The sequence below is a fragment of the Oenanthe melanoleuca genome, chromosome 7, assembly GCF_029582105.1.
Source record: "Oenanthe melanoleuca isolate GR-GAL-2019-014 chromosome 7, OMel1.0, whole genome shotgun sequence".
In the NCBI taxonomy this organism is placed as follows: domain Eukaryota; kingdom Metazoa; phylum Chordata; class Aves; order Passeriformes; family Muscicapidae; genus Oenanthe; species Oenanthe melanoleuca.
Genome location: NC_079341.1, coordinates 28,098,499 through 28,219,206, shown reverse-complemented (window position 1 = coordinate 28,219,206; position 120,708 = coordinate 28,098,499). Strand labels below are relative to the sequence as shown.

Here is a 120,708-nt window from a genome sequence, read left to right as displayed (position 1 = left end):
TTTATTTAAAATGGCCTGAAAGGTCTTTGCCAATCAAAGCAGTGCTATGATTCTAACCTCACCCATCAGCAGAGTTTTCATTCATTCTTAGGTATCCACTCAGCCTTGTTGGTGCTAAAAGTCTGGAAGAAAAAGAATTCCAGTATGAACATGCAATTTGCATTTATTCAGCCCCCTTACCTATATGTCTGTTAACCTGGCATACTTTGGTTATTCCTTAGGTATATATTACTATATTCATGCTTATTTTGTTGGGGAATTCTCTGTAGTCCCCTCCCTCCCATTACTTCCACAAAGTCATTGCTTTTGTATCTTTCAAGACTGTAAAGAGAGACTTTTAACTTTTTCTTTGCAATTCTGAAGCATTAACTCTTCTGTAGAATCACCAATTTTCAGAGTCAGCTACAGAGGTATAACTCAGTTCATGTGCTGAAACAATTTGAAAATTTTTAAAGTTCTCTAAAAAAGGTAAATAATGGTATTTTTACATTTTTACAAGCCATGCTTTTAATCACACCATAATGGTAAAACTGCCAACCAAAAGCCATATACAGGAGTTTAAAAAAAAGTAATTTCAAGCAGCTACATTGGATTGCTGAGCTGCTACAGAAACACATTTCACTTAGAAGTGTTGCTTCACCTTTGATTATGTTGCAATGATACAATAAAGACCTTGAAGACAAAATGGTTTTTTTGTGTTGTCTGAGTGGCATGACTTGTGCATACAAATTCCATGTGAAAATATTCTTCCTTAGTTGAAGAAAGACTTGGGCTGCAAATAGCTGTCATGGTGTTTTAAAACATCATCATGATGTTCTCAATGCCTGCAGGAAAAGATTTACAGTGTCTGGAATTTGCAATATGAAAAATTGCTGCTTTTCACAGCAGGTGCTCACTTCAGATCAATGTCCTGGGTAAATTCCCCTTTAAAACAAAGCAGATTTTACCTATTCCCACTTTAAAAGATTTTGCTCCCTGTAAAAGGGTGAGGATGCTTTTTTTCTTTCTCTGCTTTTTTGGGTACTTTTCTGTGTCATGGAAACACTTCAGCAGCCAGAGCAACTTGGTTTAGCTGAAAGCACCAGGCATCCACTGGCTTCTCCCACTGCTGTCACCAAGCAGCTTGGAGAGCCAGTTCACACCACTTTCTATTTGTGTGGCCTTTTTTATACCCTTTTTTATCTTGGAAAGCAGCCAGAACTGCAAGATAAAGCACTATGAAAACCCAAATAATTTTTATCACTGGTGATGGTGGTGAAAGTTTCTTTGGACATTTCAATACTAGAAACTGGGGGATACTCTGTTGTGCAGTGTTTGTGGACTGAGAAGCTGGGAAAAAGCAGTGTTGTTTATGATAAATAAAATCCCAGGCACAAAAGGAACTGGGCGTGCTGTTTTGACAGATGGCTGGATATGAACCAGCCCACGGCCAGATGGCCAGCGACACCCTGGCTTGTATCAGCAATAGTGTGGCCACAGGACCAGGGCAGTGATTGTCCCTTGTGCTGGGCACTGATGAAGCATCTCAGGCCTTGTGCTTATTTTTATCCTTATTTTTGAACCCATCACGACTATAAAGGCATTTAGGTGCTGGAGTGCATCCAGAGAAGGGAACAAAGCTGGGGAGGCTCAGCCTGGAGAAAAGTAGGCTCGGGGTGCACCTTATTGCTGTCTACAATGCCCTGACAGGAGGCTGTAGCCAGGTGAGGGTCGGGTTCTTCTCCCAGGTTACAAGTGATAGGATAAGAAGAAACAGCCTTAAGCGTTTGGGTTGAACATTAGGAAAAAACCCTTCACAGAAGGGGTGGTCGAGCATTGGAATGGGCTGCCCAGGGAGGCGGTGGAAGCGTTCACAAACCGCGTAGACGCCGGCGTTTAGCGGCGGCCCCGGCCCCGCTGTGCCGCGGCCAGGACGGAGCTCTGTCCGCCCCTCGCGCCGCCTCCCCCTCAGCTCCCGGCCCCGCCCCTCGGGCCGCCGCCTCCAATCAGGAGCGCCCGCCGCTCCCGCCCCGCCCTCTCCGCCCGCCCATTGGCCGAGGCCGCTCCCCCGGCGCTGCCTCCATGGCGACGCGCCGCACGGGCAGTCCAAGATGGCCGCCGAGCCGGGCGGCGGGCGCACCCGGCCCACCCGCTGCTGCCGCCCGCCGCTCGCCGCCTTCGCCGCCGGGCTCCTGCTGCTCCTGCTGCTCCTGCCGCTGCCTTCCTCCGCCTCCGCCTCCTCCTCCTGCGACCACCGCCTACCCAGCGGCGACCAGGTGGGGTGGCGGGGGGTCTTCAGGCAGCTGCGCGTGCTGTTGTGGGGGAGAGGTTCCCTTGTTGGCCGTTCCCGCTGCTGCTCCGTCCCTTCTCGTCGTTGCTGTCCCGGGTCTGGCCTCGTCGCCGCGGCTGTGGGCGCGAAGGACGGCGGGCGGGCGCGGAGCATCCCCCTGCCGCTGAGGGAAGGGCCGGAGGGAAGGGGCCGGCCCGGAGCGGAGCTGCCCGGCGAGGAGCGGCCGAGGGCTCGGGGCCGCCGGTGCTGTGTCAGCCCGGGCGAGCTGCCTCATCCAGCGCATCTCTCTCCCTGCCAGGTTCTCTATCAAGTTCCTCTAAAGGAAAACCACGTCTCGAAGAGAAACGTGGATCAACAGCTCAGAATTAAGATTGTATATGACAGAAGCGTTGAGGAGTGAGTATGATGTTGCAGCAGATTTTTTTTTTTCGTGGCTGAGAATGGAAATCTTAACTAAATCTCATTTGTAATTTTTTTTTTTTCAATATAGTTTGCTGCCTGAGAAAAGACACCTTATAAAGGTATGTTATATTTGCTTCCCCTTTTTGTTTGCATGTAGTTTATTACATGGATGAAATTAAGTTTAAGGCCAGTTTAACTAAAACCTTGAATGCTAGCAATTTAATATTCCTCTAGTCCAGGAAACCAAAGCTTTGTGTATAGATTATACTTCCATAACAAATGATTCCAGAGTTCTGCTGCATGTTGTTTGACAGGTGTTTGTTATAAATGTGTATATAGTTTTTAAAAGCTTATTTGAAAGTGTACATTCTAATTAATACTGGTTTCCTTCCCATTTTCTCATTCCAATAACAACATATGGGAATGGTGAAGCAAAATATTTCCTAAATATGTTGGTAACAGCTGAACTTCTTAGATAGTCAGGCTTTCCCCTATTCTGCTATACCACAATATCTATCAAGTTTGCTGTAACTTGGTAGTTGATGCCTTTAGGGTGAGTTGTGTCTGCACTGCCACTGGGTGACTCTGATTTTTCTTCTTTTCAGAACAAACTCTTCCCACAAGCTATATCTTATTTGGAGAAGACATTTCAAGTGCGCAAATCTGCCGGTGCTATATTGCTGAGCAGGTGTGTGAAGTCTGCTGCAAATCACTTGCTATATTTGATATTTAACACTGTGCTGCATAGCTTTTAAAAGAAGATTAGGATGTAAGAAATGCCCTGCTGAATCAGATCAGTGACCCATCTGATCCAGTGGCAGTGGCAAATGCTCTTTTACAAATCTGCCAATCTTCCACAAGCAAAACCAGCATTTGTTGTAGCAGAAGTATTCAAATCTATACATTCAAATCTGCCAGTTTTCTTTTATGTGTACCCCCATTTATGAACTTGATCCTAATCTCTCTTTGAACCTATGGGTGCTCCATTAACATTATTAATTAAGTATTATGTCTTCCTTGGTAAGGTAATTAACAATTTTCACAGTGAAAGTTATATTAAGTACCAAGATAGTGCTGTAGAATTATTCTGTAATTCTCCTTTAATAATAAAAGAATTGACTTAATGTTTCATTGAAGGCAATGTGTGACAAACCAATATTTAAGGAGGAAAGCTGACCCTCACAGATATTGCCAAAAAGCCTGTGCAGACCATACGAGGTGTGGGCCAGTTATAGTTCCTGAGAAACACCTCCAGGTAAGCTCAGCTGTCCAGGTGTTTCCTAATCTTTGAAATATTACTGTTTGTGGTAACTAATGAAAAAGTGAATATTGGTAATTGTGCATAAGTGACGTGTTCGCTGGAGATCACTAAGTCTGAATGAAAGAATAGAAAGACTAAAATTAGTGTGAGTTTCTGTAGTTTATATTGTTGAATCAAAACTCAAATAAAAAAATTGGAACTGGTCACTATCTTTGGAGCATGTGTTCTTATGGCCTGTACAGAGAGGATAAGATTTGGAGCTTGCTAAATTGCCACTAGTCACTTTGTTATTCACCTTGGTCAATGAGTTGGAATTTCACAGAGTTAATAGTTGATTTTTGAAGACCTTGTTTGATGGGGTTATCCACTGACTCAGGGGCATGGTGCAAGAACAGCTTCAGACTTGTTTTCTTGATTCAACTACAGTATGTGATCAGTAGATTTCTAGTTTTCTTTCTTTAACTTGGAAGTTTTGACTGTATCATTAAAAGGATAGATTACCTGAGAAATGCTGTTGCTACTTATGTATACTAGTTCTGTGAGCCAAGAATTTTTTTTAATTTATAGGAAATACAGGGTGCTAATTCTGGGAAGCTTGGCAGCCTTTTTATTTGTTTGTTTTTTTAAAGCTGCCACCTTCCTTGTGTCTAATAAATCAAAAGAGCTAGTCATTTGAAAGTTATTCCTTGGCTCTGGTTTTGTTTACTGTTCTTCACAGGGCGTTTTCTTCTGCTGTCTTACAGAAGGATTTATTCTTGGCTTCAAGCTAATTGAATTGTGTCATGCAAAAATTTGGTTATAAGTATTTTAATTGTTCCCTTTGAACACTGTAAAGCAATGCAGGGTGTACAATGACAGTGACTGGCACCGCAGGCCCACAGGCTCACCTGACCAGGAAGGTGTTCGAGATGCTGACTTTGTGCTCTATGTCAGTGCCCTCACTACTGACAGGTGTGGTCATGAAAATATCATTGCATATGCAGCCTACTGCCAACTGGAAGCTGAAATGGACAGGCAAGTATTCCCTCTGTTGCAAACTGTCTTTTTAATTAAACTTCCAAGTTTTTTGATTGTTCAGATGTGGAATTTGATTGTTTGCCTTTGTTGTTTAGCAAAGGAGGACTCATTATTGAGATAGGCAAGCACTGCATTTATGTAAAACCACAAACCCATCAAATAGTGCTTAACTTGCAGAGTTGAGGCACAGGACTCGGAGCTGATCTTCCACTGTTAATGCTTAAACTTTATGTCAGGGTCCTGTTTCTGTTGAGGTGAATGTCATGATTTCACAAACTTACAGAATGCAAGTTCCTACTTATATCTCTTTTGTTTCCATTTCAGTTGTAGTCACTGTCACAGACTTGTATCTCCCTAGGATCTTACCTAAAATTCAGGTCCCTTGCACTGTTGTCACTGACACCTGAGCAGAATACTGAATATAGAGACTGATTGACCCCATCCCACCCCTCCTGATCCCAACAGTAAACTACTCACTGTATTACTAACAGATACTTATAAATTATTGGGAAGGACATATTTTTACATTAGTCTATATTTTCTTTAAATCTTCTGCTGCTTCAAGTGAATAATGATTTGAATTTTGTAGTATTTTACCAAAAACCATTTAACTTTAAAACTGTCTTCCAGGCCAATAGCAGGATATGCTAACTTGTGCCCTAACATGATTTCAACTCAAGCTCAGGAATTTGTTGGCATGTTGTCTACAGTGAAACACGAGATAATCCATGCACTGGTAAGGGTTGATAAAATGTTACCCTGAAATGAATGCCTGCTTGCTCACATGCCTCCAGCTTTTTGCCAAGAGAATGATGTTTGGTGGAGGAAAGCTCTTGCTTTGCGTCCTTCAATTTGTATTAATTGCCTTGGAGTGTTGTACTTCCAGTGTGTCTCTGGTGGGTGTGGGGACTCTTTCATGGTGTTTGATTTTGTATATGAATGTCTTACCAAAGGTTTCCATGTGCTTGTTTTTTGACTTGAAGGGTTTCTCTGCTGGACTGTTTGCATTTTATCGTGATGATGATGGAAAGCCTTTGACACCAAGATATGCAGATGGCCTTCCTCCTTTTAATGAAAGGTATTACATATTCTTTGGCCCTCTTGATACTCCCTCTGAAGGAGGTTTACATGTTGCTTTTTTAGGGTGTATTCTTGCCTGTTGAAAATTCAACTTCATTCCATTATTAGAGTGTCTTTCCTTTATAATGTTCAAAAAGTGGTGTGTGATGACTCTCTAGTCTTTCTTTACATTGCCATTAAGCACTTATATTGTCCACATATACTACAAACTAAGACAGGATTTCATTTATCAGAAGGCTGAAGTTAAGCCTCACATTTATCCATGCTGTCTAATGTCAGTGCAGTTAATTTTAAGATTTAATCAGTCAAGATTTATGATTATGCAGGATGAACGATGTTTGTAATCTGCTGTGGGAATTTTATGATTTGTAGAATGAGCAGTTTGCTTTTTTTTTTTAGTTGGTATTGTAGATATTCTTCTAGGAGATGGAAAGGTAGAGAGCTTTTTTTTTAATAATATCAATACTGAGAGGTTTTATTTAATTTTATATATTTTTGGTAACTGTAGAAAATCCGCCTTGAGTCTATAAATAATCTTACATTGCCTTGTTAAATCAGCTGTGTTTATTATAAGCAGGTTAAAAAGGAGAAGTGCTGCATGATAACATTTTTAAATTTAGAAAGCATGAGGGTGTGTAGAGATTATCCATGATTCTGTTTCTTATGGTGATAGATCTTTGCACAGTCTTTGTGGGAAGGATTTGTAACCAAACCTTCTCCTTACAGCCTAGGTTTGTATCAGTGGAGCAGTAAAGTTGTTCATAAAGCAGTGAGGCTGTGGGACGTACGTGGTGGCAAAATGCTGCGCCATGCTGTTCATCTTCTGGTGACACCTCGGGTGGTCGTAAGTGTGCATTACCTTTCAAGCTTTGTGTGCCAAGGTTGCCAGGACATTCTTTAGTATAAATATTTCTTAATATTTCAGAGAATACCTTTCCTGAAAGTATGGCTCAAAACCCGTGCCATCAACGTTGTGTAATTGAGAAGGTGTAGCTAAAGTAAAGTAGAAAATGGGTGACAGTATGAAATAAATAAATTGACATAGTAATGGGACTGGAAGGTAAATTATGTAAGGTTAAGCAAAACTGATGTTGAAGAAATTCCTTAATCCTACTCGTTAGATGTTTTCCTACAGACTTAAAACACCTCACACTTCTTTAATATTTTGTCATGTTTAAAAAGAAATTCCTCAAGGATTTTTGGAAATCTCTCTTGCTTCCCACGCCTCAGGCTCTATCTTTGTGCCCCCAACAGAACATATGCTGAAGTGTAACAAATTGGATTTGGAAATAAGTCTTAGTGTTTAATCACATTTGGCCACAAATAATCTTTTTGTTTTAGATCTAAGACAGTATATAGAGAAAACATGGATTAATTACCCCTGATTTTGCTCGTTTATTTCAAGGAGATGAATAGATAATTTGATAGGCTGGCTGTTGGGGTGTTTTCTTAGTCAGCCTCTGAGTTGAAAACCAAATGGTAGAAAAAGAAATGCTGAAGTACTTTTAATAGATAATTCTAGATCACTAGGTCTGGATGAGGGTATTCATCTCAGTATTTTGAGAGTTGTGTTGAAATGTTTTCTTTTTAGGAAGAAGCCAGAAAACATTTTAATTGTCCAATTCTAGAGGGAATGGAGCTTGAAAATCAAGGTGGCATGGGTACTGAGCTCAATCACTGGGAGAAGAGGTTGTTGGAGGTTTGTGCTGATACTAAGGAATGGAAGGGGATGTGTCAACATCTGCTCCCTGTGCCTTGATTTTTAGGTTTTTTTGTGGTACCTACTGGAGCCTTGAAAATGCAGGAGTGTCAAACCTCATTGAAATGCATCACAAATAGTACTTGATACTTAAATATTTAAATGTCCAGCTTCTATAAGCCTGCTAAGTCTCAGAGTATGAGATCAAGTGTTACTAAAACTCCTCACTCCTGTCTGCCGTTTACCCTTTCAAGAAGGTTTGCTCCCATTTTATGGCGAAGGGGGTATTCCTTTGAGTCAACTGAGTTTTGTTGCCCTCTGCCTCTTAAATACTTAAAGATTCTGTTTATTACCTTGACTTATTCACTTGCCCTGGCTTTAGCTTTTTGCTGTGCCTCCTCCAGAACCTGGCCTGATCAAGAAAACACTTATTTCTCTCTTAGCATTTAAGCTAATTTTTGTTTGTGACTTAGCCCTGTGTGGCATTTTTGGTAGAGGTCATTGTCTAGTCATTGTTTTCTGCAGTGAGGTAAACAAGAAGGGAAATGTTTCAGGACAGTCTTTTTATGAAGGATTATGGGATTTGATTGTCAATAGTAAAAAGAGGCTATTTATTGTAAGAAAAGAAGCATTTTCTTAAAATAATGAATTTGAGTGGCTTACCAATCGTAACTGGTAACTTTCAGAATGAAGCAATGACTGGATCCCACACTCAGAATCGAGTCTTTTCCAGGATCACCTTAGCATTAATGGAAGACACAGGGTAAGAATTAAGAATGGGAGGGTGGGGTTTGGCTCATTTGTTTGGTTTTCATTGTACCTGATTTTATTTCAAATTTATGCACTTGCACTTATCCCTCTGCTGCAGAGTAGATGATCAGCATAATTAGCTTTGCATTAGACAAGGAGTCATACTTTGTACATTACTTTTTTCTTCATGTGTTTTAAAATTCGTTCTTAACCTAGCCTTAAAAAGGCAGGCATTGCAATGCAAAGTGCTGTTTGTAGCATCTATTTACTTTTTCTTTTAATGTAAGTCTTCTTTCAGTTGCATGCAATACATATTCGTTTTTATTTTCAGCTCTCCTTGCAGATAGAAAGCAGAAATTGCCTAAGGTTTCATTTTTCTGTATGCACTGTTCCTTTGCAGCTCACAGAATTTTCTTCTAGTTCATTGTGACTTGAAAAATAGCAAAATCATAATGTATTTTTTAATAGGCAGAAGGGAGTGCACTTTCCCTTTTTCTTAATTTGAGAACCTTAAGGCATAATATGAAATTCTTTGAACTGCTGTTTTATTAATCAGAACAGTAATTTTTGAAGTAACTGTATTCTCATTTCAAAATATCTTTACAGGTGGTATAAAGCAAATTACAGCATGGCAGAGAAATTAGACTGGGGACGCAATAAAGGCTGTGACTTTGTAATGAAGAGCTGCAAATTCTGGATTGACCAGAAGAGACAAAAGTAAGAACAATCTTTAAAAAGAAATTAAAAATAAAGAGGAAACCCTGATGCTTGTTTACATTTGTCCTTCAGATGTAATAGAAAGAGGTAGAGGTCAGTAGAGCTGAAAAATTATAGTAAGTACAGAGGCAAACATCTTAGAGTGTAGAATGCATTTACTATGAGAAGGCTCTGCTCTAGAGAGGACAGGTAGGACTTTAAAAGTGTTTGCTTTCTTATTTTGTCCCTTTTAATTGGGTATGCAACCTGTGTCATTTTGCATTTCTGGACTGTACTGAAAGCAACCAAAGGAGATAATAGCCATCTTCAAAACACAGCCTACCTTATTTGTTCTTTACAATCCTCATGGATTTCTAGGACACAGCTGCATAGTAGGCCTGTTTTGTTTGTGTGCTTTTTTCTTTAAAGTTTGCAAAGCAGTGTCATTAAAACTAAACAGGTGAACACAATGTAATTTTGCTTGCTGGCTTGATATTCTTTAAATCAGACAGGTCATAGCTAGACAAATAAGAAAATCTAGCCTCCAGAGAAGAGGTCAGTGCTTCTTTGTGTGATTAACTGAGTCAGGGGAGAATGGGAATGAACAGTCTTGACAGGCTGCTTATGTAAAGCAGTTTAATTGATCTCATGTGATTTTTATTCTGTTTTTGTTTGCTTTTTGTTTTTGAGGAAGCAATTAATCAGTCCATACTGCGATACTTTGAGGAGTAATCCTTTGCAGTTAACCTGCAGACAGGACCAAAGAGCAGTAGCAGTGTGCAACTTGCAGAAGTTTCCAAAGCAGTTACCTCAGGAATATCAGGTATAATGGATCCTGCTTTATAAAGAACTGAAGTGTTTTCATTGTTGAGCTTTGCAGCCTGATCATTATATCTGTTTCAGTTTTTCTTTTTTTCCTGAACTGTCAAATGACAGTAGGTACTGTGAAAAATGCCTACCTAGTTTATTACAAGGAGTCTGAAGTCTGATAAAAATTCCTTGTGATCTTAATAAAAGAAAAAAATTATGTTGCTTGGCTGTCTAGCCAAATACCAGATAGAAATGTTGCTGTGTAACAGAAATCCCCCAAAATATCTTGTTTGAGGGATTTTTTCCCCTAGACTTCTGCCCTTTGTCACTGCACACTAAGAAATCTTTGTTTACATCCAAAGAATGAAATTTTTACAAAGTGGGGAATCAGGGGCAGAAGTTGACAGATATGAATCTCTGCTTTATATGCAGAGATTTCTGGCTTATCAGTTCATGGGTATTGTAAGGTGCTGTTAATAGAATTCCTGAGTAGTAACAGCTGATGTTCTTGTAGCTGTAATGATTTGGTCTATTAAACAGCTGTGTACTTGCCTTTGCACAACCTGCTTCACTACTGTATTTTGTTTTGCAGTACTTTGACAATCTTAATGGAGTACCAGCAGAAGAATTGCCTTACTATGGTGGCTCAGTAGAAATTGCTGACTATTGTCCCTTTAGTCAGGAATTCAGCTGGCATTTAAGTGGTGAATTTCAGCGCAGTTCAGACTGTAGAATAATTGAAAACCAGCCAGGTCAGTATTTAGGACTTGAGGGTGGTATTGCAGAGATTGCATTTGTTAACATGAAATGGACTTGCTGCATATTCAAACTAATTGCTTGTGAATTTTTTCACTCATGAAGTTTCACACCACCAGCTGTCTGAACACTGCTGTGGTGAGAATCATAGCACAACTATTCTGTGCACCTGAGGCAAACTAACATATCTAATGCAGGAATTGCATAAGAATGAACAGATACTTACCCCAAATGATCCAAATACAAGACAGAGGATGGGGGGTGACAGGGTTGTTTATTGAGTCTCTGAAACATAATTGCACTTTTCACCTTTGTAGGTTTTTTTATTTAAGGCCAGGATCTTTGCAAGTTTCCAGAACATGGGCTTGTCTCCTAGAGTAATGCTTGGATGTTCAGTATTGCAGAGCTCCACAATGCTGTAGGATATTACCTGTCTGTGCAGTTCTTTCAAAAACAAGCACCTTCTGCCCTCAAGCCAGCAATCACAGCTGAGGGCAAACATAACCACGTGGCTCTGATGGAAAGTGCTTGCTCGTTGGGGTTTGGTTTTTTTTGTTGTAGTTAGTTGATTATTTTGTTTGTTTCTTAAATCTTGTGTTTCTTCCCACGTTATTTTCAAGACTGTATAATTCCCAAATTGATAATAATTCAAGGCCTGAAATATTCTAAAAGTAAACCTTGAATTGTGCGTGGGGACGTTGATTAGATAGCCTTTTTTAGTTGGTGTGGGCTTTCTGTTCCACTGGTTAAGTTGTAATTCAGTATATTCCTTCTGCCTTAGATCCTACCAAAAACTATGGTGCAGAGAAATATGGACCAAACTCTGTATGTCTTATTCAGAAATCTGCATTTGTCATGGAACAATGCAGGAGGAAACTCAGTTACCCTGACTGGGGTAGTGGATGTTATCAAGTAAGTATTTTGGTGGTAAGGTTTTTGGTGGGTTCTTTTTTTAATAACCCTAAAGGGTAAAATCGGGCTTAAAATGTAGGTTGTGACTGTTAGAACTTTGCACTTGTACACTGGACATTATAATCTTCAGATCATATAACATACTTTGAAACAATCTTCCAACCATAAGCCTGTAATTTAGATATGTTAAGTGTGTGACTGCTGGGATGGCTTCCAGTCTCACTAGGAACATTATCTGTCTTACCCTATGACACTTTATCCTCAGCTAAGAAGGAATACTTCCATGAAGTATTCTGTTGTTGAAGCTTAATATTAATTAGTCAGTCTGATTTTTCAGCAGTAGAAAGCACAGTGCTCATGTCACTTATTTATCATTATCCTCGTTTTCTTTGGAACTGTCTCACTAAGGGTGTCACATTCAGTAACTCTACAACTCTACAAATGTAGTCTTTAGCAGAAGCCAAATTTTACTCATTCTCAGCTGATCTGCATAATTGCACAAAAAGAGTATAGTCGGTGCTTTAAAGCATTCCTGAATCTCATAGTTTTTCAGATTGCATTAAAATACTTGCAGTTAATCTGTGCTTCTGATAAATCATAATACAGACTTGACTCTTTTATTTTAAGGTTTCTTGTTCTCCACAAGGGCTGCATGTGTGGGTCAAGGACACTGTGTATTTGTGCAGCCGCTCAGGCCAGGTGTTGACTGTGAGCATTCAGATGAATGGCTGGATCCACGTTGGCAACCTGATTTGCCCAGCCTGTTCAGACTTCTGTGACTCCTGTCCCCCAGAGAGGGATCCTCCAGCTTCTAACTTAACAAGAGCTGCACCCATTGGTAGGTTGCCTTTTTTGCTGAAGTGAAACTTCAGTATTAAATATCTGAAAACGTCAAAGATTTGTGTCAGCTCTGACTGTCAGGAACAGGAAAGGAAGGCTATGGCTATTTTAAGATCCCAGGTGTGGGAGGTAAAGGCAAATAGCAAAGGTGCCCTGCTTTTTGCTGTGCAGTCATGCAGAATAGTGACTAACACAGGAGAAATGTGTCTGAAACATAATGCCTTCCTTTCATGTCTGCTTCTGGTAATCATCCCAGAAATCTATTTAACCTGGGAACCAGGAAATCAAACCCGGGTTTTGAAGGCCATATCATTATTATATTTTTAAAAATTATTACCTTGGTGGAAAGTGTGTTCTCACTTGTATAACCTCCTATTGATAATGTTTGTGATGTAATGCAGAAAGATCAGTGTCTCTTTTCTTTTTGAGGAAGGTAGAAAGCTTAATTCACTAAAAACCAGTTAATGTTTTGTCAAGAGGTTTATTTTAACTCTTTGGTGTTTTTTAGTGTTCTCTTATTTTATCTTGTCTTTAAATGTAAAATTTATAGTTTTTTATTTTATTTTTGTTTCAGACTTATGCTCCTGCTCGTCCAGCCTGGTTGTAACCCTTTGGCTGCTGGTGGCCAACTTAGTTCCCCTGCTAACAGGATTGTTTCTCTGCACATAGACTTGAGCTTGGGGCAAGAAGAAGTTCTGAGATAATACCCATCCTGCTGCACCTGTGGAGCACAGGGGCTTTGTGTCTACAGGCAGCTCTCTCCTGCTGAACCTCATCTCCCCTGGCAAGTATCACTGCACGCAGTAGTCAGGGAGATGCTGACGAAAGCAGGAAGAGTTTTGAGAGGAGAAAGGTTTACCTTGTTGTCTCAAGTGCCAGTATTTTCCTGAATTGCAACCTATGTTTTTTTTGATGCAGTAACAAGATCCACTTTGCCAACTGTCTTAGACAACCTGGCAGCTCAGTCAACATTCAAAATGAGAACTCTTCTGTAATAGAACTGAGAGCTTGTGTTTTTTGTTACATCTGTTGTGTGATTGGTAGCAAAGCATCATCAGATTGGAAATATACCTCAGTGGTTTAGTCAAAAGCCATGTAAAAATCAGTTGTCATCACTGCTGATAACCAAGGTCTAAAGAGGCTGGTAATTTATTGGTTTGTTTTGCTAATTCTTACAATTATGGGGGAGGAAAAAATGTATTGGGATAGACTAGTGGTTGGCAGCTGCCTCCACAACTGTATTCTGCAGCTTTGAGCCCCCTCAGAATTCATACTAGGTAAAACAGCTAATTCCTGGGGTTCATTGCATCTTCCTACATGCACAAAACGGAATTTCAGACTTGTAACCAGTACAACTGTCTAGAAATCCCATTTTCGTTTAGCATGTGTCTGTTCTACTGTGAAATACATCACATTTGAATATTCTCTGGAGTTTGCTAGGCAAATGCATTTCAGTACTGATACTCAGACTGTAAATTTGGGATAGGATTTATGATTATTTTTTATTTTGTTGGTTTGTTTCTCGAATAATGGCATTATTGTTTCAAAACTAGAATGAACATTACTGCAGATGTTCTCACTTCTTGTTCAAGAGCAAACCAGTAGCAATGGCAGCTATAATCTTACAGGATCATGCTGATGTCTCTAGACCAAAAACTATATTGAATGTGTAAGGAAAGCCTAATTTGTTTTCTTTTTTTTTTTCTTCCCTCTACTATTTTTTGGACATGTAAATATTATGGATTATTTGAGTATTTGTAGTAAGTTGAGAATTAGATGGTTTGAGCCACATGAGGGCACACCTTGCTACAAAATTAATCACTTGATGACAAAATACATAAGAGGAATGAAATGAGTAAAATCTGTTAAGGTAAGGACAGCTGCTCTATAGGATCCTTGTAAGGATGTTTTTATTTATTTCTGATTATAATGTGTAGCAAATAATCCTGTTCAGAGGTAAAGAATTCTTTGTAGTTCACTCCACTGTCTGTCCTTTCAGGACAGTTTTCACTCCTGGAAAAGTGTTAAATTTAAGGGAGCAGACATGCTCAGTGCACTAAAAAATGCAGATATAGAGAGAAAGATGCTTCTTAAAATGTTCTGTGATATTATAATTGTCAATGACTGGATCCCTTTCCTAAATGGAAGGTAGGGAGATGGAGTAAAACTTTAGCTACTATTATACTGTAATAATAGGACTTCCATCATCATCATGATTGTAAGAAATTCTTTGTGCCTACTGGACTTGATTTTGTTGGGGTTTTTTTTTATTTAAGGAAACTCTTATGACACTGCTGAGGCAAGTAAGGTGCAACCTTAAACTGTGTGAAGACATCAGAGTTGAGAGCACCTTGCACTGAGCTAGTTCTTCTTAACTGCAGATTAAGCTTGCTGTGAATTACACAAGGCCTAGGTTAGCCTTAAATCAGTGTCTTGGAGAAGCAATACAAGTCAGGACTCAAATGCTTTAAAATTGTACAAACCGAATTATGAAACAGTCAGATTGATAGGTGAACACTAATTATTTTAATATATCCACAAAACAGTCAATGTAAACTGGTACCTGGAAAACATAAAGGTTTGACAATACATAAAGATTTGAGGCTAGGTGCTTGGATAATATGAAGGTTTGAGATTAGGTCCCAGAGGCTGATATTGTACTTTTTGTCTGTTGTGCAATAATACAGTTGAAATGGTATCACTCAACAACAATGCTTTTGATACTTGAAAAGAAATTACTGGTTATTTTTTCTTACTGTGAAATGTTTGCACTGTCTGAACTTTCTGGTTAACTTTATAACTGTTAAACTTTTTAACTGGTGTTTATTTATTGTGCTCAGTATTTGATATGCTGGTCTCCTGTCTAAGTGTGAGATTTGTCATATTTAATTGAATATTTTTATCTTCTACACAGTTTATCTTGAGGGCTTTTCTTTTAATCTCTCTTTTTGAGAATTAACTGAAAGACGGCTTGGAAAGTTGATGCTAACCTACTCCTGAATTAATGTATTAATTAAAGAAAGGGGGTGTAGTGCTTTGTACTGACAGGGAAGAATCTATCGGCCTGTTGTGGTCAGGTTCACCAGTACCTGCTAAGTAGCTGCATCAGTGAATCCAGTGAAGTAAAACTGCTACTGCCTTAATAATCTGAGATTTCAGTCGTAATTCCTTTGTTGTGCAGCCCTTCAGCTGCTTGTGAACTGCAGAACTGGATGTGACTTTGGGGGGTCGGGTACAGAAGGTACTTTATTCAGAAAAATGCAACATCTTCTATCCCACCTGTGGGTTAGCAGCTGCTAGCAGCTGTAGCCTTGTGGGAACTGCCAAGGTATGTGTCAGCTTAAAGTGGCAATGAATTGGTAGCTGTCATACACAATATTTGAGTGAAGCTGACTACCTCAGTTCTGTTTGTCTTTGCGTTCAGCTTTTAGCCTGCTGTGAACTTCCAGATCTTAACATGAATTAAGTAAAATCATGTCTCAGGTTTTTAAGAGTAAAATTACTACAGTAGGAAGCATAAGCCATTTTTTAGTATCAAACACAGCTAAAATTGTAGCTTGAGCAGATCAGTTATGTAGCCTTAAGTGTAGTTTCTGCTGTAAAATTCAGAATTCTTTTAAGTAACTACAAAGTGTGCTGTGTTAGGTGTCCTGACCACACATGACCTGTCCCTTCTGTTGCATCTCTTAAGTGTTAAAACTTGGAAATACAGCCCATTTAAGCCTTTGTGTTTCCACCAGAGAAGACTTTGTGTGCCCAGAGAAGACTGGGCAGCAGGAGCCCTGGAAGTTGTGCTGAGATGCATGAGTTTTCTCATCTGTAACATAAATATTTTCAGTGTATAGTGTCCACAGTTTTAACTTAATAGTTTTTAAAAAATATTCCATTTTTGTTAAGGAAGTAAATTAGTCTTGCAGTTGTTTTTGATCCCAGTAGTTCAAATAATTTCAATTAGAAGTTGAAGCAAGTCATATTTTAGGAACACATTTTTTCTAGTGTTGCAATTATAAGGAGGAAGGATAGCTTTTTCCTGGAGAATTCAGCAAGTAAAATCACATTGAAAAGCAGCAATTCATTCCTCCTGAAATGAGTTGAGGTCTTGGGATACTGTCACAGCCCTTGATGCAGGTTAATAAGTGAAAGAGAATTATATCCCCCATTAATTGACTGTCAGTCCAATGCAGCTCATTGTTTCTGCTAAGCACTAATAAACTGGAGAGACTGATGGCTGAGAGCAGACATATCCACAATCCCTTATGAGGGCCAGTTGCTTTTAAATCCTGTCTTGCGAATCTTTCTGCTTGATGATATTCAGTAGAGAGGGAGGTGTACATCCTTCCTTCCCCTGAATTTCCAAGAAGTGATTTTCAGCCAGCTGAGCAGCTCAAGGTGTTTTCCCTGCAAGACTGAACCCCTGTTTTTAGCTTGTCTGGATGTGTGGATGGCTGCTTGCATGTATATACTGCCCTTCAGGATCTGGGGCTGTTCGTGCACTGAATAATTTGATATTAAACTACCAGACTTCCAAATGTTGCCTTTTTAATGTGAACCTTACCTTGGAGATAAAACAACTGTTTTGAGAGAACTGGCTGATCTTGAACATGTGTTTCCTATTTTGGTACAGAATGTACCAAATACAGAACTAACTATTTTACACAGATTTTGGCTGGACTGAAATAAAAGGGCTAATTTGTGTTATTTATGGAGGAAAATTTTCCTTATTTTGCTGTTTAAAAAAGGTATGACATGCAACAGAAGAAAAAACTGTTATTCAATAAAATCTGTAGAATACTAATTCTTCTTGTCCTTTTCTTTGAGAACTGACAATGATTAACTGCAAGAATAAGTGAAATACAGGACCACTATTACAACATCATTTATTTTGTGAGAATGCTGAAAAATGAAATTGCATCAAGTCTGCATATTGATCACTTTATTAAACTGCTATTTGATACACTTTGAATGTAAAATATTCTATGTTATTATTATCTCATACATGACTTATCAGAAATTCAGTCTGATGGTGAAGGAAGGAGGTTCCTGAATTCTCTATCCCATCCTCATGTACTTGATACTTCAAAACTGTGCAATGTGTAAGTATTTTTCCACTTGAGATTGAAGATCATAAATTCCCTGCTTTGTGTGAAGGATTTGGCCACATGATTCCCATTTCAGTGGCAGGAATGTTGGTGTTGCTCTGCACAGCCCTGAGCTGTTGGCTGTGTCTGGAGTCTGAGCAGGAGGAGCTGAGCTACCCTTGCTGCTGTTCAGCAGGATCAAGGATGCTGCAGCCACTGGTTTTGGTATCTGAGCTAGCTTTGCTAGCTGTGAGACTGAGATTTTTACAATATATTTGTAATTACAATACATTATTTTTTATATATTACTCTGGTAAATGTGAAAGACCTATAATTTCTCTAAAATTAGTTGAAATCATTTTATAATTAACTCATTTTTTCCTCTAAGCAATATGACAGCAAGTACATAGATCTAAAAAACTTGCCTTCCTCTCTGCTATTTCAGAAAATCTGATAAAGCACAGCAAAAGTAGGTTACTCTTCCTTTTTGTTTGCCTTCTCTCAAAATAGAAGTATTTCAAAAGGGGATTAAAGCTTATAAAATGCTCCACTGTTCATTTTGTAGATGGTTTTAACTCTGAAAAACATTAAGTATGTAAAGTTACCCAAGTACAGCTATAAGGTTTAAAAACTTCAATGTTTCTAAAATTTATGCCACTGATAGCACAATAAAAAAACCCTGGTGTGTGAACCCAGTTTGTGTTTAAAATTCAGAAGCAGAAGGAGATCTCTCTCCTGGAGTGTAAGATGTGCTGCTTGAGCAGGACCAGGACACAGCTCTGCAGCCTGGGAGCTGCACTGGTGTCAGCCCAGTGGAGTTGCCCAGTGCAGCTAAAATGCAGCCTGGTGTGAAATGCCAGTTTACAGGAGTTCTGTGCGTCTATAGCGGTCGTTTCCATACAAGTACAAAAACTCAAGTATCACAGAGGGTTTGTCACTGTTACTGGTTACCCTCAAAATATCTGCAGGCTGAGCCCTGGGTACATCTCCCTGTCAGCCTCCACTTCTCCCCTCTTAGCTGGTACCAATTAATGATGAGGACTTGTTGAGCTAACAAAATTGTCTTTGGTAATTCCAGGTTTTTTTTTCTGTATTTTAAAGGAATAGAGTAAATTTAATCAAGGTCAGATTACTAGTGAAGATTCCTAGCATCCTAGATTTGAAACAAACAACACACCCATCCCAAACCCCTTCTCCTTTTCCCCACCCCTTGCACTGTTTTATCTATATATTTGAATGTATAATGAACATTCATGTGTGTCTGAGCACAGTACCTATTTTTTTCAAAGATGCTTATACTGGGAAACAAAATCAAGGCATGCCTAAACGTCCCAAAATACAAAATGTTTTTTGTGTTTGAGGAGAATTACAGAAATCCAGCATTTGCCTGTGCAATTGCATCTAACTGCTCCTGGAATTTTTTTAAACTATAATTTATCTGTTTGAGTTATTTGATTTTTCTATATTTTGTACCATTCTGTAAGTAACTGTAGGTAAAATGTTGAGTTTTATGTGAGCTATTTAGCTCTGTTGTAGAAATTGCAAGGGGAACTGTTTTCAGTCAACAAGAAAATAATTATAGGGGAATACCCATGTTACTAACTCAAATGAAATACTGTTAAGTTTTAAATTTGTTTCCTATTCCTTAAGTATAATGTTGAAATTAAAGGCAGATGTTTTTACCCCCAGGACAAGGAGAATGAAATACATTCTTTGCTGCTTTTACAGCAAGTGTCACACAACCTGTTTCTCTACTTCAAATGCCATGGAGTGGACAGAAGTCCCAGGAAGGTGAGAATTCAGCCAGGTGAGGAGAAGGGATCTCTACATGTGCTCTGGGTGGTTCTGCAGGCACATGATGAACTCCTGGATATCTCGACCCTCGTAGCAGATCTTGTAGATAGTTGTAAATAATGGAAACCTGAAAGAAGCATGTAGGATTTAAAATAGTTTTTAAAGTTTATACGAACATTTCCATTTTTATGGAAAGAAAGTTTTTGTTCTGTTGAAAGTAGAAAAATTTTGTCTCTTTACAATATAATTTTAGCTTGGGGTTGCCTTTACTGGAAGAATACTGGGTGAAGAAGAGAAGCTAAAGAGGGGCAAATCATGAGAGTGACAGCAGAGAAAAGCTGCTTTGGAAACAAAATACCTATCTAGTATTTTTTATTTAAAAACAATTTTGAATTGCATATCTTCTTTTCCTGCTGTGTGCAAAATATATATCTTACTTGCAGTCATTACTGGCATCCAAAGGACTAAAAAGAATGAAAATGTCTAATGATTTTCTTTGCTTGGCTTAAAGGATTCTTTTCCTTTTACAAGCTGTCTTAGTCATTATGTGGTAAAAAATGAGTCCACTGAATGACTTGGAGCTGAGCATGTAACAAAGTGCAATTATAGGATAATTATTAGATCAGACTGTGATTTAAAGCTGCTGTCAAAATGAGCTTTCCTTTTCTCTCTCATTTTTGAAACATAATGCCACTTGAATCTTCTGTAACTGTTCCAATTCCAATAAGTTTTTAAGAATTCATTTAACAGTGTTTGACTTCTCACCACTGCTGATGTATGAGAGGAAATGGGTTGGAGGGAAGTTTAGCTTTTCTGTTGTGTAAATTGAGGCAGAGTTTTCAAATTATAAATAATCTTACATCATCCCAAAGAACTAGAGGTACTTTTTACCTCAGCAGTATTTGTGGCACTAAAGCATTGATATCAGCACACATTACCTGTTCAATGCATGTAAAAATCTTTGATTAGGAATGTGATCCTAGCATTTTTACTGAGATAACCAAGTTCAGGTTTGCACTGAGAGCAGGACTGCTGCAAGCTGCAGTGGTGGTATACTGAGAACAAGAAACTCTTTGGCCTGTAAATCATGTCTGCAAGATGATTCTGTGTAGGGCCATAAATCTTATTTGAGGGATGGGGATGTCTGGGAGGCTTCTTCTACTAGGCACTAACAGTATCACCTGAACCTACTCTCTGTCTGTGGCTTGTTTTTTCTTACACTACTCAGCCCTTATCCCATGCAATTGACCCTGACAATGAGGAGTCAAGCCAGGCTCTAGCAGTGGCCCAAGATGTAGAAAGCTGTTGTTGCAGAAATTAATCAGATAATTAAACACAAGTACAGTTAAGGAGGTTATGAACCACTCATAATGTGTTGTTGATTTTGTTGTTTTTTAAAATCAGAGCACTTACTTATGGAGCATATTTTTCTGTTTCAGAATTTTGTAGACTTCAGCTGAGGTCTGAGGACCTTGCAGCTTTTGTCCATTCAGCATCTCATTTTCCAGCTCCTCAATGGACTAGAAGAGAGAAGACTGATTACTTGGGTCAGAGGTGATACTGCTGTGATACCAGCAGTTATCAAGAAGGTAAACAATGAATGATGCCTTTATAAAACACAGAAGGACTTCTTCCTGCATTAGTGTAAAATATTTCAAAATCTTTCTTACTTTTCCTGTGCGAGCAAAGGCTTCCGCTACTTTTCTGTTGCGTCCCCCGTAGCAGGTGGTGATGAGATCAGCAACCCCACAGCTTTCCAGAAAGGTGGCTGTTGACACTGGTCCCTTGCAGAACATCTTGGCAAAGGCCACCATCTCCATGAGGCCCAGGCGTATCACTGCTGCCTTGGTGTTGTCCCCGAAACTCAGTCCATCGCAGAACCCCGCGCCCACCGCCACGATGTTCTGAAAATGGGCCAGTGCAAAACACAGGGAGGGAAGGAAATGCTCAGCCAAGGTGTGCAGCTCATCAGTGTGCCCTGAGCTCCAGGGAAAGCCCACAAACCTGTCTTCATCAGAACAAGGGTCAATTTCCAATGGCCATGAGTTTGTCTTATGGAGAAACAGGTCAGATAATGCTGAGCTAAAGTCACTGGACTTTTAGAAGATTTGTGTTAAGTATCTACTGTTGCTCCCATAGGAAAAACCAAAGCAATGTTTTCTACACTAATATTGCAACCACATACCATGTATGCAATTAGTGTTTTTTCTGTAAATTCCAAGTTGGATCTCACTGACCTTTCTGTTCAACTATTTAAAATATCTCCCACAGAGTCATACCTTTCTAGGTTTTCTTTGTGGGTCTCTGATTTGAGCAGGCATAGATTCCATGAAAATGCTACAGTAGGTCAAATTTTGGGTTTACCTACAAATATCAGTAGAACTTGTCTACAGCTCTAAACAAATCTCTCAGGATCCTAAACATCTTCATAATTCCTCACCATTGTTCAGCATGGTTCCCTTCCCACCTTCCAATTCCCAGCTCCTAAATAAGTCCCTAAATAAATCTAGTTCAGTGTATATGAGTAGTATGTCACCTAGTACTACCATTGGCATGCTTGTTCCAGATATGTATGTACCCCAGTGCACATGTTTAATTTTTTAGGTTTTTTAAGCAGAAGCAAAACCAAACCTATTATTTCAGGAAGTGCAATGATTTATCACACAACAGAAAAAAACCTTTCTTCCATCTGTTCCTGCCCCCAGTTCTGCTCTGTGGCCAAAAGCGAAATCTGCAGTGTTTGGTTTTGTATGTCAAGAAACTTTATTTTTGTATTTGAAGTTAAACAGGACCAATTCTTCCTCATCAGTCATCCACCGTGGAAAGATGAATTATTGAAGTATAAATGACTAAATGTGTGAAGAAGTAAAAAGGATCACAGGCTGAAGTCACTTTCAATTCATATAAATGCAAACTCTGAATCTCACACAGACCCTTCATTGGAAATTTGGTGACTGTTGTTGTTTCTGATCCCACCTGGGATCTCCATGTGGGCATTGCTGAATGCCACACAGACATGCTGCCAACACAGAGAAAATTCTGATGTGAATTTTCCAGCAGGCTAGTACTTAAATCACAGGCATAAATATTAGTGGGGCTATTCCATATAGTGAGAGTCTGTTTCATGTGCTCACAACAGACAGACAAGAAAACACAGTGGACTTAACTCTATTTTACCAGAGGCACATCTGTTTTTCAGAGCAAAGATAAAAATACAAGTATTTTGAAATGCTTTGCCTGCAGCTACATTTTAAATAAATTTCCCTTTTTGAGAATATTTATTTCCCAGGTTTATTTTCCTGGTTGGAAAACTGGCTGTCTGCACTCATTCACTCACATGGTGACAGGACTCAAATTAGACTCCATGGCTTACAGAAGACTCAGGTGAGGTTAGAATTTGGCCCTAATAAAATATATTGGCTTGAAAACACTCACTTTTAAGGCTCCACAAAGCTCCACCGTATCAGAGTCAAGCACCACAGTAATCCTGAAATTGGGGGTCTGCATTAATTCTTTAAAGATTTCACCTTGTGATTCATTTTTGCATCCTGTGGGAAGGAAGGATAAAATAACACTTTTACAATGTTTCAGAGTGCTCACAGTAACATGAAATAAGGTTCTAGGGACTACTTCTGCTTCTGTGATCCCAGTCCCAAGGTGTTGCTAAACCAGAGATTTGTGCAACAGCAGTTTCTGCTGCTGGATGCCAGCATTGAGTGTAGGCAACTCCAGGGCATTGATCAACATTGCTTAATGACACTTTAAAGAGCTTAAAAGTAGATACCCCCAACTGATCTTTCTGCTTGAGAAAGCTTGTACAACCACAGACCTTACAAAAGACAAATTATTTGCGAACTGTTTCTTACAAGACAGTGGTATAATTTCTCCTTTGAAAATGTAAACCTGTGTCACTGCTAAGAACTATGATGGGACACAAATGACTATTGCCCAGTTACAGGGGGATCCATCCAGATGATGAAATTGGAGGTTGGCTCTGCTAAAACCCTTTTCCTACCAATTCTACAGAGGTCATGCATCACGTTGTTCCAGTGCTCAGCCAAGGAGAGCCCTTGGTGCTAGAGGAACTGAGGTTTGCCTTGACCCAGAGAGCCCATGGCCAGCTGGGCAAAGAGCTTTCAATAGTTTCACTAGAGTTTTGTACAAGGTAGCTTGGTTTCCTTCAGGGGGAGCTCAGCTGTCAGTTTTACTACCCTGGGACACCACACTCTGGTAGCTGGGAGGTTTCTCACCATCTCATGAGAAACTTTAGGTTTTCTTCTTGTTCTTCACAATACCAGTTCTCTTTGAGGTGGCTGTTTTTGGACTTTGCATGGCTTTCCATGAGGATATGAGGACAAAAGTAAGGGGTACAGCTCTTTGTACAGTCATCATCACGTCATGGCTTCAAACCAGGCCAGCAGAAGTTAAATTCCCCCAGTAGAATTAATATAGCTCAACTCTCCTAATCATGTCTAGTCCTATTTGTCCCTAGTTGCTCTTTCAGTAACAAATGCCCAGCTGGTACAGTTTGCACCATTACTGTAATATTTGCAAGGCAAAGGAACATTATTGCAACACAATTTATTTTTCTTTTGCCTCTCCTAGCTATGGAGAGATGTAGCTTTAATTTTGACTGACTTAAAAAATCTCTGAGTTTTAAAAACTACTGGATGAACTTTCCAAATCAGTCCTGGGAGGATCTGAGGCCGTGTCTTGGCAAGGAGTCCAAATGGGAGAGAGGAACAGAATGTTACTAGGTTTTCTTTTCCAAACAAGAAATTATAAGATGAAGAAATACACCTCTGGGAGTGTGAGCACATAGAAGCTTCTGATTACACTTCTTTATCTAGACTGTATTGTGTATCCACTGCTGAGCTACTCCATGTTGAGCTCTACAGACACAAAAGGTGGCTCTTGCCAACTCCTACAGAAACAGGATTAAGCTGTGATATTTTCAATAGATTAAATTAGCTCTCAGCACTGAAACCCACTGTCAGTTTGATTCTTTCAGCACTGAACTCTCTGGAAATAATCGGGGCTCCCTGAAGGAGCTCAGCAGGCGCTGCTCCACTCAGGAACCACTTGGGACCAGTCACATCCCCCTGCTTCTTCCAGAGGTTTTCCTGCCACAGGTGACTTTAAACCCCAGCTCTAATAGGCTCTTTGCAATAGTTACCAATGGTGGTTTCACAGAACTTCTCATCAGCCACTTCTTTGGCTATGTTGGCCCCCATCAGCACACTGATCTCTATTTTCAGTTGCTCTCGAATGAGGTCAGAGATGAGCTTCAGGCCATCAGGACCCTCATCAATCCCCTGAAAAGAAGATAGTTAAAGCCAGGATATTGGAATAGGAAAATGACAGCACCAGAGCACTGGTAAAGAAGAAGGTGTTCTATTGCCTGCAGTTCTCTGGTTTTAATTGGGAAAAAAAAGATCTTACAATCACTAGTGCTAGCCATTAATACAAATGTTCTGGGCTTGTACTTTGGAAACTGCAAATTCAAGGCAAGCTCAGGGAGAAGGGGTGACAGTCAAAGTAATCCTGCAAGAGGCCTCACAGCCTGTGCTGCTGTCTTGAGGCTTGCTTTCTTTGATGTTGCATTTTTCCTTTCAGTCAAATTTCTGTAGTTCAGGATCAGATGTTTAAAATGAGGTCTATAAGAAATGGCTTTTTTTGCAAGATCTAAGTATTAATCAGAGTGGGTTTTGGGTGTTAAGGAGTATACTGAACTGTCTTGGGTTTCTAAAAGCTGAATTTGCAGAAATTTCCTTCCTCTCCCACCTTCTTCTCTTCTCCTTACTGCTGCTTATGAGATAATTTCTATAGAGGGGAAGTGCTGGTATTGAATTCCAAAAACTTGAATTACATTTCTTTCATTACATTTTTAAGTGGGATATTTCCTGTAATGCAATCAAAAGAAGAAATGGGAAGACTACATTCCTATGCTTTGCCTCTGGCTTTTAGTTTGACATTCTCTTAAAATATTAATTCCTTTTAAGATTATGTTAATCTGGTACCTCTCGAACCTTAAAAAGAGATTCCTCAGTTCATGCCAGATTGAAATTGCTTCAGTTTTGCAAAATCATTAGTTTTATTATGCCATTTTAATGCTGCCAAGAACATCTTTAGCATGTACTTGGAAGAGGCACTTTGACTCAGAGTTCTCAATTAGGAGTTAACTGAGGCTGCAGTCTCAGAGTATTTTTTCTGGCAGCAGTGCCAGCTTTATGCATCCCTTCCTCTGCTCATTTTCACCTTCATGCTGGTTCAAGGGGGTACTGATCCAGGCTAAACATGACTAGCAAAGAGAGAGACTCTTAGCCTGGATAGGTTGGCCCATCCTGCTCTTTCCACAGCCACAAGAGCAGCAGAAGGCTGACAGAGCTGGGCAAGTTTTAACTCTTGAAGGAAGAAATGCTCGTGTTTATACAGAGCATGCGGCTGAGGGCTGCATCTCCTGCCCTTAAGTTTGAGTTGTTTATTTACTCCATATTGACTGGATACTGTAGAGACAAAAACTTACCTTGATCAGGGAAATCCCAAATGTCCCAGGCTTTATCTGTCCTGAAATCTGCTCACAGATTCGTCCAATAAATTGATGTGGCAGAACAAACACTAAAATATCTGCCCCATTTGCTGCTTCAGCCACGTCTGGTACAGCCACCTGGGACAAGAGGGACAAACAAAATGAGCCCCAGGTAAGAGTCCTCAGTCCTGGCAAGACACCATCATGCCAAAGCCATTTGCAGTGCAAATACCCTTAATTTTAACTGGTCCTGTGGCATAGCTCTCCACACAAGCAGCTACAGATCTCTTCTGAAATATACAAAGCAGCTGAACTGTTTTGAGGTTGGATTTTTAGTAATTTTTTAATAGTTTAACCCTGTGTGGATAATCTGGGGAAGATTATATACTTTATAAATTTGTGGTGTGCTGGAAAGCCCCTTTGCTAGTTGAGCTTCTTGATCTGGTTCCTGAAGATAGCTGACCAACCCCATATAATTCTTCTGGAATGAGTGGTAGCATGGGAAGCACAGGAGGAAAATGGGATAGTGGGACAGAGGCTTTTCTGGAACTCTTTAGTTTCCATAGGTCACCAGCTGAGTTACTGAGGAATAAACTGTATCAAAAGGCAGAGATTATCATCATCTTTGGGTGGATATGTGTCTTTGTTTTAAATACACAGTAATTTTCCCAAGAGTTACAAAAACCTGTACAACATGATTTAAAACTACCTAGATGTATCTTCCTCCAAATTCTGGCATTTCTCAGAACAACAATTCAAGCCAGGCTACAGAGGCAACAGCAGGTGAATTTGAGCCTGCTAAAAGCAAGTTACAGTAGGAGAAAACATCACTCTTGAATGCAGCCTTGGAGCATGCAGCCTTAAGCAAATGGGATTCCCAGCAAGAAAACCAGAGCTGCTGCCAGCCAGGCTGCTTCTCTGGGAAAACAGTGAAGTGGGAGCAGGACAGAGGCTGGCAGTGCTGCACAGGCTGTGCTTCTGTCTCTCCAAAATGCTGCAGAGCAATGCAAGGAAAAGCTCAGCTTGTTTGGTTTTCTTTTTTTTCTCAGTTGGAGATGGTCTGAGGGTCTCTTTACTACAGCCAGCTGATTTTTGCTGGTAAAGTCTCAGGCTGTGCTCTGAAGAGGGTAAGGCTGGCCTCAAGGGATGATGACAAGCCTGTTGATCTGCTAGATTGTTGTAAAAATAACAGTGACAAGTCAGTTGTAACCCAGGAGAATTATGTGCCAAGTTCAAACACCAGGAGTGCAAATATGCAATCACAGCACAAAATGGAATACTAAATATAACCACTCCCCAAGCAAGGAGACCTGCCACATGCAGCATTTTAACTTCCCTTTACAACTGCAACTGTTCCAAAAATGTGGCTCTACTCACAAAGCAGTAGCATTTGGCAAAATCTTGGACAGCCAAACCCCTTCACCTCACTTGCTTTGGTAGCAGTAAATTATCTAAGGTGATTAATTAAGTAGAGAGGTAACTTGGTATTTTAAATGTCCATGAAAATAAGTACCTTATAATTTTTGATGGAATTTAGAGCTTTATTAATTACAGCTGTCTTGAAATCACCCATGAGCTGATAGCTCATTATTCATCTCCTTGTAAGCCACAGCCTCTGCTTTTGATTTCTTTTTCTGAAGAAAGGAGAACAGTGGCTTTGCCTGTTTTTTCCAGAAGATGCTCTGGGTTTGAAATAGCTCTGTGTAGACAGATCTCTGCCTGCCATTTCTAGAGTTGTGCTGATCTCTGCCAGGGAGGAGGATGGTGTGATACCAGCACAGACACAGTTGGTGTTTGAAGTTGTGCGTGACATACAAGACAAGCAGAAATCACAGAACTGAATTATATTCCAGGGATTTATAATGGAGTGAATTAGGTGGCAAACCAGAACAAAGCAGTGAATTGCTTCCTAATTTTTTTTTCAGATGCTGCCTCCCATATTAAAAAAAAAACAAAACCAAACCACAGAAAAACCTCAAACCCGAACAAATTCAGTAATTTAATTTTTTTTTCAACTTACCACATTGTGGGGTATCTTGTATCCAGGCAGATATTTAACATTTTCATGTTCCTGGTTGATGATTTCTGAGAGTTTTCTTCCATTAATGATCTCTTCAAACACCCACATCTTGACAGTGGGATCAAATCTGTTTGACTTCTGGACATTCTTGCCAATGATTCTTGCTATGGCTGATCCCCTTTAAAATAAAATAAAAATAACTAAAAGGGGAAAAGTACTTTTATTGTGAATTGGAAACATGAGTTACTTTAAACATCATAACTCATAAAAAGCCTGTGCTATAAAGCTGTCTAGGTGCTTGCAACATTTATCAGAAAGCTTTATCCACTACCCTCCATCAAGAGCCCCTCAAGTCTGAAAACAGAGAGAGTAGAACAGGGGGAAAATATAACTGCAATAACAGAACTGAAGTTGTATCAAAGGTTTTAGAGTGGAGTGTGATGTACCATCAACAGCACTAAAAATACATTATCTGAGATTAAAATCTCTCATGGCCCTCACACAATTCTGGTTTTTGTCAAGATAAATAAATGTAAAATAATCCAGGTGGTAAATAAACACTGAGCAATCTTGCTGTGACAATCTTTGTGCACCTCATGTAAAATAGATGCACCCCACTTTCCTATCAGGAACCAAACAGTTACAAGAAGGATTTTACATAACAGCTAAATGTTCAAAAACACCCCAAACAACCCTTCAACCTGGTGGTTTCTCTTTGCTTATTGTTTTCTAATTATGACTGTAACAGGACCTGTAATACTTGCAGCCTGAGGATATTTTAACCATCCAGTTTATTCACCTTGAGTCATATTGAGCATTTTAAATTTCAGGTCAGACAATAATTTTATTCCCCCATCATCACTGCAGCCTTGCAAACACTCACACGGCAAGGGAGAATGAGAAATCTCACAGAAAATATTGCAAGTATTGTTTAATGAACTTTAAATTATCTGGGGAAGAGGGGTGATTATTTTTCCTCCTCTCTTCCCTCTCTCCATTTTAATGCTACTTTAATCCCTCAAGTATTGGCCATGTTATTAACACAAGTGAAAGAGAAGCTCCAGTTGCAGCATTCTTGTTCTCTGACCCACTTGTAGCAAGGAGCATGAACAGGATTTAGCTGTGGTGTGTGTTCTGGGACTGATAAAGTTCTTGGGGATATCAAAGTCCAGGTAGGTCTGTGCTGTCAATGGTTCAAAGGGAACCCGCATTGTAACTAACCCTCCTTGGTTCACCCATATTTTTCATGTAACAGATTTGCATAAGGTTAAATTGCTCAATAACTAATAAGGTCTTAATAGGTACTTAAGGTCTTAATCTTTAGTGATAAAAAAATCCTGCTGAGATCAGGTTTCACTTTGTTCAGTGTTGATTATATGCTATATCCTGAGCTGCTGTAGTTCTTTTTTAATTTAGTTATTTAGTTTGAGGCTTTTTGGTTGGTTTGTGTTTTTTGTTTTGGGGGATTGTTTTATTTTGTAAGGAATGATTTGGTTTGGTTCTTTACAATATTTAGGGAAGTGTTTTAAGGGTGAACATTTACTGTAAGATTCTGCTGTTTTGAAAGAAAGGCATGCAGTTATATCATACATTCATATTATTTATAAAATTGTTTATATTCTGGTTCTCTTGCCCTGCTTGCACATTCAAAGCTTGAGCTGAGGATGAATTTTGGCTCCACACAAGAAATGTGTGTTAACAAGGAAAAGGTCTGAGATATAAATTCATTGTCCTGGTTGTCCAGCACACTGTGAACTTACACATCAAGCCTACCCATAAAAATTACTTTTTTAGCTAAGTACCAAGAACATAAAATTTTCCATGGAAAAATGCAGACTCCAGCTCTAATCCCTGAAATGCTGAATGGGACTCAGCAGATAAACACAAACCCTCCTGCACCTACTGGCAACCACAAAGTGCAGTGCAGCGCTTGCTTCGCTCACCCGTATCACTCATGAGCCTCCTGGCAGTGTTGACTTAGCAAGTCCCCGTGACCTGCTGAACTTCTGCAGCTGACATGAGCTTTTGCAACATTGCTGTGTCACGTGTCAGCCACAATTCTGAGCTGCAGGAAAGCCTCAAGAGCATGGATCTGAACTGCTGCCCAAATATTTATGAGGAACATAAGAACATAAGAATAAAAAAAATGTTTGCCAAAGGTAAACATTGTATTTCTCTGTAGCACTAAAACAACCTGTTCTGCCACCAAGGCTATGGATAGATGTTATTCATACATCAGAGGACAACGTTTATGTCCTCCCTGTGGATTTTAGAGTTGGTATATATATCTGGTAGGAAGCAAGAGATGGGCCCAGGCAGGCAGTATGGGTAAGCAGATGGTATTGAATGGGCTGGGGTCTCAGTATCTCTGTAGAATAGCTCTTTCCAAGTTTGTAGATACAGGTGGAAAAACAGAGAACTTCCTCGAGTACAGATCTGAATACAACTAAGTGACTTTAAATGATGTCTCGTGGGAAGGGGGACAGTCTGGGAAAAACAGGTCTCTGCTTGAGGATGCAGAAAGAGAAGGACGAAGTTTGTGACTCTGGACTGACCAAAGGTAAAAAAGTTGCCTTCCAGACAATGAGCTGCCTGTACAGGCAGGTGAGGGAAGAGAAAGTGGCAGGGAGAGAGCCACTTTCCCTGAAAAAACATGTGACAGCAGCAGTTGAGGAAACAAGTGATGGGGCTAGAGAAAGCCAGAAGTGTGACAATGAGGTCCAGAAGAGTTGGCTGTGCAGTTCCATGGGAAAGGCTGTATCTGCAAGATGTCACACACAAAGGGAATGCATTGAGGGCAGCGGACTGTTTTTACAAGGCAGGAAGGCAGAGAGCTGTGCTTTAACTCTGCTGTGTTCTCAGCAGCTCACAAGCAACCACTCCTTCACTTACTGACTCCTCTGGCATTACTTCCACCTAGCTGTCAGATATTTTTAAAATCTTAAGGAGCTAGATGATCTTGTACAAAAACAATCACCAGAACTACCTGGAGGCTGGACTTGCTAATCCCAAATGCATGCACATGCATGTTGGTCTGTTTGTTTGTGCTCAGTGTACGAAGGCATAAGAAAAGTAAGATGATAAATCCTGTCAGATGGATTTACTGATCTTACCGGGATCTGTCAGACTCAAGGAGCTCAGGAGACCCGTGCTTTTGTCCAGGCTGGAAAGGACTGAGCAGTAGCAAGCATATTCTTAAGAATGAGGATAAATGGGAAACCTGAACACCAGGCTGTGTCCACACCAAGATGCAAAAAGACATGCTGAGGAGGATGGAAATGAAAGGTGCCAAAACATTGTGGCTTTAAGTGAAGCCAGTGCCGCGGTTCCTTCAGAGGAACACAAACAGCATCACCACCCTTGTCTGTGCCGAACGCTTCCATCTGAAGTGCCGGGGCCCTGCCGCAGGCACACACAGCCATAGCTGCAGCTCGGGCCTCTCTGCATCCTGTCGCCAGGCTCCGAGCGGCTCACACACCTGGAGTGATGCGGGAGCCTCCCGCTCCTCCAGCTCTCCTTGACTGGCGCATCCCGGGGCCGGCGCTCCCCGCCCAGGAGCGCAGAACCGCGGCAGGACCGGGCCGGGGTCCCGCTTTCAGGACCATGGAGACGCTCCCCTACCGCACCTGTTGCGAAGCCCCCGCCCGCCGCGGAGGCAGGAAAAACCGAGAAACGAACGGGGGAAGGAGGAATGAAAGGAAAAAAGGGAGGAGGGCAAAGGGAGAGCCCCCCCCGCGCTGCGGCACTCACCAGTTCCCCGAGCCGACGATGCAGACGCGGAGCGGCGACATGCTGCGGACTGCGTGCCGCCCGCGGGGCTCGGCTGGGCGGGCTCGGTGCCGCCCGCGGGGCTCGGCTGGGCTCGGCTGGGCTCTGCTGGGCTCTCCCTGCCCGCCCCCAGCACCGCCCCTGCCGCCCGGCCGGCCCCGGCCGTGGGGAGGGACGGCCGAGAGCGGGCGGCGGCCCCGGCAGCGCCGCGCCCTCCCGGGGATGCTCCGCCCGGCCGAGGGCTGCGAGCGGGGGGATCCAGTGCCCGGGAGGGGAATGGGGAAAATGGTGCCTGCTCCGAAACGTACGGGGATAAGGAAAGCGGGGCGAAAGAGGGAAGCCCTGCACTTCTCGTGGGGTGGGACCTTCCTGCGCACCGGCAGCACCGAGGGGTTCGGTAGGGTGGGTAACGTAACATCTCAAGGTCCTACCTGCCTTGCCCCATAAAGAGGAATGGTTTAAATCCTTCAATGACATTATAACCACACTAAGAAAAGGCTATGAGTGCATTAGCAGAGCCAAATTCAGCTGATAAATTCTGAACTATATCACAGCCCTTAATATGGGACATCAAATTTAAGTTGTCTGCAAGGAAGAACAAAAAGGAGTGATGATCCTTTTCTCCTACATTGTTTAATCATGCATAACACCCTACAAATGACCACATTTTACCTCTCATCTCTCTAGTACATCCTGTCTCCTCTTCAAAGCATCATTCTCTCATTTTTGAGCCAAAGGACTGCATTTGCCACCTTTCCTGCTCTTGCACTCCTGCTTCCCCTTATCTTGCAGTGTCCAGGCTCTCATCTCTGCCGGGGGCTGTGGGCTCAGCAGTGACCACATCTGCTGCCCTCACCCCAGAGTTTGGCTCGGTGGGTTCCTGGCTCTGTGGGATGTGGACACCTGACCCTGTGATTCATAGAGGGAGGCTGGCTGCCAGCACTGGAGGAGCCTGTGGGTGTTTCTGGAGGTACACATATGTTCATCTCGCCTGCTGTCAGCTCCATTGGCTCAATTATTTGGTGCATCCTGATAGTGATGATTGTGGACTTAAAAAAAGACTAGGGAAAAATAGTGCAAAATAGTATTTTGAGAAAATAACCAGGACAGGTTGATGAAAAGGAAGATGTAGCTGGGACCTATGGCACATGTGAAGCCTGATGAGGATTCTGCAAGAAGGTGCATTAGTTGGAAGCAAAGTTTGAGCACAGGTACAAGAGCCTTTCTGTGGCTCCAGGTACATTTGAGTATCCTGCTTGTTCACCATGATTTGCTTCTTCCTCTGTGTTCCTTTATTCTCTTCTCCCTTTAACTCACCTTCCCCTTGAAAAGAAGGTCTAAAGTGGAGGTGAAGAGTAGCCATCATCCTTTTTGCCCTGTTCCTCTGCTTGCTGCAAGCTCTCCTGTCCTGCTGAGTACCCAGGCCCCAAGGAGGGGACATACTGAAGCACAGGCTTCTGCAATAATACATGCCACAGAATACATCCCTGAGTATTGCAAACTGTGTAGTGTTTTTTCCTAAATTAATGTAGAAGCTTTTAATTACAATGGATAACTGTAACAGTTGGGTGGCCTCTGGACTGGTTTATGTGGCCTCCACATCATGATTACAAGGACCATTTAGTGGGTGCAAATGAACTGGCAGGGGACGAGCAGGCAGATGGATACAGCAGCACTTGTGAAGAGCAGAGGACACAGCCTGGGATCGTGAGTGCACACATTAGCTTATCCATCTGTGACACTAATTGGCTGTGGAACTGTAAAACTTGTGCTGCTGCTGAGCTCTCCTCTGGGTTTGTGTGCTTACTGCTCTGTGGAGATGGAGAGGGAAGCATTCACTCCCCAAGGACGGTTTCAGGTGGTCTGCAGGCAGTTTCAGATGGCAGGTTTGGATGTCAAGGTTATCTCAGTGGCAGTGTTGTGTGAGGCCCTGAGAAATGGGTCCTTTGTTAGAGTCCAGAGCCCCAGAGCACACACTGGCGGCTGCTGACGACTGTTGTTTTATCAGGCAATGGGAAGGATCTGCTCTTTCCCATGCAGGCTCCATGTTTGTTTTTCACATAAGCCCAGGAGAGCTAGCTCGGATGTGTGAGTCATCAGGACATAAAAGCTCAGTTGCCATAAAGAGAGGCTAAAGACAACTCTCTCAAGGCCACCCCCACCCAATCTCACCTGATCTTCCACACCTAGTGGGTCATGAACATGGCCCAGAGATTACACAGCTGAACCATTTTCCCTGCAAACAGGAAAACCTCCCCATCAGCAGCAAAGCCAGGGCAGAGACAGGAGATTTTGCTAAGCCTGATGTGGCTCTTCCTATAGTGACAATGTCCCAAAAAAAGTGACTGAGAAATACCAAAGTCAGCATCCCTCTTCAGACTGGTTAGAGGTTTTGCCCCCTCTTCTCCTACTGAGAAGCTGTTTGAGACCATTACTGCTCTCACAGTGAGAGCTCTTCTTCCTGTCTCATGTCCAACTTATGCCCATCTGCTGTAGCATGAGTGCTGTCTATAAATGTGAATGATTCTTCTCCCCTGATGCTTCTCCTCCCTCTCTGCCTCACTAAAACCTCAAATGTATTTACAGAGAGGAATCAGATCCCATCTCAACATTCATTTTGCCAAGCTCAGCAAGTCATGCTGCCTTAGCTATTCCTCTGATTATCTGGATGTCACTTCTTTGTACCTGTTCCAGGATGAATTCAGGCTTGCTGAACACCAATAACCTGAATGATGCCCAAAAATTTCAGCTGAATGTTACCCAGTGTATTGTATCTATTTGTTTATTGTTCCTGAAAATATAGGGCTTGCTACATGTAAGACTCCCTTTATTTTTCTAATAACTACACCACACACATGATTCTTTCTCTTCTGTTGTTCATGGCAGATAAATTCTAATTTATGGCAGAAGCATTACCAATCTCTCCTGGCACTATATACTATTACATTTCTTCCTGTGTCTGTTATTAGGGCATGATAATTATATAATTCTTCCTTTAGGATTTTGTCTCTGTTGAAAATATCTCCTAGATTTGTTGTTACCAAATTTCATTACCTTACTCATAATTTTTTGCATCAAGTTAACTAACAAAATTTAGACTTACTGACTACTCCAGTCCTATAATTTTGCTCTCAGCCCCATCAACAGTTTTCACTCCCAATTCTGTTCCTTCATAATTTTATAGTGTTTATGTTAATCCTCATCTTCTCAACTTTAACTAATAATTATCTAGGTAATACCAAATCAAATGCTTTACCAAAGTTCAGGTTGATAAGATTTATTACTTTTCCTTTGTTCTGATATGCCATTATCTTATCAAAGAAAGACATTGAGCTAGTCCACATATAATGTGCCTAACCTACACTTTAACCCCTTTTCTGCTTCAATTCATGTATTTCATTACTTATGGCTCATATTTGCTCTAAAAAGCCTGAAGATGTCATTGATGGAGATTATTCAGTATTCAGAAGTGAAGGGTAAGGAGCCCCCAAGTGTTGTGGCTGAGTTACACAATAATTTCTATATCCATGCCCTTTAGCCTCTTAAGTGCACTGCCTCTGCTCTCTGGGGTTAGTTACATTTTTTTCCTTATGGAGTCTGAAGCAATATCTTCCTCTAGCTTTTAGAAAAGCAGCTGCTATTGTGGTCAGTGCTTTCCTTCATTTCATTTGCAATCTTGCAGTAAATCCTGTATGTCTTTGTTTTCTTTTGCTGTGCAGGTCTGGTTTGTTTTGATTTTGAGTAGTACCTTTAATTTTGGGTGTTTAAATGACAATTCTCTCTGTATATCACTTTCTTCTCCTTTTTTTCACTAGACTTTCTGCATATTCCTGAGATGCCCTGCACTGTTTGAATCACTGTTCCCCTCCTATGCAGGCATCTGGAGCTACTGGTAATATTCAGCCTTATTTTGTCTGATCTCTTTGGAGAGAAGGAAGATTCAATGACCTCTTCTGTCTTGTGACTACTTGAAATCAAATTTTGCATTCCCTGGGGTGATGATCAGATAGTGTTGCTCCTCAGAATGCAGGCTTTGGAGTTTAGGGAAAGAGGACCTGAAAATTGAGGTATGTTTTTATATTTTTCCAAGTCTTGTGGGCTGATGTCAGTAGGACTCACACATTCAGTTTTCTCACCTGTGAATCTGTAGGTAGAGCTAAGTTTGGAGTAGGTCTGGAGGTTAGAATGAGAGTTCCCAATGTCAGCCTTGATATGTGAGAGGAGCCCACCTGTTGTGAGTGTCCAGAGAAATCTCCCCCTGGTTGAGGTCTGCAGGCCATTAAAAATCTACAGCTTCAGCTCTACCCAAAATGCAAGTGCAGTGCCTGACCTTCACCCTACACTGGACAGCCTGGTGGACTGCACTGGCTTTGGAATTACTCAGATATCATGGGCCTCTTCATTTTCCTTTGGAAAAATTTTGCACATAAGCTCTCCCTGAATTACATACTAATCAGAAGATTTGCATGGTTTTAAATGCATATATAAAAACTAAATTATTATGCTTAATTACTTTCAATTATAAGTAGTAAATAATAGCCATTTATACTGAGGTAGCATATAATATCTCAAAAAGACTCAATCAATATCAGTTTCCCTAAAAGCTGACAGCCCAAATTGCTTACAGTTTTACAGCTTTCACATGGACTTCTTGCAGCCTATTTTTACTCACTCATGGGATCTAGAAAACAAACCAACAGTGAAGCTTTGACTCCACTCATTTAATTTAGTTGAATTTTCTGCTGCAGGTTCTGATCAGATTATATAGAAACAACTTCTATTTCACATTTAAGTTAGTTCTCCAACAAGGTGCTTAGCAGAAAATGAGACTGGATTTTAGCTGTATAGCAATCTACATAATTCCAAGCAATTTAAGGAATTCAAGCAGAATGGACCAAGAGGCCAATTGGAAACCATCTGTACTCTTCAGGGCTTTCTGTAATCCAACACAGAAAGTTTTCAGGACAAGAAATAGGACTATAGCAGATCTGAAAAATGCATTTGACAGAAGAGAAACAGTATTGGTAGCTTAATTTTCTATAAAACAGATATCAAACTTCAGGCAATAGACCAACAAAGACTTTCCAGAATCCAAATATACCCACTCTGTAGGCAGCACAGCCCGCAACAAAAAGGAGGGATATAATTTGGAAATTAAAAAGTAAATCAGAATCAGCTAGAGTGTGCAGGTAGGAGATCTGGTGATGAGAACAGTTCAGTATCAGTATCTCTCAAACAGGACTTACATGGAAACACAGCAGTCAAATTATTGACTATGTAAATTTACCTACAAAAATTACCAAGTGCTTTGGTTTGGTTTCCAAACAGAACTTGTTAACATGATACACCTGGAAATGGCACTTGAGACTGGGATAACAAGCATCTAAACATTATAATGGAGATCTACAGCATGGAGAGAAACACATGTTGTCATAGAAACCGTGCAGGTAAAGTGTGTAGGAGTAAAGCATGGCACAGAAAAGCATCTGGGAGAAAGGGCTGAAGAGCTGAACTTACTCAGCAGCTCTTAAGGTTAGATTAATAAAAACAGTTGTTTTTCAGCATATAGAGAATCACAGAGGAATGGAGTCCTAACAGTGAGCTGCAGAACAAATGAAGGCAGCAGTGCCATGTTGTGCCATAGTGTGGGGCAGAAAAAGCCTAGAGAAAGGTTGGAGATGGCCATGAGATGGATGAAAAAGCTGGGAAGCCCCCCAACCCCAAGCCCAGCATGTGTCCCCCTGTGCCTGTGAGCACCCTGGGACCCAGGGGAGTGATAAGGTCCCATGCATTCCTTGCACTCCTCTCCCAGCAGCAAGTTCCTGGAGGGTGACCCAGCCTGGCTCATTGGGAGCTGCACAGAACCCCTTGGGTGGTCCCACAGTGCTGCAGGGCTGGCTCCTCTGGGATGGACTCACACCTGGCTACATTTCTTGAAGAAACCATGCCCTAATTTTTTTGAATTCCAGAATTCCCCTCACTAAGAGCTGGAGTAGGGGAATATCTGGAGGAAGCTCCTACTTTACTCTGTTGGGGTGAGTGACATGGCACAAAAGATCTCCTTGAGCTCAGGGAGAGGAGTGACCCAGGGGTTTGTTGAGGCAAGGCAGAAGGCAAATCCTCCATGGTGCAGAAGGACCAGGCGAGGTGACAGGGCCCAGCTGCTGCACTTTGTGCTAGAACAGCCTGCACTCAGCCACAGTGGCCTCTGAGGCAACACCCGAAGCTCCCTTCCTGCTCACAAGTTGGAGAGAAAAAGGCAGGGAGGAATCCCTGTGTGGCTTGAGCAGGCAGAGGGTTGGCACTTGGAAAAGACCCAGGACACACATCCAGCTGTCAGCAGCAGCTCCACCACACGGCCAGATTAAAGCCATGCATGCTTTAAAAGCAGGAAAAGGGATTGAAACATGGGGCTCATCAATGGTGTGGCTGTGGAAATGTCTCACTCTGATCATAATATGGTTATCTCCTGCTGCTGCTGCTGAGCTGCACCTCTAGGACAGCTTTAGTGCTTGTGGGGAGTTGGAAGTCCTCCAGGAAGAGGTAAATGCTTTGAGGGTTCCAGGTGGTGGGGCTGAGTGGTGGGCAGAACCAGCAGCTGTTGGGGTCTAAAAGATAAAAGGCAATGTGAGTGTGCTGATTGCAGTTTGCTGGTGTGCAGTGGGATGGGGTGCCATGGGCTTCCCTCCTGTGTGTGGCTGCAGAGCAGAGTTGCTTCTGACACTTTTGCAGCTCCATGGTTGCATGATGAGCATGACAGCTCCAAGCTGTGGCAAGATGCTCTGCATACAGAAGCATTAAAGAAAAATTACACAAGTGGACTCCCACGGAGCCTCTCTGGAGGCAGATGCCTTCAGTCCTGTTCTTCACTGAAGTTCTTTCCTTAGAGGGTGTCTCTCAGAGGGGAAACTACTGGGATTACTCTCCCAGCTTCCAGCCAGACCCAGCCTTTTCTGCCGCCCCAGTTTCCATTTCCATGTCAGGATTGTGTAGGGCTGAGGTAGTGCTGGACCCCAGAGCATGACTCAGTGCACAGTCACACTGTGTGCTGCTCTAAATGGAGCCAAATGGGAGTGTGAAGAACATGAGTGGGCTGTGGACAGGGATAGGAACTCTGTAAGCAATATCAGCTGCTGTCATGTGTGAGTGTGCTGCTTTCAGCTGGACCTGAATTACAGCAGGATATGACACATGGGGACTGATAGAGAAGAGCAAGGAAATTAGGGGATGACTGACAGTGATTGAAAGAAGGTTTTGACTTCTTAAGACTAGAGGAGGTCTGATGAATAACTGTTCAAAGCAGTAACCAGTGCTTCATACATGTTAAAATAGCAAAACCAGAGACTGGGGGACTCAGGCATGCCCTAAAGCTCCAAAATTAAGATATTCTGTCAAAATACTTTTACATTGTGAAGTACTCTGGTGGGTGAAATAGTTTGTGTTACATTTACCTGACCTTACCAGCCGTTTTCACCTACAGTCATGAGAATACAGCTATGTGCTCAATGTGTTGAAGGAGAAAGGCTGTTTGTTTTAAGCAAATTTCCTTCCTTGTTCTTGTGTCATGGAATCTACAGTTTTAGTAGGTAGGTGTCGTTTATACTTAGTAAGAATAGGAAGTTCCTTCGTGTTTATTATCCAGAAACATTGTTTCCCAGGCTGTTAATACAGTATCAGTTGCCTTGAGAAAGAATTTAACCTGAAGAACAATTGTAGGATTAAAAAGAGCAGATATGAAGCTCCATCAGTGATGTTGTTTTCTGTCATTTTCTCATTGCCTGGCAGCTCCCCCAGTTCAGCAACGATCATGAAAAGTTGCACTTTTCAGGCAGTGAAGGCAGGCTGCACTTGTGGCTGTCCTTTCCCAGGACTGATGCCATTCCCCTGTATGCCTGTAGAGGATGTAGCTCCCTTAGCAGACAGGAGCAGTAATAGTTTAGTCTTCTGTGGCCCAGCTATCAGAAGTGGATCCAGATTTAAGGCTGTTAAACCTGGTCTCATCCGAAGATACTAAGCCAGGAAAAAAAATCCTGATCTAGGCCAACAAGAGAGTGATAAAAAACTTGTATAACTATATATATATATTTTTTTTTTTTTTTTTTAATTTGCACTTTTATTTTAAGCATGAAAACTATGCTGAAATTCAGAGGTTTTATTCTTTGAACCTTCCTGCTCTGAAGACTCATCTGAAGAAATGTTAAATATGTTAAGTGACTTTAAACTGAAAGAGAATAGGTTTATATTAGATATTAGAAAGAAATTCTTGACTGAGAGAGTAGTGAGGCACTGGCACAGGTTGCCCAGAGAAGCTGTGGATGCCCCATCCCTCAAAGTGTCCAAGGCCTATTTGGATGGAGCTCTGAGCAACCTGATCTCATGGAAAGTGTTCCTGCCCGTGGCAGTGGGGTGGAATAAGATATATTTAATGTTGCTTCTATGGCCATTCTATGATTCCATACATAGCCAGACTATAAACTTTGAAAGAAATAAACAGGAGTTGTTTTAGTGTTGATCAGATCCTGGGAAGTTTCCTGAAATTACCAAGATGATTAGTTGTGGGAAATTTGCCTGAGTTATGATAAAATACAACCTCCTTCAGCTAGTAGCCATATTTGGGACTACAGGGATTCGATTTGACAAATGTCAATAAACATTTTTTATCTTATTCACGTGTTCCTCCTCCAGATCTGCAGCTTTTCCTCATCTCCTCCTCCAGAGCCAGGAATCCCAGGCAGGGCTGGCTGAGACAGGGCACAGCTGTGGGGACTCACCTCTGCTGCTCTCCCAAGGACCAGGGTGAGATCCAGGTCATTTTGAGCCACTCAACTGTAGCTGGGGAAGGAGACTGAGAGCAGTGAACTGAGCACAAGTTATAATTAGTAGCATCCTAAACTAAAGAGAAAAGGCAGATCAAGCTGTGTAAGCTCTTAGCAAACACGGTTTAGCTGTCAGCCTTTCTGTGCTATTCAGCACTTTGTCAATGCCATCTTACGAGAGCCTCTGGTACTGCACATGCAGAACCTTTTTTAGGATAAAAAAGCAACTGCATAGGGGAAGCAAACTTGAGTTACCATGCTCAGGGGCCAAATACTGAGGGGCTGTAGAAATATGCACCAAGGATTGCTACCTGTCTGGGGTGCTGGGAATTTTCTGGATAGAGGAACATCCTACTGACCACCTGTGATTGTTACAGAAGTGAGGCACGGGTGAAGCTGTGTCTCTGCTGGGACTGGCTGTCCTTGAGCAGAGGGGAAATAAAACACACAAGTGGAACTCTTGCCTGAGTTGCTTTTGCTTCAAATTTTCCCAGGAAAATTTCAGGGTTATTGGCATACATTATGATACCATGCAATTATATATTTTCAATTAAAGTTTGAAGGCATTGGCAGAGCAAGAAGCAATGTGTTTGGAGGGCAAGAGGAGTGCAGTTCTGGCCAAAATTTTCTTTGATAGACATTGTTACTCTGCTGGTCTGTTCACCTGTAGGTTCCCAGGAAAAAAATGCAGGGGGAAAAAAACCCCCATTTTTTCCCCCCCACAGTGAGAAATATGCTCCTAAAAAGGCAGAAGTGGTGAATTTTATGCCTGTGCACTGGTAGTATTTCCTGTCCCTCTAAGGGAGATTCTAGGCATAGATGCAATAGGGAATCTACACTGGTCTGCTGGAGGAGACTCTGTATGTGCTTGGTAGGGAGGGAGGGATGGATATATGGTAATTAAGAACCAGATTAAAGCTTATAAATATATTTTAAAGATACAATGCTCATAATGTGCCATCATCATTTGCTGGCCAAAAGCAAAGGCATTTTGAATGTCACTGGGAAAGCTGAAATATGCTGGTAGGAGGTAGGAAGGCCTGGGCAGCTTTCATGGGGTAAAAAGCTGCTGCCAGATGGGTGCTGTAAGTAAATAAACTATTTGTCTGAAATATGTCCTCCTTTAAATTTTTGCTTTTATGTACAATTCTCACATAGGGAATTTTTAGTGTCTTTTGCAACATGATTGTTTATAGTATTGTAAGTGTATAATAAGAGCTGGAGAGCGGAGGAGGGAGTTTGGGTGAGATGAGGGTTGGCCTCACTAACTACAGTCATGTCTGGTTCTGCCTTCTTCATGTGCAGATTGATTAAAGTCAGAACGATTTTAAGAAATAATGCAGCTGCAGTTAGTGAAGCTGTGGTTGGCCAAAAGCCATGACTGGCCTGAAAGATTTCAGAGCCAGACCAATCTCTCCCAGTTAGATATGCTGGCATTCCATGAAAGAAAAATGCAGTAATTGGAGGAAGAACAGGAGGGAAAAATGTGTTTCCTCTCAAGGCCATGGCATTGCTCAGTGAATGGAGTCCTGGGTTTGACCCTCCTCTGTGGGGCTCAAGCAAGATCCCAGCTGTCACACCCCTTCTTGTGTATGGAACAGCTGGATCCCTCTCTCCTCTCAGCCCACTCTTATTTTGCAGGGAGAATTTCTGCAACCCTTATGTGGGAAGATGACTGGAGGTAAGAAGATGTATATATGGAAATGATAGTGGAAAATATGGTTGTTACTCCGTGGATGGAATGTGGTGGGCATCCCTGACGTCCCACTCACAATCTAAGGGAGACTAAAGGGAGGGTGGAGGGGAGTGGAGACACTGCAGCCAGGCTCTGGCAAAACCCTTACAGAGGAGGGAAATCAGTGGTACTTTATACCTGATAATCCCTGCAGCAGCTGAAAATCAAGGGAGATAAAGGAAGATATCCCACTGTTGAATCAGCATCCGTGGCAAAATCACTCTCCTTGGACTGGAACATATCTGCATCCAAAGGTTGTCGCTGGTGTACCCCAAGGCATGAGCACCCCTCGCTGAGATCTGTGACTCAAGTCACTCAAACTCTACCTGAACGTGAAGAAATAGTGTAAAAGTTATATAAGGTAGGAATATAAATATAAGAATATGGAAGTATGTAAGTTAAGAAATGAAGTTAGGGAGGACTCCATTGTAACTTCAGGGATCAGCCGGTGGGAACCTGCCTTCTCCACCTCAGGGACGCCTAAAGGGTAAGAACTGTACTCTGTGAGCGCTGAACGATTATCTCGACTTAACTTTTGTTAGGGATCAGAGCCTGTGAGTATGTTGCTTGGAATTCGTGTACTGCTTTGAACAGGTTTTTGCGGTCAGACACCGGCAATCCTCGACCCTTAACCCGCCACGATTTTATCGTTCCTCCGTAACCTGTTGACGCGCGTCCTCCCAGCGCGCCGACAGCCGATCAATTATAAACGCTGTGAGGAAATCTCCCTTCTCCCGTGACGCGGCCGGGCGCTGCCCGCACCAAAGATGGCGGCGGCGCTGACCCGGAAGGGGCGGCGGGGCCGGCCCGGCTGAGGGAGCGGGAGGGCGGGATCGCCCATCCCGGCGCGGCCGTGCGGGAGCCCGGCCAGCCCAGCGCGGCCAGCCCGGCCCAGCCGAGCGGGGCGAGGGGGTGCCGGCGGCCGCCGCCATCGCAGCCCGCATGGGGCGGGCTCGCTCCGTGCGCCGGGGCCGGGGGCGCCGCTGAGGGGCGGGAGCCGCGGCGCCATGCAGGGCGCGGACCCGGCGGCGGCCATGAAGGGGCCGGAGGGCGAGGGCAGGACGGAGCCGCTGCCGGCGGCGGCGGGGCAGAGCGGCGGCAGCAGCAGGAGCGGCGGCGGCCGCGGCGGCAACAAGGGCTGGCAGTACAGGTGGGCGTGAGGCGCGGTGAGGGGCGGCGGGCCCGCAGCTGCCCCGGCTGCGGCACCGCCGGGCGCGGCTCCTCTCCCCGTGCCCGCCATCCCCGTGTGCCGCGGGCGGGCGGCTCCCGTTCTCCGTCGGCACGGAGCTGCCGGGGCACGATGATGTGCCTCGGCTCCTGCCTTTCGGATCCTCTTTTCTCCTCGCGGAACCTGGAGACCTGTTTAAAGTTGTTGGAGGCGCTTCACCGCTTTCCAGCCTTTCCAAAAAAAAAAAAAAAAAAAAAAGCCAAACTTTTTGCCGAGTTTTAGATCTTTTTAAAGAACTTAATGGCAGTGATTAATTGTTTTTTTTAAATTGACGTTTTCTGTTAGCTGCTGATAGTAAAACTGAGTGTGCAGGGAGTTTCAGTCTTATCTAACTTGTTTTAAGAACGGCTGTGCTTACCATAAATCGCGGTGATTACTCAGGTTCGGCAAGTCAGCAGAAGGGAGCAGAGGAAGCCGGAGAAGCTGAGCGCAGGCATTGGTTTGAATTATTTGCCTGTGTGTTCGGGAGACTCGAGGGTTTCCATATGCTTTTTTCCTGCTGTGTTTTTTGAACGCATTCCCACTCACACGCTGGTAGCGGGCTCTACAGCATCACTTGGGAGATTCCCGAATCCCTGCGCCGGGGTCTCCTCCTTGGCTGGAGTTCTGCCATGTTGCTGTTGAAATGCTGCTGTTGTGTGAAGTTTGCACACTTCTCCTTCTAATGGAGACTCTCCAGAGCCGTCATCTGCCAGCCCAGATGGACTGGCTGGCTGGTTCCTGCGTGTGCAGACCGCAGAGCCGGAGCGTGCTCCGGACAGACGGACAGACGGACAGGGGATGCTCCGGGACACGAGCGCCCAGGCCCGGGATGTGCAGGCACCGAGCGCCCTGGTGCTTTTAACAGCGAGCGAACAGCGCGGTCATCGCTGAGAATCTGGGTCATGGGTTTTACTTTTTGGATGACTAGTTCAGGAAAGAGAAGTGGTGATTTCAGGGTGAATATTTCAGGCTCTTAAGTCGGGAGAGGTAATCGTCAGATGTAGCTATTGGCTGTTTTAACCACTGTTTCCAGTTGCTTTTTAAACTCTGGATTCAAGTAGAGCTGAATTTTCTAATGAAAATTGCTATTACTGTAACCAAGCACACACTATCCATGTTTCACTGTGGAACACAGGAGTTAGTTTATGCAATCAAAATGGAAATATTTTATATTTTTATCTGGAGTTGGAGGCAGTGGAAGGGATGAGATGCCTGATTTGCCTGGATGTTTTTTTAGCTATACTGTGTTTGTGATGGTGGTCATTGGTCAGTGCTGTAGTGAAGTTCCACTTTTAAAAATTATCCGTCCAATTGTTTTGTTTCTTCTTTCAGTGCTATGGCTTGTATGACAAAAATTGAACTGACTCTGAGTGTTAGCTATTTTTGTGGCTGTCCTTCTTTTTCCTTGTAGCTATCAATATCTTGTTTAATTTGCTCCAAAACTTTAGTGCATTTTTTTTTTTTTTTTGCATTCTAGATCATTTGGAGAAATTTAGTGAACAAATTCTATTATTGTGGGCACTTGAGATACTTCACTGTTAATCTCTGCTCTGTTTGGAATCAATTATTTACTCTGACATTTGTCTCTATATCTAATTACCCTCAAAATATCACCTTTCCCCCCGTCTCCCTAGAAAGTCCTCCTGAACGAGATGCTGTAGCTTAGTTTTCACTTTGTGAATTACTTCTGTGCTAAAATACATTTGACAAAAGACAAACTCCCCAATGATAAATCAGTGTCTGACATATGGGTTTTAGAAACAGAATTTCTGGGAACTTCTGGTGGAAGTTTGATCTTTAACTTCCATAGCATGGAGTTTGGGTAATATGTGGTCTCACAGAGTGGTAGGAGTAGGATCCTGAAGTACTTGCTCTCCATAGACCACAGAAGTTTAGCTCTCTGTTTGGTGAAGCATCTGGTCAAAGCAGCTATAGCAGAGTTGTCAGACAGTGGGACAACAGGTACTTGATACTCAAATGCTCCAAAAAAATTAAACTTCCAAGACTGCTGGAACCTGAAATAATGAAAACTGAACTCTCAAAGAGGTGCAAGGTCACACATACTTGGCATAAATTGAGTATCTAGAAAATAAAAAATGATGCTGGAAGTCTGACTTTATATTTCTGTAGGGGAATAATAGTGAGGTTTTGAAATAGCTGTGATAGATCAGATATTTATCATAGTGGAGAAGAGACAACCAGAGACTGCCAGGCGTTTCAGATGATGTGGAGATACAGCTGGATCTCTTTTCAAACTTCTGGTTTGTAGCCTGTGAATTGGTGAGTTTACCAGCCAGTATAGCAGAGCTTCTTCTGAAATTTGTAAGGGATTGGTTTCTTTTTTTTTTTTAAAATTTTTTTATTTTACTTAGTAGAAGTTAAGAGTTCTTGAGAAAAGCCTCTTCTAGCCATCTGACAGGAAAGGATCTTATTTTCTTGTGAATATATGATCAGGTCAGAGTGTGTCTGAGAAGGACCAACCATTGGCTTCATTTTCCTCACAAGGGTTAGGAACAGCCTGAGTGTTAACTTGCATTTAGAGTAGATAAAGAGAGCCTCAGAGGCTGCACTGCACACTAAATTCTTTAACTCTGTCTTCATTTAGAGAAACAATTACCAGGAGGTAAGACTTCTGAATAACTTCAGATTATTAAAAGATTACTTGATAAAGTAGTTTAAGATTATAATATTTTCTTTATTTTCAGCAGTAACCAAGCTGTGAAGTAAGTACAGCCTCACCCATAGAAAGAATTACTTGCACTCAGCAATTCTGCTTTACCTTATGACCATCTTCATTTGGTTTTTGCCTTGCTCTGGGTTAGATGAACAAGAGTGCTTTCAAAGCAGTGAGAGGAAGGATACAGGTTGGGCTGGTACTTCTGTGACATGTGATTTGTAGTCATTCAAATAACATAAAAGTTTCACAACCAGAAAGCAGAATATTTTTGTCTATGTATGACCTGTATGGAGAGCTGATCAGAACATGTGCCAGAGAAGTATAACAAGTCCTGTCAGCCTGGCTTGAGGGGCTTTCAGATAATTTTGAGAGAAGTGATGGGCAATCACTGGTTCTTATTTATCTACAAAGTGAAATATTGTGCTCTGGTTCACTAGAGAAACAAGATTGTCTTTCCCAGTTGGAGACATGCTAATGTGCTGTCCTTTTATGTTTTTCTTAGTTGTTCTGCTCTCAAATACATAGATCAATTCTACTATTAAAAGTATTCCCAGCATTTATTCCCCTGCCATTAGAAATACAGGTGAAATGTTCATGAATTTCCCAAATGATTGCTGATTTTGAACCTTGCAAGTTATATTTCAAAAACTATTTGTGTTTTCACTTCTGTTTGTATTTTTGTAGATAGCTGCCTTTGTTCCTTATTTCTCAAATGGTTTTAGCATCTGTTCACTATGGATTTCGCCATGTATAATTATAAAATGTTGCAGATTGTGTCTTTTGCTCTTTGTTTAAGGGAGTGAGTTACTTTTTTTTTTTTTGTTAGTTGTTCTTGAGAGTTTACCTGAGTGCTGCAGGGTTATTCACAGTTGTCAACATAGAAGCCCATTTGGATGGAAGTAGCTTCAAGGAGTAAACTTCCTAGACTGATAGGATTTTTTTTACTTTTTTTTTTTCTTGCTAGGTGTGACAATGGCCAGTAAGAGGGTTTCTATGCTGGGTGGCTTCTGCTGGTCATTAATTAGTTTATTAAATTAAGACAGATTCTCTTGCAGAGTTACTCCATGTGGCTTTGGGCTGGAGTAGGAGGCAGAGAAAGAGTTTTGCCAAAGGGTAGCACTTAATGTTTTTTGGTATCAAATGCAAATGGATAACAAATTTTAAATAAGTGAAATGGTTGCCAGTTTTCTTTTGTGGGTTTTAGGCCTTTTTCAGTTGATACTATGCAAATGTCTTCTTAAATACCAGAAAAGGGGAGTAAACAGTTACTGACCTTAATTCGGTGTTCTGTGTTTGAGCAGCCAGCATGTGACAATGTAGCAGAAGAACTGGTAACTGGAAGAAGTGAATATATTTTAATTCTGCATTTTGAGATGATCATGAGCACTTTTTCAGAAAATCATGCAGTAGGAAATATGTTTTAAAGGCAATGCTCATTTCTAAGTTTGATCCTGGTTGCCACTGAGGATGACTAACAATGCTTTGCACTTCAAACACATAGAAGCAAAGCATGTGAAACTGAGCGAGGCTGTGGAAGCATTTGATTTTCATTCCTGCTATCTTGCAAAAATGATCTAATTAGCTGCAGTAAAGGGAAATGTCTTGAAACTGATACAATACTGATCCTTATGTTGGGGGGTGTCCCAATGTCAGTCTTAGTTGCAAGAATATGTACTGAGTGTTCCTGGTTTCTCTTGTGTTTCTGGTCACATTCCAATAAATGTTTGATCTTGGGAGGATAAATTTCATCTGTTTGGTTTTTAAAGCTGGAACCAGCTTGATTGAAACAGATACAGGAGGTGATGGCACCTCAGTGTTCAAAAACAATTGCAAACCTCTCCCTTGCTGGTCCTCTGTTCTTGTCTGGGCATCAAATCCTTCCTTAGGCTGCAGTAGGGTGGTGTGAGCTGACCTAATCAACTGGCTCTGAGAGAAGGTCAGAATTTAAGCTATGCTTCCTGTTGCTTACTAAGTAGAAGAAATGTCCCAAACCTTCATGTAGGTGTTAGTGTCATCCTAGGACAGTTCTCTCTAACACTGGTACCACTAGTGCTTCCTTTTTATTACCCATCTCCTTTGTTCTGGATTTTCTTTTTGCATTGCTTGAAACAAAATTCTTTAGGATTTTAGGTGGAATTTGTGTATATTTGCTGGAATCAATAACTGTAACTCCCTTCTTTGTGGGGCACAGCTGCAGAGGGAGAGAGAGGCTGTAATTTTGTGGTGTCACTCCCAGGTGGGAGGTCTGGCAAGGGCTGCCCCAGTTTTGATTTTCCTCTGCTCTTGCAGCTCACCTCACTTCCTCAGTATCCCACTGTTGTAAGAACTTGCTGGCACTGTCACATAGAGGTGCCAGCTCCCAAGGGAGATGATGTTTGTACTGGCATCTTTTGGGTTGGCTGGTGGCTCTGATGACACAGCCAAGTCTGTGTCAGAGTGAGTCCTGACCTTCCTTGCTTCTGTTTCTGGTGATGTGTGGTGGGACCTTCAGAAAGCTGAAGAAATGCTGCTCACTTTCTGACTTGTTGCTGGTCTTTTTTGAGGGGTTATTTGGAGTGCTGAAGAGATTATTTTCTCAAGTGGTTGCTGTGAAACTCAGAATTTATTTCTGTAATTTTGTGTATTCGTTTTTATTACTAAAATCAGATTAGGAGTGTTGTCACATTTATTTGATATGCTGGAGGGAGCTGGCTGAAAAACCTGGTGCCTGAATTTCTTTATCCTCATTTGGCTCTTAGCTTAAAGAGTATATCACGCTCCTTGCACTAATTTAGAAATTCTGCACATCCCATAATTTACTCATTAGAATAGACAAGAGGCTTATATTTAAAATGATCAGCCAGTTACATCAATCTCAGTACGTATTCTATGTTATAAAAATATTAAGGTCATCTTTTACCAAACTGATTTTACAGTTGTAAAGCCCCAGGCACTTTTCAAAAGGCAGGTGAGCTCTTCGTGTTCACACATGTATTTAAACTTGGAAAATTGGTGTTGGAGCAGATGTGTCATAAATTAAGAGAAGTAAATCTTTGTGTGAGGGGTAGTAAGTGGATAGAGTTGGAGAAACAGGTTTGGGTAATTCAAACAGGAGCTTCATGTTGACTGATGTTCTAGTAGGGAATGTGAGCCCCATTCCTGAGCCAGGTGACAAGGTCTGGGTTTCCTCCTCCAGCCCTGTGGCTCTTTGAGCGCTGTCCCTCTCTTGCTTCTCAGAGCCTCTCCATTTTGGACAGACAGGGGTGTTATAAGTGGGAGCTGGTTCTGACTTGTACTTATGTTCATAGTGGGATGTTCACTTAGAGTTCAAATTAAGCACATGTTTTTGGGTAGTGTTTAAATATCAAGTAATTTGTGCTGTCCATGGAATAGATTTCTGCAGGAGTTGATGGCTGTTATGAATGTCTACCCTTCACTAAGTGCAAAGAGTATTTTTCTTTACTTCACCTTTTCTAATGTAATTATGTAGCTGAGAGTTAATTAAGTGGAGTACAACATTAACATCCTTCTGTGCCACACACATTCTCTCCCCCGGGAGAAGATGAAAAACAAACTGCATGTGCCTGACCTAATCACATTGCTTAATGCAGGAGCAGAGAGCACCAGCTGCTGCTGCTATGTTATCCTGGGAAGGTTCCTGTGCTGTACTCACCATACTGTGGAAATGAAGGCACAAGTGCAGTGACCCCTGTTTACTTACAGACCTTGCCTTGACGTGCCCTCTGATCCCCTGCCAGCGCTGAGGAGTTCTTGGAGGGGATCGCTGCCTGCTGGCAGTACTGCCAGACAACTTTCTTCTTAGGGTGCTTTCAAAGCTTGCACCTTTTCAGATTTTCTCTTCTGTGTGTTTAATGCTGAAATGGGAGGGGAGGGCAGTTTGAAATTGAGTAGGAGAAATGCTGTTCCTTTGTGTGTGTTAAGCTGCCAGTCTTGTGTTTGACAGCCGGCTTTGGAGCTTTTTCCTGTGGGTAAGCATTTTTTCTTTTTTGCTTTCAGATGTGGATTCCACAGTTTTCAAGGGGGCTAAAAATCTTTAAAATCTTGGTTAATGTTCAGATATTGTCAAATTTCCCAAAGAACTTGTTTTGCACTGAGAAAGTTGGTTACTTTCCTTGCATGGTGATGTGTCAGAAAGCAAGAGATCTGCTAGGCAGAACTGCAGGATGCTGTGTAAAGGAGCTGGTTCCTGACCCTGACTCTGACTTCCTTTGTGATAATAGTCATATATTATTCAAACTGGTTTTCTCTGGTGATCGTTAACTGTGTTCCTCTTTTTCTTGAAGGTCTGTTTTCAGAACAGCTGGCTCTGATTTTGCAAAACTTGCAGGGTCTCAGTTGCAGCTGAAGTCAGCGGAGGCCATGATTTGAATGTACAAATAAGATAAAATAAAAATTGCACTGCATTGGTCTCAAAATTAGAGAGGCAGAAAATTCTTTGTGCCTTAGTTCCCTGTATCCAAATGGAATGATAATATTTTTGTCCTCTTACTGTTCAGTACACAACTCCTTCACAAATGTCCATAGCAAGCACAAGAAAACCACAAGGGAACTCATTATTAGAGCATGAGAGCCAAATGAATAATACCTCATACTCATTGCACAATGAAAAGGAGCACTTTTGAATAATTCCTTGGCTTGGAATCACTGTTCCCTTAAAGCACCTAACAAGAAAGTAGCCCTGCTCTCTTTATATGTGGTCATAGTCATAGATGGTTAATGTGTGTGCTTTCTTATTTAGCATTTAAATCTTCCTAGTGTCTTACACCTCAATTTTAATGTAAGAATATTTTTGCTTAATTTCTCTGTGTTAAAGATTTATGGAATTATTTGGGTTGAGATGGGCCTCTGGGAAATCTCTAATCCTCCTGCTCAGCTTCCTGCTCAAAGCTTCAAAGTTAGGAAATGTCATTCACGGCTGCTGAATTGCACCACTTTTGTTTGCCTGCTAGACTTTAAACTACTGGCCATTGCTTCTTGAGTCTGGTGGTCCACACAGGCTTTTGCTTGTATTTATGAATATTTAGATAACGTCAATTGAGAATAGGCTATTTAAGTGTGGTCTTACTTACTTGAAAGGTGATAATAATTATTATCCTCAGTTTTCAACCTGAAATGTTGTAAGTCATATTTCAAAAATAATTACAAAGCAAGAGGCTCATCTGAGGTAGCTGATCAGTGTATTTATCTTCCATTTCAATGTTTTATTGCTTCAGAGTCTAGAATGGCAGTGTGCAGTTGTTAATAAGATCTTTTAAAATTACATAATCCCAAAACTCAAATCTCAAAACTGCAAGGGCAAATCTACATATTTCTGGTAGGATAGGAGCTACTAGACTAGAAGGAGAGCAGAATGCCTAGGGATGGAACATGTAGTAACCATGTTGGACTGTGCCAAAGAATAACTGAACAATACAGAGGTTTGCTCCACCAGTCCCTGTGGATGGTGCTTACCAGGATCCACTGCTTTCCCAGGTATCATAGGCAGCAGATTATCCAAAACTGAAAAGGTACACATCCATCAGTGTTTTCATTGTTTCTGTTGTATCAGTACTGTTCATTGGGCAGAGCAGCTTTAATTAGACTGCTTGAGCTTTCTGAAACTAGATTTTGAGAGAGTTTTGGGTTAACAGCAATGTATGAAACTGTGCATTATGGTGTGCTGATATAAACTGGTAACATAAATGGAAGCAAAGCTGCAGACAACCTCTCCGGAGGCATTAAGGGGGGAGTTCAGACCTTTTTTGCTCCAGCCCTAAAATGATGTTGGCTAAATGTACAGTTTATTTTCCACTGATATCATTGCAGCAAAATCTGCTGGGTTGGCTACTGACTCTTGGGTGCAGCTTCAGTTCTGTTCTGCTGACGCAAATCCACAAATAAATTGTCCATAAGTGGAGTCCTTGCTGACTTGAGGTGTTCACCTGTGTGTGAGACAAATTGCTGAGCTGAATGTCACTGCAGTTTTTTTCTAGGCAGATGTATTGTGAGAGCTAGAGAGCTTTGTAGATTATAAAGTATTTAAATAATCAGTTTTGTAATCCATATGTGAAAACAGTGTTTTGCTACTTATTTATTAAATATTATCTCTCTTCTTCTATTTGCTACACTGTTAAAGTATTACAGTAGTTTCATTTGTATGCAATTGACCTGTGCTATTAATGCTGAAAAGAGGAGAATGGAATACAAATTTAGTTATGATGGTTTTAAAAGAAACCTTGTTAGCGTGATTTATCGTTCTCCTTGAGAAGCAGTATTGATAGAGCTTGAGGTGCCAGCACGACTTGTGTTGAGAGCAGGGTTTGTGGAGGGAGGGCTGTGGGAGAACCCCTCGCTCCAGGGGTAGGGAGGCTGGCCTGCATTATGCTGGAATCATGGACAGCTGATTGCTCATTTTGGCTCTGCCATACCTTTTTTTGTGGCAGCCCCGTGCTGCTCTTCCAAGGATTTACAGAAGTGCATGTGAAGAGAAGTTTTTATATCTAATGAGGGGGTGTGTGTTGCTGGCGAACGTGGAGCCAAGTGGTGTTCTGAAGTATTCTTGAGGTCTACTGTTGATGTTCTTGTCATAGTGTTGGACCTCTTTTCCTTGCACTTGTTTCTGGTTTCTAAATTTATAATTGAGTAGTCAAACACATGAGCTGAAGAGCAGGAGCTTTGCTGCTACTTCACAGATGACTGTAGGGCACTGCTGGTGAGTTGCACAGCAAAGATAGTTTGTTTTTTTTTTTCTCCTTTCTTTCTTCTTTCCTTTCTTTCTTCTTTCCTTTCTTCTTCTTTCCTTTCTTCTTTTTTTACCTTCTTCCAAAGATAGTTCTTTTTTCCTTTCTGTTTGGAAGAGCAGAGGTAATTGATTGATGCTTCTGCCTTATCTTGTTGGGTTTACTAGGAAACCTGCTCCTGCACCACAGATCAGTGGAATTGGAGTGTGCTTTACTTGGTGGTGGTTTCTTGCAGTTGCAGAAGATAAGTCCACAGTGTTCCATTCTGACATAACTGTTGGGATTTTTGTTCCCCTTTCTCTTCTCCACTGCCTACCCCTCTGTGTAAGGAAAAGGGGAATCAGTGCTCTGTAGATAAGCACTTTGCAGTGCCCAGAGAGGAAAAAGCAAGCCATTGCCCACAGTGAACCTGTGGGCAAATGGAGATTAACAAGTTCATTGAAAATGGTCACTGCATTTTCCAAACAGTATAGTTGAAATCACTTATTGGTTACATGAGTTTACATTGGCTACTCACTGTTACAATCCTCATTTCTTTATTTCCTTTTTTTTATGCTTTGCTAGCTTTTAATACAAAGACAGTCTCTTTCACCAGGGGTTTGCATCTTGCTGTGAGCCCAGTAGAAAGGAGCATCTTCCCTTGGCCAGGATCCAAAGGCACTGTCATAACAGTGGCCATGGCAGCTCTGGAGGCTGGATCCCCTTTCAGGAGCTCTCTCTGACATCTTCATGGGCTCCAGATTTCTGGTCGTCCTTCCTGCTGGCAGTAAATCCACACATACTCAGCTGCTGCTTGAAGTCAGCCTTACGCAAGTCGGTGGGGAAGCCTTTGGCCGCTGCGTTTGCTCTTCCAGCAGCTGTTGGGTCTTCAGAGACCTGGCTGCTCAAAGCATCCCACGTGGTGCTGTCTGGGTCCCAGCAAAATTAAAATCATCTGAAGGGCAGTGCTGAAACTGTTTTGTAACTGTTTTCCCTACGGTTGTAATTTTGTGCCACTGCTGGGTTTTTTTTTTGGGGGGCATTCATGGAAACATATAAGTGAGGGGTATGAGAAAAGGCAAAGCCTTCTGTATTGCTGCTGTTTCTCAGAGAAAATGTTGGGCCAGCACTTGTCAGGTGTGAGCCTGGGAGTCTTGGCAGAAGCTCCTGAAAGACGTCATTATGGGACTACTGTTCTCAGTATCTGCGTCCAACGCCTGGGTGCTGCATGTAAACAGGATACAGGGGAATTTGGCCTGGTTGTCACTGTCTGCTTTCTTCCCGGGACAGGAGACCACCCTGCAAGGCACTGACAGCTGCTACAACTTAGAAAAGTAAAACTAGAGAAGGATAAATAAGCTGACAGTGATCCTTTGTGAATCTTTTATCCCTAATGTTTTTAGTAGCATGTAGATATGTAGAAATCTGGCTTGTGGTAAATGTTTTTGATGTAAGGGAGGGATAATTTTGTGGGAAGAATATGAACTGATGTGTAATTATTGCAGACATCTGTCATTTGCTTACATGGACAGTTTCAGTCCATTTCACAGTATTTATAAACTAAAAAATTGTGATAAGTAGGCCATCAAGTTCAGCCTTTGGAAAAAAACAAACCAGGTTTTGGGAGGTGGTAAATGTGCTGGACTAAAGGTCAGATGCTGTATTGTGTTCTGCATAATTTTTTTCTGTATTGTGATTTGTATAGTATCCTCACTTAAAGTAGTCCAGCAAAAGTTAAAATCAATTTTTTTAATGTCCTTAAGACTATGATGTGTCTGTTGCAACATTTCCTTTCTTTGACAGGACATGTGAATTTCGACAGAAATAGGGCCTTTAGGGATTGTTGACTCATGGTTGCTGAGCTGTTGCTATTCCTCTGACAATCTGAGACTGTGGTGAGCATTTTAAATAGCAAGAACAGCATCTTGGCTATGGAAAGACACACATACCCGTAGGTACATGTACATGCACGTAGGCAGCAGTGTGAATGCAAAGGGATTCTGAAAATCAGCAAATATCCCAAGGGAGCCAGCCCTCACTGTCACTGTTAAGTTGCTCAGTGTTTAGTGTCAAGTTCACTTCTGAATTTTGTTTTCTGGAAGTCAAAACCCCGTCGGAAATTCTGGAGGTTTTGAAGTACATTGGTGACTTTGAGACAGGTTTTGCCAGCTCTGTTTCCAATGAAACAACAGTAGGGGCTTACTCATATTTTATGGACTGTGGTTATCTGTGAGCACAGCCAGTCCTTGAACCTCAACCTCTTGTTTTCAAAGTCTACCATTTTACAAGCTTTCTGTAGTTAGTTCCATACCAGTGAAATTTTACTGGATTTTCTTTGGGTGTGATTTTGTAATTTTTTTTTTAATGTTGGCTGTCTTACATCACTGCTTTAGCAGCAACAAATGTCTTGGTTTAGCTCTTGCTGTGGAGGTACTAATCTTGAAATTCTTCAAGAAATGCTTTAGTTACAATCCCTGGCCCTGTTCATAAATAGTACTGAGAATATTTTTCTGTATTCATACATGCAGAAGAAGATTAGGAGATATACTGTAGTTATGCCATGGGTTTATGTACAGTTATAGAATTTACTTTTTTGTAAATTGCAATTTGCAGAGTGGGTTTTGATTTCTTTAGTGTATATATTTTTCACTTCTTTTTAAATAAACCTTAGTTCAAATGTTGAATTATTAAGTCTCAGTCACTTTCTCAGACTTCTGTGGGATGGGGTGCTGTTTCCAAAGCCTTTCAGTTGAACCCTCCAAATTTTGGGAGTAATGAGGCTAGAGATAAAAATTATTGAAGAGGAGGCATTTGAAGAAGTTTAGGTCTAGACAAAGTGAAAATCCAAGTGGAAAGGACCATGCAGATGACAGCAAAATGTGATGGTCATTGGAACTCTGTCACCAGAAGAGGTGCACTCCCTTCTACAGTGCCTTTTTCTGCATGACAAAATCAGCTATTTTATCTGTCACACACAAAAAATACCCAGAGGTCAAATTATTTTAATCAAAATCTATTTAGTTAGCCGTGTCAGATGAATGGACTTCCATAGGTCATACACAAAGTCCTGCTGCATTCACTGCAGTCTGAACTTAGCTTTCTGATTTTTCTTGGGTTTTGTTAAAGGTACCCATGATTTAGGCAGATTAATTAATGGGAGTGCAGTGGCTGTAGCCAGAATGGGCAGGGCTATGTACAGTGTCTCACTGGAAAGCAAGGGTGTAGCTCACATTCACTAGAGCCTGAAAAATAATTAGCTGTGACTAGCGACAATTTGCAGATGATTAAAACCCAAGCTCATGCATTTTTATGACTATGCAATCTCATAATTTTCAGCTAAATTAAGACAGTGAGCAAGTCTAAACTGTACTTCCCTTGTATGCCAATAATAACAAGTGAGAGGTGTCTGCAGAGGATGAGTTTGATTGTCTCCTTTAGCTTCTCTGTACATTTAAAATATATGACACCCTCTGCTCTCCTTTTTTTTATATATATATTTTTTTTAATCTGTAGTACCACTTAATGAGCTATGAGAAATTAAATTCCTAGATAGTCCTGCTGGCTGCTCTCCATTGCAGGATATTATTGCAATACTGATTGCTGCTGTAATAGCTAGGACACATATTTTTGCTTTTAGAAGTAATATTAAAAATCAGTAGCTTGTTTTCTTTTTATTCAAAATATGCACCTTGTATCTCTTGGCTTGTGTTGTATCACTGAATGGTAGTGATTTACTCTGTGGCTGTTTTCATTAGTGTCACCCTAAATGGCTTTCTTCGAGATGAAACAGTGTGATGTTATATTTATCAAACTGTCAGGTTCTAATTAATCTGGTGATACTGTCTATAAATGAGGTGTAGACAGCAGCTTTAGCTGTTATTTAGAATTTACCCCAGTACTTAGCTCAACTATGTTTGCAAACAAAACCCACTAATGGAGATGATCCCTTGGCTCTCATAGTCCCGTTTTCCCCTTTTGCTGACATGGGTCTACTTTGTCCATTTAACAACCATGGCAGGTTGCTGCTGCTCTAGTGGACTTTGGATAATTTACTTTAATCTTAAATATACTGCAACTTCCAGAAATTTTAATTTAAAATTTAAATAAGATTAGTGAGAAATTTCTTTTGAAGAAGCAAAGTGTTTGATATTTGGGTCATTATTTCAATTCTTCTCTGTAGTAATAGGAACTTTTTTCTCATGTGGACCTGAATTGTCTATCAAGAGTGTATTCTTCAGTGTAGGATTATGTCCTACTGTGAGGTGAGGGCATTGAGGTGGCATTTTTAGATTTATGGGAACATACAGCATAAAATGGGTCTTTAAACTGTGGTCTAAAAAGGAGTAATTTGTAGCCATAGTAATTGCAAGCCTTATTTAGGGCAATTGATTTTCAGAAATGGTAGTGTATTTTGCCTATAGTGATATTAAGGCTTCATGCCAGGTGCCTTTGATGGATTCTCATTTTTGGTGGATGTTGCAAGTTGAACCTTCGAAGGAGAAACAACTGGATTTTTCCTGTCAGGCCAGAGGAGGAGATGTTTTGGCTTCTGGTTTAGGTTTCAGAATATGTTGATATGACTTGCACTTGCATGTTGTGTTCTGTAGAACATCTGTTCAGGAGCATGACTCTGCAGAGGAAAGGGTGCTGGATGTGAGGGATTAATAACACCACACTGATGTAGGAGTAGCTACAGACTGTTTAGGTTGGTGGTTGTGATTCAGGGTTGTGTTAATAAGATGTTGAAAGTTAATTTTGTTCAGGTATCCAAAAGTACAAAGTTTGTTTTGAACAGAGAGCAGGAACCAAGCAGCATTGATACAAAGTCTTTAATTACCTGAAACTTGTAAAAATGTGTCTAGAACTGCCTGTTGAAATGGTGCAGCTAATTATGGCTTCAAATTGTTCGGAATTCGGTAAGTCTGGTTAAATTATCTTGAACTATTTTATTAACAAGGCTGGAAAATCTTCAAAGTGTAGCTTTATTGAATTGATAGTGCCTTACTAAAAATGAATGTAAAATTTATCTCCTGGGAATAAAGATGGTCAGAAGCTGGGAAGATGCATTTAGTATTGTCTGATTGCTTTTCTCTCTCTTTTGATAGTGATCACATGGAAAATATTTGTGGCTACTTAATGAAGTACACCAATCTTGTCACTGGTTGGCAATATCGGTAAGTCTTTCGTGGTGCTTTTCAGTAATGTTGGTCTCTGTAGCATCCAAATGAACAGGTTTCTGATTTTTTAATAATACTTAGATTTCTCTTTTTCTAGTAGGCAGGCTTTATGCAAGAATCTTATGCTTTTCTCAATATAGATTAAACTAATAATGTGTAGATGAATAATATTTGTATTAAGATATGAATATAAAGCAGTTAACCAATTTTGTGGCTTATAACTATGTTTGTATGTGCAAAAAACATTAAGTTATTTTTTCTTTTCCATAAAAAATACTGCCATTGTGTTTTCTGTTGAGTCTTCACCTTTGTGCCAAGTAATGCTATCACTTAAAAAGTTAAGACTTCATTACTGTAAATTCAAACTCGAGCAAGCTTTTCACTTTCCCCAGGATGTCATCTCCCCTGGAATAACTTGATTTTCTGTGTCAGGTGAAATTCTCTGGTCTTGTTTAGTGCTGTTCCTAAAGCAGCACAGTACAACCAAATTCATGTTGGAGAGATGAGTCCTTAGTGTACCACACTGTGCCACAGGTGCTGCCCCTGGCATGGAGTGACTCATGTCAATATACTCAGCATTAAACTCAAGTGAAAGTTGTAGCATAATGTCCACTTCCATTTAAAAAAAAAAAAAAGATCTGGGATTACTTCAGTTTCATGATTTTGCATCTCAACTCCTTTGTATCTGGAGCTGTTTTACTCTTAATGTAAGTAATTTAAGGATTTATTAAGCACTAATGATTCAGAATATCATTTTTGATTCCCAAAATCTTGCAATAGTGTTCTTCTGTGTGGATGTTGTTCTGTTGTGCAATCCATGCAATCTGAGGAAAAAAAAAAAAGCCAACAAATTAATTTTTGTGCCATCTTGGGGACGTAATTCATATGGTTAGGGTTTTCCTGACAGAAATGTTTTAGTCCCAATCCCATCTGTGCAAACTTGTAATAACAGTATTGACTTCTCCCAGTATCACCACCTGCACAAAAAAGTAAAAAAACAAAACAAAACAAAAAAATAGGAATAGGAGCTGGTTTTATTTAGTGTATTTGCTTTGTTATCCTTGCAGGTATTTTGTGTTAAACAATGATGCTGGCCTGCTGGAGTACTTTGTGAATGAGCAGTCTAGACACCTGAAGCCCAGAGGTACCCTGCAGCTGGCTGGAGCTGTCATTTCACCCAGTGATGAAGACTCTCACACCTTCACAGTCAATGCTGCCAGTGGGGAGCAGTATAAACTAAGAGGTAGGACCTGGATTCTTGGGCAGGGGATCCTTCCACTAGAGGACAATCCTCCCTCTCAGCTGGGGCTGCTTGGCTGGGCTTGGCTGCAGGGCCAAAGCAAGAGAACCTGGTTGGCAAAGTGCTGAAAGTGCTGGGAAAATGTTGTGAAAATTATGTGCAAAACTTCCATCCTACTGTCCAGCTAGAAATGGTCTGTATTTATGGATAGTTCCATAACATTTGGGTTTGATGATGTTCAGAAGACTTCATATATGTGGAATGGAGTTTAATCTTCATGTATAGTGTCCTTAAATTGTACTGATTCAAGGTTTTCTAAATCATTGTGGGCAGCAAATCCATGGTGATGCTCACAGAGAGTTTAATTATTCCTAACATTTGATTTGTTAGCCACCTTATGGTGGTTATAAAAGCCCATTCTCTGATTTTGTAGGCTGCAGAAATCTAGGCTAATGACTTTGAGTATTTCTTCCTTGGAAGACTTGCTGTAGTTTTCTAATTTCGAGTGCCTTACTTTTTATTCCAGGAAAATGTTTCATGTTAGATTAAAATATTTTGAGGGCAATTATGGTTTGTTGATGTTTTTCAATTAATTTCTTAACACTAAAAAATAGCATAAAGAAAGAAGAAAGTATATACTATTTTTGTTGAACTTGGCTTAACATTATAGTTATTACAGGCAAATGAGTTTTGGATTAAAAATAAATTACTTTGCACTGGTAGTCTTGTGATTTTTAAGAATTAAGCAGTTGTTTTTGTCCATACTTTGAAATGTCTTCATTTAACAGAATCCTTTTGGTTTGCTTTTATTAGCTACTGATGCTAAAGAGCGGCAGCACTGGGTTAGCAGGCTACAGATATGCACACAGCATCACACAGAAGCTATTGGAAAGGTATGACTGCTCTCATGGGCAAAAATCAGGCTGGTAGTAGAAGCAGTTGCAAATACAACTTCAGTGTTACTGAAGTCCTTCCATTTTGGGAACATTACTTCTTTCCCCTCCCTTTTTTAACCTCTTACTTTTATTTATAAAAACCACTCAGCAACCCACAGATAAATTTAGGGTGAATTCCCATGTTTGAGAAAAAAGTTCTCAGCACTGTTGTTTCCATTTGCTTACCGTGTCATGGGCCTGCATGTAGTGTATTGTATAGGACCTCCTGATTGCTATAACACCTGATCTGATACCTGAATAATATCTTGCTTTTAAGTTACAATCAGCATCTTGTAATTGGCTTTGTTGTAAGAGGTAAGTTGAATTAATAGCTCTAAATGAAATTCCATTCTTTTAAATGTTAGCTCTATCCCTGCAGGATCTGTTAGGAGTCAATTTCTGATGCTGCTGCAGATCAAGGACTGATCTTCAAGTCAGAGAAGTGATACTTACTGATCAGTCTCATTTCACAGATTGTTCTTAATTAGACTATAAAAGAGAGCAGCTAGAAGCAGACAGTGGAAAATATTTAGCAGTTGCTACTAATGCATTATTAGGCCTTTGCCATCTTTCCTTGCTCTATTAAAAATTAAACTGTTCTGCTGTTGCTTTCACATTAGAAGATTTGCTGGTTATTAGAATTAATTGTAAATGTTTCTCAATATGCTTATTTATTCACTAGAACAACCCTCCTCTGAAATCTCGCAGCTTCTCTCTTGCATCCCAAGGAAGTGCCAACTCTCCTGGTGTGCAGAGAAGACCCAGTCAAAATGCAGTTTCCTTCTTCAATGTTGGACATCACAGATTGCCAACGGGAAAAAGAGTTCCCATTATGCAGCCAGATCACCTTGTAGATGTTAGAGAGGTTTGTATGTTTAAATTCCCTTACAGTTTTTTGAGAGAGCTGTGGTATTATTTTTAAGGTTGTGGAGAAACCTGCTCTTCTTAGTTGGATATATTGTCAATAGCATGTTCTAAGCTATTACTGCACAGCTGTGTGAGGATAAGTAACTTGCCCTGGCTAATTGTAGGAGTACATGGTGTATATTCTGTGATTCTTGTACTCTGCAGTAGTATCCTGATGCTGAAGGCAGAACCCTGTTCTCATCCTCGCAAGTTATAGCACTACAAGTGACAAGGGAATATCCTTAAGGGATATAACATCACATATTATGATACTATTGGACACTTCATATGTCAAGCTATAAAAGAACTGACTAAGCTGTGCTTGTGTCTCTTATGACTAAGGAGAAGTTGGTCATGATTGTATTTTGGAATGGTCATACCATTTTTTGGTATGCTGATTCATTTAGACAGATAGTCTAGGGATGGATGTGACTGTACAGAGAGCAATTCAAACCCCTGCCTTTTTTCACTATATGTTCAGGTGTAGTGTATTTTGGGAGAAAAATCCAGAAATAATTATCTTTCCAGCTTGATTAATAGAACAGACTGACTACTGGTTGATTTTGACTTGTGAATATATCCAGGGTGGATCTTGCCTCTCTGAAGATACTGCATTGCAAACTTGTGTTACTTAGGGGTAGTATTGATGTTAATAAGTATTTTAATGTTAACTGTAGTTAGTGTGGTGTGATAAATTTCTTGGCAAAAATAAGTTTCTAATGGAGGGCTTTTTAAATTAAGCAAATAAAGATACAGGAAATGTGAACAGCTAGAAATTGAATTTAGACAAACTGGAATAGAAGAGTGCTATATATTGTGAGCTTTATTAACCTTAAAATATGTTGGTGAGCACTGTGGTAAGTTCTCCAGTAAATGGATGTTGCAGATACTTTCACTAGCGTGGCGTGCTGTCATTGTGCCCTGATTTATATCAGGTACTAAGGTATAATTATTCAGTAGCTTGCACAAGGTGACTGCCTCTTTAAACCTTGGAGTCTGTGAATCTCTCTCCACAGCAGACTGTTCTTGCAGATGTCTTGCAAAAGGGTAATTGCTGCCATCCTGTTTTTATCCTCTTGGAGCACTCAATTCTCCTGTAGTGCTAATGCAGAGACACGTGAAGTGCTGCCAGGTACTCAGGAAAACAAAAATGTTTCAGAAATAGCTTTTTCACTTTTTGAATTTTCAAACACTATTATGGGATTCAAAAATTTCAGGGAGGAGAGAGGAGTATGTGTGAGCTGGAGCACTGAAGCAGTGGCTTGCATCCTGTAATTGGGATAAAGTGGAATGACTTTTCTTGGCACAAAAAGAGTACAGGAAACTATTAATGCTCTTTTGATTGCTGCTGAGTTTGGTGGCACGACATGATTGTTTATCAGCTAAAAAAATTTAGACTTGTACAGATGAAGAATCTTTAGTAGTGGTGGCTCTTCTGAATGTTAGTTTGCCTTTTTTAAGCTAAAATGCTGTTGGATATCATGCCTACTTTTTTGTAGATATAATTAAAATACTGAAGGCAGGTATGTTCCTGTTACCCCTGAGCATGCATGGTACAGCTTGAACACCTAGAAATTAATTTGAAAAGCTGTGGGAATTGCACTCTACCTGTGTGTCCTTGTCAGTCCCTTTCCCTTTAACTGTCCTTTGTTCTTGGCTGAATATGTGTCATGATGCTGATGTGGTAGTTGTGCAAAGCAGGAGGTTTAAGATCTTTTTGCTAACTTGCACTAAATGCAGGTGTCTGTGTTCACAGAGTGAGAACAATAGTTTGTGTATTTTTCCAAGATTTTTGATTTTTAGTCACTCTGCTTTTCTTCTCCTGGCACTATCTTTTTTTCCCAAAGTTGTGTGTATAATTAGGAAAAACCTTAGGGCTGTTCCAAATGTGTTCTTTGAAAGGGAAATATGCCTGTTTGAACTTCATAGCTAAGCATAGCATGGCTTGTCCTATTGTCTGGCCTGATCCTGGAATGAAGTGCTTGGGGCCTACCACGTGGAGAATTACTAACAGTAAAGGTCACCAGAAGGATTGTGGTGATTTGTCAACTAATTGTCTGTGGTGTTTCTGTGGGGGTTTCTTTTTAAGCTAACACACTTTCAAAGTTGGGAAAAAACTGCACACAAAGGCTTTTATGATGTTTGTGACTGGAGAAAAATGAGACACGTTGTGATAGCAGCTGTTATGTTTGCATTGGCAAGGCTATCTATAACTAAATGTTTTAGTAGCTTTCTGCCCTGTTGCTCTTGGTATATGCTAAGGCTGACTCTGCACAGTTAGTACCACTTTTAAAGAGCCAATGCTCTGTAAATTCACACCTTTGCATGCTACAGAGCCAAGCCCTTAAAAGTTCCAAAGATCACATACTCTGAACTTGGATGAATATGTGTTCCTTAAGTATTGCATAAAACCTTAAAAGCCGCTCCTGGAGGGGATTGCAGGTAGTAGTACTGACAAAAAAATCAGTCAGATACTGCTAGGATTAGGAATTAAATAATTGGAGTGAAAAAGCTACCTAGTACCACAGCAGTTAAATGCATGTTTCTTTAAAGGTTTTCTATAGAAATTGTGCTGCTGCTCTGCTAAGACAATCTGTCCTTACATTTACCTTCACTAGCAGAACACATAATGATTGCAGAGTAGTGCTGTCCAGTTATATGGATGCTGTTTGTTGTTCCTCTCCAGAAAGGGGACTAGCATGTGTAGGAGTTTGCTTTCATCCCTGTGATTCAAATCAGGTAGTATTTTGTTTCTGAGAGTATAAAGAGGAAAGTGCTGCTTGATGGCTGATGTGCTTTGCCCCTGTACCTCATGTGGGCAGATGTGCTATTGCAGATTCTGTGATCTAGGGGTGTGGAGCTCTGTGTGAAGGAGGAAAAGAGCTTGGTGGGAGAGCAAGGGGGACAACAACAGCAGGACAGGACAGCTGCAATTTATACACAGAATGAAAGTGAAAACCCGGCTGGATTTTCTTCCCTGCCTGCAAAGTAAATGCTGAGATAGTGATAATCAGTGTGATGTTAGTGCAGACAATAAATGGAGATCCTTTATAGTTTGAGCCAAAATGAGGAATACAGGTCTTCTCTGTTAAAGTACTGCACCTCTGATTGCAGGGAGGGAAAAAATCCTGATACTCACAGACAGTAGATCCTGTTCCAGGATGTGCAGAGCACAGAGCTTAATTACTTCTCACACAGAGTGCATGTGGGTGATGCCTTAGGATTTTAGCTTTTATATTTTTCATATATTTGTAATCCTGGAATTCTTCCCTCACCCCCATCTCTATCGACTAGGCATGAAAGTGTTTGATACTCCCTGAAGCAAGTATCTTGTTCAAATTCCTCTTTGCCTTTTTTTTAATGTCATTCGATTTTCTTTCACTTTTTAATAAAGTGCCTTGTATTTTTGTGAGTAGATTCATCATGTATTTAATAACTCTGTAGTAGCAGTAGTTCTCATAGTCAAGAAAAACAAGTACATTTAATTTTACATATATCTGTTACCTTGTTGTTCTATCACTGTGCTGAAACCATTTGGGATCCTCTGTGTGCACAGCTGAACAGGTATCACACAACACTTCTAGCAGCTGATAAGTGACTGTTTTGTTTGACAGATGATGTCTCAGGCTGAGGGCCAGCAGAGAGACTTGATCAGGAGCATAGAATGCCTTCCTGCCTCCGGTCACCTTACATCCTTGGATCAGGACCTTTTGATGCTCAAAGCAACTTCCATGGCAACCATGAACTGCTTAAATGACTGTTTCCATATTCTCCAGTTACAACATGCTTCTCAACAAAAGGGATCCTTACCAGCAGGTGGGTATAGGTGCTCACAGAGAGCAGAGCTCTGTAACAAATACAAATCCCTTCCTTGTAAAAGTGTTCATTCTACTAACACGTGGGCAAAGGAAACTGCTGAATGTCTGCTTTCTTGTGAATTTTTCCAAACCTCAACTTATTTGTGTTGGGTGGAACTCTGTGCATGTTGAATATGTATTTTTTCAATCATTTATTCTATTGGGAAGTCTGTGGCAGCAGCTGCATAAAAGTAACATGTAATTGTTGTACAGCATCTCACAACAGAATAAATTATGGAAGGCGGCCCAACACAAAGGCTGTCATGCTTTAAATTTTTTTTTTGCACACTGAATACCTTTTGTAAGTATTTACATGTGAGTAGCTTCCATTTCCAGTTAAGCATTAAAATACAAAACTCTGAATTTGCAATATCAATATTCTTGTTTTCAGTTGCTGCCTTGGTCTAAACCATGGTCTAAAGACGAGTATTGTGTTCAATTCTGAGGCCAGAATGGACTTGTAAGTCAATGAAAATTGCTTAAAGGTTAAGAAAAACAAAATCTCTTTTAATAAACTACTGACCACCCCAACAGACAAAAACATTCCAAACCCTACTACTTATGGGTTTGGAATATGTGCATTCACAGGCAGCAGAGAAAAATGTTGCCATGTCTGAACAATTATCACTTCTATGCAAGCAAGAGCTTAGTGGAATTGTTCTACCTGATTCATGTGCAGTGTTTGGAGCTGAACATGGTCGTGGTTGTTTGTCAATTCTTCTGCATCTTATTGTGCCTTTTTTCATGTGTTTACTTTGTGGCTTTTTGTGAGGTTTATAGGATTTTCAAATGCTTCTCTTGCACAGCAGTTCAATAGATATATTAAGTATGTAACAAAGTACAGACCTAAGTTGTCTCTCCCCTTATCTGTCCCATATTCCTCTCATATTTCTGGTGCCTGATTTGTTCAGGCATATTATTTCAGAGCAGTAATTAATTTTGCTTCCAAGATGAAAAAAAAAGTTATATAAAAATATTAAAGCTATATAATTTTTTTTTTGTGATTCCAAAATCACCAGAGGCCACAAAAGAGAACATGTGAATAGATTGAATTCAATTTTTTTCTGTATTTTAGTTCAAAATTTCATTTTAAACTCAAAAAATTGGATGGCAGCTCTTGAGATATTTGTCTGAAGTTGTGCTGAAAGAACTCTTCCTGTTCTCTGTGAATTTTTTGACTGTTGATGCCTAACTGTGGGAGATGCATATCAGAAGTATTTTTGTTTTGGCATTTTCACATATGCACTACTAAGATGATTTTCTAACTTGTATCTGAGGACATAAGTAGTGTCCAATGAGCACCACTGTAATTACTTAAGAAGATAATTTTGGTTTTGGGTTTTTTTGACAAGTGATGTAGGTTTTTAATTTTTTAAACCATGCAGGGAAGAGTTTAATTCAATGACTGCTATTCAGTTGGTATCTGCCTGTTATGGCCAAAGCTAAAAATACTGCTTGAACATGTCTAAATCTTGAAGATTTCTGGTGATATCCTGGGGAGATGGATAGAGAAGAAAGGATCAGCAGATTGGAGGATGCATTACTGGGGCCAGAGTTAAAAAGAGACCATTAACAGAATGCATGTGTCTTTCTGCAGCCTTCCATCTCTCCCCCTGCTGTGGCCTCGAGACACTGTAATACATTTGTTCCTTTCAAAGATTGCCAAGAACTTCTTTAAATAATTTTTTAAAAAATCCATTTAGCTTAGATTTTTCCTCTTAACTAAGGAGGGATACTTCTGGTTCAACTGGTGGAGCCAGGCTTAAAAACCAAGGATTAGAAATAATGTAAGATTGCCAGTTTGATTGTTAGATTACAAAAAAAAATATGTATAGATTCTTAGATGACAAAAAAAGCCCCAATGAACAAAAAACCAAAAAGAAAACAATCAGAAGACTGGAAATACTGCCCCAACAAAAAGTATATTCTGATTCACAAACCTAAAGATGAACTAGGAAGTTCCACTTACTAACTTTTCCTAAATTCCAGTCACCAATGGTGTGCAATAGTTTGCAACTCTTGAAGAAAAATGTAGGAAGTGAAAATTCAAGAGGTCTGCACTGTACCAGAGAGTGCTGACTGCTGTTAAAAAAAAAATTGGTGAAGACTCCTAGGGGAGGAGGATGTCACAAGTAAGGAGAATGGCTTGTGCCTACGCACAGGAGCTGAGAGCAGATTTGTATATGCTTTTCCAGTGAAAGAGAAATTTTAAGGAGGTATCTTGTCCATTCAAAAAGATTAAAACACAGCTGGTAGCTCGAATCTTTCAAAAATACCCTCTTAACAGCAAAAATTAAACAGAAAATGTAATAAATAAGGTTCATTTTATATGTAGCTGATAGAAAATATTAAAGGGAGGCTGTTGGGTAAATTCAAGCTAGTACAGAGGCAGTGAGTGTGGATTAAATGCAGCCTAGAACATGCAGTTAGAGATTAGTGTGTTGAAAGTTACAGCTTAGAAAGCAGATGTCATGGAGAGGTTTTTAAGACAAGTAAAACCTTTTCAAAATGGTGTGAGAGCAACATTCTGAACGTCTTAATTTTTTGCTTCTTTGAAACTTCTGTTTAAATAGCTTAAATTTAGTGTGGTCAGGAATTCTTGTTTCTTATGATGTAGTGAATTAATGAGTAATGGATAAGGAAAATAAGCTACCTAGCTGTAGAAAAGTTGTATCAGTAGCAAAGCTGGACTTTTTTTAGTGCCCCAGTATTTTCCTGGTGGAAATGCTGCTATTAATCTGAATTAAGCTTACTCTGCCAGTTTTGGTTGAGGATGTGACCTAGTTGCAGGTGGTAACAGGGGTCTGGAAATAAAGTATTGTGTATCATATGGGAAGAGAGAACAGACATCATAGTACAGGTGTCTTAGTATAGCACAGGGAGCTGCTATCTGGTGGTAGAAATTCAGGTTTCCTAATAATTTCTGTGTTTGCAACCCAGCCAAGATGGTTTGTCAGTTTGTGTATTCTTCAGTAAAAACTGATTGGAATCACCTGTGCATTTATTGCCCTTTGAAAAAGAATGGAACATTTGTATTATTAATGAGGAACCCGACCCGTTCTGATAAATTAACTGGGAGTAACTAGAGATGCTGGAATCATCAGGTGGGTAATAGCTTTCCAAACCCTGTAGGTTTGTTTTAGGTTTGTTTTTTTTTCACAGCTATTATTTATTCAACAGTGTGTGCCTGCCTTCTCTGCAGCTGAGAAAAGACAAGCACCCTCTCCAGAGAAAACAGTGGCAATAAAACTTCTGCTTTAGGTCTTTATAGTCTAGAACAGAGCTGGGTTTTAGAAGCTGATAAGTGGAAGGCTGTTCTTTTTAAAATTTTGGTACCAGTTAAAGAAAAGTGTAAGGGCTGCTTAACATTCCTATGATACTGGGCTCCTCCTGTAGTGTCTGATTACACCTTTCATGACACCAACTAGTTTCTCCAGTCCAAGTTGCATGTATTACAGCTCGCCAATCCCAGTGTTTGTGCTAATGATCACTGAAGGTGGTGTCTCATTGCACCACCTTTGTTTAGTGGCTGCTGGAGGCATTGGCTGCAGGAGGAATTGGCTGCTTACAGCTTATTCCATAAGAAATAGTTCTTTTGTTGGAAACTGCTATTTACTGACCTTGCAGAGGATGAGCAAGCTTCAGCGTAAACTTTCCTTTGCTTCAGGAACGACAGTCAGTTGGTTGGAACCGAAGATCTCCCTGGCAAACCACTTCAAAAATGGAGCAGCTCAGAATTTCCCAGCAGAGATAAACAAGCCAGCATCTGTCAGAGAAGAGCAGTCCATTGCAGAGCCCTGCCAGCTAACAAGGGTAAGGTAATGTGACATCCCATTTCTGCGGGGAATTATTCAGAGGAACACCTGTAAGTGTTTCAATCATATTATGTGAAAATGATTTAATGACAGTCATTCTCATACTTTTGGTTAGCTGTGTAGGAGGAGGAGTGAGGACAGTTGCAATAAATGAAACTCTCTGCCTTGTTTATTCAACAAATTTTTGCTGCTTTATGTAACTTGTTGTCAGTTGGGGTGGTAATGCGTGGCATTGAAATAGGTTTTTTGCACTTCATTATTTACTTGTTTTAGATAAAATGTGAGGGAATACTGCTTAACTGAAATTCGTGGCACTCTCAAAATAGGCCCAAGAAGAACTGCCTAAGCAGACAAAAGACAGAATTCTTGGTCTCCAGCTATTACATTTCCCTTTTTTTTCTAGGTCTTGTTGCATCTGTTTCTCTTAATCTCAACAACTCTCATCATTTGACTACAGGGTTGCTTAATGCATTTGAAATACAGTTACAGTCTGTATCATTTTCAGCTGCAGTCTGTATCATTATAACTGACAAAATGGATTTGAATTGCAAAACACTGAAGTAAAAAACCAGCAGGGATTATGATGAAGAACATGTTTCCCTAACTAAGCTAGAAAATCATAATTACATCCTCTTTATGCTAGTTTGTTTCACACAGTTGTTTGGCTGAGACTGTGTAACTGTGTAAAGATAATGTGCTGTTCTGTATCTCTGCAATAGCACTGGGCTGTCTTAAAGCAAAATCGAAATGGAAAGGATTTTTTTCAATTGCTATAGTTTATAGATTTTTAAATGGGTCAGAGTGGTTACTATTAAGTTAAAAAAAGAAAAGATGAAACAAAACTAGGAGCTTTCAACTAAATCACTTAATTCCTTCCTTTCAGTAATTAGACTGGTCACACTTTGAGTACTTAACATATTTGAGGTATGACTGGTGTTATCATTCCCTGTAGGTATTTTCAGCTCCCTTATTTCTGAGAGCAGAACAGCATAGAATCCTTGAAAGGAGTCACCTCTGTGATGCTGCACTTACCAGGATTTGAGTTCTGTGTGAGGGCTTGGGCGCCTGTTTTTGGTGGTTGAGTGTTTGTAAATCTGCCTTGAGCCAGGGCAGCTGCTCCAGGGCGAAGGGCTTTGCTTAGGCAGAGGCACATTGCTGCCTTCCAGTGGCATTCAGTGCCTCTCCCCTCTGAATCTGCCTCCCTCCAGCTGTTTGCTCCAGGAGGATGCAGCTCAGAGCCCTAGGAATGCCACCATGCCTCCTGCCTGAAGTGTTTGGCTTTCTGCTTGGGCTGTGGTGGTTGTTAAAATGGTGCAGATAAATTTTATTTACACTACTCCAAGTTACATTTTTTTTCTTTCACTGTTACATATTTGCACTCGTAGCAACATGATAATGCTTGTGAAGCGCAGCTTGTGGATATCATGCATGATAGTAGTCATGGAACTCATGAACAGAATTACAGTCTGATGCAGCCTTTGGAGTAGTGATGGCAGCACTGGAAAGGCTGAAGTAGTGTGAAGGTGGAGGGGGTTGGAATTGCTGCTAGCTTTTGGTTTGCTGTTTTTGCATATCTGTTAGATGCTTGACATTCTGTGAACTCACAAAACTTACAGGAATTTCTTTTAAGCTTTTTTCTTTTTTTCTATGACCCATATGATAGAGGGTGAGAAATCTGAGCCTGAATCCTCCAGATGTAATCTGCACTGAGTTATCTTCATATCCATTCAAATTCTTCAGCTGTTGTTTATCTTGGGAGTAGATTCCATTGTGTAGCTCTCTGCAGGGGTTTATTTAGTCTTTTTTCATACATGGGCAGTTAAATACAATATGAAGTACTTTTTGAATACTGTCTGGCCAGTTACATCTTTGAGCAAAGTTTATGGCTCTTATTGCAGGAACCTGAAGAAATAAATCCAGATGAGGAGCTGGAGGATATCTGTGATGATAAAGAAGATGACCTAGGAGCAGTGGAAGAGCAGCGCAGTGTTATCTTACATCTTTTGTCCCAGCTGAAACTTGGCATGGACTTAACAAGAGTAAGTAACTGAAGTGTGAAGACTGGCTGCAGTAAAAGTGAGGTATCATTTAAACCTCAGCTCCTGTATTGAACAGTATTGAGTTTAGTATGAAATTGTGGCCAGTAGCAACATGAGGTCCCAAGATTTGATGTCCCAGATTTAGACAGGTTTAGGTGAATTGTGCTGACTCTATCTTTTCTATTACTTTCCCTTTGTGTTTTCTACTGTGTTTTTATTACCCTTCCTGTAATGGCCTGTTTTTTTTCCAGTTTGAACCTTAGTCTTTTTATGCTGTTTTCTTCAGCCTTCTCATATTTTTCTTTCTGCTCTGTTTCTATGATCTCTTTCCTATCTTGATAATGCTTTTTCACACAACCCTACACCTGTGTCCATGATGCTTCTGAAAAGAAGTTTTCTTTTGGTTCCACCTTATCTATCTTTAGATGCCTGTTTAAGCCTCTTTGCTATTGTCATTTCTGTGTTTGCTCACAAGCAGGCAAGAACAAAGTTACACTGGAGAAAATTGGATTTAACACTTGAGTGCAGATCTCAAAAGCAAGCAGCTTGGAAAAATTAACACTCAGGTGCAAATAGACAACTTGGGTAGCAAATCTGGGAAAATCGGGCTGCTACCAGCTTATGTTCAATTCATTCCTGTAAAGGCTTCTTGCCATAAGCACTAGGTACTTTGAAATCAAGAAATGGATTTTACGGTGGCTTGCAGTGAGGAAAACATTCTCTTTTGGAACTGTGGATTGTTATTTTTTTTTAAACCTGTGTTTTTTGAGCATAACTACATAGCCCCTAGAAACTTTTGTACTGTGCAGCTTGTGTTTCACAGCTTGAGAGGGAAAACAAAAAGGTGGTGTGAACAGGCCCTGCTGTCTGTGGGTCACATGTAAACCCCTGCTGCTTAACGAGGAGCTGATTAAGTTACTCTATCACTTACATTGAAGATTAGATTTAGGATCTCTTTTTCTCTTAGTTGAAACAAATTGTTGAGCCTGTCTCCCAGTTGTGACTTTTGGCTGTGTAAGGAGAGGCTGTGTTTATTTCAGCAGAAGCGAAGCACTGAAGTGGACAAACCTGACTTTGAAACAGGTAATGAAGTTGTTAGAATTGTACTTAACTCAGTTTCAGGATACTGAACTGAAAAGCCACTTAATACTCAAGGTTGGTGTTGCAACAACATGGCAAGTGTGTTCAGTTTAACTTGGATGTCTATTAAGTCTTATGTCTGTGCTTTTTCTCTTTGACTGCAGCTGATTTAAATGGATTGTCTTGATCCCATGTTGAGATTCTCTGTGTTGCTGCTTACAGCAGTTAGTTATGTCACTGAGTTTTGCTATGTGAGCCTTGTTGCTGCTGTAGAGAAGGAAAACACTGATGATATCCACAGCCCTTCACTCTAGGGGATTTCCTTTGTCTGAGGAAAGACAGGATTGCTGTTTTTTATAGTGTCAAATGTAACCGTGAAAATACAAGGTACCTCTGCGCAGAGGCACAGGATCAACCCATCCTGTGCTGCTTCTCATGGATGCTTGTCCTAGTTGCTGTGTGGAGAGAGATTCTGCAAGCTCTGCAGTGCTAGCATCGCTTCCCAGCTTTCCTCTCCATCAGGCCATACCTTTCCTAACTTCTGCTCTGCACCTTCTTTGCTGTAGTTTGAGTTCCTTCATGCTTGCTTTCTCTTTCACAGGTATATGGGACACATTATCTCTTGGTAGCTCTTTTCATGTTTTCATGCTCAGTCCCTTTCAATCTCTTCAGTCCTACTAGTGCTCACTGGACTTTTTTCTCCTTGTAAATTGCTTTTCTGGAACTTCCAATCACTGTATTTTGCTCACATCTTACAAAAGGAAGAAGAAAGTGCACTCTGAAAGTGTGGTGTACCAAACAGGACAGACTCCTCTTCCCAAGGACTCCTCTTACAAAAAGCCAGTCTCTGTTTTCCTGACTAGAACTTTATGGCTTTTCTTTTATTTTCAGGTGGTTCTTCCCACCTTCATTCTGGAGAAGCGGTCGCTGCTGGAGATGTACGCGGACTTCATGTCGCACCCCGAGCTGTTCATCGCCATCACGAACGGCGGCAGCGCCGAGGAGAGGATGATCCGCTTCGTGGAGTATTACCTCACCTCCTTCCACGAGGGCCGCAAGGGAGCCATCGCCAAGAAACCCTACAACCCCATCATCGGGGAGACCTTCCACTGCTCCTGGAGGATGCCCAGGAGCAACGTGGCCACCGATGGTGGCACCAGCTCCTCTGCCCACACCCCCTCGGAGCAAGTGACTCTGCCTAAGGATCCCGAGGGCCAAGCAGAGCCGGACTACTACACAGTGAAATTCGTAGCTGAGCAAGTGTCCCACCATCCTCCTGTCTCAGGGTTTTATGCTGAGTGTGTTGAGAGGAGCATGTGTGTCAATGCCCACGTCTGGACAAAAAGTAAATTCCTAGGAATGTCAATAGGAGTGACGATGGTTGGCGAGGGTAAGTGTAAATTCTCTCCTTTGTTCATTTTAGAAGTTTGTTAAAGTACTATTAATATGATAGCAAATTTGATGTTATATTCAAAAGATACAAGTTGTCATTGTAAACAGCAAATTTTCATGTGGGAGGAAAAAATAGGTTTATGTTTTGCCAAAAATCGGGATTATAGTTGGAAATAAAATATTGACTTCTACACCAAAAGCCAGTTACTGTGATCTAAACTGATATTTATGAATTAATTTGCATCAGACATTTATTAAATAGAAGAGTTGTTGCATTTCTCTGTATTGTACTTATCTTCCTCTGCACATTTTGATTTTCTTTAACTAGAAAAATTGGATCCTTTAGGGACAGAGAAGGGTAACTGCCCTCAAACTGTAATTTTCCTTTAGTTATTAGCATTTGCTGCATAAGATGAAACAGCCTCTCCCACTCTATCCCCTGTGTATTTTATTCAGTACCTGGGGATTCCAGGCACTTGTATATAAACTAAACTCTGGACAAGGGAATGCCAGGGTATGTGAAAGACACATCTTTGGCTGTTCAGGTAATTTCTGAAGTTGATGTCCCTTGTAGGACCTTTCTCAACTCTTAACTTTTTTCAGAATTTCCCATGATGTTTGTGCTGATGTCAGACACCCAAGGGTACTGTGCTCCAGAGGAATTGGCTGGGGCAGGCAGTTAGATGTTGTGCTGTGTTCTTGTAAAGGCAAGAGGGAGATCTTGTGCTTTTGGTTTTTTCCTAGGAATCAAATCCACTAATCTTAAAACCCAACAAAAAAATCTAGTATTTAATGAGATTCTTGACATTTTTTGTAAAAGTTGCTGTTAGAAAGGAGTTGGGTTTATCTTGGCAGAGAGATGCAGTAAGGAGAATTGTCTCTGCTACCTGCCTTCAGTTTGGGTAAGGTGTATTATAGAATGGGAAGGCAGGAGTATTAGCCTTCCTCAGGATCTGCAGTTCAGGGAATTAATTTGTTATTTCTTTTTGTCAGAGTAAGTCTTGTCTTGCCGTGCTCCAGAGCCATCAGTAAGAGAGTGACTAGCCCTTATATGCACTACTGAAAAATGTGTGCGTAGCATGGGATTGTTCTTCATGGAACAGTATTATTGATATAAATGTCTTTTCCCAAAAGAGAATTAAATGCACATTACTCAAGTTACTACTTTCAGGAAAATGTTTGTGTCTAGAATCTAATAAAAATCTTGTGTGGGTTTTTTAATTTTCTTTTTTTGTTTGAGGGCCTATGAGGAAAAGTAGCCAGATGTATTGACTATTTGTTTCAACAACTTGTTTGGCTTTTTCTGAAATGGTACTGGTTTACAAATTCTTGTATTTCTTCACACAGGTGTCTTACATCTCTTGGAACACGGGGAAGAGTACACCTTCTCTCTGCCCTGCGCCTACGCCCGCTCAATTTTAACTGTTCCTTGGGTAGAGCTGGGAGGAAAAGTCAACATTAACTGTGCAAAAACCGGGTATTCTGCAAGTATTAACTTTCACACCAAGCCCTTCTACGGTGGCAAATTGCATCGGTGAGAACATTTTGTTTGTTTGAAATGAGATTGAGCTCACTTTTGGAGAACTGAAGCTTACATGTAGTTCCATTTCACTTGGTGCAATTTGAAAGTGACACATCATTTGGAGTTTTCTTTCCGTGGCTCACAATGTATCTTTCACTGTGCAATAGCTACTCTTGTGTCATAAGAGATAAGTTAGAGGATGTGGTTTTACTTCAGTGATTTAATTTGGAAACTGTTTTGTTATTTGTCTCTCTGAAGTTAGTCACAGATGTAGAGGCTTTCTAAAGAGAGATCTCTTCAAGGTACTGTAGCAATTGAAAATTTGTCATGGTGATGATTGGACATTGCCAAAAGAATCTCTTGATGGGAAGCAGGAGTGTTGTCATGGTTACTCAGAGCACACGGGAGTTGCTATGGCAATGGTATGGATTTTTTTGTAGAGTGACCCTTGTTGTTAGACCTCAGCTGGATGTTGGCTCTTTGGTCCTGTACCTCTTTAGCAGGATGAAATAGGGGATAATGATAACAGACAGCTAGACATGTATCAGTCATGCCAAGATTACAAATAAGTGCCAGCAGTTTTTTATCACTAGAGCAGGTTCAAGTAGATACTATGGTCTGCAGTGCTGGCAGTAGTTGTGTGTCAGGGCAATGCAGCCTGGAGAAATACAGGTAATGAGAGTTTGATGGAGTCCAGTGCTGCACCTCAGTAGTGAGTGATATAACTTTGTTTACTTTCAGCTGAGCAGCAGCAGTAGTTTTGAGACTGATATTAAAATCCTGGATGTCAGTATTGTCTTCTTACCAGACAACGCTTGGAAAAATCAAACTGTTATAGTTGTGAAGAAGTAATTGCAGAGTCTGAGCAGGCTGATCTCTGACATACTGTGGATTCAGGCTGTTCAGATACCTCTTGGGAGGAGGACAGGGGCTCCACCATGTGTAAGAGCTTTGGTGAGGTGTGGAAGTCACAGGATGAGAAGCAGCACAAACTTAAGGCTGCTTGCTTGTCAGCTGTTCTGTCTGCTGGTTTTTGTAATGGAAAACTGTGTGACCAGCACATACTTATCAGTCTGGATTTTTTAGGCTATTTCTCATAAGGTTAATTTAGGTTTGACCTGCTGGACCGTAATGTGACAGAAGTCCTGGCAGCTGCCTCCTGCTGTGAGCTGGCTGTGAGCCTTCCCCCCTTGCCCTGGAGATTCCCTGCAGGTCTGCTTTGGCTGGCATTCAGTATCTCTGTGCTGGAAGGTCTGACCTGTGATACTCATTTCATTGCTTGAGATAAAATTCTCTTGTTTTGATGCTAGGACTGGGGAGGACAGGTAGGTGCAGGCGCAGTGGGAAATGACCAGTGTGTGTGGAAGAAGGGAAGTGGCACTTGTGTCCTGTGCTCCCCTTTCCTCTGAGTGTAGCACCATGCAAGGTGGCAGCACAGAAGTACTGCTTTCCACTCTTCAGGATGCAGTTGTTCAAAGGACATCAGAGCAAGCTGGAGGTGTGCAAGTTAGCTGTCCTCAGCTGCACACAATGGAAGTGTGGTAGGAGGTGTATCCTGTGCTTTGTGTGAGCGCTGATGAAATGTTGGAGAGCTGGAAAACGGTGAGTTTTAGAGAGATTATGTACAGGTAACTGCAGTTTGATTGGAGCTAGAGGTAGTATCCTTTGTGACTCCTGCAGCACCTTACAAGTGAGAATGTCTCAAGTCTGGTATGCATAGTGCACAGACCCTTTTATTTCTTTGTTTCTAGGAGAAAAGTTCAGTTTGAGACTGGCAATTTGCTTGCCAAGCAATGCTCAAAAACTGGATCAGGATGAAGTGGGTGTCAGGAGGTCTTTGTACAGGTCTTGAAGCTGAGAAGAAAAATTATGGTGATACTTGAGCATTATGCAGCACTTTGAATGAAATACTGCATGTCAGAAAGACGTCTTCCTTCTATTGTTATTGGCAGAGGTTTCTGTGGAAGAGACAGAAAACAAAAGCAGTTTTCCTGATTCCTAGTTTCCTACCTTGCTTTCTGCCTTTGCATGTCTGTTGCTTATGTGAGCAAGGTGAAAATGAGACCACCTACATAAGGAGAAGGTTGAAATGTAAAGATGTGAGATGAAGTGCCAGCAGGTAGTGAGATATATTCTTGCCAGAAAGTTTCGTTTTTATTTTTTAAGTCTGAACTATGTATCTGATGTGATATTTCAAGTGGAAATGATCAACTGCTTGTTCTATGTGAATCAGCTTGTGTTAGTTTCTTTTTCATTTTCAATTTCCTTAAGAGGCTTGAAACAAGCTGAAGCCAAAAATGGAGTTTCCTGGATAACACGATGAGAACTAGAGCAATAAGTGAAAGTCACTTTGCTCTTTGAGCTTCTCCACACAAATGCAATTCAAATAACTAACATTTTTCAAGGCAGCGTGACAAGTTTGCAAATTCGTTCAGGATTGAGTGATTATGCAAAGAATAGTCCTCAGATTTCTTTAGCCATGGCTTTTTAAAAATCAATCTCTTTCCTAGAGTCACAGGTGAAGTGAAGCAGAACATGACGAACACGGTGGTGTGCAGAGTGCAGGGGGAGTGGAACAGTGTGCTTGAGTTCACCTACAACAACGGGGACACCAAAAACGTGGACTTGACAAAGCTCTCTGTGACAAGGAAACGAGTCCGGCCCCTGGAGAAGCAAGGCCCCTTTGAATCTAGGTAGAGTATGTCTTTGCTCTTGCCTCTTTTCTTGACCCTTTTTGTCCTAAGCAGTCTGGTGATTGCCTTAGGAAAATCTGCAAATGTAGATAGTATTTATGGGTAGTACTTAACAGCAGTGATCCTAATTTTTTTATGTTTTCTAGAAATAAAAATCAAGAGGGGAAAAAAAAAGTGCAAAACCCTAGTGCAGGCAAATGGTTATTTGTTTAATCTCCTATTTATGAACAGAGGGGATTTTTTGAGTTCACAAAGGCTTACCAGAGACCAGAATATCCCTGTTAGTTTTGTTTTTACCCATCAGCTACACAGCAGGGCAGCTCCTGACATCCTTAGAAGAAGCTGCTTCTTGAATAGCACTTCCATTAGCAGCTTTAAGGGGTTTGCAAACAGACATTAGACTGGCACTGCCAGAACCTCAGAGCCCTTCCTGCCTGCTCCCAGTGCTGGTGTAGCTCTAAGACTTGGCCACAAGCCCTCACCTGCGCTGCAACGCTCTGACCTGGGCTGGTTTGTCACATATAAGTGGACAGAGTGCTCCCGTTCCACGGTGATCCTGCAGTTTGAGGTGGCTGGCTGGGAAGCCTTTGGAGCAGTGAAGTTAGCAGTTTGTTTTGTAGGAGGCTGTGGCAGCACGTGACAGAGTCTCTGCGGGATGGAGACATCGATAAGGCTACGGAGCACAAGCGCGCCCTGGAAGAGCGGCAGAGGAACGAGGAGAGACTTCGTGCTGAGACAGAAACTCCTTGGTGTACTAAATACTTCCTTAAAGATGTAAGTTTACAAGCAGTTATCTGCTACTGATGGAGGTAGAAGCAGAGCTGTTATGCAAGCAGGATCTGGGTTCCATCAGAGTATTTTGCCTTAGATCTTAGAGTTTAGATTTGTGGAATCTGTAGGAGTAACGTGACTTAAGAATTTCTGAGCATGTGAAGATGTGAGTTCATTCTCCACTTTGTAAATGCTTGGACTTCGCATCATAATGTTTTCCAGTTTTCTGGTCTCATTTCTTTTACCAAGCACTTCCTCAATGGCACATGAAAATAGTTCGCATATGTAAGCAGACTGTAACAGTAAATACCCAAATAAATTAATCAGGAGTACTGATTTTGCTGAGGTTGTATGTCTATGTACTCAACATAATATTCTTAGCAAGAAGGAATGTGAATTCATTCTCAACTTACCACTTTTTTTGTTCTTCTACATTACATTTTAGTTAGAGCTTATTTGTTTAGTGTCTTAACCTGTACTTGAGTAATAGTAGTAGTAAAAATATAGTAAGACTTTTAACAAGGGGAAGTGTAGCCTGCCCAGGAGGATTGGGAAATGCTGGTATGATAACTTTGAAATAAGCTTTTCTTGTGATTCATATGGTGAGACCTTGCTTATGTAGAGACCTTTATGAGCCCTTTGCAACAGGAGAGTTCTTGAGTAAAATTAATGCGGTAATAGTTTGGATTCTCCTTACAGTGAAAGCTTTATCTGTTTCACTGCAGTGATGTACCCCTCTTCTTCCCATAACTGGATATAGAACACAGACTAAAAGATTTTTTTCTCTTCAACATATTCCAGGTTTGTTTTGTCAAGTTCAGGACTAGCTCCCATTAAGGTTTTTGTTCTCTAAAACTGTGTTAGTATGATTAGCTCAAAGATAGTTGTATTGTTAGTATTGTTGGATTTGCAAAAGGTGAAATTCTGTTGCTAGTCCAGGATACAGAGGTACTCAGAAAACATTTAAACATAATCCCAAGCACTGCATTTCTGGGTAAACAGTTGGGCTGAGGTAGAGCTGATCATCCTGGGTAGCTGCCTCTCTGCTGGCTGCTTATTTGGTTTCTGAAAATAATTTGGATCACACAGTTGAGAAGAGTGGGTTAATTACAAGTGGGTTAATTGCAGTCTGCTCCCAGAGAGTGTGGGGGCTCAGCAAGAGCCTGTGTGTGTCCTGAAGCAGTGTCAGCAGCCTGCAGTTCTGATCTCTGTGCCTCAGTCTGTGGGAGTTAAAGATACCAGCTCTGTCCCTCTGCTGTTCACAGCCATCAGTCTAATAGTTGTGTGAAGGCAGTTCTGCCAAGGCAGTGTCTTTATGATAACCATACTTTCTCTTTAAATTGCAGGGAGATGGCTGGGTTTACCATAAACCTCTCTGGAAAACAGTCTGTGCCGCACAAACTCAGCAAACGGACAGTAACTAGAAAAAAGCTGCTTTAAGATGAGTTTTCTGGTTTTCCTCTCCTTTTCCTCTGTCTCTCAGAACACAGTAATCACACTGAGTGTCCCCTTTTTATGTAATTGTGCAAGTTTAAATGAGCATAAAGAAATAACTATACTAGGGCACTTTAAAGCTATTTAAAGAAAAAAAGGTAAAAATCCAAGTTGTAGAGACAAACCTGCCAGGTACATTCAACCAACTTGTTTTTTTGTATGATCCAAGAGATTTTATCTGCATTGTGTAAAATTCTTCTAAGTAGATCTGATTGCAAAAGCTGCCTGAGAGAAGAAGGAACCTGTTGGATTTTAGAGTGACATAGGAACTCTTTTGGAATCTGTGTCAAGCTCTTTAATCACTGAAACCTCCTCAGTACACATGTAGACAACAGCAACAGAAAATTGCTGCTTTTATGCCCAGTAATTAACCTTCTTGGCAAAAACTGGAAGGGTGTTGGAAGATGTGCCTGAAATCAGTATTAAGAAACAACTGGATCATGACGACCTTTTCTTCGGAGAGAACGTGTGCATGCATTGGAGGAATATGGGATGTATGTAGAGACTACTTTTCTTTTTTATGGATTTATAAAAGCAATTAGTAGTGTAACCATGGAGAAATTTTTCCTCTGAAACGTTTTAATATACTTGAAATAATTGACTTGAATTGAAAAGGTAATTTGAACTCTTTTCAACTCTAATTTTATTAAATCTCTTTGAGTGACTGGTTTTTCTCAAGTTATAATATAATGAGATCTGGCCTGATTTTTCTCCTCCAACTTCTCTTCCTGAGGACTAAGGCTTTCAAAATGAACAGAAAACGTACAGTTTTGTATTTAAATCTCTCTGCCCACCTAATCGTTTCAGAGATGAAGTATCAGTGTTACAAACTGTTCTTGGAGTTGTTTTTTTGCTTTTTTTTTCTCCTGTGGTGTTGTTCAGAGCAAAGCATTGAAATGTGACCTTGAATACATGGACTGTAGGTCCTGGTTTTTCATCTTACCATAAAAAAGCCCAAACAAACATCTGATTATGCTGAGGACTGGGTATTGATTTGAAACACAATCAGATATCAGGAAACTGTATTCAGGTACAAACATCCTTTTTTTTTTTCTCCTTTTTATAACTATTTTATTGAAGTCTAAGAATTGCTGGCAATTAAGAATAGTACTTACTATGGCTTTCGTTATTGTTGTAACTACAAGCTACCTTAATTTTTCCAACAGTGGTGCCTTAATCTGTTTTTTCTTCTGATGTAGTCTTCCAATCAGTGTATATAACATTATCTGCCACTTCTCAGCCATGGCAATGGCTGCACCTGATCCAGCATCATGAGAACTCACAACTGTGTGATCTGGTAAGATGTTTTCCATAGAGAAGATGCAAGTGTAAGAATGCATCAGAAGGTTTAAATAACCATATTAACTTTCAACACAAACTGTAAATCATGCAAAAAAAAAAAAAAAGAGTTTGGTTTATGCACAACTGTTTTGATCCTCTTGTACATTTTTTTTTTTGCTGTGAAATGCACTGAGATCTCAATGCAAGTCATAGTCTGTTTGTGAGAAGTGGGGGGGGTGGGAGGATAATAAAGCTACAAAATGATTCATTTGTTCTGTCTGCTTTCCTAGAGATCAGGTGACCAGGAAAGAGTAGGTGGTTGTTTTCTTTCATGCTGGAGATCTGTCTGGGCTTTCCTTGGTCCCAAAAGTGGGATATTTTGGCACTATGTGCTTGAGTGGTAACTATTCTCTAGCAGAAGAATGTTTTAGGCCCTACTTGTCTTGTTTGTGATATTCTATACAACCATCCTGTTGTGATAGTTTTGGATATCCATTGGGCATTTTCATGTTTAACTGGGAATAAAAATAAAAATTAAAATAGTGGGATTTGTTCCTCCTTGTTTCTTGGTCTGCGGCACATTTGACTCCTTGGCGAATTCCAGGATTTAGGATAGCAATCGTGGTGGCAATGTGTGAAATTCTTCCATGGTTTATCAGTACCTGCTCCAAAATGGGGTTTGTAGAGAAACAAATTAACACTATACACATTTCATGGTTGTTTTATCCATGCCACGTGGCACATTTGCTTAAACGAACAGCAAGGGCTGTGGTGCAAGGCCCAGCTTTTAATACTGCAATGATCAGAGCAAAACTTCTTTCAGCTGAGCACACTCCAGGAATCAAGCTAACTAAAATACAGACTACTCAGTCACTAAACTCACCTTAAAATATTGATTTGGGATTTGTCAAGGTGATAGCTGTAAATGAGACTGAAAAGCTCCCATGTTGACCATAAACCCATTTGTGTTCCTTATATAATGCTGTTAGTCAAGTTATTTCTCTTCCTCCCTCATCTGGAATGCTTGTGGTTTCACAGTAAGAAAGGTGTTACTAATTTTGTTGTGTAGAAATACACTTAATGCTGAAGAAATACTTTGATACAATACATGAAGTGATTTCTTTAAATGTGGGGATGGTTCTAGGAAAAAAAGGAGATGAAGCCTTTGTTTGCTCAAGTGATCACCAGAGCTGTTTCCTGATATGGATTTAGTTATGATGCAAATTTCTGCTTCGAGAAACAAAGAACATAGTGGAAAACCATTTAAAAAGAAAAAATCTAGCCACTGAATAACCAGCTTAAATTTTAGTTATGATACTTCTGAGAGTGGCAAACACCCTGCGGAGTAATGGATGTATTTTTAACTCTGACCAGATTTGATTCTCTTGCATAACTGATGTTGTTTCCATCTTGTACCTTCTGGAGCAAAGGGAAAGGCTCAGTGCTGCTTCCTGTGTCAGATACTTGCTAGAGCCACAGTGTGTTCCAACAGGGAGCAAGGCAAAATAGGACATTGGCTTATGTTACTGTCTGTCTTCTTGGCTTGGTTGGGCCCCACTGAAGTTAAAAGCAGAATGTTCATTGATCTCAGTGGTTTTAGGCTCCCTGAATCATAAACAAGTCTTGGATCTTAAAGTGGCTGTCCTTAGAGGTGCTGTGCCACCTGCTGCTGCTCCTAGAAAACAGTGTGACAAGTCAGCCCTGTTTAACACAGGCATTCAGGCGTGTAATCCTGATTGATTTCTGCTTTATGGAAAAAAATGCACTATGCAAATCAGGTTCTTCAAGATGTTAGGCATGGATAGGGGAAAAGAATTTTTTTCAGCATATTTATAGTATGAACTGTCAAGCCTAGGATGAAGTCTGTCTCTCCAGGAGAATTTGGATTTTGGTCATCAGAATCAGAGATGCAGCCTTTAATATCTAGTTTGTACAGGCTGGTTCCCCCTCTGTCCCTGTCATCTGTGGGAAGATCAGGTCAGAGTGCCTTTTAAATCCTTTTGAGTTTGGAAGAACAAGTGAACACATTCATCAGTGTCCAAAAAACTTGGTGCAGAACTTGGTATGAAAATTCTGCACAAAATACTATGGGAAGGAAGGATTGGACAACCTGGAGAGGAGTTTGGTGTGTTCTGTAGTTTTTTTATCTCCATGACAGAAAAGCTGTCAAGAGCCCCAAGCTCTGTTTCACTTGTGCTGGGGCAGTGGTTAATATATTAAAGAAATGAGGCTGAAGTCAGGTGGGTTGGAAAAGCTGTATTTGTGGGGAACTGGGGAGGGTTTTTCAAGAGAAGAGGGTCAACTTGAAAAATTGTGAGGTGTCAGGAGGTAGCAGCCAGGTGAAGATTAGTGAGAATGACAGGTGTGGTCACAATTGCAGATGTCGTAAGTGGTAGCTAAGCAATTTTTTTGTTATTTAGATTTTGTGCAACCTAATTCATTGCCCTTCTGTCCTTCTTTGGAGTGTTTAGAGACTATTTGTTTCTAGGCTTTTAATTTAGCAGCTGTAAAAACAGTCCAGGGAGGTGGAAATAATAGCTAGAGAAGAAAAGGTTTTTATATGGGTTAGTGCTGTCACAGCTAAGCACTTAAGAGAACCAAAGCAGCCCTGCAGATCTGCTTCCCTGCTCCACATTGAGGAGCCTTGGCTGCAGAAAACCTGTGGCATCTGCATGATTTGCTCCCTTCCTCTCTTTCCAGGTTGATCCATGCAGCTTGTGGTGGCAAGCAATGTATTCCTCTCGGGTGCTATCCCAAAAAATACACCTCTGTGGAGGTGTCAGGTGTGGGCTTGCAGGACTTAGGGGCACCGGAGATCTTTGCTCCCAAGGGTGGAGGGATTTGCACAGTACCAGGTGTGAGTTACCTTTCCTTAATTACATTCCAGAGTAGAGGCAGCCTGCGTTGATCTGGAATAAAGGTCTCAGTTCAGTCTGATCCTGTTTCCCCGGGTGGGGTAACCCAGCAGTGGAGTGTGAGAATTTCCAGGAGGATTGGCCAACACCCCTGTGTTGACACTGTTACTGTGACACAGATCTGGCTGGAGGTGGCTGGAAACTGGTCTGATGGGGGAAAGGATTGTCCAGATATCCTGCCTGGAGGGTTTTTAGGGTGAAAGAGCCATGTCTACACCGGTGACTTCTTTTTTCTGTCTCAAAGAAGCTTCACACACCCATCTGAACTATCAATTAACCCAGGAATTCTCCAGTGAGGAAAGGTATGTTGGAGTTGCATTGTACCAGGCTTTTGCAAACTGGATTATTGTGGATCTTTGCACAACACTGCATGAGTGATTTTCTTGGATGTCAGCATTTTTCCATAGAGGGTGTGGTACATCTCATTATGTCTTTTTTTCCTGCTACAACAGATTTTGTGTGTGTGTGTGTAGGCCATTAAAAAGAAGAAAATTGTTTCAATCACTGCAGAATAAGTTAGAAAGAAACTCATGATGACAATATGGAAGGACTTAAAAAAGATAGACATGGAATCCAGTTGCTTATTAATAAAAGATTAAACATTATTATTTTAAAAAATAAGAAAAGGAATGCTTTGCATCATTATACATTTTAAGTAAGTACAAAGTCAATTCATATAATAACATTTTACTTTAACCACAATATTGATTGCACAGTTCACTGTATCTGCGGGAGGAAACAGATCTTATAAATAATTTATGTACTAGATCTTAGTTCCATTTTGAAAAGCTGAGGTTCTTTTCCCCCATGAGCTAAATGCTTCTCCCTTATCCTCTTGTTCCCCGCGATGAGGACTTTTGTCACTGAATGTTTCTGCTCCCGTCGCTGTCCTGGTGCTCCCCAGCTGGAGAAGCTGTTTTGCTGGCCTGGTTGTCCATGTTGTTGTTGAGGATGTCATCACAATCCATCTGTGCCATCAGGTTGAAGCGCTCAGCCACGCAGTGGGCGGTGAGCCGCGCCTCGGGGTCGTGGTCCCAGCACTCGGTGATGGTGTCGCACAGGAAGCGCATTCCCTGCAGTCACAAGGGCTGCAATTAGCATCAGGAGGCAGGAAGAGGAGGATCTAACAGTCTCAGTGGTTTACCACACTTCTGTCAGCCTCCTGCAGAAAGGCTGGTTTTGGCCAAGCTTAAGCACAAGAGGAATCAGCCTCAGTAAGTTGTGGAAGTGCTGATGCTTCCACTGGCACTGCTTGTGTGAGCAGCAGCCTCAGCTCTCACAGCATCTGCTCCCAAACATTCCCCATGCTCCCTGCAAACTACCTTGTGTTGGCTCTGAGACTTACAGCCTGTTTTCTTTTAGCCCCTATTTATTTCCTGTCTCATTTGGATCAGAGAATCCTAAAGTCAGGAGGGATAGGAGAGGTGTGGGCAGTGACCTGTAGTTTACTGGCTGAGTCCAGGCCTCTGGGTTTGAGCTGAGCCCTGCCTGTTACACCTGGAGGGAGGGGATGGGGGGAGAGGAAGTTTTCAAAGGTAGGTTTGGAAATAATTTCATAAATCTGACTTCTTGTTTTAGTGGCATTCTGAAGGAGTGCCAAACACTCATTGCAGTGTGCAGCTGAACTTTGTTCTTTTATCACAAGACAGCATTTTGTTTGAGATGAGGTGAGGTGCTTCCCAGTTTACTCCAGAGGAGCACATGGAGTTCCTCTCAGGTACAATATTTACATCTCCCAGAAAGTTGGTGGTTTTTTTGTTTGTTTGGTTGGTTTTTTTGGTTTTTTTTTTTTTTTTGTGTGTGTCTAGGGCTCTAAAAAGACTCACAATATTTTGGAGTTAGATACAAAATAAATGGCAGTATTCAGCTGGTGCTTTTCCCACTCTTCAGCTAGTAACACAGAATAGCATCAGAAGCTATGTTGAACCTTCCCTTGCCCATTTAATTCCATCATGTGCTATTGCTCTTGGCATCATTGTCAACTATGGAGCTCAGTGGAAAAATCATTATTCTAAATAAAGCTTCATGTTTTTCAGTGGGTTTTATATATTTCTTGATTTGTAATTAAGAGAACCCAAAAGTTTCGTATGGACCCACACAGGAAGAAAGTCCATATCCTGCAGAGATACAGGGTGAGTTCCATCTGCCCTTCTGCACCTTAGTCAGAACTTGCTGCTGTCTGCTAAGGCTCATTGTGCTAAATCTTCCATAATAGACACAGATTGGAGAGAACAGGATTGTACAGCAAAACTGACAGATGGTGTGTTTCAGCACCTCTGACGTCACTCATTTATTAGCTTAGTTGAAAGGATTTGAGGGTAATTGATTACATGCAAAAATGAACTAGCTGAGGTGAAGCTTTTAAAATCATCCTGTTTTTAAATAGGACATCCAAGATTTTCTGTATTTATTTTTCCCTGAAATCATAACATTTGCAGTTTGCTTTGTAGTGATGATGCTCTTTTGAATAGTATAACTGAAACTTATTTGGCTTACAAAATGAACTTAGTTTGGCTTTTATATTTGATATCTGCTTTTCTAAGATTCCAAAGGATGCTGAGTTGTACAAACATATTTTTAGTGGCAATGTTGACTTAAGCTTCCACTGCTTCTTCCTGTCCTGCACCAGCCTCTGGTTGTGCCAGTACCTCAGTCTGTTCAGCTGCTTTGTGAACCAGATTCAGGAATTTACCTGTCCCAAAAAAAAAGGTTTTTATTTATGTGTTGGGGTCTGAAACAAGGTAGGAGCACGGACCTAAGGGGCCTGTAAGTTACCTGGGAAACTGGGGATGAATTTATTTAGCTGACTTTGTTATGGGGCCTTGCAAGCAGTTGCCCTGAAGCTGCTATTAGGTGAGTCAACCCTGTCAGGGAAATTAGTGCTGACACTTGCTAGTTTTCACTTGACTGAGAGCAATCCTGACAGTTGAAACGTGGAAGTGGCATTTGAAGCTCTGCAGCAAACTTATTTTGATTAGTGGGAACATGTATGGGTGCCTCCCATTCAGGTGAGTGACTTCTCAGTGTCACTCCCACAGGAAGCCAGCCTGGACCCCTGGAGTGGCACAAGCCAGTGGCTTTCTGCTGCTTCCCAGCAGATGGTGCTGCCCAATTCCTCATCTTAGGGAGAACGGTTGCAAAATGCCCAGAAAATGCTGTAAAGCCAGCAGGAGATATTTATTAGACCAGCAGAGATTAGTCAGAAAAACTTTCAGCAACATGATGTGGCTTTGCTGTTCCTCTTTCCCAGTGACCATCAGATGGTCCAATAAAAGTTCCCACCTTGTAAGCCTTGCTCTGTTTGCCTGCTACACCAGCCCAACTACACCAACATTATTTCTGGGAGGTGATTGCAGTCAGCCTCCCTTCAGCCCTGGGAGCAGCACAGTTCAGCTCACACTCTATCAAAAGTGTGATTTTTGACAACCCAAGCCTCTGTGTATTTTTTCAAAGTTTATCAGAAACCCTGGGAGGTGAATGTCTGAGATGAATACTCAAAGGCTTCAAGTATGTAGCACTGCTGATTGAAGTTCCTGTATTTGCCTTTGTCAATGAAAAAGGCTGGGTGAGCTTCAGAAATGGACTGATAAACTCCCTGGGGGTCCCACAGAAGCCATGGATTCATTTGATGCTGTTTGCAGTTTTGGGCAGTCAGGTCAGCTGTGAGTCTTTGAGAGGAGACATTGTAGGAACAGGGCAGAGTGGGAGCAGAGGCAGTGTGTTTTACAGGTGGATACTGCAAAATGATGCACTGAGCACTGCCAGGCTCTGAAAGCCAGCAGGCTCGATGTTCCACCTTGATTTTCAGGTGAATGGGAGTGTTGATCAGCAGATGGTGTTTTTCCACAAGACATGTGAAATTCAAGAAGTACCAAAGTCAGGCAAGATGTGGAAGTCACAATCAGCATGCCTGTTACCCCTCGTGTCCTCAGTGTGTGGCAGAAAGCACTGGCCTGGGGCACAGGACCCTGTCAGGGCCAGGAGGGAGCTCTGTTTCTGTAGCTGGTTGCTCTGGGTGTGCTTGTGGATGGTTTTAATAGAGCACATCTTGTCACTGCTGAAATGTTCCTGTTCTAGAACACTGGGTTATGCCCTCTGTGCTGACACACTTTGCTTTCAGAGCCTCTGAAGGCTGGTGAAAGACTTCCCTTGACAAGCTCTGAGCCTTGCAGAGTCCCTGCTCTCACCTTTCCTCACTGCACTCACTTTTCCTGAGTGTTTCACATGAATGAGATGCTTCCTGGTTTGCTCTTCCTTGTAATAATGGATATCTTTCTCTCATGTTGAAGGTAATTTTGAGCTTGAAACCTTCCCAACCAAGTGGGCAGAAGGCTGGGTGTGCTTCCCTTGCCTTCTGTCCCTGCTGTGAATGGCTCTGTGTGAGGGATTGTGTGATTCCTGAGCCTTCCAGACAAGGTGCTAAGGGGAGAAGTGGGGTGAAATACAGTGATTTACTGTTTCATGAGAAGAGCTGCACTGAAGTGCTCCATTTTGCTGTTATCCTCAGTGTATCTGAAACCCATCACCTGCCATTCACAACTTCCTGATCATGGCTATTGATCAACACACTGTACTATGCCCATGGCTGGTGGCTTTTGTGCAACAAGGAAATGAGTCCAGCAGGACTTGTGTGGGCCCAGCCACCCACAATGGAGCTAAAAGTAGATCCCAGGAGTTCTGCCCACTTTTCCTTTGACTGTAAATTTAATTTTTCAGGCTGGTTTAGTGAGGAGGAACGATGAGTTGCTCTTTTCTGGAGCAGTTTGTCCCAGCTTACCTGGTGCACCAGCCAGCTGCTTGGGATCTCGGGCCGGCCTCTGCCGTGCAGCACGATGTCCCTCATGGTGTCCACACAAGGCTGCTCCTGGACTTTGGACCCAAAAGGCAGCTCATAATTCTTTACCTCTGCAAGGAAGCAACAGCAGGATCACAGGATGTTTCTAATGCATTCCCTGCTTTGTTTTGTTATGGCCCACTGGATGAGAATGGATTTGTTTTTAACAAATAAATAAAAAACAAATAAACAAAAAAATAAGCAGAGCTGGAAACAATTGAGAATTTGAACACAGAAAGGTAGTGTTGGGTTTTCACATAGAGGTTCTTTTCAAAGACAGCACCGAGGAGCCATCTGACCTCCTTCCTGACCCCAAAGGACCTGGTTTGTCTTTGGGTGAGACAATTTGAGCAGGCAGAAAGCACTGTGCTGGTGAGGGATGAGAGGCGTGACTGACACAAGAATTTCCAGATTTCTGCTACAGGCAGGGAATGGATTAGAGGAGAAATGGCCCTCCTGGAAGAGCAACTCCATGTTGTGGAAGACCAAGGAGAAACTGGCTGTTGGCAGAGGGGAGACCACCCTGGTTTCTGCCAGCTCCTGCCTGGATGTGAATGAAGGTGAGAGATGGGGATGCTGGCTTGGGAGCAAGGGATGCATGGGGCATCTAAGCCAGGCAAGGGCTTCCCACTGCCAACCATGGGGCTTGCAGGGCAGTTGGAGCAGATTTCTGGCCAAGGGCTGGGGGTTCCTGCAGTTCTATGAGCTTGTACTGTGAGTAGGTAGGAGAGGGAAGGAAGGTCAATGGGAGCAGGCAGGAGGCAGGCAGGGCCTAACTCCAGGGCTGTTAATGAAGTGTTTTGCTACACACAATTGTGGATGACAGGATATGGCTCTGGGAAGTGACAGGGTATGTGACACTGGCAGATGCTGGTGTTTGTGAGTCCCCATTGCAACATAAGCTCTCTGGTGTTGTCTGAAAGAAGAAATGGTTGAATGGGGGGAAGGCACCTTTGGCTTTTCCTGCTTGGTTTGGTTTGCATTACCAGCACAGGCTCCCTGGGACTTGGCAGCTCATCAGCTTTGAGCAGGGGCTGGACCAGATGTCCCCATGGGGTCCTGTCCTGCTCCTTGAGCACTGAGCCACCCCCTTAAGCCATGGCACAGAGCAGGGGAACCTGCCACCAGCTCTTGGCAGCCCTGCAGAGACCTGGGCCACCCCAAGTCATGTCCTGTGCCATCAGTTGGGATGGGGGAGTGAGGGAGCAAAAAGGCACAGAGCAATCTGGGTGTGATGCTCCTACCTCCCACCACTTCACATCTGGAGGCCATTTCCCACAAAACAAGGGCCATGGAGTAGACATCCATCTGCTTGAAAGACTCCAGGTCTTCCAGGTTCACTCTGGACTCCAGGACCTCTGGGGCCATGTACCTGGCGGTGCCCACCTGGCCGAGAGAGGAGAGCGGCATTAGAGGGGTGGGCGAGGATTTGGATACGGGACGCGGCTGTGGCCGGCAGAGGGCTGGTGGTCGTACTCGCCTGCCCGCTGTTGGCGAAGTCATCCACGGTGAGGGCGGGGTCGAGGCGGATGGCGATGCCGAAGTCGCAGAGCACGCACTCCTGCTCGCTCTTCACCAGCACGTTGGTGCTCTTGATGTCGCGGTGCGCGATGGGGATTTTGGGGCGGCCGCAGGCGGTGTAGTCGCTGTGCAGGTGTGCCACCCCGCTCACCAGGGACCCTGCCATCTTCTGCAGGTCCCTCCAGCTCAGCACGTGGCGGGACAGGTAGTCCTTGAGGTTGCCGCGGCTGTGGTAGGCGGTGATGAGCCAGTACTCGCGGCGGGGCCCCGCGCCGCGGTCCTCGGCCGTGAGGAACTGCAGCACGCTGTCGTGCCGGAGGCTGCTGTCGGTGAAGATCTGGCTCTCGTTCTTCCACGAGGAGTACTCCTCGCAGGGGAAGATCTTCACGGCCACCGTCTCGTACTGCCCCGAGGGGCTGTGGCTCAGCTTGGCCCTCCACACCTCGGCGAACTGCCCCTTGCCCACCATCTCGTCCAGCTCGATGGGCAGCAGCTCGGCGGGCCGGCTGCTGGCCGGGCTCTCGTCCATCAGCACCGACAGCTTCTCCTCCCGCTCGGCCGCCTTCCCCGGCTCCGGCAGCGCCGGCGGCTGGCCCTGCTTCCCGCCCCACGCCTTGGCTCTCTTGCGTCGCTTCTGCGTGCGGCAGAGGTAAAATATCACCGTGATCATCACCGCCACCAGCAGCGGGGGCAGGAGGCTGATGGCAGCCACTGGGATCACCTCTTTGCTCTGCAGCATGGAGTAGCCTGAGGGGAGGAAAGCAAAGGCGAGGAGCTGCTGCTGCGGCTCTGCCACAGCTCGTTCTCATCACGCGGAGGAGGAAAGAATGCAAAGCTGTTAATGGAGCGCAGCCCTTTGCGGGGCCGCACGAGGGCTCATCCCGGCACGGAACCCAGATGGAGGCACCTAGCCAGGGGAATGATGGGTTTGGTCTGAAATTTAGCTCCAGTTATCAACAGAAGACAGGCCAGCATCACTTGAAGGGACAATGTGGCACAAGAGACTGCAAAGGGCATTTTGGGGGTCCAAGCGCTGCTTGCGCGGGTGGCAAGGGGAGCAGGGCTGGAAATAACAATGATAAATCCAAGGCAAGGCTCGAACACAGCAGATCTCTGAGGGGGCTTGGGGCTGGAGCTTTTCTGGAGCCCTGTGGTACACAGAGAGCCAGGAGGGATGCTGGGGGTGGGCAGTGTGCAGGACCACCCAGCGCAGGGGAGTGCCGGTATGCTTTGCAGGGTCATTAGCACACAGGAGCATCATTTCTGCATTTCTGCTGGCACCTCCATCCTCAGCCCATTATAACAGCACCCCCAACAATCACCAGGGCATGGCTGCATTTGTTTTGTTTCTTTTAAAGCCCCTGTTGGCCTTCAGATTGTCGGGGGAGGACACGCACACAAAGCCATAACCCTCACACAACATATAATTGCCTGGTCCTTTGATGTTCGTGATTCCTGGAATAAACATGCTGACTTCAGTAGAGATATTCAAGTAAAATCTTACTCAGAGGTTTTTCTGCCAAGTATAATAACCCAGGGGAAGAGGGATAAGAATCATTCCATAAGCAAAACTCTCGCTGCTTGACCTCAGTGTGTGCAGATCATAATTCAGGTTCTGGAAAAACAGAGCATTTAGCTATTTTCCTTGGCAAATTTCAAAAAAATGTGCTGCAGCTAATTTCTGCAAGGCTGTGAAAGCGTTTCTAAAATAGGCATCAGGTTTAAACCACAAGATCAACCTAAACTGATATAAATCAATAACTAACTCAGGAATATGTTTATTTTGGAAAGTATTGGGCTTGGATATCACCTACTGCTTTAATGGATTTACCCGATGCTTTGGATCCCATCTCTAAAACTCTGAAGAAAGAGAAGATATTTTTAAGGGAGTTGTGTGCACAAGTTCCAAAAAGGGGAAGTTAACACAACTTCAGGAAATTCCTTCATGAGGATGCCCCTTCCTGATGGAAGTCTTTTGATACACAGGAGTTACAGCAAGGCTTAGACCCCTTCTACAGAGAGAAAATATAGCTGCTCTGGCAATAACCACAGGTCTGCAAACCCAGACCTTGTCAGGCATTGCTATGTGGGTCTGTCCATCCCTGCTGAGGGGATATGGATCTCCAGGGCTGGGCTCAGCTGGGACACAGGTGCAAAGAACTTGCTATGCTCCATCCTACCCAGCATCTTCCCAAGGCCTCACCTGAGCTTCTGTGTGCACAGCCTTAGGAAATGATGGCTCTGTGTGTTCATTAGTGTGGTCTGAGCTCTGATGGAGTCCCCTGCACCCCTAGTGTGAGGGCAATGCCACCCAGCAGCCCAGACTTGAAAGCAGAGCTTAAGGAATTGAGAAACACAGAAGAAATCTTCCTGCTTCAGCTGTCAGAGAAGTGCTTGTCTCTGATAGATATTTTTCTGCTCAGAAATTGTCTATACCATTGAATATGACCATAAGTTAATGTTTAGAATGCAAATGATCCCTTAAAGCAGAAGAAAGGGTGTAAAGAATGGGGTCTGTGAGCCTGGGGTTTGCCTGAGCTGCCCCCTGGCCCATGTCTAAGAGGAGAGATTTGTTAAAGACCTGCTCTGCTCTCTCTCTGCTGGCAGGAGGGGGCTGGCTATGGAGCCTTTGCTGGGGGCGGCATTTCCAATGAGCCAGTTGTCATTTTTGTGTGAAATTACATATCCCAGCATCAGCTTTGGGATTTGACTATCTCTCCCTAGAAGTGTGTGTACCTGTTATGTTTGGCTGGGGAAGCAGCAAAGAACCGCCAAATTTAGCATCATTTGCCTCCATTAAAGTGGCTTGTTTGTTCAGAGAATTTGCATTTCATGTGATGTTTTTCTTTTTTCCTTATGTTTCAGGAGAAGCTATGCCACTGGCTTGCAGGTTCTGATTAGGCTGCTTGTTCTATGATTGTGGAAAACTGGAGGTGTTTCCCTTTGTTTTTGTGACAGGTCGGATTCTTGATGGACATTTGGATAAACGTGGTTCACTTGGAGTTGGGGAGGTTTAGACAAGCCCCCAAAGGCTCTGGCTGGAAATATTTCCAAAGTATAGAACCCTCCTGAGGTATAGAAACAAGCTGCCTCTTAGTTTTCCCTCCTGTGGATTTACAGCTCCTGTTGGATCTCCAGCCATGTGCAGCAGCCATGCTCAGGTGTGTGCTCAGCACCTGGGTGGCTCTGGCTGTCCCTTCCTGGGGGAAACACTGCTGCAGGAATTCCCAGGAGAGCAGCAGGGGAGGCATTGCTGTGTGCCCAGCATCTCCACCTCTTTGGGTTACAGCAGTTCCTGAGGATGTTCTGGGGCAGGATTTGCCACAATTTATTTAAAGCTTTCAGAGCTTTGTGACTCACAATAGGCTACACCATCTCCTGGGTTCCCCTTCACCCTGTGCTGAAGGCATGGCCCACTGAGAGATATAGTGGATTTTCCATCACCTGATGTTTCCAAAGGCTAGAGGTTCTGCTGTGAGGAATGCTTTGGCCACAGACAAAATGCTGGGCTCTGTAACAGGGCAGAGATTTTAACTGGCTTTTTTATAGGGAGGTCAAAGATGACAAAAGAACCTCTTCTGCCATTGCACTCCTACTCTGCAGGAAGCACCAGGGATTTGCCACTGGTGCTGGGTGCTGCCCTCTTTAAATGGCATTGACAGAGCACTCACCATTGGTGTGGTTCTCAAAGATGAGTTTGTCGTTGCACTCCTGCTCATCCACGCAGCCGCAGATGTAGGTGAGCCCGTCCTGGCTGGGCTGCTGGCTCATGACGCAGCGCGAGCTGTTGTAGTTGGGCACCATCAGGTTCTCGATGGGGCGCTGCGGGTGGTGGCACAGCGTGCTGATCCTGATGCTCTCGTTGTCCTGCCTCCTGCACGTGACAAATGAACCAGCACAGCCTTAGCCTGCCAGCTTGTGTCACCTCTGTGCCACCCTAAACCTGGCTCTCAGATCATTTCTTTCAAGCTGTGTAGGGAATGACTGGTTTGCAGTGGCTCTCATGTAATTCTACTTACAGGTACTTATAGGATGGGGATGGCTGGCCCTGCACAGGCTACAGCATTGCAGCTACTCCTGGGTGCATTCAAAGAAATGACAACCATTCATTACTTTTCCAGGGACAGCCTCTGCCTCCTGACCTGGTGGTGCAAAGTGGGGGAATGAAGGTATGGAGAGATTTCACAATGTCTTTGAGGTCAGCTGGGAAATCAGACATAAAAGCTGAGGAAAGAATCTAAATTTTTCACCCTCTTCCTGGTGAAGTCCCCCAGTTTCAGCACTCCCCACATTTTTTGGGGCTACCAGGTAATTTGACAGAGGAGCTCCCAGATGAAGAGTCCTAGGAGGGTGAGATCCCTTCTGCCGAGGCTGGGTCCCTGGAGGAGCATGAGCATGAGCCAAAGCTGCTGCTGTGACTGAGGTACCCACTCAGGAAAAGTCTGGATGACCCACATATGCCTCTGCAAGTGAGCAGCAAGCAGCAGGGCTGGCCTGGAGGTGAGCCCTGCCTGCAGGGATCTTAGTCTCTGGATGAGTCTTACACTGGGATGGGAGATGCTGGAGGGGTTGGCAGGTTATTTGTGACTGCATAGCTGCCTCACCCCATCCAATAGATGATGCAGGATGCAGCTCCATCCTGTGCATGGGACTGCTTCCCTGGCATGGGGATTCCTGCTGCAGGGGCCTTGATTTTCCTGTACATGTGAGCTGTAAGTGGCCAAAAGCCAGCAACACACTGGGTTGCCTACCCAGGATTTAGGGTGGCTTCACCATGTGTGCGTGGGGGAATTTGGGGCAGGGGGTGGATTTTGTTGTTTGTTTGTTTGGGTTTCTTGTTGTGTTTTGCTTTTTAAAAGTCCATAATGCAACAATTAGGTTGAGGCAAACTCCTACTGAAAGCTGGCATCCAGCATCCACACTAATTAGCAGGTTGAGATAAAGCCTAGCGATAAGTACTTGGCTGGCTTTCACTTTGGCAGCCAAATTAAAAGGGAAAGTGGAGGAAAATCACTCTGGGCAGACCCAAAATGGATGCTTTTTTAGTTTTGCTCATGGGGACCAAAAAGCTGGGGGAGGCACTCTTCTGGGCCAAACCATGCACTGTGTGCTTGGCCTGAAATGTAAGATTATGTTTCCTGTCAGGCACCTCTCACAGGAACAGAAAAGGCCATTTCCAGGGGATGGGAAAGAGGTGGGTTAAACCCAGTGGGTTAACCCCAGTGTGCTGGCAGCTCAGATGTCCATGTGCTGGGTGGGGACTGACCTTGGCTGCACCCCTGCATGTGAACTGAGGTTTCACCCACCTGATGCAAGAGGACATCATAGGTCTGGAGGTCAGGGTTGCTGGTTTGCCCTTGGGTTCAGCTTGTAAAGCTAAATTTGGAGGTTTATGGGAGTTTATAGGTCCTGAAACAAACTTGCCACACTTTGTGTCAGGCACTCTAAAGCTTAATTTATTTAGAAAATAAACTGGTGCTAATTACAGGGCAGACCAAATTATTTTTTTACTGTGCACTGTAATTTTAATTAGAATGGAGTCAAGGAAAGAGGAAGGGAAGGTCCCGAATTGCTGCAACAGGCACACAAGCACAGGGGTACACACATCCCCCCATCTCCCTTGGGAGGAGCTCCCTCTCACCATATGGCCACGCAGATCTCGAAGGGGTCCTCGCAGTAGGAGTTGAGGTTGCAGTTGCTGTAGCACACCTTGTCCTCGCAGGCTGGGGCTGTGGAGTCGCACCACTTGCACAGGTTGGTCTTGAGGCTGCGGCGGGCGCTGCCGGCTGCGGGAGCGGGGCTGGGTGAGCAGAAAGCACAAACCCTCCCGCATCCCCGGGGGCTCACAGCCCGGGCTCAGGGAGCCGCAGCCCACCCCCCTCCTCCTTGCGTTCATTCTGAAGCTTTCGTTCTGCTGCCCATTGCGCAGTCCGCTGTGCTTTGCGTTATCCCAAAGCCCCCAGGACAGGGAGGATGGATGCTGCCGGCCAAAAGCCTGGGAAACCGCACAGAATCACCTTTTATCTCTGCTTTCCCCGCACCATTTACCATCACGGGGAACTTTACTCCTTCCTCTACAACCCCGGCTCAAATTGGCATTTCCCCTCGTCCCAGTTCGGTGTTCAAAAAGGGACATCTCCGGGTCTTTGTGTACATGAAGACTTCACTTATTCCCCTCTCAGCAGGAAGAGAGGTGCTGGGGAGGGATGTACGGCCAGCTGGGACAGCTCCCTCCTCTCCTGCTGTCTCCCCATCCTCCTTCTTCCTATTCAATGAGGCCAAGCTGGGAAATGTGTGGGTACCCACTCCCCAATATCTGTGGCTGAGATTTTCCAAACTCTGGGGCAGCTCTGGCTGCTCCCTCCAGTGTTCCCACCGTGGTCCATCCCAGCAGGAGATGCTCTCCCTCCCCGGGAGCCTCAGATCTGCCACAGCAGCAGGAATAACTCCTGCCTGTGGGGAGCTGCTCTGCCTCTATCTCACAGGCATAACATTATCTCTATTTTTATAGAAAGGGTGCATGAACCAGGCTTGGTTAAAGGATAAATCCCAGCTAAATTTAAACTTCCTGTCTTAAGGCTGCTAAATGTCTTTAAAAAAAATAGCCACTGAGTGGCTTATGTAGAAATATATATTTATACTTTTTATAAACTTATATATATGCACTCTAAAGTGTTCAGGTATGAACCTGAACTCCAGCAGCTAATTTTTTGAAGGTTTGGGCCATCCATGGCTCTCTGCCATGTCCCTGAACCATCCAGTAGAGCTGTGCCCCTGTGGAAGGGGCAGTTATAGCTCACTGTGCTGCCACAGCCCTCACAGGGTTTTCTGTCACCAGCTGTAAGTCTGAAGAAAAAAGTTGCAAAATCCCTGACTATGGCTTGGGGAGCCTCAGCCTGTGCAGGCAGGGCCCTGCTGATCCAGCACAGCCATGGGCACCCCCAGCTCTGTCAGCATCCTGCAGGGATTCCTGTGTTCTTGGTGGTCACCTCTGTGACCTGCCTGTGTTCCACAGCTGAGCCCATGGACCCTTTAAATTCATATTCTGTCCCAACAGCAAAAAGGGGTTTTTAACTTCTCTGCTCCCCAAATCCAGGGCATGCAGCCTGCTCTGACAGCATCCCACGTGCCTGCTCTGCTTCCCCCACCAGCCCAGACCCCACTTCCTGCCACAGCTGTAAAGAGCTGCTGGAAGGCTCCCACACAGAAATAAACCATTTACAAGCTCCCATGGCCTTGTGTGTAGGGCCAAGGTTAATGGTGGGGGGAAAACCTGAGTGCAGAGGAAAAGCCTGTTGCATCTGAAGGCTGGAAGGAGAAAATTTTGGTTTAAATGACCCGTGCCAGGCTTAAAATGCAGCTCAGCAGGGATTGTGTTGTGCCAGGTTTTGGGGGAGCAGGGGAGGTGAAGATGTTTCCCACAACCTCTTGCTCAGCATCCTCCCCATCCATGAGGCTGCCCTGGCCCTGCTGGGGCACCCTGGTATTTGGTGGGTGACCTCAAGAGATCCAGTTACCCACATCCATACAGGGGTTAGCTACTGAATCCATGGCTCCAGCTGGGATTTGCAGCACCTGCATGAGCCACCCTCACCTCCCTGCTGTGCTCTGCCAGAGCAGGGCTTGCAGAGTCTGAGGCAAAACTTCACTGAAGGATGAGAGTTTGGGTGTGGAACAGAAATCAAGCCCAGCATTTGTGTGCAGCCTTCAACCTACAGCAACAGCCACTGCACCCTACAGACTCCATTTGCATAATTCCATGGGAACAGAGAATTGAAGGTAAACTGGTTTCTCACCCCAAACCCAAGCCCTACCACACCCAAGCCTGTGCTGTGGTGGTGTCCCTGCCATAATTCCTCTTTCACCCCTTCAGCTGAACCCATCCATGGCTCATGCTGTGCTCACAGCACACTGGTGTGAGGCTGGCTCAGCACCATCTCCCCAGGGATACCTGGAGGCTCTGCAGAGGAGTAACAAAAGGGCAAATCCAGGTTGTGGATGTTGCTGGTACAGGATGAGGTTGGTTATTTTTATATTTATACCCACCAGGTATGTTATTTACTTATTTATATCTAGGATTTGCTTGAGATCTCAGAGCAGAAGGTCTGACTGGCCAGTAATGCACTGCTGCATGTGGTGGGGATCTTGGCTTGGCTGTGCTGTGCAGAGGGGAAGCCAGGACAGATGAAAGAGTTAAATATGGAAACAAGATCCAGAAATACAGCAGTAACTGGACAAAATTCTTTGGAGACAAATTGTTCTAAACTAACTCAGGCTGTGATTCTGTTATCTGCTCCAAGAAAGGTCAGAGCAGGAAAATCTCTTTTTTTCACCCCCCCACCTCCTTCTTGTCCCAGGAAGCTAAAACGAAGAGCACAAAGCCCACTGCTAGGTTCTTCAGGACTGTGTGTCCTTGAACCATTAGCTCGTAGGTACAACTTAACTGCCACATCACTCATCTTGGCCCTGATTAGACCCAGATGAACACTTTCAATATTAATAGTCAGATGATTTAATAAAGCTGCACAAGCAGTAAAAGTAACAATACACTTCCATAAACGGGTTCCAGATGTTGCCAAGGCAAATGCTAAACATCAAAATACAAACTTCAAAAAAAAAAAAAAAAAAATCAGGGGGAAAAAAAAAAGCTGGATAAGCAAAACTTGGAACAAACTATAAACTAATTAAATGTGGGTTGAGTTTTCCAAAAATAAATTGAAGCCATAAGGATGTGATGTGAGCCAATAAATAGTACAGTTAGTCAAAGTTATTGTGGAGTGACAGTTGCAGAGATGGTTTGAAGTCACTGATAGGTGGGCTCACAGTGAGCTTGGCTTCCCATCAATAGCAAGACTTGTTCTCCTGGGCATGAGAGCAGGATCAAATCTTCTGTATCTATAACTGGGACCCCAGAGAGGTTACTGAGAGAATATGAGATGATCTTCAAGTCAGGGAATAAAGGGAAAAGGATGCCAGAAGTGCCTGTGTCTCTGCTGCAATAGCAGCAGGGGTGATACCACCACCCAAGGACTCTGGGATGTTTTTCCTGCATGTTGGGGCAGCCCTGCAGCCTCTCATTGCCCACAGGGCATGCACAGCCTCTGCTTGGCCACCTGCACAGCCCATGGAAACACCACTGCTGTGGTCAATACCTCTTCCCCATACAAGAGTCATTGAAAACAGCTTTCCAAGAGGGTTTCACCCCAGTCCCATCTCTGCCACCCACCAGCAGCAGATGAGCTTTCTGCCAGCAGGAACTGCACCTGTAAGAGCATAGAGGGGGATTTTGTGAGCCCCTCTCTGTCACTGCAGCCCCAGGGAGCAGGTGGGTCATCCAGCCCCTAACTCTGGCTCCAGTTTTCCCCACACTGTGGTCCCCAAGGAGGAGGAGGAACCAATAAGGAGCAGGCTGGGGGTGCCTGGGGGTGCAGGCACAGCACATTTGTTACAGGCAAGGAGAAGGCACCTCATAGCCCAAGCAAGGTCAGGAAATGCATTTCTACTGAAGGGCAGAATGAATACTTTCAGTTCCCAAATATTCTCCCTGACATGATTCTTTGGGGCAGCTAAACACCAAAATGGGCTTAAGGGAATGTGTTTGGAGCAAGGTGCTAGAACCCTTATCCCTGCTCCCAGCTCTCCCCTCCACAAGGTGGAAGGGGACCAAGGCTTTTGTTACACAGGACCTCCATTATAGGACCTTCAGATCATGCTCTGTCTTGCTGTGATAACTGTCCTTACATTGCTTGTATTTCTCAAGGACAAAGAAAAATTGGTAATTTTTAGGTCGCAAATGCTCTACAGTGAGGTCTATCCCCTCTTTTCTGCATATTTCCTAGCACCTGGGATGGGGCTGACACTATTTCAGCAATCACAAAGGGCTGCCCAGCTTGCTGTTACTGTAATGGCTCTGGGAGCCCCTGCATCACCTTTTCCATGCAAGTCAGTCAACCTGTAATCCCCAGGCTTTGCACTGGGAGAGACTAAGGCTGGGGGATTATCTGAGATGCTCTTTGCTTTATTTAATCATCAGTGCACTTAGGCACAGGACTGGGGAGCAGCTCTAACTAACCCTGCAGCCCTGTTCTTCCTGGAAACCCCCAGATAGATGCCCTGATGGAAACACCACCTGCACTGGGACCTGCTTTCCCACCTGGGTGAGCCCGGGCTCCTCAGCGAGCCCTGTGTCTGCTGCCAGGTTTAGGATTAGGTTTTGCTGTGGGCTTCTATCCATGGTTAATGACACAAGCATGCAATAACAGAGCCTCTCATAAAATTATTATGAGAACAAACAAATTCCTTCCCTTTTATATGCAGTACTTTGTTTTTAAGATTAATCCAACTGCAGAGCTGATGGGCTCTGCTCTCTCCCTGACCCATGTGAGAGCACCAGGTGTTCCCCATCACCAGCTTTCTCCTGAGCTGCCTCCTCCATGAGGCAACAACCAGTGCCACAGCTGGGCATCAGGGTAATTCCCATGCCCTGATTTCCAGGAGACTCTGTACAGGGTTAGAAATTGCCATGGAAGTTGTTCAGCATGACCTGGGTAACAGTGATCCCAGATTTCTTGCAGTCAGTTTGAGCTAGATCTGGCCTGACAAAAAATGCCTGATCTAGTTGCAGCATCCTGCTGTGCTGCAGAACCTCCCCAGAACCAGACCTCAAAGTATTGTAGTTCTATTTTGGGTGCAGCTCAGTTTCCTCCAGCAGACTCCTGTTCTCCAGTAGTGGGGTCTGGTGCTGATTTCAACTCCTGGACCAAAGAGGTTTTTAGTGTCAGCCTGCTCTTCTCCATCCATATGTATCTTTCACTGTATCTTTATCTTTGTAGGAGAGGTAGAGCAGACCAATGGAGCTGGAAAAACTTAATATCCCAGTTTTTGCCTCTGTAAGGCACAAGCCAGTGGCTCTCCCAGGAAATCCATCAGTTCTGCATTTGGATCAGGGAACCAACCCAGGCTCCACCCTCAGGTATGTGGTCCCACATCGTCCTGCATAATAAATACTGCATTTGGCAGGGTACAGTATGGAGCAAGGAATGAGCCAGAAATGTTTCCTGGTGAATAAAGAACTGATTTTGATTGTGTTAGACACCAGTTCTTCCAGAGCCAGGAAGACATGCAGTATACATTTCTGGTTTGCTTGGACCTTCTTCAAACAGGCTGGTAACTGACTTATTCTACCTCTTGTTTTTTCCTTTGTGAAAATATCCCTTTAAATTCAGTGTTTAGCAAATACTGCTTAGTCCCATTACAAAGTAAATTGGGTATGGATCATAACAGGAGGCTTCTCCAGTCTCTTTCAGATGCTTAAATTACATCATGATCTAACTTCACCCAGGGGAGGGATAAGCTCTGCAGATTGCTGTCCTCCTTCTGCTTTGGTAATCTCCGGTATTTCTCGGGTGCCTTTCACAGGTTTTCTGTGTATCAGTGCAATGGCTCTGCTTTTGGGGCGTGGGGATGTTTAGCACTGAGGTACCCCAACACTGGGGATGTGATCCAACAAAGCCAGCAACACCCAGGCAAGCTGGAATGCCGGTGTGAGGAGATGCCTGGCACTTGGCAGGGAGAATTTGGCCAGAGCAGCTTCTCTTTGATTTTGGTCAGTTGATGTCTGGGTGGGGACAGGGGAGCCACTCGTGTCCTCCGTCCCCTCTGAGCGGATCTCAGGTTCCTTTCACAGATTTCACTTTCCGGCCCCCGGGGCTGCTCCTGCTGGGACAAGCCCCGCTCCAGCCCGTTTCTGTGGCGGTCCGGTCGGTGTCCGGGGCTGGGGCTGGCAGGACAGCCCGTGTCCCGGGGGATGCCGGCGGCGGGGGCGCTGCAGGGGCAATTATTTGCCATATTGTGCTCTCGCTTATGTTTAAAAACAACAACAGCTCAACTGACTCATAGGTCCTACGGCCTCTGAGTCATTTTTTATTTCTGGATTTCACTGCTCTGCCCTTTGCAATGAAGGGAGTTGCATGCTCACACACACACACACACACACACACACACACATCAAGTTCACATTTGTTTTTCCCCTATAAAAACAAAACGATTTCCATACCATTAATGAAACAGAAATTATTTGACTTCGTGTACCCTGGCTTTTATTTTCCATTGTATAAACTCTGCAGATGAAATAATGACGGTTGTAAAGTAAACCTCTTTTTTTTTTTTTTCCTTTCCAGGCAGCCTCTTTTCGAAATAGCAATAGGGAGTCACTTACAGGCTTGGCTTGTGCTGCGCCTGTAGTAATTAACCCCTTCCTCCCCAGCTTTTCCTCTGTTGGAAGTTAGCCACGGCGTGGGTGTAGCACCAGCAGGTCTCCTCTGGGACTAGAAGCAAAGGGGGGAGCAGAGCAGGCGGGGAAATGTGGGAAAGGAGGCCAAGAGCTGCTCCAGGCACAGCAGTGCTGTGTTTCTGGAGCAATACACTTGTGGGCTGGACAGCTTTCCTGGGACAGCCAGAGCGCTGGCACTGCAGGCCAGAGGTACCTTCAGTCTTCCTACACCCACTGTTTTTGGGTTTGAATCAGCAGCACCGTTTGGTGTTTAGCCTGGCAGCCCCATCCTGGGTCGTCTCCCTTCCTTCCCCCTCCCAGGGGACCACCAGTGAAACCTTCTCTCTCCTCCACACACCGGTGCAGAAATAATCTGTGTAAATAATTAACCACCTAATCTCCCTCTCTCAGCTTACAGGCCCGTTATGATTTTAGGGAGGAGCATGACTGGGGTGAGGTAATTCCTTACACAGCAGCAGATCCAGCTGGAGCTGCAGCACGTGCCTGCCTTGCCCTGCAGGGTGGGGTGAGCTGCCCTCCCTGAGAGGGTGTGAGCTCTGCTTCTCCATGGACCCTGTCCATCACACACAATCTGTCTGACTTCCAGGACTCCACACGTGCCACAAGCATTTTCTCTGATCACACTCATCATGCAACAGCACAACCCTGCATCCCCCCAGCCTGGATCAGCTTCACTGATGCCTGGCTCAGGCTGGCTGGTGACACTGACTGAGACACTGCTCCTCTTCCCAGACTGGGTGATGTGTTTTATATTATTTCTCTTGGATTTATTAAGCATTATGTAACTGGCTAACCAAACCCGCATGCGATGCAATCGTGGCTGATTTCATGTCAGTGGAAAGTAAACAAAAAAATTGCTCTGAAGTGGCTAAACTGAAATCCATTTCCACATGCAGAGCAATTCCTGGAGGATCTTTCCCATCTCCTCATGGTTAATTTGCATCCAAGCTCTCATGCAACCCATTAGAAAAGAGTTATGGAAAAATTGCACATGGAATATGACAATGTGTTATGAGGAAAAATTATTAAGATGAAGTTTATTTTACTTAAATATTTTTAAGCAAGTTTGTTGATTTCTCCTGTGCCTCAAAATATGTAACACTTGCCTATTTTTTGTCTTTCAGCTATGGAATTCAAAATGTGAAAATTACTCACCAAAGAAAGTTTGGCATTAAAGTTTGAAAAACTTTAGCAAGTCAACCCTGCAGTCCTGAGGTCCTGAAGCCCAGCAGGACCCAGCCCAACATGACAAGGAAGATGTTCTGCCCTTGCTGAGCTTTGGAAGGACTGTAAATATCAGGTGAGGCAAAAACTATACCCCCATTAGATTCTGAACTCAAGCTCCTTCAGGAGAACTTGCCTTCTGGTGTCATGGACAACATTTCCTGTTAATGCCATTGCATTCAGAGATGATGAGCTGAGAATTGGGGAATGTGGAATAGACAGTAGTGTCTTTGCACTGTTTCATTTGTGTTCCTCAGTGCCTTTGAAACTTTCAGCAATGTCTGAAAATGGTGTGTGTATTTCTGGGTCCACTTCACTGACACATTTCACTGAAATATCAGTGAAGTTGGTGGCTGGGGGTAACCTGGTTGCAAGAAGCTTCACCTGGGCAAGAAGCTAAGTCCAATTAAGATGAAATGCTGTATTAGACCTGGCTGGGCTCATGGACCATGTAACATCATTTGCCAGTTGTTGGGCTGGAATTTGCACATGAAGGTGACACCAAGCTGTGATCTGAGTGAGGTGAAGGGGCAGGGTGGGACAGCCAGGGCAATGCTGGTGGGCAAGCTCACAGCTCTGTGTGGTGTCACCACTGCACCTATCCTTGTGCTGACCTGTTAGATGAGGAAAGCTGTCCTAAAACAAGGAGAAAACTCAAAAGTTAGGGGTTGTCCCCTCTTCTGGATGTTAGTTTATTCCTTTGGGAAATGAGCAGGGGTGCTCTGCATCCTTCCTCGAAAATATGGCTCAAAGGAGAGTTGAGGATTAGAACAGAAGGTTAATACTCATAATAATGTCCCTCACATTGCTCAGGACAGCAGCTTAAGAGTGGGTTTTGGGTGTTTTTTACTCCCTGCCTGCTGGGAGTTGTGTGTTGCTGTGTAATTATGGCCAGTACCTCCAGAGCCATGACCAGGCCAGATAAAGCAGGTGTGAGTTTGCCTGGTAATACCTGTACTTATCCCTTTAGGCATTTGTCAGCCACTGGGCTATGAATGTCAGATGAGGAGAGCTATGACACAAACCAAGTTTTGTAGCCATCCTGCGTCTGAAGGTGCAACCTTGTTTGGCAACAAGTCCCTTTCATTGCTCCTATGTCCCCATTTCTTTCTTGTGCCTGAATTCTGCTGTCCTTTCCACCCCTGTGTTGTATTGGATAAGCCTAGAGAGAGCAAGCCAAGCCAGCAGCACTGCCTGAAGTGCCTGGGAGGGAAAAAATCCACACAGCCAGGGGTCAGCCCAAGAGAAAACCATGGATACAGTGTGGAGACCTGCACCAGCATCACAGCATGGCCCCCTGCCAGAGCACACGAGGGGAACCTGCCATTCCTCTTTGTCAGATGGACAGCAAAGCCATTTATTCAGGTCTGAGGAGGTGGGGAAATGCTGAGTTTCAGCAGTTCATAAGTAATTTTAGCAGCTCTGCCAGCACCTCTGCTTATCTGGGGCCTTGCAGGGTGAGGCAATGCATTATCAGCACATCCCAGTCTGCCAGTGGGGTTTGCAGAGGGCTAAGCTGGCACATCCCCAGGGAAAGTTGCCCTCTAATGACTGGGGATTTGCATGCCATGTTTTCAGAGGGCTCTGAGATTTCAGCCCTTTGAAGAGTACTTTGCAGTGATCTGGTTTTGACTAAATGATTATCTTAAAAATAAGTCCATTCTCCCACCTCCCACAGTGCCTGGGAGCAGGAGTCACTGCCTGGCCACGCATGGGGGGTTTGAGCTCATCTCATTGCAAGTTGCTGCAGGAATTGCTGAGGATCTTAGGGCACTTTTAGGTCTGAGAGCTGAGTGGCAGAATGCAACAGTCAACCAAATCCACTCTGCTGTTGCCATAATTTTTATTGTTCTTTTTTCTGCAGAGGCATCAACAGTCTATCCTGTATCTCAATTAACTGCAGTTTCTGCAGCTCATTCTCAGAGGCAGCAGTCATGAGTCCCCACTTTTACACAGAAAAAGCAGCAGCAATGAACCAAGTAGCAAAACCACGTGAGCTGCAAGTTGGTAGCAGACATTGCTCTGCCTAAACCACTGCCAGCCAAGCAAAACTACTGTGCAGCAGTCAGGATTTTTTTTTAAACTATTATCATCACATTATGCTTTGGAATTCAATTTTCTGTATATTTTTCAGGCTCTGCATGAATCCTGGATCTCTGTGAATAGATGGAATTGAAATTGAAGGATACCATCCAAAGAGGTAAACACGTCAGAAACATTATCTGGGTCACATTTGGGCAACAGGGCTTGCTCTGTTTTAAGTGCAAATGGGTTACTGATGATTTAGATGAACTTCCTGAGGAGTGTTTGAAATTCCTGGCACACATTCTGTTTCCCATCTGCTAGAAGGTCTTTGATGAGCCCACAAAGAGACATTGGACTGGGGCTGCTGCTCTTCATCTCTGGTTGGACTCCTTATGATTGACCAGTTTGTATTTTTTTGCATTTGTATTACTTTGATTCCCAAGGAGAAAAAAGGCTTGCAAGGGACTGTGACAAGCTGCTGGGGAAGAGATGTTCTGTGAACTCCCCATCCATGTATTGTCATCAACTTTTTCCAACACTGCCAGTTCTTTTTGTCTGCTAAAATTATTGTGTAGAGTTGAATTTTGCCCTCATTTAGGCCAGATCTAACAGCAATTAAGTAATTTGTTCTATCAGAGGGAACTTGAGGCTAGCCTGGGTTAGAGATGCTAAAAACTTTATGCCTTCCCCTGAAATGTCCCATGTTTAGTATGTAAATAGATGGTGTGTTTTTCTCTTTCACACCCTTCTTCATCTGTTAAAAAATATCTTTTCAGGAGCTTGTGTTGTAAATTACCAAAATGCACTGGCCACTACTGTTGAATTCAAATTGAATATTTTCCATTTTTTAAAGCAGCAGAGAGCTGTTGCAGGAGGGCAGGGGCACCAGGGTTTTGGAAAGGAATGTTTTCAGGAATGGAACCAAGAGTCTCGTTGACAGAGCCTGAAGTGCTTATTCTTTGCATAGAGAAGTAACAGGAGCTTGTGTGTCTTTGCAATGCCTTTCAAGAGATCCCCCCAGCAGGAGAAGGAGAAGATTCCCAGAAGTGCAGCACAGCTCCAGGGAGACTCAGCAGCTGGAGATGGGGTTCAGGGACAAAGCTGCTCTTCCAGCATGGAAGAACTGACAAAGTGGGAATGTTCTCTATTCACTATCTCCTACTCCATGGTCTCATCATTTTGCAGTAGTGCCTTGTCTTTTTAACTCAGCATCCTGCCTCTGGACACCTTCTGAGACACTCCACAGTCTGAATTTGCTGAGCAGTACTTGTGCCCAAGAGCTGCCTCCCAAGCCACAGCCTGCTGCAGAGCTGGTAGCCCTGGCAAGGGTGAAAGGAAGGCTCAGACACCATGATAATGTTCTACAAACAGGTGAGCACATGGCACATGTACAATACCACAGTAAATATTTGCTGAGACCTCACCCCCAAGCTAATAGCTTCTGCCTCTGGTGGGAATGTCTACATTTTCTTTCACTAAGTGCCTTTTGACATATTAAAGGCATGGCAAGAACTGAGATCCCAGGGGATCCATTGGTCTTATTTCTGTGATGCTTGTACCCTGGTTCTATTTGGAGCAGGATGATTCATTCAACAGCTTGAGCTTGTGGGTCTCTGTGTCACTTCCCATTGTAAGAAGAAGGGTCTTGTTTGCTATCATGGACTGGTTGGGACTAATTTTGGGATAGATCTAGCATGGAAAAAATGCTTTACGCAGCAAGACAGCAGCTGATTCAGTTTCTTCCATGCTGGATGCTGGTGTTTAGAGTCTCCAAGGCAGGAAGTTTTATCAAGCAACATCAAACAGATGTTCCTCATCGTGTTCCAGCTGCATTGACTGGCAACCTGCTCAGTCAAACACTCAAGGCAGGCACAGGCGTTCATTCTGCAGGGACAGCAGTTTATTAAACAATCCACCTGGAAACAGCAAAGGAGCTTTTAAAAGCAATATCTGTACCAGTGTTCATTGTAAATGCACCAGAAGAACTTGTAGTCATGGCACTCACAAGAAGAGACCTGAGTGACTGATTTTGCAGGAAAAGTGAAGAAATTTTTCTTTGTATTTTCACACCTGCTGGTCACAGTGTGAATCCACGTTGGCAACATCTTTCTGATGGGGTGCATAGTGAGTTATGGCACTGCAGGATGCAGTGGCTAGAGCCCACATGGCATAGCCCTCAGTCCAGCACAGCCTGGCAGGCTGTGGTCACAGCTGGATACTTTAATGACCCATGCCACTTTGAATTTGCTGTAGTATAAATCAGCTGTCATTTGTTCCTGGCTTATCAGTGGGAAGGAAAACACTGCAGTGCAACAGCTCCATGAAAGGTTAAGTCTTGGAGCCTCATAATTGGTAGGAGCATGGGCTGCAGAGGGGATTGCATGATAAGAAGGCTCTCCCACTTCTCCTAAAATTTTGACAGTTACCAGAAACTGGCAGCAGAGTTTCAACCCTACATGGGATGTAACAATCAGATGAACTAACTGAAGAAGAAGAAATATGACTCTGATGGACACTGCAGATAGTTTCCAGAGGCAGGATCACAGGAATTGACTCTGAATTCAGGGAAGAACATGCAAGCAGGGCCAAGACAGCTTTCAGCCACTCCTTCACTCCCCCCCTGAAGATCCCTAAGGAAATGTTATCCCACAGTTGGGGTCCAGCATGGACATAATGTAGGTTTGATAGGGCAGGCAGCCATCAGTGGTGTTATCTCCCTTCTGCATGGAGGCCCCTTCCAGCACGAGGCTTTCACTTGGCACACAGCACTGAACTCGGGATGAGAAAAGAGCAGAGTGTGTGGGAGCTGCTGATTTTGTCTCCTTGGTGGGACTGTTTTTTTTAATAAAAGGATCAGATGTTGCACTTCCTTGAAAACACGACAATCTATGGGAGAGTTCATTAGTTTATGGCAAGTTGCAACACTGTGGAGCCTGGCTGAAAGCAAATGTTATTGCAAAGAGTTATCACTAAGGGGAGAGGAAAACAATGTCCTGAGGAAATAAACTCAACAGAGCAAATCACAGAGCAATATAAAGCTGTGGAGTATAGGCAGTAGAGTGGAATTCTTTCTCAGAATAAAGGGCCCCAGTCACCTGTTTTTAGTGCCAATGTTTGCTTCCTGCATATTCAGTGAATACGTGGGATACATCTGCCCAGAACTCTGTCTCTAATGGGAATAACAAGTATCATGATTGCAGCTGGCTAAACTTATTTACTACTAGTACACAAAAATGTCTTTGTGGCCATCATTAAATAGTGATAACATCAGTAAAATACCAGTAAACATCAGTTTTGTATTTGTTGTTTGTTTTTTTTTGTTGGAAAATTATATGTTTTAATTTTGAGTTGTATGGAATATTTTTAAAAGTACTTCTTTCCACATATTAAAATACAGAGTGAAGCTTTACTGATGGTCAGCTTTATTGATGACTAGCCTATCTCAAGTCTGAGCAAAGCTGGAGGTGCAAGGGGAGAGGAAAGTCTGGTTTTCATTCATCTCACATAGCTGTACACTGCCACTCTTCTTAACCTTCAGTTAATCTATTTCACACCAAGGGCTGAAGCTGTAGCATCAGATTTGGAGATGTGTAAAGGTGAATTGAAAATAAGCCATCGCTTTCCTTGCTGAGTCTCATGGCATTTGCATCACTGCAGAGTGCTCCAGTTCTGCATTGTCAGGGTTTTTTTTGTGCTTTCCATTCTTTTTCCTAACTGGAGAATTTGTACAGCTTTGTTCTTATTTAGCCTCATGGTAGGATGCATAAGTTTCTCCTTCAGGCAGGGCAATCCTGTGCCTGCTCCCAACCCAGCTACCTGCATTGAGCCTACGTGGGGCTCTGGCAGCCCCTCAGAGCTTTTTGAGGGTGGCAATTTCTTCCTTGGTGTTTTGGCTGTCTTAAATCACTGTGAGAGCAAAACATGGTGTGACTTGACACAGATTGTCATAACCAGCCCTGTGTCCTGGGGTGGGCAGTGCCCATCTCCACATGCTGCTTAGCCTGGAGGAGAGGTTTGCTCTGCTGCTCTGGCTGGTCCTTGGACCCACAAAGCTCCTTTCTACAAATGCCTGTGAATTGTGAAAGAAGGGTGACTATTCCTTTGTCTTTTTCCTTCCCTCTTCCTCTCACCAGCTCAGGTTTGACCCAGTGTTCCTAAATTCTGCATGCATTGGTGTTGGGGTTCAATCCAAAGAGATCCCCTGCCTGAGGAGCAGGCTGGCTTTTTGGTGGCACTACAACCTCTGGTTTTATCTCTGGTGACCTCAGAAATAAGAGGCCAACTTCTTGAACAAGCTGCCTGAGGAGCCTGGGATAGGTCAGAGATTTCTTGAGCAGATCAAAAGCCAGAGATGCTTTTCTGACAGCCCTGGAGCTCCCTATCCTGATTTATGAATTCTATACGCTCTATATATTTAGCTGAAGAGGCTCACTGGGGGAACAGTTTTTGCAGGAAGGAAAGAGAATGTGACTTCAGAAAGTCACCAGTCCACCAGGAGATAACTCCTCAAAAGCACTCTCTGTAGAGCCATCAACCATAGCAAGGGGAGCCCAGGAGTCCTGGCAAAAATTGTAGGATATTTTAGCGGACCGGTATTTTTAACAGGAGACCAAGTTGTAGGGAAGCAGACACAAACCCCAGGAGCTGGGAGCTCTGGACTTGGGGTAGCAGACCTGCAACCTCACCTCATTTCAAAAATCTTCTTTCTCTTTCTCAGGAACCTCACCAGAGCCCAGGGGGTACAGCTTGCTCTCCCTCTTGGTAAGTGCCTTGGCAGGTTTGGAGTTTCACATCCTCTTTTGGAGGTTGGATGCACAAAGACTCTGCCAGGCTCCTGGGGCTGTTCACTAGCCTGAGAGCTGTTGTCACAGCAGTGACACTTAGCTCATGTTCTTGAGGCCATCTCCACAGGTTAAAGGGCTGTGGTGCTTTGCTGTCCCCTCTGTGAGATGTGATTGAGCTCAGCCCCATGCCTGTTTGTCTGGAAGTGAGCCCTGCTCCTGACAGACAGAGCACAATTTCCCAACATTCATAGAAAACAGGGCAGGAAACCTCCTAATTCCTACTTTTAAGGCCAGAGTGTTTCCATGTGCACAATACAGTAATCCTGATAACAAGTCTTTAGTTTCTATGTGGATTATAGAGTTCCAAGCAGGTTGTCTTAAAGGCTTTGAACAACAAATATCCACCATATCCCAAGCCTGAGCAACTACCTGCTGGACCAACTTTAGTGTATTGTGCCTCAACACAAAAGTGCCCCATTTTAGCTTCCAGTGTGTACATCTTGTTTTATCTCTGTCCTATAGAAGAGGAGCCCCTTTGCCAGAAAATGTTTTCCCAGGACCTGGCTGTAGAAGCCTGCTCACCTTCCAGCTCCCTCCTGGCCAATCTAAATGCACTGAAAGCCTCAATCTCCCCCCTGTAAGACAGTTTTCCAGTTCTGAATAATCTTTGTATTTTTCTGTGCTGGTCCAGGTAAGTAAAGGACTGGACCAGCTTTGTCCTGGAAGGATTCTCTGCTCACCTGTGTGACAGTTTGTGTTAGCAGTGGTGAAACTACAGCTCCTGTCTTCACCTTCTGCTGAGAAAGCCATGTAAAAATGCTGCCCTCCAGCAGGCACTGCCACTGAGGAGAAATTTCAGGCTGGATATTTTGAAGCCTTGATAGGGCTGGCTATGGAGCATTAGGGAAATCCAGTATCTGAATTTCAGTGTTCTGCCAGACTGCAGCCCTTTTTATCCGCTGCACATGAGCTGAAGTGATCAGACGTGCTGTGTGATGGCCATTCACTCGTGTTGGGGATTAAAGGCATAGACAGGCAGCATGGAGCACAGGCTGGGGGCTCTGCTGCCCTGGGTAAAGACTTAGGGACAGCAGCAAGGTCCTTACAAATGCCCAGCTGGAGTTATTCTGGCATAACAGAGACACATGGCAAGTGTGGCAAGTCCTAAACCTCTGTGCTAAGAGGAATGATTCTGCTGCTGCCTCAAAACCAGCACTGTCACTCTTTAAAGAGAGGCTGGGTGAGTGGTATGATTTGTTGCTTGAAGAACAGCTGAATGTGCATATTCTGTCAATTTGGGGGATTTGGGGAACTAGTCCTTCCCTTCTCTTTTAATGTCAGTGTAAAGTAGGCTCCTTAAGTGCTTTCACTTTCTCAGAATGACTGTAGGGTCAATCTTAACACTAAATGCAAAGGAAGTGAAGGTAGTCCCAGAAAGCATCTATCACTGGCGAGTTGCATCACAGAGAACAAACCTTGGCTTATTTTTCTACCCTGTGCAGAGGCATCATATCACTCACATAACCTTTCAGATGAACTTAGTAATTGTGATACGTTTTGGTTTGGCTTCTTTCGGATTAAAATCTTGCCTTTCAGAAAAAGGAAACCATAAGTTAGATAACTCCAAAATTAGGTATTTCTGAAGGATAATTAGTGGTCTTCTTTCTTACCAAAAACAACCCAAGACTGTGCTTTAAATAATAACTTGTAGTAATTCCTTCTTCAAATATGATTAAGTTAGCAGGATGTTATCAGTATAGAATCCTACATTTCAAACCACACTTTAGGGTATTATCTACAAAAATAATTACTATAGATCTCTGTAACATTTTGAAAAATCAACCAGATTCTGTGTCCTAAGTCTCCCCATCTGGTTCTCTCTGCTTCAACAGTTGGACCCATGGTTTTGTTTGCCTACACACAAATTACTGACCAATCATGCTTTTATTCCCTGGTCTTGTAGATAGGGGGACCCATGTAAAGTGAATGCAGATACAGATCCCTGCCCCCAGTGGTTTCATTTGGATGCAAAAACACTGGAGTTATAATCCTCCTCCTTCATGACTCTGAGCAAAAAGTGACTTTTAGTTGCATTGAAATTTGTATAGCAAGGGCACCAGGTCTGTGTTTGTAAGAGTTCACTTTAAAAAGTAGTGTCCATGCAAATATATAAATATATCCTTTGTAGGGATATGTGCCTGTATACACATGCATAGGCTCTGTATATACAGAAAGACACACACACATACTTAGGAGATGTGTATATAACACTCACTTATATACAAATACATTCCCTGTTATGAAAAAATCATCAAGATATAAACAAGAAAAAGTTAAACCGCGGATGGGCAGATTTTCAAGTGCTGCTGGAGAGTTTTATCTACAGTATTGAAGAAGTGCTATCAAAACTGAAACAGGGCACTTATTACAAAGAAATCTTTACGTAACTGCTGGAAAGGTTTGCCGAATAACCAGATGTTGTTGCAAAGACACTTCTCCTCCCCCTCTCCCCACTCCTTTCCTTCTTTAATAGTTCGATTAATTCTGTGCATAAAGCAGGGCTGATAAAAGTTCTGAGCTGCAAACTTCCCCACATCTGGACACTGTCGAAGCCAGATCGTTCAGCGGTGCACTTCAGTTGCTTTTAATCTCCCTCAATAAAATAAAAACTTCCAACAAGTAATGCTGACCCATATATATTTTTACACTGTAAACACTGACATCTGCGAGCTGCTCCAAGTGAGCACACAGCACTTTCCACCAAGCAATCACTTGCCCCTCGCCATAAGAGAAATACGCAGCTCCTGCAATCGTAGCAGAGTATTCAACTAAACTCTCTGCTATTTCCAATCCTCTGGCTAATTGCTGTCGGGGGAGAAATCAAAGATTAGCTGTTTTGCTGGAGGAAGGAAAAAATAAACGACCTCTCTGAGTATCTTGCTTAACACTGCCTGACCAGAAACATTTTTCTACTCACTCAAGGAGAGCAGCAGTAGGGAAAGCAGAGCCGGTCTCCTCCAGTGCCCCATTTCTGGATCCCAGTGGCAGCCAGAATCCCAGTTTCACGGCGTGGAGCGGCTCATCCTGCCTCGCCGGAGCCAGTCCCCTCTGTCGGTGCTGTCAAGCCCGAGCCCCTCTTTGCGAGGCTCCCGGCTCAGCCTCGCCGGGAAGGCGGATCCAGCGCTAGAGCCCAGCTGTGCGTGGGGTCCGCCCAGGAACTGCAGCTGATGAACAAACTAAGCCTGACTCTCCTCTCGAAATATATACAAATATGAGAGGGGGGAGCTGGGGGCTCTGAGAAAAGAGTTTGATTTTTCTTTTTTTTCCAATGTGGAGCTGCTCCTGGCTCCACACAGCCCAAGGATCTTTGAAGGGGACCTAGAGCCTGCTGTATGCATCTAATCAAAAAGGCATGGGTACTCCTGCATGAGGCTTTCATCTGAATAAAGCATGAAAGGTAATGCCTCCATAAGCTGAGCTGCCATTAATTCACTACTTTACCAATCCTCTATTTTAGAAATTATCTTTTAAATAAGCTTCAACAGGCTATATTCGTAATAGGGATAATTAAAATTTTAGGGCAGCTTTTTCAGAAAGACCACATTAATGTGAGCTTAGCCTAAAATAGGTGCTTTCGAACCATTAAAGCAGCAGGATTTAAACATATATGTTTTCCTGAATCAGGGCCTAAAATAATAACATAGAGCATTTAAATATCAGCTTTCTCCCCAAGATCTCGAACTGCACTGCAAAAACTTGTAAGAAATATTATCCCACTTACAAAAGGGAAACTGTGAAACATAGCAGAATTCTGACTTGCCTTGGTTGTTAACACAATCAATCAGTGGCAAAATGAGGAGTAAAATCCTCAAACTCTTGCCCTATGATCTACCCCAATCCTTCAGATCAATGTGGCAGAGTAAGAGATGTTGTTATTAAGGCTTTTTCGACAAAAAAAGGGATAATATTTAATAGTTACTGGAAATATATTGATTAATTTTAATGCATACACTGTATTCTAATTCAGTGAATCTCCAGCCTTTTATTTACCCATTTTACAATTAATTTTTTGGTTCATTAATCAGTTTGAGGTAGATATGTGGTGCACCTATGTATTCTTGTGTTTGTACTCATTACAGTGAATGTTTTCCTCCACTGGACTTGAAGGCCTTTCTTTATATCCATCATGCTCTTGATTTGCCTCCAGTTGTTTTGTAAACTATTTACATAAATTATTCTGTTAGGGTGTTAAATAATGGTATCTGTTTTCACTTCTTCTGTGTTTAAAAAGGGAAAAGGGGAGATGTTAGGTGTGGTTCAGGCACAGCTGATTACATGAAGTGTGTCTCCTATGCCAGGGAGACACACACCTGCCTCTGGGTTGCTTGGTCTGCCCTGACTTGCTGCAGGATGCCCAGGTGCAGGTCAGCTCAGCCTGGCTTCCATGGGGAAATGCCTGTATGCCCCTGACCCAAGCTACCACTGAGCCAACATGGCCTCTGAGGACTAAGAATCAGCAAATTTTCAGAAAGCAAACTCTCAGAAAGATGTTATTTTCCACCAAACATATTGGAACTGCTCATGTTGGAGCTGCTCTGTGCATGGTGGTTTCTTGGGGTGACCTGCCAGCTCTCCCCTCTCTATTCAGGGCATTTCAAAATGCCCATGGATTTCTCAGACTGCCAGGTGGATTTTTGGATGTGAACTCTTGTGTGTGTAACAAGACAACTGGGTAAGGCTTGTGCTAGCAACATCACAGGTTATTCATGATCCATGGGAGCCCCCTTTAAAACCAGGAAGAAACCCCTGCTGCCTATGAAACTTGGAGAGAAATAATGTCCCCAGCAGGAGTCCAGAGGGGCTTTAAACAATGGTGGACATTGACAAAACATGCTGTGAGATTTGGAAGTGCAAGAGAAGCATGGGGCATTATTTTTTTTAGCAGCAGAACCTGGGAAGGCAGCAGGATGCCTGCACAATGTCACTGCAGCCAGGGACCCTGAGCTGCAGGATCTGCATTTTCAAAAATTCCAGGCAATCCCAAACAACTTCTGAGCCAAACTGAACCCTATAAAATGCTTTGTCCTGTCTGCAGAATAATCTTACGGAGAGATTTGAGGCCAGATCTTCCTGAAGTGAGAGCAAAGGCAGTAGCTGTCCCATGCAATGGCATTTTTACAAGGAAGTTGGATATCTACAGGAAGCTCTGCAAGAGGAAGGAAACTTTTGGGGAGCAATGAATGTCCTGCTCTTCCTAAAGAGTTACACATATTTTTATATGGTGTTAGACCTTCTGCTTGGCAAAACAAGCTGCCATGATGACACAGGCAGAGGTTTCTTTCCTAAACTGGGCACTGCCAGCTGCTTTCTATGCAGGGGAAACCTGCCTGTCTGTTCAGCCCTTTTGTAAGATTGCCTGGAGCTAGATGTACCCTCCTGCAACCTGCATTTTCAGTCCACTGAGCTGAGGCTATTGCAAGCAAACCTCATCTGAAGAAGAGGAGGGAAGTGAGGCTGGCACTATGCCATGAGTCACCCTCAGCATGTGTCCCACTGACCTGACTACCAGCTCTGCTCTGGAGAGCCTGGTTATTTCTTAGAGCTTTTCCAAGGAAAAAATTCAAACTAAAAAATCCACCAAAATTACTTGGGGTAAAGTGAGTACTCTGGGGTCTAGCCTAAAATGCCTAAATTCATATTATGGAGCTTTGCTTCCATGAAGGAGCACAGTGACCTTTTGAGTAAGACACTGGGGAGGAAGAAGAGATAAATGGTTATTTTTATTGTTGGCTTGTTTATTCCTTTTGGTGTAAATTCCCCTGCTCCTCTATTAGTGGTCTGGACAGCCTCATAACTCAAGACACACTGAAGGCTGGATTTAAGCTGAGGAACTTAAGGTCTCTGCAGGGTGATTTTTAAGTTGCATTGTGGGAGCAGTTTTCCCAAAGTTCTCATTTAGGAGCTGGAAGATATTTACTAGAGAAGTAAAATGAAACTTTGGACACCTGAAACAATACAGCATATGTTTAAATGAGGGTTTCAAACAGCCTGTGTTTCCACTGTGGGAGGCAAGGCTTAGCAATCAAGCAATAGATTTGAAATTCCCAATCTGGGTACTAAATACCCCTGCTCAGGATAACCTCGTGGTGGACATGTGCCAGGCCCAGGTGGGTCAAACCTGTTATTATTCTGGATCACCTTCATGTGATGCAGAATGAAGGGAGAGAGAGAAGGGAGCCATGTAACCATGCCCCAGACAGTGCTAATGTAAGGGCCAGTGCTCCTGAGCTTCTCTGGACCTCCTCCTGGCTTCCTAGGCCCCAGAGATGCTAGCAGAATGGGTTCAGAATGACAGAAAAGGTGTTAGGTTTACCTGTGCAATCAGGATATATCCTTCTGCCCTTTTGATTGCCTGCACATTACATGTGGACTAATATCTGATGCATCTGCATTGCTCTTTTTTTATCTGTTTATATCAATAGTGATGTCTGGCTTCAGATGAGGTCTGTGAGTGTCTTTGTTGTTGGGAGAATTTGTTTTATACCTTGAAGTATTAAAAGACAGGTCTAAGGAAAACATATAGCTGATAGGATCAGGACTTAGCTTCTAAGATATGAGCACAAATCCATGAGTATGGATTTGTTTTTATGTCATGTGTTCATATTGTACTAACCCCAAGTTGTCCTGGAAATTTATTAAAACCCAGAAATGACATCACTTCTGCATCTTGTAAGCATAACCTTGTTTTCACTGTGCCATCAGCAGCAGTTGGCTGAGAAAAATATGAACCCTTCAGTGTGGATCCAATCTAGCTGCTGTCTCCACCCTGCATTCACAGGGACTGGCTCCAGTCCTGGGAGTGCTGACTAAATACAAATGTCATTGCCTGGTGACACCAAGGGTGCCCATCACTCTCTGGGAAAAGTCATTACCTTGCACTGCCTCAATTTCACAAGGTTTTGATGTTTGAGATCTTGGATGTGGTGCTATGGCTTGGGATCCCAAATACCATGATGACCTTTGGCATTTTCCATTCTCCTGCTGCAGCTTGTCCCAGCAGTGGTGTGGTAACCTTTGATGATCTGATGGCATGAGGAGTCAATCAAAGCCAGCACTGCATCCTGAGGGACACAGCCACGCCTCCTTGGGGCACAGGTGGCCCTGTCTGCTTTTCCACAACCCCTTCTCCTTAGCCCTGCCAACTTCCCTGTGCTCCAGCCTCTCAGCTGCCTCTTCAGTAGCCACACAGGATAATTGCATTTTCTAAGTGATGTCTGACTTTTACTGGAGTCTTTGCATAGTCCAGAAACATGTCTCTATGTTCTAACTGCTCAGATTGTGTAACAGGTTCCTTGACCAAAGCTGCATCAAGGTTAAGTAAAGGTCTATCCATCTCTACCATTTATAATGCTATTGAGTTGGCTTGTTGTTTTTTTTCCTCTTCAATTCTGTCCCAAATCATCTGGCTTTCTTCTTTTGAAGTTTTCTCATGGCTTACTTTGAGCTGCTTTTGAAGCCTACTGTTCATGTATTTGTACAGATTCTTTCAAAAATGTGGATTAGTTTGGGTTTTCTTGTTTTTATTTGCTGACTGATACATGCTGTTGCTGAAAGGGATGGAAACCACTGCTACAATTTCAGACCGAGTGAAATTGAATTATTCTCTCCACCCCAAAAGTTACCACATCTCTTTTCTACTCTTTCTCTAGAAAACTAACAAAATGCTGGTTTTCCTACACCTTAGTACTAATTTCACTCAGATATTTAGATGATAGAAATATGTCTAAGAGGAACCTATTTTTCCACCTGCACTCTGCCATGCTGAAGCAGCTACTCATGCATTTTACTGATAGTTTCTTGACATTAATTCTTCTTCTGTATTTTCTTAGGGATCCTAAGCAAGCACTGTTTTCTGCTGCATCCATCACACACCAAGGACATCACATGCAGACAGATGCAGGGTCTTTAGTGAGGATCTGCCTTTGAGGACCAAGGGCACAGCCTGGCATCACTTTGGCTGCTGGATGCCTCTGGAGAGCAAACACCTTCAGTTCTGGAGGAATTAGTCTATAGAGGGAAGTAGGAGCAGTTTGACAGCCTGACTCATGATCTTTGCATTATTATTACTGGTAGTGAAACTATGATAGGATCCAGGAGCCTGAACCATGGATCAGGAATGTGCTTTTGAAGAGAAACTCCTGGCCTTCCTGCTTTGGCTTGTGTTACAAGGCAGCATTAAGGCAGGCACATGTGGGGTTTTTTTTCAATAGCAGCTAAACTGGGAGTTGTGAGGGGTGGCCAGTCCCTGGGAGTGGGCTAGAAGCACCCTAAAAATTATCAGCTAAAATATGTGTGGTGGGTTCTCAGCTCCAGGGTGTCCCTCTGCGAATTTGCTATCCTGAACTTCCCTGTTTTGCACAGCCAGATCCTGCACAGGATACACACTCAGCAAGAATATTGGCTGGTTCACTCTCTCTTCCTGAGGTTACTGAAAGGCTGCGGGTGTTGCAGGACAGATGCAAAGCAGAGCCACTGCTTTAGGTGTTTTCATTCTGTCCTTAGCAGCATGATGGTTGGTGGTGGTGATTTTATTATATTTTAAATCCAACTATTTCTAAGAAGTTGAAGGATGAGGAACTCGAAGATACTGATAAATAATGTTATGACAAACAGGAAAATATTGGAAGTATTTCCCATTAATATGGCTTTTTTTTTTTTTAAGGTGTATTGTTTGCTAGAGCAACACAGGCTGCTGAAAGACCCAATAAGAACATGTAACATTACAAAAAACACCAGGAAGACAGTTTATAAGGTAATATTCCTTGCTTATCTTTCTTCCATCAAAAAGCAGTTTATCCAGTGTAACAGTACAATTCAAACAAATAGATTTACAGAGCAGAAAAGATGGAGTTCCCTGTTCTCCAGAGACTGTAATGGGAGTCAGGGCAGCTTCAGAGACTGAAGGGATTTGTAGGTAGGAAGTTGAGTAGTTTGCCTCCTTAAAGTTGAGGAATAAGGAACATGCTGCCCTAGTGAAGATGCTGAAGAGCAGGAGAGTGTCCTGGTTAGATTGGCCTGCAGGAGATTGGACTCACATCCTGACAAAAGGGGGTCCAGGGAGACCCTGGGTGCATGAGTGGTTGTGCCTAGTTAGGGGAGGGGGGAAGCTCTTCAGCTTATTTTGATCAAAGTACCACAAGTCCTGGAAGTTCTCTTGAGAGCAGTGCTGTACTGTGAGAAAATACTGTTATCCCACTTTGCAGGCTGAGGTAGGGAAATGTGGCTCAGGAAGAGGACTTTGCTGGAGACTTTGGTGCTTATGGAAGATATCTCCATTTCACACCGTTTTTTTCAAGATGTCTCACACTCCTCTGAACTCTCCAGGCTGTAATGTACGCGAGGGGTACCCAGGCTCCCAGTCATCTTGATTTGGGCACTTCTATCACTCCCCTCATCCTATATATGTAATGTTTTAACTCTTCTCCACATCTTGTAGTAGTATGAAGAAAATTCAAAGATGAAAATTGTTTTTGAAATCATAGAATGTCAGACCTACAATATATTACCATACTTTATTGATAATGTTGTTTCCATAATAAAAATATTTAGTACAAAGTATGATATCCTGCATGATTTTCACATAAATATTTCCATTATATAACTGATAGGGATCAGAAAAATTTCAGTATGCACATGCTGCAAATGCAAGTGTAATTGATACAAGGTATGTATCTTGATGTACATCTTGAGTAAACATAAGAAAACCATAGCTTAATGAAAAACAGACTGTGTCTTACAATGTGCAATCGTGCTTTTACATCTAAACTGGACCTCGGGTTTAGAAAACAAATCTTAAATCAGGCCTATTCAGAGGACAAATCACAGTTCACATACTTGTAAAAAACTTTTGTTTTAAGAAAGCGTTTTGTGGAAAAGCTTGGGAAACTCCATACAGCTACAGTGGTGGAGGGGTGGGAAAGGATAGATCGAGGTATCAGTTCAAACAATCTGAGGAAAAGTTGAATAAACATTGAAGACAACAGAATAGAAACCAGACGCCAAATATTAATTCATGGGGTCTTCAAAGGGGATTT

The 120,708-nt window shown here is 42.7% G+C and overlaps 4 protein-coding genes across 4 annotated transcripts; 2 read left to right on the top strand and 2 right to left on the bottom strand.

Annotated features, from left to right (window-relative positions):
* Positions 1–2,081: 2,081 nt before the first annotated feature.
* LMLN (leishmanolysin like peptidase) lies at positions 2,082–18,503 on the top strand. Its single transcript, XM_056496109.1, has 17 exons — positions 2,082–2,255; positions 2,568–2,665; positions 2,760–2,790; positions 3,277–3,359; positions 3,809–3,926; positions 4,768–4,946; positions 5,580–5,685; positions 5,933–6,027; positions 6,756–6,873; positions 7,621–7,728; positions 8,415–8,491; positions 9,085–9,195; positions 9,865–9,997; positions 10,577–10,736; positions 11,522–11,652; positions 12,280–12,490; positions 13,067–18,503. Exons 1-17 carry the CDS (start codon positions 2,091–2,093, stop codon positions 13,159–13,161), a joined length of 2,019 nt encoding a protein of 672 aa, XP_056352084.1. The 5' UTR covers positions 2,082–2,090; the 3' UTR covers positions 13,162–18,503.
* Positions 17,409–43,241, bottom strand: LOC130255840 (glycerol-3-phosphate dehydrogenase [NAD(+)], cytoplasmic-like). The gene is given in 11 exon segments (XM_056496895.1): positions 17,409–19,491; positions 20,778–20,884; positions 21,035–21,268; positions 22,800–22,912; positions 24,541–24,679; positions 25,891–26,031; positions 27,914–28,091; positions 31,664–31,951; positions 31,953–32,001; positions 32,004–32,099; positions 42,995–43,241. Coding segments are annotated over 11 exon segments (1,689 nt in total). The 3' UTR covers positions 17,409–19,394.
* OSBPL11 (oxysterol binding protein like 11) lies at positions 43,076–81,567 on the top strand. Its single transcript, XM_056496523.1, has 13 exons — positions 43,076–43,382; positions 57,923–57,991; positions 59,062–59,237; positions 60,048–60,127; positions 60,852–61,034; positions 64,690–64,891; positions 68,600–68,745; positions 70,646–70,786; positions 72,758–73,256; positions 74,606–74,792; positions 77,291–77,473; positions 78,094–78,247; positions 79,591–81,567. Exons 1-13 carry the CDS (start codon positions 43,240–43,242, stop codon positions 79,666–79,668), a joined length of 2,241 nt encoding a protein of 746 aa, XP_056352498.1. The 5' UTR covers positions 43,076–43,239; the 3' UTR covers positions 79,669–81,567.
* A 2,948-nt stretch (positions 81,568–84,515) lies between these two features.
* On the bottom strand, positions 84,516–113,799 carry LOC130255618 (TGF-beta receptor type-2-like). Its single transcript, XM_056496528.1, has 7 exons — positions 113,592–113,799; positions 95,931–96,075; positions 93,961–94,163; positions 90,249–91,036; positions 90,013–90,154; positions 88,712–88,839; positions 84,516–85,007 (listed from the first exon to the last, which is right to left on the bottom strand). Exons 1-7 carry the CDS (start codon positions 113,641–113,643, stop codon positions 84,795–84,797), a joined length of 1,671 nt encoding a protein of 556 aa, XP_056352503.1. The 5' UTR covers positions 113,644–113,799; the 3' UTR covers positions 84,516–84,794.
* Between the last annotated feature and the right edge of the window lie 6,909 nt (positions 113,800–120,708).

Excerpts from the sequence above, each read along its gene's own strand:
- LMLN (XM_056496109.1), top strand. The coding sequence starts at position 2,091 with ATGGCCGCCGAGCCGGGCGGCGGGCGCACCCGGCCCACCCGCTGCTGC. Across the intron at positions 3,360-3,808 it reads GGTGCTATATTGCTGAGCAG|GCAATGTGTGACAAACCAAT; the intron begins GTGTGTGAAGTC and ends GTTTCATTGAAG. Across the intron at positions 4,947-5,579 it reads CTGGAAGCTGAAATGGACAG|GCCAATAGCAGGATATGCTA; the intron begins GCAAGTATTCCC and ends ACTGTCTTCCAG.
- OSBPL11 (XM_056496523.1), top strand. The coding sequence starts at position 43,240 with ATGCAGGGCGCGGACCCGGCGGCGGCCATGAAGGGGCCGGAGGGCGAG. Across the intron at positions 59,238-60,047 it reads GGAGCAGTATAAACTAAGAG|CTACTGATGCTAAAGAGCGG; the intron begins GTAGGACCTGGA and ends TGCTTTTATTAG. Across the intron at positions 60,128-60,851 it reads ACACAGAAGCTATTGGAAAG|AACAACCCTCCTCTGAAATC; the intron begins GTATGACTGCTC and ends TTTATTCACTAG.
- LOC130255618 (XM_056496528.1), bottom strand. The coding sequence starts at position 113,643 with ATGGGGCACTGGAGGAGACCGGCTCTGCTTTCCCTACTGCTGCTCTCC. Across the intron at positions 96,076-113,591 it reads CCTACTGCTGCTCTCCTTGA|CCGGCAGCGCCCGCCGCAGC; the intron begins GTGAGTAGAAAA and ends CCGCTCCCGCAG. Across the intron at positions 91,037-93,960 it reads CTTTGAGAACCACACCAATG|GCTACTCCATGCTGCAGAGC; the intron begins GTGAGTGCTCTG and ends TCCTCCCCTCAG.